General features: G+C 42.1%; 2 protein-coding genes across 5 annotated transcripts; one reads left to right on the forward strand and one right to left on the reverse strand.

The window, feature by feature from the left end:
- The first annotated feature begins 28,889 nt into the window (after positions 1-28,889).
- On the forward strand, positions 28,890-54,218 carry RBBP7 (RB binding protein 7, chromatin remodeling factor). Of its 4 annotated transcripts, none has more exons than XM_060003120.1 (13): positions 28,890-29,177; positions 29,991-30,135; positions 35,837-35,982; positions 36,802-36,861; positions 39,617-39,790; positions 40,937-41,052; positions 45,275-45,435; positions 46,223-46,349; positions 46,467-46,544; positions 47,909-47,985; positions 49,924-49,981; positions 52,932-53,042; positions 53,778-54,218. In XM_060003120.1, the coding sequence occupies exons 1-13, from the start codon at positions 29,162-29,164 to the stop codon at positions 53,844-53,846; spliced, it is 1,338 nt and encodes a 445-aa protein (XP_059859103.1). In that variant the 5' UTR covers positions 28,890-29,161; the 3' UTR covers positions 53,847-54,218. The 4 variants fall into 4 exon arrangements, with proteins under 4 accessions (XP_059859103.1, XP_059859104.1, XP_059859105.1 ...); XM_060003121.1 differs by having other exon boundaries at positions 39,644-39,790; XM_060003122.1 differs by lacking the exon at positions 36,802-36,861 and having other exon boundaries at positions 28,891-29,177.
- A 1,037-nt stretch (positions 54,219-55,255) lies between these two features.
- Positions 55,256-107,756, reverse strand: TXLNG (taxilin gamma). Its single transcript, XM_060002557.1, has 10 exons — positions 107,639-107,756; positions 80,698-81,001; positions 78,063-78,154; positions 72,006-72,176; positions 70,182-70,376; positions 67,897-68,016; positions 66,144-66,218; positions 60,163-60,255; positions 59,429-59,524; positions 55,256-58,418 (listed from the first exon to the last, which is right to left on the reverse strand). Exons 1-10 carry the CDS (start codon positions 107,738-107,740, stop codon positions 58,128-58,130), a joined length of 1,539 nt encoding a protein of 512 aa, XP_059858540.1. The 5' UTR covers positions 107,741-107,756; the 3' UTR covers positions 55,256-58,127.
- Between the last annotated feature and the right edge of the window lie 1,610 nt (positions 107,757-109,366).

Here is a 109,366-nt window from a genome sequence, read left to right on the forward strand (position 1 = left end):
TCAGCTTGTTCCATCACTGGTGAGGTTAACTTTGATCACTTGGTGTCTGCCCGTTTCCTCCACTGTCTAGTTACTAATTTTCCCCTTGTAATGTCATTTTGGGGGATGTGCAGTGTTGGGACTAAGATGAGGTGAGCGAGGCACTTAGGGCACAAAATGTTAAGGAGACACTCACTCTCAGAGGGATGAAAGCACTGGTCCAGCCCCTGATAGGGAGAGCCAATTGTCCCTTTTCTGCAGTGAAAGCTCAGAGTCCTAACCACTGGACCACCAGGGAATTCCCCGACTGTAGCTTTTCAAAAACACCTTTGAGGGACTTCACTGGTGGCGCAGTGGTTAAGAATCCGCCTGACAATTCAGGGACACGGGTTCGAACGCTGGGCCGGGAAGATCTCCCAGGCCGCGGAGCAGCTAAGCCTGTGTGCCACAACTACTGAGCCTGTGCACTAGAGCCCCCGAGCCACAACTACTGAGCCTGCGTACCACAACTACTGAAGCCCATGTGCCTATAGCCTGTGCTCTGCAACAAGAGAGGCCACCGCAATGAGAAGCCTGCGCACTGCAACGAAGAGTAGCCCCTGCTTGCTGCAACTAGAGAAAGCCCGCGCACAGCAACGAAGACCCAATGTAGCCAAAAATAAATCAATCAATAAATTTATTTTTAAAAAACACCTTTGAATTGCATAAGCAATCCCTCTGTCATCTCTTGGGAGGTTCAGGAGGCAATCCTGCAAATTTAAAATTATGATATCAAATTTGAAAAATAAAACTGAAATCAAATTCTGACATCAAATTTCGTCTCAATGAGAAAAGGAATCCAGGTGGATAGGGATAAAAACAGCAAAAGCAAAGCAAGTGGGAAGGGACTTCCCTGGTGGTGCAGTGGTTAAGAATCCTCCTGCCAATGCAGGGAACACGGGTTGGAGCCCTGGTCCGGGAAGATCCCACATGCCGCGGAGCAACTAAGCCCGTGCACCACCGCTACTGAGCCTGTGCTCTAGAGCCCGTGAGCCACAACTACTGAAGCCCGCGTGCCTAGAGCCCGTGCTCAGCAACGGGAGAAGCCACCGCAATGAGAAGGCCATGCATCGCAAGGAAGAGTAGCCCCCGCTCGCCGCAACTAGAGAAAGCCCGCGCGCAGCAATGAGGACCCAACGCAGCCAAAAATAAATAAATAATTTTTTTAAAAAAAAAAGCAAGTGGGAAAGGGGATGTTGAGAAAACGTCACCGGTGCTGGGAGCAGAGGGTGTGGGCCAGGATTACTGTGTGGGACCCCGTGTTGGGTCTGTCCTAACACAAACACCTGGCGTGCCTTCAAAACTCCAAGGGCCGTCATGTGGATCCTCCTCTCTAGGAGTGACAAGCTAATTGCTCACCAGGCGGACCAGTAGCCGCCCCCACTCATCTCTCAGACCTCATTTCCCAGCCTCTGCCACGGCTCAGCTGCTCTGCTACGACAAAGCCATCACCTCCACCTTTCTGGCCTCAGGGACTCCGTGGTAGTTCCCGGGCCTGGACATTGTGTCCCAGATCGCCATGTGGCTCCCTCCCTCCCCTCCTGCAGATTTTCTTTATTTCTTTTTTCTTTTTCTTTTTTTTTTAAAGACTAAGGATAGAGCTTACTTTATTTTTTTTAATATTTATTTGTTATTTATTTATTTGTAGCTGCACTGGGTCTTAGTTGTGCCATGCAAACTCTTACTTACGGCACGCATGCAGGATCTAGTTCCCTGACCAGAGATGGAACCCAGGCCCCCTGCACTGGGAGCTTGGAGTCTTACCTGCTGAACCACCAGGGAAGTCCCCCCTCCTGCAGACTTCTGCTCAACCTGGTCAGCGAGACCTTCTCTGAGCAAACCCAAAGCTCCTGCCCACTCACTCCTACTCCCTACCTGCCTCCTCTGCTTCACTTTTCTCCAGAGCACTTAGGACCACGTACTTACAAACGTGTAACAGGATGGGTTTATTGTGAAGCTAATAAAGCTTAAGGAAAGATCCTAACAATGTTTTTACACGGCCATATGTTGATACTTGCAAAAGTAAAATGCTTAAGGTTCAGTTAGTTCAAAACAGCAGCTCTTTCCACTTCAGTACCCCCTCCCTCATACTTCCTGTAGTGGCTTTGTCCCACATCAACTTAGCTAAGCTGCAACCACATTCCCTTCCCCGCGTGGTTCCAGGTTAGCACTGGCCACTAGAGACATGTTGTGGGAGGCAGATGTGAACCAGCAGTCAGATTTTTGAAGCTCCGAAGGTTAGTTCAGGGTGCCTGGCAGTGTGGAAGCTTGCACTCGGGTCACTGATCTGATCCCCACTTAGATGGCACTAGGTAACACTCCACCGCTAGAACTTCTTCTTCCACACAGCTGGTCCTGCTGACCTACAGCGACTTCGGGCTCAACAGCAGACACAGGGGCAGCAGCCCACACAATAATCAGACCCGAGATGGCGGAAGAGTAAGACTCGGAGATCACCTTCCTCCCCACAGATACACCAGAAATACATCTACACGTGGAACAACTCCTACAGAACACCTACTGAACGCTGGCAGAAGACCTCAGACCTCCCCAAAGGCAAGAAACTCCCCACGTACCTGGGTAGGGCAAAAGAAAAAAAGAAAAAACAGAGACAAAAGAATAGGGATGGGACCTGCACCAGTGGGAGGGAGCTGTGAAGGAGGAAATGTTTCCACACACTAGGAAGCCCCTTCGTGGGTGGAGACTGCGGGTGGCGGAGGGAGAAAGCTTCGGAGCCGCGGAGGAGAGCACAGCAACAGGGGTGCAGGGGGCAAAGCGGAGAGATTCCCGCACAGAGGATCGGCGCCTACCGGCAGTCACCAGCCTGAGAGGCTTGTCTGCTCCCCCGCCAGGGCGGGCGCGGCTGGGAGCTGACGCTCGGGCTTCGGTCGGAGCGCAGGGAGAGGGCTGGGGTTGGCGGCGTGACCACAGCCTGAAGGGGGCTAGTGCACCACGGCTGGCCGGGAGGGAGTCCAGGAAAAAGTCTGGAGCTGCCGAAGAGGCAGGAGACTTTTTCTTCCCTCTTTGTTTCCTGGTGCGCGAGGACAGGGGATTAAGAGCGCTGCTTAAAGGAACTCCAGAGACGGGCCGCGAGCCGCAGCTAAAAGCGCGAACCCCAGAGACGGACATGAGACGCTAAGGCTGCTGCTGCCGCCACCAAGAAGCCTGTGTGCGAGCACAGGTCACTCTCCACACCTCCGCTCCTGGGAGCCTGTGCAGCCCGCCACGGCCAGGTTCCCGGGATCCAGGGACAACTTACTAGGGAGAACGCACGGCGCGCCTCAGGCGGGTGCAACGTCACTGCGGCCTCTGCCGCAGCAGGCTCGCCCGGCACGCCGTGCCCCTCCCTCCCCCACGGCCTGAGTGAGCCAGAGCCCCCGAATCAGCTGCTCCTTTAACCCCGTCCTGTCTGAGCGAAGAACACATGCCCTCCTACGACCTACACGCAGAGGCGGGGCCAAATCCAAAGCTAAGCCCCTGGTAGCTGTGAGAACAAAGAAGAAAAAGGGAAATCTCTCCCAGCAGCCTCAGAAGCAGCGGATTAAAGCTCCACAATCAACTTGATGTACCTGCATCTGTGGAATACATCAATAGACAACGAATCATCCCAAATTGAGGAGGTGGACTTTGAGAGCAAGATTTATGATTTTTTCCCCTTTTCCTCTTTTTGTGTGTATATGTATGCTTCTGTGTGAGATTTTGTCTGTATAGCTTTGCTTCCACCATTTGTCCTAAGGTTCTATCCGTCTGTTTTTTTTAAATTTTTTTCTTAATAATTATTTTTTAATTTAATAACTTTATTATATTTTATTTTATTTTACTTTATCTTCTTTCTTTTTTTCTTCCTTCCCTCCTTCCTTCCTTCCTTCGTTCCTCCCACCGTCCCTCCCTCCCTCCCTCCTTCCCTCCTTTCTTTCCTTCTTTTCTTCTTTCTTTCTTTCCTCCTTCCTTCCTTTCTTTCTTTCTTCCTTCCTTGCTTTCTTTCTTTCTTTCTTTCTTCCTACTTCTACTAATTCTTTCTCTCTACATTTTCTCCCTTTTATTCTGAGCCATGTGGATGAAAGGCTCTTGGTGCTGCAGCCAGGAGTCACTGCTGTGCCTCTGAGGTGGGAGAGCCAACTTCAGGACACTGGTCACCAAGAGACTTCCCAGCTCCACATAATATCAAACGGCAAAAATCTCCCACAGATCTCCATCTCAACACGAGCACCCAGCTTCACTCAACGACCAGCAAGCTACAGTGCTGGACACCCTATGCCAAACAACTAGCAAGACAGAAACACAACCCCACCCATTAGCAGAGAGTCTGCCTAAAATCATAATAAGTCCACAGACACCCCAAATCACACCACCAGACGTGGACCTGCCCACCAGAGAGACAAGATCCAGCCTCAACCACCAGAACACAGGCACTAGTCCCCTCCACCAGGAAGCCTACACAACCCACTGAACCAACCTTAGCCACTGGGGACAGACACCAAAAACAACGGGAACTACAAACCTGCAGCCTGCAAAAAGGAGAGCCCAAACACAGTAAGATAGGCAAAATGAAAAGACAGAAAAACACACAGCAGATGAAGAAGCAAGATAAAAACCCACCAGACCTAACAAATGAAGAGGAAATAGGCAGTCTACCTGAAAAAGAATTCAGAATAATGATAGTAAAGATGATCCAAAATCTTGGAAATAGAATAGACAAAATGCAAGAAACATTTAACAAGGACCTAGAAGAACTAAAGATGAAACAAACAATGATGAACAACACAATAAATGAAATGAAAAATACTCTAGATGGGATCAATAGCAGAATAACTGAGGCAGAAGAACGGATAAGTGACCTGGAAGATAAAATAGTGGCAATAACTACTGCAGAGCAGAATAAAGAAAAAAGAATAAAAAGAACTGAGGACAGTCTCAGAGACCTCTGGGACAACATTAAACATGCCAACATTCGAATTATAGGGGTTACAGAAGAAGAAGAGAAAAAGAAAGGGACTGAGGAAATATTTGAAGAGATTATAGTTGAAAACTTCCCTAATATGGGAAAGGAAATAGTTAATCAAGTCCAGGAAGCACAGAGAGTCCCATACAGGATAAATACAAGGAGAAATATGCCAAGACACATATTAATCAAACTGTCAAAAATTAAATACAAAGAAAGCATATTAAAAGCAGCAAGGGAAAAACAACAAATAACACACAAGGGAATCCCCATAAGGTTAGGAGCTGATCTTTCAGCAGAAACTCTGCAAGCCAGAAGGGAGTGGCAGGACATATTTAAAGTGATGAAAGAGAAAAACCTGCAACCAAGATTACTCTACCCAGCAAGGATCTCATTCAGATTCGATGGAGAAATTAAAACCTTTACAGACAAGCAAAAGCTGAGAGAGTTCAGCACCACCAAACCAGCTTTACAACAAATGCTAAAGGAACTTCTCTAGGCAAGAAACACAAGAGAAGGAAAAGACCTACAATAACGAACCCAAAACAATTTAGAAAATGGGAATAGGAACATACATATCGATAATTACCTTAAATGTAAATGGACTAAATGCTTCCACCAAAAGACACAGATTGGCTGAATGGATACAAAAACAAGACCCATATATATGCTGTCTACAAGAGACCCACTTCAGACCTAGAGACACATACAAACTGAAAGTAAGGGGATGGAAAAAGATATTCCATGCAAATGGAAACCAAAAGAAAGCTGGAGTAGCAATTCTCATATCAGACAAAATAGACTTTAAAATAAAGACTATTAGAAGAGACAAAGAGGGACACTACATAAGGATCAAGGGATCAATCCAAGAAGAAGATATAACAATTGTAAATATTTATGCACCCAACATAGGAGCACCTCAATACATAAGGCAAATACTAACAGCCATAAAAGGGGAAATCGACAGTAACACATTCATAGTAGGGGACAACACCCCAGTTTCACCAATGGACAGATCATCCAAAATGAAAATAAATAAGGAAACACAAGCTTTAAATGATACATTAAACAAGATGGATTTAATGGATATTATAGGACACTCCATCCAAAAACAACAGAATACACATTCTTCTCAAGTGCTCATGGAACACTCTCCAGGATACATCATATCTTGGGTAACAAATCAAGCCTTGGTAAATTTAAGAAAATTGAAATTGTATCAAGTATCTTTTCCGACCACAATGCTATGAGACTAGATATCAATTACAGGAAAAGATCTATAAAAAATACAAACACATGGAGGCTAAACAATACACTACTTAATAACGAAGTGATCACTGAAGAAATCAAAGAGGAAATTAAAAAATACCTAGAGGGCTTCCCTGGTGGCGCAGTGGTTGAGAGTCCGCCTGCCGATGCAGGGGACACGGGTTCGTGCCCCGGTCTGGGAAGATCCCACATGCCGCGGAGCGGCTGGGCCCGTGAGCCATGGCCGCTGAGCCTGCGCGTCCGGAGCCTGTGCTCCGCAACGGGAGAGGCCACAACAGTGAGAGGCCCGCGTAATGCAAAAAAAAAAAAAAAAAAAAAAAAAAAAAAATACCTAGAAACAAATGACAATGGAGACACGATGACCCAAAACTTATGGGATGCAGCAAAAGCAGTGCTAAGAGGGAAGTTTACAGCGATACAAGCCTACCTTAAGAAACAGGAAACATCTCGAATAAACAACCTAACCTTGCACCTAAAGCAATTAGAGAAAGAAGAACAAAAAAACCCCAAAGTTAGCAGAAGGAAAGAAATCATAAAAATCAGATCAGAAATAAATGAAAAAGAAATGAAGGAAACGACAGCAAAGATCAATAAAACTAAAAGCTGGTTCTTTAGGAAGATAAACAAAATAGATAAACCATTAGCCAGACACATCAAGAACAAAAGGGAGAAGACTCAAATCAATAGAATTAGAAATGAAAAAGGAGAAGTAACAACTGACACTGCAGAAATACAAAGGATTATGAGAGATTACTACAAGCAACTATACGCCAATAAAATGGACAACCTGGAAGAAATGGACAAATTCTTAGAAAGGTATAACCTTCCGAGACTGAACCAGGAAGAAATAGAAAATATGAACAGACCAATCACAAGTAATGAAATTGAAAGTGTGATTAAAAATCTTCCAATAAACAAAAGCCCAGGACTAGATGGCTTCACAGGCAAATTGTATCAAACATTTAGAGAAGAGGTAAAACCTATCCTTCTCAAACTCTTCCAAAATATAGCAGAGGGTGGAACACTTCCAAACTCATTCTATGAGGCCACCATCACCCTGATACCAAAACCAGACAAAGATGTCACAAAGAAAGAAAACTACAGGCCAATATCACTGATGAACATAGATGCAAAAATCCTCAACAAAATACTAGCAAACAGAATCCAACAGCACATTAAAAGGATCATACAGAAAAAAAAGAGGATCATACACCATGATCAAGTGGGGTTTATCCCAGGAATGCAAGGATTCTTCGATATACGCAAAACAATCAATGTGATACACCGTATTAACAAATTGAAGGAGAAAAACCATATGATCATCTCAATAGATGCAGAGAAAGCTTTTGACAAAATTCAACACCCATTTCTGATAAAAAACCCTGCAGAAAGTAGGCATAGAGGGAACTTTCCTCAACATAATAAAGGCCATATATGACAAACCCACAGCCAACATCATCCTCAATGGTGAAAAACTGAAAGCATTTCCACTAAGATCAGGAACAAGACAAGGTTGCCCACTCTAACCACTCTTATTCAACATAGTTTTGGAAGTTTTAGCCACAGCAATCAGAGAAGAAAAGGAAATAAAAGGAATCCAAATCGGAAAAGAAGAAATAAAGCTGTCACTGTTTGCAGATGACATGATACTATACATAGAGAATCCTAAAGATGCTACCAGAAAACTACTAGAGCTAATCAATGAATTTGGTAAAGTAGCAGGATACAAAATTAATGCACAGAAATCTCTGGGATTCCTATACACTAATGATGAAAACTCTGAAAGTGAAATCAAGAAAACACTCCCATTTACCATGGCAACAAAAAGAATAAAATACCTAGGAATAAACCTACCTAAGGAGACAAAAGACCTGTATGCAGAAAATTATAAGACACTGATGAAAGAAATTAAAGATGATACAAATCGATGGAGAGATATACCATGTTCTTGGATTGGAAGAATCAACATTGTGAAAATGACTCTACTACCCAAAGCAATCTACAGATTCAATGCAATCCCTATCAAACTACCACTGGCATTTTTCACAGAACTAGAACAAAAAATTTCACAATTTGTAATGGAAACACAAAAGAGCCCGAATAGCCAAAGCAATCTTGAGAACGAAAAGCAGAGCTGAAGGAATCAGGCTCCCTGACTTCAGACAAAGCTACAGTAATCAAGACAGTATGGTACTGGCACAAAAACAGAAAGATAGATCAATGGAACAGGATAGAAAGCCCAGAGATAAACCCACGCACATATGGTCACCTTATCCTTGATAAAGGAGGCAGGAGTGTACAGTGGAGAAAGGACAGCCTCTTCAATAAGTGGTGCTGGGAAAACTGGACAGCTACATGTACAAGTATGAGATTAGATCACTCCCTAACACCATACACAAAAATAAGCTCAAAATGGATTAAAGACCTAAGTGTAAGGCCAGAAACTATCAAACTCTTAGAGGAAAACATAGGCAGAACACTCTATGACATAAATCACAGCAAGATCCTTTTTGACCCACCTCCTACAGAAATGGAAATAAAAATAAAAATAAACAAATGGGACCTAATGAAACTTCAAAGCTTTTGCACAGCAAAGGAAACCATAAACAAGACCAAAAGACAACCCTCAGAATGGGAGAAAATATTTGCAAATGAAGCAACTGACAAAGGATTAATTTCCAAAATTTACAAGCAGCTCATGCTGCTCAATAACAAAAAAACAAACAACCCAATCCAAAAATGGGCAGAAGACCTAAATAGACATTTCTGCAAAGAAGATATACAGACTGCCAACAAACACATGAAAAAATGCTCAACATCATTAATCATTAGAGAAATGCAGATCAAAACTACAATGAGATATCATCTCACACCAGTCAGAATGGCCATCATCAAAAAATCTAGAAACAATAAATGCTGCAGAGGGTGTGGAGAAAAGGGAACACTCTTGCACTGCTGGTGGGAATGTGAATTGGTACAGCCACTATGGAGAACAGTATGGAGGTTCCTTAAAAAACTACAAATAGAACTACCATATGACCCAGCAATCCCACTACTGGGCATATGCCCTGAGAAAACCATAATTCAAAAAGACTCATGTACCAAAATGTTCATTGCAGCTCTATTTACAATAGCCCAGAGATGGAAACAACCTAAGTGTCCATCATCGCATGAACGGATAAAGAAGATGTGGCACATATATACAATGGAATATTACTCAGCCATAAAAAGAAATGCAATTGAGCTATTTGTAATGAGGTGGATAGACCTAGAGTCTGTCATACAGAGTGAAGTAAGTCAGAAAGAGAGAGACAAATACCGTATGCTAACACATATATATGGAATTTAAGAAAAAAATGTCATGAAAAACCTAGGGGTGAAACAGGAATAAAGACACAGACTTACTAGAGAATGGACTTGAGGCTATGGGGAGGGGCAAGGGTAAACTGTGACAAAGTGAGAGAGAGGCATGGACATATATACACTACCAAACGTAAGGTAGATAGCTAGTGGGTAGCAGCCGCATAGCACAGGGAGATCAACTCGGTGCTTTGTGACCACCTGGAGGGGTGGGATAGGGAGGGTGGGAGGGAGGGAGATGCAAGAGGGAAGAGATATGGGAACATATGTATATATATAACTGATTCATTTTGTTGTGAAGCTGAAACTAACATACCATTGTAAAGCAATTATACTCCAATAAATATGTTAAAATGAAAAAAAAATAATGCAGAGTAAGAAAGGTAGCAAATTTATAACTGCCACTTTCAGAAGCATAATGTAATGATGCAGTGCTTATTTTCTTTTTAAATTTTATTTTTTTGAATAGGTAATATTTTACATGTTTTAAAAATTAAAAAGTATGTATGTATTTGAAGCAAAAAAAAAAAATACAAATAGAACTACCATATGACCCAGCAATCCCACTACTGGGCATATACCCTGAGAAAAACATAATTCAAAAAGAGTCATGTACCAAAATGTTCATTGCAGCTCTATTTACAATAGCCCAGAGATGGAAACAACCTAAGTGTCCATCATCGGACAAATGGATAAAGAAGATATGGCACATATATACAATGGAATATTACTCGGCCATAAAAAGGAATGAAATTGAGCTATTTGTAATGAGGTGGATAGACCTAGAGTGTGTCATACAGAGTGAAGTAAGTCAGAAAGAGAAAGACAAATACTGTATGCTAACACATATATATGGAATTTAAGAAAAAAAAATGTCATGAAGAACCTGGGGGTAAGACAGGAATAAAGACACAGACCTACAAGAGAACGGACTTGAGAATATAGGGAGGGGGAAGGGTGAGCTGTGACAAAGCGAGAGAGAGGCATGGACATATATACACTACCAAACGTAAGGTAGATAGCTAGTGGGAAGCAGCCGCATAGCACAGGGAGATCAACTCGGTGCTTTGTGACCACCTGGAGGGGTGGGATAGGGAGGGTGGGAGGGAGGGAGACGCAAGAGGGAAGAGATATGGGAACATATGTATATGTATAGCTGATTCACTTTGTTATAAAGCAGAAACTAACACACCATTGTAAAGCAATTATAACCCAATAAAGATGTTAAAATAAATAAATAAATAAAATAAAATGGCATGATCAACCTCAAAAAAAAAAAGAATAAATCTGTCAAAACTTGGATGTGATATATTTTCAGAAAACTATAAAACACTGATGAGAGCAATAATACAGGACTGTCTATAAATAGAAAAAATATATATATAGCACTTGTTTAAAAAAAAAACTTAACTCGGAACTCTCACGTTGTGCATTTTTTTAAGTCAACACTACACAGAATGATAGCATTTACTAAAAAGGCCCCCATATCAAGCATTGTTTCCTATTATAGATTTCCAGTGTCTATAATAGTGCCTAGCTGATATATTTATTGGCACATTGCAGGTTCTCAAAAAATATTAAATGGGTATATCTGGCTTGATGACTAACCCGATGACTTTGGGCCAGTTACTTCTCTCTGGAGTCTGCTTCTCCATTCATAAAATGGGCACACTGATATCCATCTCTCAGGTGCCTAGTGAAGGTCAAGTGAGATGAGATGGGTATATAAGTGTGCCTGGCACAGTAGCTGGCCAATGGTGGGAACATCACTGTTACTGCCCTTTACCTCTTAAGTTATTGCTGTTAGAGTCAAAGTTGTTTAAATGCCAACATCATAAAGCCATTCAGAAAAACCATATTCCTATAAAGTCTAGTCCTCTAGATTTGTGTGGTGCAATATGGCAGCCACTAGCCACACATAGCTATTTAAATTTATAATTAAATTAACTACAATTAAAATTTCATTTCCTCAGTCACATTAGCCACATTTGAGTTCAGTATCCACATGTGGCTAGTGGTTGATCCACTGGAAAGCACAGATACAGAACACTAACATCACCGCAGAAAGTTCTATGGGACAGTGCTGGTCTACACTAATAACAAGAGTACTATACTGCTCATGTTGTGTTTTGTTTTGTTTTCTTTTCTTTCTCAACCCAAGCAAGGATCTTCCCAAAACGTTTTATACCAAACTTCACTTGATTGATGTATTTGTGCGCCCTCCTGTGGCTAGAGATGGAAACTAGTCCGTGTTTTACTGAGGTGAAGCAGCACATTTATAAAACGGATAGTTTAGAATTCTCTAGTAATCTCTAACAGAACACTGTAAATCAACTACACTTCAATTAAAAAAAAATCTTAGGGACTTCCGTTGCGGTCCAGTGGTTAAGACTCCGCGCTTGCAATGCAGGACATGTGGGTTCGATCTCTGGTTGGGGAACTAAGATCCCACAGGCCGTGGGGCCATAAAATAAAATACACATTTTAAAAGAAATCTTTAGTAATCTGACCGTTAGCAAGAAATGTAACATAAAAGAGTATATGCATTTTGAATTCTCTTGACACTACTAAGGAAAATCTATTTGAGAAGGTATGAGCCTAGGCTTGTGAGATAGACACTCCCTGTTTAAACAAAGGATAGTACTATGTAACTGCTTAAAAGTGAGGAGAGCCAGCAGGGATTATTAGATAAATGAGCCCAGGAACTCTCTCAGTGGTAGCTGGCAACAACCAAGATGGAACCCATGACTCTCCCGCTGTGGATTGGGGGTGGAGAAGCTAACCTGAGACCCAGCTTTCCACTGGATGAAGGGGATTCCTGTTTCCGGGTGCCAGGCATGTGGTACTTCTTGGCACTCCCCTATGCAGCTGGTACCTCAACTCAGCCTGCTTCGTGCCTGATCCCAAAAATGTATTCCCCATCTCTCCACTCACTAAGCCGGGCTGTTCAATGCACCTGCGCAGTCAAAACAGAGACCAGGGGTGAAGGGGTGAGGCCTCTCCTGGATCAGTTGGTGCCAGAATTCAGCAGCCCCTAACCGAGCACACGCTCCAGCCGATGCGCACAGAATGGGAGGGCCCTGGGCAGGTACTGACTCTTCTGCCCAGCATCCAGCCCTACCGCTGACACTCCTGGTATGGAAAAAACGAAAAAGCTAAACTCTTCGTAAAGGTTTCTTTTTTCTTTAAGACAACATTACTATATCATTTCCAACAACAACAACAATAAATCAGAGAACTTCTGGGTGGAGGTGCTGGGACAGTGGTGCCTGGAGAGGGCGTGGAAGCTCCATTCCCTTCCCATACCTTGCCCTATGCATCTCTTCCATCTGGCTATTCCTGAGTTATATCCTTTTATAATAAATCAGCAATCTATAACAGATTATTCCTATACTACTCAACTAACAAGTTCCAGATTATAGAACAGCATGCAAACTCTCTAATTCATTTTATGAGGACAGTATAACCCTGAAATTGAATCTTGAAGAGTTTACAGGCATATCTCGGAGATATTGCGGGTTTAGTTCCAAACCACTGCAATAAAGGGAATATCGCAGTAAAGAGAGTCATGCGACTTTTTTGGTTTCCCAGTGCATATAAAAGTTATGTTTACACTATACTGTAGTCTATTAAGTGTGCAACAGCATTATGTCTAAAAAAAAAAAGTACGTACCTTAATTTAAAAATATGTTATTGCTAAAAAATGCTAACCATCATCCGAGCCTCCGGCAAGTCATAATCTTTTTGTAATACTAATATCAAAGATCACTGATCAGGGACTTCCCTGGTGGCGCAGTGATTAAGAATCCGCCTGCCAATGCAGGGGACACGGGTTTGAGTCGGGGAAGATCCCACATGCCGCGGAGCAACTAAGCCTGTGTGCCACAACTACTGAACCTGTGCACTAGAGCCTGCAAGCCACAACTACTGAGTGAGCTCACGTGCCACAACTACTGAAGCCCGCGCACCTAGAGCCCATGCTGTGCAACAAAGAGTAGCCCCAGCTCGCTGCAACTAGAGAAAGCCTGCACACAGCAACAAAGACCCCATGCAGCCAAAAATATAAATTTATTTTAAAAAAACACTGATCACAAATCACCATAACAAATATAACAATAGTAATTAAAAAGTTAAAATATTGCCAGAATTACCAAAATGTGACACACAAAGTAAGCAAATGTTGTTGGAAAAAATGGTGCCGATAGACTTACTCGAAGCAGGGTTGCCACAAACCTTCAATTTGTAGAAAATGCAACATCCGTGAAGCACAATAAAGTGAAGGGCAATAAAATGAGGTACGCTTGTAGTTTGAAAAAAAACAGAAGACCAAAGCACTAGATGAAAAACTATAAACAGTATAATAGCAAACAATTCAATAGTACGTCAACAGAATCATTCACCATGACCAAGTAGGACTTAGTCCACGAATGCAAAGACTTCTGTTTTTCAGACCATTTTATTAAAAAAGAAAGAAAATCTTATAGATTTAAAAAATCAGAAAATACAGATAAGTATAAAGAAAATAAAGATCACCCAGAATTTGGTCACCCAAAGAGAATCACTAGCTAATGTAGCTAACTAGAAGAATGCACTACACATTGTGGTAATGCCCCCTCCCACGCTAGTTTACACAGCTTTAAAAGATATGCAATAAGCAATGCAATGCATGTAGCCAAAAAGCAGCTGCTTTCTGGGGTGGTCAGGCACGGCTTCCAGGTCCCTCCACCACACGGAGCATGCTCAGTTGCAAACATTGGGTTGAACCCGGTGCTGAGTACTTCAACTCAGGGCCGCCGCCCCTTCCATGCGGCACCTACCTGTACAATACGCTGGGTGCCTTGTCTCTGAGAGTAAGTGCCAAATCACCTCCCTCCTAGTGCAGCTGCAACTCATCAATCAGGGGTTTCACAATGAATGTTTTTGAAAACCAGGTGCAAGCTGACCCACTAACATTCCACATTTATCTTAGCAAACTACATTTGAGAGAGCAAATACACGTAGTGTTGCTTTTACTTTTAAAAAAATACCTTTATTGAGATATAATTCACATACTGTACAATTCACCCATTTAAAGTGTACAAATGACTGGGTTTTAGTATATTTACAGGTTTGTGCAACTATTGCCACAATCTACTTTGAAAACATTTTCATTCTCCCTAAAAGAAATCTGGACCCATTAGCAGTCATTCCCCATTTCCCCCCAAACTTCCCAACCCTAGGCAATCACTAACCTACTTTGTGTCTCTAATGGATTTGCCTATTCTGTACGTTTCATTTAAACAGACTATTACAATATATGGCATTTTATGCCTGGTTTCTTTCACTTAGCATATTTTCAAGGTTTATCCATGGTGTAGGATATATCTGTACTTCATTTCTCTTTATTGCCAAATAATATCCCATTTTAATGGATATACCATATTTTATATAGCCATTCATCAGCTGATGGACATTTGGGTTGTTTCTACTTTTTTTTAAAATAAATTTATTTATTTTATTTATTTTTGTCTGTGTTGGGTCTTCGTTGCTGCGCTTGGGCTTTCTCTAGTTGTGGTGAGTGGGGGCTACTCTTCATTGCGGTGTGCAGGCTTCTCATTGCAGTGGCTTCTCTTGTGGAGCACAGGCTTCAGTAGTTGTGGCTCGCAGACTCTAGAGCGCACGCTCAGTAGTTGTGGTGCATGGGCTTAGTTGCTCCGCGGCATGTGGGATCTTCCCCACCCAGGGCTCAAACCCGTGTCCCCTGCATTGGCAGGCGGATTCTTAACCACTGCGCCACCAGGGAAGTCCTTCTTTTCGACTACTATGAATAATGCTGCAATGAACATTTGTGTACAATTTTTTGTGTTAATATATGTTTTCATTTCTCTTGGGTACATATCTAGTGGTAGAATTGCTGGGTCATATGGTGACTCTATGTTTAATTTTTTGAGGAACTGCAAACTGTTTTCCAAAGCGGCTGCCTTATTTTACATTCCCACCAGCCATGTGTGAGAGTTCCAGTTTCTCCACATCCTCACCAACACTTGTTATTGTCTGTCTTTTTCATTATAGCCATTCTTGTGTGTGTAAAGCAGCTTCTTACTGTGATTTTACTTACATTTCCCTCTTCATGTGCTTATTGGTGCAGGGTTCAGGACACGCAATACCCCGGTTTACTATTCTTAGCTCATATCCTTTTTGTCTTATTATATTTCTCTGCTCTTCATCAAACCTAGCATAAAAGCATTCATGTTTAACCTCTTCTTCAGGTCTTCATTTCCTTATGAAAGATCCTGTGTCACATAGAACTTATATTAAATAAATTTGTATGCTTTTCTCTTGTTAATCTATCTTTTGTTACAGGGGCCCAAGCTGAGAACTTAGAAGGGTAGAAGAAAAAATCCTTTTCCCTCCCCTGCATTGGCTATTTGTACATCTTCATTGGAAAAATGTCTATTCATATCCTTTGCCCATTTTAAAACTGGGTTATCTTTTATTATTGAGTTGTAAGAGTTCTTTATGCATTCTGGATACATTTTCTTATGAGATATATGAGTTCCAAAAATTTTCTCCCATTCTATGGGTTGTCCGTTCACTTTCTTGATGTATCATTAGCAGCACAGAAGTTTTAAATTATTCTTTAATAAATATTTACTTTTTAAAATAAATTTATTTATTTTTGGCTGCACTGGGTCTTCGTTGCTGCATGCAGGCTTTCTCTAGTTGCAGCGAGCAGGGGCTACTCTTCATTGCAGTGCACGGGCTTCTCATTGCGGTGGCTTCTCTTGTTGTGGAGCATGAGCTCTAGGCGCGTGGGCTTCAGTAGTTGTGGCACACGGGCTCAGTAGTTGTGGCTCGAGGGCTCTAGAGCGCAGGCTCAGTAGTTGTGGCGCACAGGCTTAGTTGCTCTGCGGCATGTGGGATCTTCCCAGAACAGGGCTTGAACCCGTGTCGCCTGCATTGGCAGGTGGATTCTTAACCACTGCACCACCAGGGAAGCCCCAGAAGTTTTAAATTTTGATGAAGTCCAGTTTATCGGGGGTTTTTTTGTGTGGTTTGTTTTTTTTCTTTTTTTTTTTTTTTTTGGTCACTTGTTCTTTTGGTGTCATATCTCAGAAATCACTGCCTAACCCACAGTCTCGAAGATTTACTCCTATCCTTTCTTCCAAGAGTTCTACAGTGTGAGTCCTCCACCTTTGTTCAAGACTGTTTTGGCTTTTCCAGGCCCCTTGATCTTCCATCTGCATTTGAGGGTCAGCTTATCAATTTCTGCAAAGAAGTTAGTTGGGATTGTAATAAGGACTACACTGAATCTATAGATCACTCACATTGTTTTCTAATCTGCTTTTTTTCCCAGTAAAGTATATTGTGGACATCGTTCCATTTCAATACTTACAGTGCCATGATCTGTTATTCTTATGTAATAACTCAACAAACATTTATTAAACAGTTATGAGACACAAGGTGGTCTGGTTGCTGGTTATACCGAGATGAGTGAGGCACATATCCTATCTGTAAAAAGGAGCTTTCTACCTAGGAAGGTAAATAAGACATGAACATAGATAACTGTATTCCAAGTATGAGAGAGAGAGAGATAAAATGCTACTAAAAAAGATTATTTACAGATATGAGGGAGGTAAAGCTTCCATGACAATATAATTATTTAGCTAAACTAGGGTTTCTCACCCTTAGCACTATTGCTATTTGGGGATCATTCTTTCCTGTGGAGACTGTCCTGTGCACCGTAGGATGTTTAGCAGCATCCCTGGCCTCTACCCACTAGATGCAAGGAGCCCTCCCCTCCCCCAGTGTGACAACCCAAAATGTCTCTGGACATTGCCAAAGGTCCCCGGGGAGGCGAAATCGCCCCTGATTGAGAACCACTGAGCTAGACCTTAAAACATCATTGTTAATGGCTATGTAGTACACTACATGGATAATCTACAATTTATGGAACTAATACCCTGTAATTGCACGTTCCTGTTGTGTCCAATTTTCCAGTTTTTTTGTTAAGTCGTACTTTTATTTTATTTTATTTTATTTATTTGCTGTGCCGTGCTGCATGCAGGATCTTAGTTCCCCGACCAGGAATCGAACCTGTGCCCCCCGCATTGGGAGCGTGGAGTCTTAAACAGTGGACCGCCAGGGAAGTCCCTCCACTATGTTTTATAAAACATAACTTTTGGAAGTATGACATGACATCGGCTCCTTAGGATAAATAGCTAACATCACGCTAGAGTTCTTTTTTACTATAAAAGTTATACATGTTAAAATGAGCCTTTCAAACAATTTGAAAAGTAAAATTAAAAGGCTTGATCTAGGGACTTCCCTGGTGGTCCAGTGGTTAAGAGGCCATGCTCCCAACACAGGGAGCCCGGGTTCGATTCCTGTCAGGGAACTAGATCCCACATGCATGCTGCAACTAGGAGTCCACATGGCGCAGCTAAGAGTGCATGCCGCTGCAACGAAGATCCTGCAATGAAGATCCCACGTGCCGCAACTAAGATGCAGTGCAGTCAAATAAATCAATAAATATATATTTTAAAAAGGCTTGATCTATCAATCTCAATCCCCAGAAATACAGTCTGTGGTATGTCAATTTAAAATTTTTATATGTATTCAGAAGTAAAGTGGCAAAAGCCCTCTTTTAATGCATTTTGATAATCACATGTGACACTTTGGTCTATTCACTGGAAATTTCATCTGGAGCTTTCCAAGCCACATTTTTAAAACTATAGGTCTTGGCCCATTAGTGAAACGAACTAGAGGATCAGGATGAGAATTTTTTAAAAATGAAAGAGAACAGAATAGAATAGATCACATCAGAGTGTATTACACACAGTGAGGATAGGTACTACTTTGTGAGAAATTTGTTTCAGTATCATAGAAACATGGAAAGATGATAGACTGAAAGATGACAGATTGATAGATAATGTAAAGTGTATACGTTGCTCTGGATTGCAGCCAAGAAAAGGTTTAAAGCCACCACTTTAAGCAATCTAAATATATATATATTTTTTTTTTAAGTCGGCGATTTTGAAAAATAAATTTGTTTATTTATTCATTTATTTATTTATTTTTGGCTGCTTTGGGTCTTCGTTGCGCACGGGCTTTATCTAGTTGCGGCGAGCGGGGACTACTCTTGGTGTGGTGCACGGGCTTCTCATTGCGGTGGCTTCTCTTGTTGCGGAGCATGGGGTCTAGGCACGTGGGCTTCAGTAGTTGCGGGACGCAGGCTCTAGAGCGCAGGCTCAGTAGTTGTGGCGCGCAGGTTTAGTTGCTCTGCAGCATGTGGGATCTTCCCGGACCAGGGCTCGAACTCGTGTCCCCTGCAATGGCAGGCGGATTCTCAACCACTGTGCCACCAGGGAAGTCCCTAGGGATTTTATAGTTTCACATTTAGGTCTACTCTCCATTTTGAGTTAAGTTTTGTAAAAGATGTATGGTCTGTGTCTCCATTCAGTCTTTTGCACGTGGCTGTCCTGTTCTTCCCACAGCATTTGTTGAACAGACTATCCTTTGTCCATTGAATTGTCTTTGCTCCTTTGTCAAAGAAAGGGTAAGACTTTTTCACAACACACCCAGGTGTTCTCGTGTCAGTTCTTTTTGCTGATAAACTGATGACAGCTGTGTTTAAGGGACTTGCACTGGAGTCAAGGACCTAGTATTTATAATCTAAGCTCCTTCAATCACAAGCTGTGAGACCATGGGTAAGTTACCTCTCTGAGCCTCAGTCTTCTCAGTTGTATAATGGGTTTGATAATAATAGGATTGATAATAATCAGAGGGTTATCATGAGACAAATTAGATAATAGATGTAAAATAACTGGCACATACTAACTGCTCAATAAATGTTAGCGGTTATTATTCAGTATTCTAAGTTTAACTTGCTTCCTGTCTCAGGGACTCACCATCAAAATATATCAGACAGGAATACACACATATTTTTCTTCATTCTCTAGAATTCTTTCTAATTTTTATAAAATCGTGTACCATTTAGGTTTGTTGGGTTTTTTCAAAACCACATTCTCTGTAAACTCATCTATAGTGACAGAAAGCAGATCAATGATTTTTCTGTGGCCAGAGACAGAGGAAGGGGCACAGGGAAACTTTGGGAGATAATTAAAATGTTCTGTTTTTTTTAATTGTGGTAGTGCTTTTATGGGTGTTAACATCTGTAAAAACTTGATGAATTGTATACTTTAAATCGGTGCAGTTTATGGTACATAAACTATACCTCATTATGAGACAAGTCAGGAAATGTAAATGCTATCTGGATACTGATATCAAGGAATTGTTAACTAATTTTTTTGCGTGTGAGAATGTATTGCAGTTATTTTGAATTTTTAGAAAAAGACGCCCTTAGAATCTTCATACACTGTTGATAAGAATGTAAACTGGGCTTCCCTGGTGACGCGGTGGTTAAGAATCCACCTGCCAATGCAGGGGACACGGGTTCGAGCCCTGGTCCAAGAAGATCCCACATGCCAGATCCCACATGCTGCGGAGCAACTAAGCCCATGCGCCCCAACTACTGAGCCTGCGTGCCACAACTACTGAAGCCCACATGCCTAGAGCCCATGCTCCGCAACAAGAGAAGCCACCACAATGAGAAGCCCGCGCACTGCAACGAAGAGTAGCCCCCGCTCACCGCAACTAGAGAAAGCCCACACACAGCAACGAAGACCCAACACAACCAAAAATTTTTAAAAATTAAAAATTTTTTTAAAACTCAAAAAAAAAAAGAATGTAAACTGGTGTAGCCACTATGGACAACAGCATGGAGGTTACCCCCAAAATTAAGAATAGAACTATGATACGATACAGCTAATCCCCCCTTTTTTTTTTTTTTCCTTTGGCCGTGTGGTTTGTCTTGTGGGATCTCAATTCCCCGACCAGGGATTGAACCAGAGCCCCAGTAGTGAAAGCCTGAAATCCTAACCAGTAGGCCGCCAGGGAATTCCCCCAGCTATTCCACTTCAGGCTATTTATCCAAAGAATACGAAAACACTAATTCAAAAAGATACACGCACCCCTATGTTCATCTCAGTATTATTTATAATAGCTAAGTGTCCATCAATGGATGAATGAAAAAAGATATACACACGCGTGCGCACACACACACACTGAAATACTAATCAGCCATAAAAAAAGGTGAAATCTTGCCATTTGCGACAACATGGATGGACCTTGAAGGTATCATGCTGAGTGAAATAAGTCAGACTGAGAAAGAAAAATACCACGATTTTCACACATATGTGGAATATAAAAAACAAACAAACACACAAATAAATGGACAAACCAAACCAAAACAAATACGTAGATACAGAGAACAGAGTAGTGGTTACCAGAGGGGAAGGGAGGAAGGACAAAATAGGTAAAGGGGGTCAACTGTATGGTGACGGATGGAAACTAAGTTTTTGGTGGTGGGCACGCTGTAGGGTGTAGAGAAGTAGAAATATAATGCTGTACACATGAAATATGTTATAAACCAATGTTAACTTCAATGTAAAAAAATTATAAAAAGGAGCCCTTGTATTTTAGAGATGCATATAGAAATATTTACAGATGAAATCATAAGAGATGTGATATATCCATCAAAATAAATGAGGGATGGTAGGAGTGGGGGGGGGGATAGATGAAGCACATTTGACCATGAGCTGATCACTATTGAAGCTAGGTGCTGTATACATGGGCGTTCGTTCCACTATTCTCTTTTCTTTTGTGTATGTTTGAGATTGTCTATAATTTAAAATTTGAAAACCCCACACGTGCAGGAACTATTATTTCAGTGAGTGGAACAAGACTGAAAGCACCACTAAGGCTTTTTGATTGTTGCTGCACACGATTTTTAATTTTAATTTGTAAATAAAAATTTTGAGATAATTGTGAATTCACATGGAGTCGTAAGAAATATTATAGAGACAGCCTTCATACACTGTGCCCAGTTTCCTCCAAAGGTAACATCTTACAAAACTATAGTATATTATCACAATCAGAATATTGTTACTGATACAATCCACTCATCGTCAGATTTCCCCAGTTTCACCTGTACTCATTTGTATGTGTGTGTCTTTGTGTATTGTGCTACACAATTTTATCCCTGTATAGGTTTATGTATCCACCACCACAGTTCAAGATACTGAACCATTCCAATACCACAAGCACAAGGATTCCTCATTTTGCTGTTTTATTACCACACTCACATTCCTTAAACCTCACCCCTAATCCCTAACCTCTGGCCACTACTAAGCTCTCCTCGATTTCTAAAGTTTTGTCATTTCAAAAATGCTATATGAGTGGAATCATAAGGTATGTAACCTTTTGGGACTGGCTTTTCTCGCTCAACATAATTCCCTGTAGATTCATCCAAGTTGTGCGTATCAATAGTTCCTTTCTTTTTATTGCTGAGTACGATTCCGTGGTATGAATTGTAGAACAGCTTGTTTAACTATTCACCAGTGGAAGGACATCTGGGCTGATTTCAGTTCTTGGCTATTGCAAATAAAGCTGCTATGAACATTCATAGATGCATTTTTCATCTAACATTTTGTTTTCTAGCAGTATAATAATTTCTCCTATTCATTAATCTTAGAAGACTGGTAATTTTGCAAACTTTCCAAGTAAAATCTGTTAGGTTAATTGATTTATACATTTTAAGCATAAGTAATTTCCCTGAAGTGAGATTATGAAGTATTTTCTTAATGATATAATGAATTTCTCTGGCTTTTCTTCTAACATATTTTGAAAAGCAAGTCTCAAAAGGAATTTGTAAATTACCTTACAATTACAGAACCTCTTGATGACTAAGAAAGCTTTACATCAATGCTGGTTTCCTCTTTGTAATAATCAAATGAAGCAATCTTGCTGTAACTTCTCCACCTCATAAATATGTATTAGGAGACAAAGTTTCCAACTGATGCATCCATATGCCATCACTAAGGGCCAGAGAACATGTTACGGGTTTTAAATTTGTGCCTTTACGTCTTTCGGCATAAAGTACAATAATGATGTAATTTACATTCAGCCACAGATATACTGAAAATTTCCAATTTACCAGGGGATTCTATTTTCAAAAACCACTACAGATCCTTTTAAAGGTAAAGCATGCTTTTGTCATGGTTATTCACCTGCCTCAGCTCTAAGCTGACCGTTTTTTTCTTTTTTAATATTTATTTATTTATTTGGCTGTACCGGGTCTGTGGTGCGGCACACAGGATCTTCGTTGTGGCATGTGGGATCTAGTTCCCTGACCAGGAATCCAACCCGGGCCCCCTGCACTGGGAGCGCAGTCTTAACCGCTGGACCACCATAAGCTGACCCTTTTTAACTCTGCTCTGTGATACCAGGGCTGGGACGCTACTGTTTTTCCCAAATACCCAAGCCGGTTGCCTTCCCGTGAGGTTCTGTTAATGGGAGGTTCTGATGGGAGATTGGAAGGAGGGACAAGGGACCTCTGGTTGCCAACTTCCATCAACAGCCCCCACTCACCCCCCACCACCGGCCTCCACCTTCTTTCAGCCTTCCCAGCATCACCATACCAGGCCTCCACAGAGGCACCAGCGCCCACCAGCCACGCCTTCTTGGGGGTCTGAGCAGGGGCTGTGTGGAGTGCCCCCACCAGAGGCCCATGCACCAGCCAGCACAGGACCTCTCCTCCAAGCTCCCAATTCTGGTAACCCCACTGCTTTCCTTTCATTCCCCAAGCCCTAAGTGTGGTAGCTGCTTCTTGCAGTTACTAATATCAGCTCTAGGGGTACAGGAAGCAGTGACAAATATCCAGGTTATCTTGTCCTTTCTTTCAGCTGTGTACCCAATTCGCTGTATTGAATCCGCCGCTGGAAACACTTTGCACAACTTTCTGTTTTCCTGTAGCTTTCATACAATTGTAAATACACATTTGCAAAGTTTTTAGTACCTTATCTATTTCCTCTCCAACTACAGGGCCATAGTCCTTATTCAGGAGAATCTATGGTTGAATTCAGGACTTAGAGGCGGAAGGGGTTAGGTGAACATCAGACATTCCTTGGTTGTAAGCAACAAATGGACTCGGGCTAACTTCAGCAAAAAGGGAATATATGGTAGGGCATGTGGAGCTCACGGAATAAAAGCAGCCGTTCTAGAGATCTTGGAAGCAGGAACCAGTGGCCAGCACCTTGGGGTGCTTCACCAGCAAGAGTTTAGGGAATCCACATTCCAGAAAGGGCATGGCTGACGGGCCCAATGGGGGTTAAGTACCTACACTTTGGCTGGTGGAGAGCAGAGTACCCTGATGGACAGTCCTACCAAACTACAAGAAGGCTGAAGAAGGAAGAGGGGCTCACTCTGGAGAAGGAAGAACGGACAATGGCCAGCAATTACAAATTTTCACTCCAGTGAACTTCAGAAGAGGTCTTCAGTTATAAATTAAAATGCACAGTACACTAAAATTCTGAATAAAAGAAAAACGTGCTTGGGGTAGAATGCTTAGAGCAAGGTTTCTAAAGCGAGGTTCTATGTGTGAAGCCTTCTCATCTCTGCTTATGGACTGGGCCAAGGCCAGGAGGAATTTCCTATTCAATATTTTTCATTTGACAAATATTTATTTACTTCGCCCCATTGATTCTAAGTCTAAGCCCCAGGGATTCTGCTCTAGGTCATTTCCTTTATTCACTGTCACCAATGCAGAGCTCGTGTGTAGCTTAACGTTAACGGCTAGCACAGCGGGGAAAGGTGGCCTTTCAGAAATCCAGAGGGATGCTCCACAAGGGTTAAATATTAACGCATTTATAAGTATAAAACAATTACTTCGCTCTACCTAATATCACAATAGTAAATGAAAACAAAGTACAAGTTCAAACAAGTACAGTGTGCTTTCAATTTTATAATTTTCCTCCAACTCCCTCACACAACTGCATTAAATATTTTAAGAGAAATTACTTAGAATTCTATCACACTAAGACAACTTTTCATTTGCATCACTCATCTACCATTGCTTTTTATATTTTTTCTAAAATGTGTGGGTTTCTTTTTCTGTTTATAAGACTAGTGTCTGTCTGTTGGAGAAAAATTTTAAATAGAGCAATATATAAAGAGTAAAGTAACCGTCATCCATAATATCAGTAACCAAGAGCCAATGACTATTAATGTTTTCGTGGATTTTCTTCCACTCCTAGTGATTTGAATAAAAACAATTTGGCCAGAAACAAAATTGGTATTCTTTATGTTCTTCTTTTGTTTGTGTAATTTTCAGGTTTTTCTGTAACGAGCTCTGATTTTGTAATAAGAAAAACAAACAATAAAGGGATTTATAAAAGGGCAGGAGAGCTGTATATGTCTTGTTCATTCCAGGTATCTCCAGTTCCCAGAACAACGCTTGGCACACAGTGAGTACTGCAACATTTTTTTGAATGGCTAAGATTTTTTGCCAAAAACTAGTGAGACAGAGTTGCTAATGAACACAGAATCACCCGCAGCTATGTCCGGGTATTATTTCCCTCTCTCATTCCTTTCGGTAAACAGTTCATTTTATCAGATACGATCACTTTTGCTGTCTTTTTTTTTATCATGAGATAATTTATTATAATTAATAGTATATGGTATCATATATTTTTGTCAATAATTCCACCGGTCAGCCAGCTGGAAACTTTAAAATGACCAATATATAATAAGTAGTCAATAAGTATTTGATGCCACTTTCCTCCCAGTCACCCTTGATCAAGTCTTTTTGACTTTTCTTTGCAGCATAACTCCTCTTTTATTTTCCTTAGAGCCCCAGTGCCATTAGCCTTACAACATAATTATTTTACCTAGTTTATCACAAGTAACTCTTAACTAGTCTCTCTCCTCTATTCATTCTTGTCCAAAGTGATTCATTCTCCGAAACACTTTTGCTGTCTTAATAGAAGATCGATTAAATTCAAATTCCAACTCCAACACTCACTATGTGACCTTGGCACTGTCTGCCTGAGCTTCCTCATCTGGTAAGCTCTGGTTCAGTTGCTGGGGGTACACTGAAACAAAGATCCCGCCATCGATTTATATTCTAGTGTAGGAGAAAAAGCCTATGAACAACCATCTGTCAGGTGGTGATAAGTGCTATGAAAAAAAAAAGAAAGAGGATAGAAAGTGATTACCTGTGGAGGAGGTGTGTTGCTATTTTATAAGGGGTGGTCAGATAGAGAACAGACTTGTGGGTGCCAAGGTGGAGGCCAAGACGGGGGCTGGGGAGGGAAGTATTGGGAGGTTGGGACTAGCAGATGCAAACTATCGTACACAGGATGGATAAACAAGGTCCTACTATAGCACAGGGAACTATATTCAATATCCTCCTGTGATAAACCATAATGGAAAAGAATATATATATATATATATATAACTGAGTCACTTTGGTGTACAACAGAAATTAACACAGCATTGTAAATCAACTATACTTCACTAAAATTAAAAAAAAAACGTAAAAGGTGGTCAGGACCTGGCTAGAGGTTTCAAAAAATATACTAGTGTCCAGTCTCAAACCACAAGTTGTGACTCAGGGCAAAAGCAATGTAGGGGGTCGTCTGCATACTTTTAAAAATGAAATAAGGGCTTACCTGGTGGCGCATTGGTTGAGAGTCCGCCTGCCGATGCAGGGGACATGGGTTCGTGCCCCGGTCCGGGAGGATCCCACGTGCCGCGAAGCGGCTGGGCCCGTGAGCCATGGCCGCTGGGCCTGCGCGTCCGGAGCCTGTGCTCCGCAACGGGAGGGGCCACAACGGTGAGAGGCCCGCGTACCACAAAAAAAAAAAAAAGAAATAAAATACGAGAGTGCATCACACATATTAAAGGCCAGCACTGTGTGGTCTAACTTGTTTTGGTTTATATACAAGTGTACTAGTCTGTAAAACACGGTCGGCATGAAGAAAGTAGTGGTTAACACTACAGCAACTCTGAGGTAAGCAGTCTTAAGAGAACGGTAACTAAACAGGGCATCTCTCGGTTAAGAGAGCCCACACCCTGTGCGCACACCTGTTGGTGCCTTATTCAATTAGTGGACTCAGCTGACTGCAAGAGAGACAAAAAGACAACCACAGAGAAACTGGAAGATTAGGACCAGAGCTCATAAGGTGGAGTGAAAGGCAAAACCAAAACTGAACAGTTCGCAATTCAAGAGAGAAAAATTGATACTACATTTTTGACGCAAAAAAGTACCTGACCAAAAAAACTTAGAGAAACAGAAATGACAGATTCAATTTAACAACAACAAAATCCCAAACTAACAAAATATGCTGTACCAGTTACTTTGGGATTGTGTATGATAGTGCCTGAGTATTTTCACAAACTCCCAAAATATCTGCTCCGTATTTCCTACTCAGACCCTCAGTGAGGTGGACAGCATAAAGATTTTAAAGTCAAATCGTCTGGGAAGATTTCTTTTCTTTCAACCATTTAAACATTTAATAGGTTTTGGAAATCATGCCTACCCACCAGAAAATAAGTTAAATATATTAATGGGAGACTGGAAATCGTCTGCCAAGCCTTCTCTTACTGTGCACATGAGGAAGTTCCCATTGAAGCAGAGCTATACGACACAATTATTCTCGAACACGGTGGGCAAACTACAGTCCTCCCATCTAAATCTAATCCGCCACTTAATTTTGCATGGCCCACGAGCCCAAAATGACTTTTCAATTTTCAAGTGGTTGAAAATAATCAAAAGAACATTTTGTGACACGTGAAAATTATATGAAGTTCACATTTCGGTGTCTATAAAGTTTTATTGGAATACAGCCAGGTTCATCCATATTGTCTAGGGCTGCTTTCTCGCTATAACGCTGCCGAGTAGTTGCCCCCAAAGCCTAAAATATTTACTATCTGGCTCCTTTTAGAAAAACGTTTACCAACCAGTGTTTTAGAACAAGAGGGCTGTATTGTTTAAACACCCTTCCAACCCTCTTCCCTCTCCAGCCGCTCCCCCCTTCCCCAGCTTCAGTCACATTCCTGAGGCTGACATGAAAGGGAGAGCGTTATAATAATGAATTGTACCATATCGGAAACCAGAGACACCAGACAGTAAATTTCTATATAAGGTAATACGAGTGGTTCTGCCACGGACTAGAGTAATGCCTGGGTTCGTTTCCCGATCATAAAAGTGGACATCAGAGCAGCAACCGCACGATTTCGTTTCAGAATCACCATCGTCATTTGCAAGAAGGTGCTTGGAAAGCATCACGGCAGCAAGTGTCCCGGCGCGGGGGTGCTTTTTCAGCGGGAGCCTCTCGGAGTCTGGATGTAGACTGAGGCTCCCTTTGCACTAGGCACCTCGGCCACCTCCCCCCACCCCGTCCCCTCTGCTCCTGGCTCTCATTTTCATTCCCTTTTGGCCTTGCAGCCTGCTTTCTCCTCACCCCCGAGCACTCCTTAGGGGCTACCAAGTTCCAGGGCAGAGCAAGCCTCCGGCAAGCCGGCGCAGGTCAGCTGTGCCCAGCTCTTTCCAGCTTCGCCAGCTTGGGGTGGGGCCACACTGGGACCCCTGCAGGTGACAAGTATGACTCAGCAGGGCCCGGGGCTAGGACAGAGACCACAACGCCAGTGCAGGGACAAAATCGCCCGCAGTACGAGAGGCCTCAAACATAATTTGAAGGACTCAAATTTGTGAACAAACAAAAATGTAATTCAAATCAGCTTCGGAGCGTTTGCGGCCTGTGCCTGAACAGGCCGCAGGTTTAGCCTACTAGGGAGGCCCGGCGGCTTCTGCAGTCACAAAACACCCGCGGCCTCTGCAAAAGGCCCCCTTTGCCTCCGACAAACCCTACCTCGGCTCGACCAGGCCCCAGAAAAGGCCAGTCGGCTGGAGGAAGAACTTTCGGGTGCAGAGAATTGCATGCCCGCGACTGTCAGGGAGACTTTGAGGGCACAGTAGTCTCTCGAGACTAGAAACCATTTTCCTTTCTCGCTCTGAGATTTTGCTTGGCTAAGCGGCGACAGCCTCCCTGCCCCCTACCCCCACCGCCACGGCCACGGCCGCTGCAAGCAGCCACGCCCCGCGGCCTCAGGGCTCGCCGCCCCGGGGCTCGCAGCCCCCACGCAGCTTGCAAGCCGCGCCTCCTTTCGCCCCACCCCCGCGCGCCCCCATCCGCCCCCGCGGCCGGCCCTGGGAGCGCCGGGCGAGTCCTTGCGCCTGCGCCTCGCCGACTTCCTGCCGCGGAACGCCCCGCCCACCCCTAGAAGCCCGCCTCCGAACGCCGCGTGAAACCTGCCTGCCGCACGTCATTGGTCGAGGCGACGAAGCCGTCGGCTCCCAGGCCCGCCTCGCCACCGCCTCTCACTTTTCCCAGGGCGGATGCGCCTGCGCTCAGCTGCCTGGGCGGGCTGGGAGGCGCGGGTTGAAAAGTCTCGTTCCAAGTTTGGAGAGAGAGAGAAGAGCGCCTCAGACCTCGGTACCCGTAAGCGGGGAGGAGGTGAGAGAGAAGGACGCAGCGTCTGGGGAGCACCCAGGCTGTAAGACGGAGCTCAGGCTTCGAGAGCTAGAAGTGTGTGACGTGCCTGGGAAAGGCAGGAGCGCCTGCGGTTGGGCTGCTCTTGGCTAGCAAGGGGAGTCCGAGGAGGCGGCGAGGGGCGAACACCCGACGCAAGATGGCGAGTAAAGAGAGTAAGAGGCCCTGCGGGGCGGCGCGCGGCGGGGGGCGGCGGGCGTGCGAGGCCGCGGCACGCGCCGGCGAAAGGCGCGAATTGGCGTGAGGAGCAGGGGGCGGGGCCGGGCGCGAGGCTCGGCGCGCCGCTCGAGGGGCCTACGCGGGACGGGGCCGCAGCGCGGAGGGCTCCGAGCACTTCCGGAGCCGGGCGTGGGGCCGCGGGTTGGGCCCCCTTCCCGCCACCCTCCCCTCCCGCCACCCCCCTCCAGCGGCGGCGCTCCCTAGGCCCCCGGGCGGAGGCGGCCTCTGCCGCCGGAAAGCGGGCACGGCGCCTCCTAACACGCGCGCGCGTCGACCGCCTCGGGGTCGCGGCCCTTGTCCGGGGGATTCTGGAACCCGCTGGCTTATGGCTGCCGACGCGGGCTTCGTGGGATCAGAGGCCTCTCCTGGTGGGGGATGGAGGGAGCGGGCTGATGGGTTTCTGCTACACGTGGATTCTTCTCGCCGGATGGGTCGGGGAGGTCCTCTACATACGGGTCGTCATCTTGGAACAGGTGCGAACAGCTGTAACCTGCAAAGCAATTGCGTTGTCTGTGTAATTACCCAATTTTGTATACGCAGGCGGTATTGATTTTAAAGTGCAAAAAAATAAGCTCCCTGGTGTTAATATTCTCTCCACGTTCTGGAAGAGCAGTTGGTTGTTCGTGTCCAAATTAGAGGTAAAGGGAAAGAGGAGATTAGGTGTGGTCGTCTTGAGGTGACCTCCAGTGGAGATTGTGACTCCGATTCCTCTCAGCCACTTAATCGTGTGGGCTTTCTCCAAATTTCAGTGTTTGAAGATACTGTGGAGGAGCGTGTCATCAATGAAGAATATAAAATCTGGAAGAAGAATACACCGTTTCTGTATGACCTGGTTATGACCCATGCTCTTCAGTGGCCGAGCCTTACCGTTCAGTGGCTTCCTGAAGTGACTAAGTAAGGGTTTCTGGCAACTTTTATTTCGCATAAATTTAACTATTGACTTGAATTTCCTAGGATTTTTTTTTGGCGTTTTATACATAGAACATACGCAAGTCATCAATTTAGACCTTGCGTGATGTGGCAGGTGATTTTTATTTTCAGGACTTAAGCGATTTATGGGGTGGTTTCTGACGTATAAATGTGGCGTTAAAAGGGGACAAAGAATCTGTTGTGAGATTAAGGATATATGTAGGATGCACTGGATATATTTGACATTTCTTGGACTTAAATATAGATCAGCATTTCTTTGGGCCCCAGACTAATGGATTTCTTAATAACTTTATGGGAAAATAGCATGTGTACAGAAAAGTGCACAAATCATAAGCGTGTGGCTTGATGAATTTTTACAAAGTGAATACACCCTTGTAACCAGCCCCCAAGATGAATACGTCTTAATTGGCAAAGGTGAAGAGAATTTAGCAGCAGTTCACCAACGAAAAGGTGGTGGTGTTGGCTTATAGTATGGGATACACTTTGAGGTTGCTGTTGGTTTTTATAAGAGTGTTCTTTGCACCTCTTTGTAAAATTTCTCTGGTAATAATTGCTGACATTTATTGAGCACTTAGAACAGGGCCTGGCGCATCTGAAGAGCTTTATGTCCTATTATTTGGTTTAATACAACAGTACAATAATTACTTTTTATCATTCTTTTTTTTAAATCATGTGGAAACTGGGGCTGAGATATGACATAACATGCCCCAGGTCACACAGTTGGTAAGTGGTGGAGCAGGCTTTCAAACCCAAACCAGGTGGCCCCAGAGTTGAGGCAACCTCTGCACTAGGTTATCTTTCTCATACAGTTGCACTTTTCCTAGTAGGAACTTGGCCTTGTACTTTATTTTTTTTTTAATATAAATTTATTTATTTATTTATTTTTGGCTGCGTTGGGTCTTCATTGCTGCGCGCGGGCTTTTCTCTATTTGTGGCAAGCGGGGGCTACTCTTTGTTGCGGTGCGCGTGCCTTTGTACTTTAAAAGTGTATTAATTTTTGAGTATTGTGAGCATATAACTTAATGAGGATTAATCAAACTCTAGAGAGGGGATTTTGCAAGAACTTTTAAAAATAAGAGTAAATTACCTTCATATAAAACTCTTCATATGATGGCCAGATTTTCCATATGTGAACATTGACTTCCATACAGTTAGGGACTTCCACTGGGCCTCCCAAAAATCTCAATGTAAATGTGCAGATGTGGGAAGAAGAGCCAAGAACTAAATAGTGGAGGTTTCTAATCCTTGACATTTATAACTTTGGCCGTCAAATGCTTAAGGGTATTGAGGTTCTGGTTTAGAGCATCATGTGCATTTGACTCTTTGTGTCTTCCTGTTAAGCAGATGATTTACATTGGCTTGGATCTTTTTGACCTACTCTAACTGTAGAAAAGAGCCGAGGCTTTAAAGTTAGAGACGTGAGTTTGAATTCTGCCCCTTGCTTCTTAGCTTTGTGAATTAGGGCAAGTTGGTCAGTCTCTATCCTGGAGTAGTCTGGTCCGTAAATGGAGGTGCTCATGGTTCTGACAGCCTACACTTGAGGAAGTAAATAAGATCGTGCATGTTTAAGTGCTGGCACAGAGTGAGTACACAGTAAATGGTGACTGATGGTAATTCTCCCACCCTTTCCTATTCAGAAATCATTTGTTAGGGTGGAATATCTCTCTTTTTCCATTTGTATTTCAATGAATGCTGTTTACTGAAGTCTTTTTATTTTTATTTATTTATTTTAACATCTTCATTGGAGTATAATTGCTTCACAATGGTGTGTTAGTTTCTGCTGTATAACAAAGTGAATCAGCTGTACATATACATATATCCCCATATCTCCTCCCTCTTGCGTCTCCCTCCTCCCACCCTCCCTATCCCACCCCTCTAGGTGGTCACAAAGCACCGAGCTGATCTCCCTGTGCTATGTGGTTGCTTCTCACTAGCTATCGGTTTTACGTTTGGTAGTGTATATATGTCCATGCCACTCTCACTTTGTCCCAGCTTACCCTTCCCCCTCCCCGTGTCCTTAAGTCCATTGTCTAGTAGGTCTGCGTCTTTATTCCCGTCTTACCCCTAGACTTTTTTTTTCTTTAGATTCCATATGTATGTGTTAGCATACAGTATTTGTTTTTCTCTTTCTGACTTACTTCACTCGGTATGACAGACTCTAGGTCCATCCACCTCACTACAAATAATTCAATTTCATTTCTTTTTATGGCTGAGTAATATACTGAAGTCTTTTTAAAATGTTACTGATAACATGTTTTGCGTAAAGATTTTAAAATTATAGATCTATGTATATCAGCCTTATAGATCTGTGTATATCAGCCCAGATATTACTTTTTTTTAATTTATTTTTTTTAATTTTTTAATTTTTATTTTTGGCTGCTTTGGGTCTTTGTTGCTGTGCGCAGGCTTTCTCTAGTTGCGGTGAGCAGGGGCTACTCTTCTTTGCAGTGTGTGGGCTTCTCATTGCAGTGGCTTCTCTTATTGTGGAGCACGGGCTCTAGGCACATGGGCTTCAGTAGTTGCAGCACACAGGCTCAGTAGTTGTAGCTTACAGGCTCTAGGGCGCAGGCTCAGTAGTTGTGGTGCACGGGCTTAGTTGCTCCATGGCATGTGGGATCTTCCCAGATCAGGGCTCGAACCCATGTCCCCTGCATTGGCAGGCGGATTCTTAACCACTGTGCCACCAGGGAAGCCCCCCAGATATTACTTTTATATTAACACTTAGGAACTTAACAGAAAATACTTTAACTAAATTATATATTCCATGGTGTTCTTTGCATGCAAAGAAGTGGGATCTGGTTGTGGTACGTGCAGTGGCTCTGGGAATGCAAGAAAATGCCAGCCAGCCTGCATTCTTGGGTGTTGAGGACGGCTGTCTGGTGCTTTGCAGGGTTCTGTTTAGGGTATGAAGGGACTGTGATTGTGTTTCGTCACTATGTAGGACAGTAAAAATGTTGGCTACTCTTATAGCCTGGCTCTTTGAGAGATAGGCTCTACTCAACCTCATCAGGCTGGCCTTCTGCCTACATACAGCATGCTTCCGAATGATTACTTGCACTTTCTGAGCTGTTGTCCTTAAATTCACTTAGGTGATCATCCATATAATTGATTTGGCTCTTTAAACTTTTTATTTAGGTATTTCTAAGAAATTATTTTCCAAAACTGCTAGATCATTATTTCATATCTCTTAATTGGATAATTTCTTAAACATGTTAAGACTTACTCTCTACCTAAAAACCTGTGTATACATTCAAACTCAGATGATACAAAACTGCATAAGTCCCCCTTCCACATCCTCTATTCTCCCAGTTCCCTTACCCAGAGTGGAGGCAGTCCTTGTTTGGTGATTTCTTATCCATCCTGCCGGCATGAAGAAGTACATGCTGTGTCCCTCCATCTTTTTTTCTGGTAGCAAGTTGTTGACTTGAGTTTGCATCTTAGTTCCCTGACCATGCCCCCTGCAGTGGAAGCATGGAGTCCTAACCACTGGACTACCAGGGAATTCCCAATTCACTTGACTTTTTAATTAGAAGTTTATATTGGAGACTTTTTTCCTATCAGCATGCTTATATATATGTTCTTTTGTTTTAAAGGCTCCATAAAATTCCGTTTATGGATATACTATAATTTATGTCACCAGTTCCTTATTGATGGATATTTGTTTTCAGTCTTTTGCTGCTTTAGGCAATGCTACTGAGAATAACCTTGTGATAATCTGTGGTTGTTGGGTGAATGTCTTAGCAGTAGAGTTAAAGTGGTCAAAGGATTCTGGCACTGAAAATGCACAAGGTCTTTTATAATGAGTGCTTCTGCAGCCTTAGGTGCATCCAGTATTGGAGGAAAATAGATATTGATTGGCTCAGGAAAATAGGCTTGTATTTTAAAGATGGAGATGAAAGAATTTGTAGTAAAAAGAAAAATCCTTATGTGATGATCGGGTCGGGGAAACCAGAATAATTGAATTTTAGAGTCAAAAGGAGTTTTTCAGACCCTCTAGTCCATCTGTGGTCCTGCTCCTTAGAAAGGTCATATGATGGATTGACGTGTTTAACCTGTAACTTTACCTGCTGGTCTTAGTTTTTTCTGCTTAATGCCATTAAAAAGAAGTCACTTTCTTCCTTTTATGTCAGTCCTAACATTGCTCTGTGCTGCCTCCTTTCTCTCAAGTATTCCTATTTCTTTTCAAACGGTTCTCATGAGATATGTTTAGGTTCCCTTTCATTTTAAGCCACTATTCCTTGTAAAGGTTTCATTTTGTCCAAATCCTCCTAAAGTACATTGCTAGAGCCTAATTTTCTAAGTGTAGTTTTTCCAGTTAAAAATGAGTGAATGCTCATGTGTTTTGCCTTCTTCCCTATATAAGGTCATCTCAGATGAAATTAATTATCTTTTTTGATAGCCACGTCGTATTCTTGGTCACTGAATGCACGTCGACTCAGACCCATGTCTTTTTTCAAATAAACTGCTGTTGCTTAGCCATGGCTGCCTTATTCTTTTCTTGGAGTTTTTGTGTATTTATTGCTGTTTTTTACCCTAAGCCAAATATTGGTAAAATTTCATCTTGTATTTTTTAGTTATTAATAGATTTTTAAAAATAAATTTATTCACTTTTATCTGTGTTGGGTCCTTGTTGCTGCACGTGGGCTTTCTCTAGTTGTGGTGAACGGGGGCTGCTCTTTGTTGCGGTGCGCGGGCTTCTCTTTGCTGTGGCTTCTCGTTGCGGAGCACCGGCTCCAGGCGCGCGGGCTTCAGTAGTTGTGGCTTTCGGGCTCTAGAGCACAGAGTCAGTAGTTGCGGTGCCCGGGCTTAGATGCTCCGTGGCATGTGGGATCTTCCCGGGCCAGGGCTCGAACCTGTGTCCTCTGCATTGGCAGTCAGATTCTTAACCACTGCGCCACCAGGGAAGCCCAGTTATTAATAAATTACATGCCTAGAAGTAACCCACAAACCTTTTTTTCTAAACCACTGAATCCTTTGTGCAACTGGAATTTAGAAACAGATAGTCTAGGCTGTCTGATGCTGGGGCCCAGAGCCTTACTTCTCAGCCTTCCTTACTGAGATGGGACCATGGAACACAGGTGAAAATTGCTCTTCTAGATAGTACAAATGGGAAAGCATTGTTTATAGATCCAGATGCAGAATCATTGCTTAAGCATTGTTAATAGATGCAGATGCAAAATCATTTCTTGGACCAGGGTGCCAAGAGGTATCAGTGATTTCTTCAGCCACAAAGTGAGTTTCCACAGAATAGGGTAACAAAGACCCACCTCCCCTCTCCCGTAAAAATGAGAATGCCTATTTTATAAGCTTTAAGCACCGTAAATATAAACAAGGGGTTTTCACGTAGTGCCATTTTCACTCATAACCTGTTGTTTAGGTGAAGAAACTGAGGCCCACAGGGAAGTTGTGATTTAAGGAATTGCGTATAACTAATTTTAGTTTGAGCCAGGATTTAAACCCAGTTTTTCTGACTCAGCACTTTTTTTTTCCGTTGTACTTTGTTGCTTCTTACTCGGAAACCAGAAACAACTAGTGTATTTAAAATTGAAGATTTTTTTTTAGGCAATAAGTCATGATTTATGAACATGGGGATGGGTGATGGACTGGATTTGTTAGCAACTGATTTCTTAAAGGATTAGTATGACTTTCTTTCTTTCCTAAACAGACCAGAAGGAAAGGATTATGCCCTTCATTGGCTAGTGCTGGGGACTCACACATCTGATGAGCAGAATCATCTTGTGGTTGCTCGAGTCCATATTCCGAATGATGATGCACAGTTTGATGCTTCCCACTGTGACAGTGAGAAGGGTGGTAGGTATACCATATATTCCAGCATTGGTGTCAAGGAATAGGCCTCTAATTATATGCTATTAAAACGTTGTACTAATATCTTTTGGCCCAGCAGTTTAACTTCTAGGACTTTATCCTACAGAACTACTCACCACATGTGCATAAGGATTTTACAGTAGCAGTATTTGCAAGATTGAAAAATTAGGCTCAACCTAGCAACCCAGATGTTAGTTCATAGGAAGTTGGTCAAACACATTATGGTATGTTTGAAATACTGTGCAGCAGTTACTAAGAATGACCTAACTTTGAATTTTACACACAGACAGGGAGATAAATCTGTATGCACTGGTATGGAAAGGTTTCCAAAATAAAGTGAGTAACTGGTATGTGTGATTATAGTAACTGTTTTGGTAACAGTAAGAATATGTGTTGGTGTAGGCATAGGAAAAAGTCAGGAGGCATTTACACCAAACAGTTAATAGTGGGTTTTTTATGGAAGCTGTTGACTCCCATCCCCCAATCCAATCATACATCCCCCTGTTTTGGTATTCCCACAACCACCCAAGTTTGGTGATTTTGCTAGGAGGACTCACAAGACTCAGCAGATTATGCTCATGGCTAAAGTTTGTTACAATGAAAAATACAAAAGCAGCAGGAAAAAGATAAGCATCAGGGAGTCTCAGGGAGTCTACAGAGGTCCAGCACAAGTCTCATCCAGGGCCACACAGGATGTGCTTTCCCTCTGGCAGCAAACGACAGGGACAAGTGTGGACTATCTCTGCTCAGGGACACCCATTCGAGGGTCAGGGTCTCAATCTTTCATGGCGGTTGGTTTTGTAGGCACATCATATTGGCAGCCAGCCATGACAGCTGAACTCGGGACCCCCGTAATGAAATCAGGTGCGTATCATCAGTCTTGATATTTGTGCAAAGCAACCCTGACAGACTGGTATAGCATGGTCCCTTGCTTCAGATGTACCCCACAAAATCAACCCATCAGTGACATCGAGAACATTCTGAGGTCATGGTCCCAGGAGTTGGTCAAGGGTCAGTCATGGGCCCAGTGTCCGTCAGAACTGTGAGGGCTAAGCAACCAGACCTGCTGGGTTAGTGCTTTCCCCACAGCCCCAAATGGTTGAATAGAGCTTTCTTATTGAAAATAAAATTCTACTTTTTAGCTAAAGTCTTGCCACCCTACTCCATTCCTCCTTGCTTGCTTCTCCAGAATTCATCACGGTCCTGAAATTAGTGTGCCGTTTTCAACTATTTGTATTTTTTATTATTCATACAGTAATAAACATACATAATGTTGTTTTGCAGTTTGCTTTTTTCATTCAGTTTTGTCTGTATATACTATGTAAATGCCTAGGTCATTCTTTTAACAACCGTATAGTATTCCATTATGCTTAAACCTTAATTTATTCTTCTGTCAAGGGGCAGTTGGATTGTATCTGTGTGGGTGTTTTGCTGTTAAGAGCAATGCTTCAGTGAACATCCTTGTTCCATCTCCTCGTACACGTGGGAGAACTTATGTAGTGGAGTGGAATTGCTGAGTTGTGTGGTATATTCATTGCCAACCTAAAATAATATAAACCTTTTCCAAAATGATTTACTCAGTTTACCACTTCCACAATTCATAGTCCATTACCCTACAACCTTATGCATTATTTCTGTAAATATTGTTGTAATCAGAAAAATTTTAATGGCTGTTAGTCCTAAACTATGTACTTAATTGGACTTTCAGCTTAAGAATTAGTCTCTGTGCATGATACATGGAGATATTGTTATTAGTAACTTGTCCAGTGAATTACATTCTAACAAGTGACTACAGTAATTCACAGTTAACGCCTTTTAAAATTTTCAGTTATGGTATTTTTAATGGATACTATTGTCATTAAGATAGTGATTTTTCAAGCTTTTCCTTTTGAGTTTGAGAAAACAAAGCCCTGTGTACACAGTAAATCTTACCTGGAAGCCCAGCTTTTATTAAAGGAGAGCTGTTCAGTTTGTTTTCACTAAAGGAATTTGGAAACTTGAGTATCTTTGTAGCAGAAGGGTGAGAAAGAATCCTTGGGGTCCACGGTTGTGGGAGATTGAAAATATAAAAGCGGCAGCTTTGGAGCAGGGTCTCTGGTCGTGGCAGGTGATAGGATCAGGAGGGGTGTCTTGGAAAGGCTGAGGCATTTTCTTCCATTGACTCGATGGGAAGGGGAAGTGCTAAGAGGGAAATGGGTGATTGCGTATGGTTGTGTGAGAGTTGTTGTGTGAAATGGGCTATGACTTTGAGCCTCAGAAATAGTAAGCAGTGTTTGCCATAGAGAAGAATGGCTAAATTCTTCCCCCCATCCCCCCACCCCCGGCCCCGTGGCTTGCGGGATCTTAGTTCCCCAACCAAGGATCAAACCCGGGCCCCGAAGTGAAAGCACTGAGTCCTAACAACTGGACCGCCAGGGAATTCCCAAGAATGGCTAAATTCTGATAGTAAGGCATGGGAGCTAGTGTTGCTTGAGCATTCCCACATAGCAGGGCCTGGCTGAAACTGAGAAAAGGCTTACTGCTTTCGGTGTGTTTTCGCCAGGCCCCAGCCAGTCTGTTTTAGTTGTTACCTGCCTGGTTTCATTAGGCATTTGAGTTAGTGTTACTTGACCTGAGACACAGGGTGAGCTGAAAAGGAATGTGCAAAGGAGAAGAGATATAGGTCAGGAAGAAGTAACAGTTATAATGTGAAGCCTCCGAATTTTTTCAAGTCAGCAACTAATTCAGATTTGTATCTACGAGCACAAAAGAGAACATGTTCTTGTTTGCTCTTATCTGCTTAGATGTTCTCTACTTGTATTCTTTCTGCTATCACCTTGCTTCTGCTCCGAAGTTACACTTTTTATGTGGCTTTCTCACTTTTCCAAGGCCTTTTTTTTCCCCCAAGGCCTTTTTAGTAACTATTTAACATTGTAGTCATATTCCTACACCAGATAGGGAGGTTAGCCCACTCATTTTAGCTTTGGCACTCCACTAGCAGTTGAACCGACATGTTCAACTGGATTGAATGTGTTCAGGGATTCTGGTGGAACTGACGTACGCGTGTGTGTGTGTGTGTGTGTGTGTGTGTGTGTGTGTGTGTGTGTGTGTGTCTCTGTCTGTCTGCCTGTCTGCCTGTCTGTCTTGGGATTGAGTGGGTGTTAGTTGGATTTCCGATATGAGGATGTTTTTGACTTTAGACTCAAGGAGTGTTCATACTCCTGAGGATGAACCTGTCTTAATGAAACCTAAAATACAATTCTAATTTCAGCACTTCCAAATGAGTTGTATTTGAACTAAAAGGCTGAGGTGTGTTAATTGTGTGGTTGTTTGAATTTTCGTGAATAATTACATCATCTTCACAACTGAAAGAAGCTTATTTTTAAATGTTTTAAGTCCAAGGTGGAACTGAACTGCATAAAATAGGTATCAACATTTTCCAATTCACATGGGCTTCGAGAATAAATTAATTCCAAGTGACAAGCGAGCCTATATTTTTGTGTTCTTGCGTGCCCTCTCTCCCTCTCTCTTGGCAATTTGTGTTGTATTCTGTCAGATTAAAATCTCAGGTTGATTAAACTGAGTGACTTGTGAATTTTAATCGTAAGTGTATGTGTTTATTTCTTTCTTCTCACATTAGAATTTGGTGGCTTTGGTTCTGTAACAGGAAAAATTGAATGTGAAATTAAAATTAACCACGAAGGAGAAGTAAACCGTGCTCGTTACATGCCGCAGAATCCTCACATCATTGCTACAAAAACGCCGTCTTCTGACGTGCTGGTTTTTGACTATACAAAGCACCCTGCTAAACCAGGTATGTAGTAATAAAGTCAGACCATTGCTTGACCCTTCTTCTTGATTCAAAATGATAATAGCTTTGACGTCATTCAAACTAGTATACTCTAATTTTTAAAGGTTTAGAAATTGTTTCAGGGGTCCCAAAACCATGCCAAGTTCAGTGATTTAACAGAAGAACCTCACAGCAGGTTATTATATTCCTGGCTAAAGTTTATTAGAGCAAAGGATATAGAGCAGAAAAACGGGAATAAAAACTGGCTAAGGTTTATTACAGCAAAGGTTACAGAGCAAAGGCAGGAGGAGAAAGATACACATCAGGCAGAGTCCAGAGAGGTCAGGCATAGTCTTGTGAATCCTTCTCCTCTGGGGCCACATACCACAGGGGCATAAATATCTCTGCCCAGGGAAGCCCATTTGAGTCTCAGTGTCTGGGGATTTTATGGAGGTCTGGTCACACAGGTACATTCTGCTCTGTGACCAGCCATGGTAAGGGAAACTCAGGACCCCAGCAGTGAAGCCAGATGCATCATGAATCTTGCTCAACAATCCTACAGGTCTCGACAAGCTGCCACAGCATGCCCCACTGCTCTGGGCATACACAGCTTCATCAGACGGCGACATGAAGAATTTTGTGAGAGTCACATTCCCAGGGGCTGGCTAGGTCAGTCATGGTTGCAGGCTACCTTGGAGACATGCAAGGACTGAACAGCCAGACCTGCTGTGTTAACTGTTTCCTCACAAAAATGTTCTTAAAACTGGACTTGGAGCTGGGGTGGGTTGTCACCATGTAAATTTGTGGGCTGGTATAGTTTTCAGTATTTTGTGTTAGAGCTTAGTACTAGGTTTTGCAAAGGAACAAGTCATTTTATGGTCACGAAACCTGGTTTGCACTGAGTATTTGAAATGAAGCACAGAGAACAGCTTTTCAGGGAAGCAGAGAGAACAGCTTTTCAGGGTGGTCGTGGGTGAAACCAAGTCCTTGCTTGTGTGTGGTGCTTTTCCAGGCATTATGATAAATGTTACGGCTCACTCAGGAGTGGGAATTTGCTCTTACCAGTTCTGATAAACAGATAATCACTTAGTAGTTAATGTATTTCTTTTTCTTTTTTTTTCTTTTCTTTTCTTTCCTCCTTTTTTTTTTTTTGTTTTTTTTTTTTTTTAGACCCAAGTGGAGAATGTAATCCTGATCTTAGGTTAAGAGGCCACCAAAAGGAAGGCTATGGTCTTTCTTGGAATTCTAATTTGAGTGGACATCTCTTAAGTGCATCTGACGACCATGTGAGAAACCTATTCTTCCTAATCTACTCATGCACTGAGAGTTAAAGACTGTGTCACGGACAGCTCTGCACTGATGGAGACTAATAGATGAAAGGTTTTCTAAGATAATACTGATTGTTGTGATAACATTTCCACAGGATTTAGAGAAATGGTTATCACACTGCCCTTTTGGAGCCTTAGAATTCCACAAAGCTCTTTTGAAGCAGCCTTAGAGTGGAAGGAAAGTGGGCAAAAGGTGTCCCATTATTTAACAGTGGACCTCTGTAATGGAGACTCTTTTTAAAGTGTTTGTGAGGCCTGATTAATATAAATTACATTTTAGTTTAGTTGTTTTTTGGTTTTTTTGGGTTTTTTTATACTGTTTTTTAAGTGTACAATCTGTAGGTTTTCGTATATTTACAAAGTTGTGAAACCATCACTAGTATCTAATTCTAAAACATTTTCATCAAATGTCACAAAAAGTAACTCCATACCCATTAACAGTCACTCCTTCCTTCCCTGAGCTCCTGGCAACCACTAGTTTACTTTCAATCAATAGATTTGTCTTTTCTTGATATTACATATAAATGGAATCATATAGTATGCGGCTCTTTCTGTCTGGCTGCTTTTATTTAGCATTAATGTTTTCAAGGTTCATCCATGTGAAAGCAGTGTCGGTACTTCATCCCTTTTTATGGCTGAACAATACTCCATTATATAGATATACCACAATTTATTCATTTATCAGTTGGTAGACATTTGGCTTGTTTCCCCTTGGGGCTACTTTTGAGTATTGCTACTCTGAACATTTTTGTACAGGTTTTTGTGTAGGTATGTTTTCATTTCTCTTGGGTAGTCACCTAGGAGTTGAATTACTGAGTCATGTGGTAACTTTATGTTTAGCTGTTTGAAGAACTGCCAAACTTTTCCAAAGCAGCTGCACCACTTCACATTCCTACCAACAATGTATGAGGCTACCAGTTTCTCCATGTCCTCACCAACACTTGTTATGGTCTGTCTTTATTATAGCCATTCTAGTGGGTGTGAAGTGGTATTTCATTGTGGTTTTGACTTATATGTACTAATGGTGTTGAGCATCTTTTCATGTGCTTACTGGCCATTTCTGTACCATCTTTGGAAAAATTTGTATTGAAATCCTTTGTCCATTTTCATTTTGTATTTCCTTGAGAGTGCTTTATATATTCTAGATTCAAGTCCTTTATCAGATATATGATTTTTAGAAAATTTCTCCCATTCTTTGGGTTGTCTCTTCACTTTTTTTTTCCCCCCCGGTATGCGGGCCTCTTACTGTTGTGGCCTCTCCCGTTGCGGAGCACAGGCTCCGGACACGCAGGCTCAGTGGCCGTGGCTCACGGGCCCAGCCGCTCCGCGGCACATGGGATCTTCCCGGACCGGGGCCCGAACCCGTGTCCCCTGCATCGGCAGGCGGACTCTCAACCACTGCGCCACCACGGAAGCCCTCTTTTCACTTTTTTGATGATTTCCTCTGAAGCCCAGAAGTTTTAAATTTTGAGTTCAGTTTATATATTTTATGTCACTTTTGCTTTTGATACCGTATCTAAGAAACCATTACATAATCCAACATCACAAAAATTTACACCTATGTTTTTTCTAAGAATTTTACAGTTTTAGCTCTTATATTTAGGTCTTTGATCCATTTTGATATGGTGTGAGGTGTAGAGGTCCAACTTCATCCTCTGTGTGTGGCTATCTAGCTTTCCCAGCCAATCTTTCCCTGTTGAGTTGCCTTGGCATCTTTTAATATAAAGTGTTTTAATTAATGAAAAGTACCCCACAAATGCAAAGTGATCTTGTTAATTTATTATAGATCAACGTTTGTAGCATTCTTGCCACTAACAGCCCCATATTTTCTTTCATGGTTCCCATGCTGTAAGCCTGAAGTGTCTGGTATGACTCCAAGTACAAGCCGAGAGTAGACTTCTGGAGCTTTTGAAAGCTCATGTAACTTGGCCACAGTTAGCGTTTTATGTCAGCTTTGTGAGAGAAGGTTACTTGCCTTCTTCCTTAGTATATCCCCATACCTAGAACAGGGCCTGTCACATCACAGACCTTCTTTATTTGTCTGTTAATTGCAGTTTCTGTTCAGCTTTTTGAAATATTGAAAGTAGGCAATTGGCCCAATCAAGATTGTTTAGTTACAAACAACCAAAACCAACTCTGGCTGATGGTTTTGTTTTGTTTTGTTTTCTATAATTTTTCTCTACATTTTTGTAAATTTTAAATTTTTACTATTTTTATTTTTTGTTTTTAAGGATATTCTTCAGGGGCATTTTCTGAGTGCTTTTAAAAAATATCTCTTTTAATTTGTTTTTAAAAAATAAATGTATACCCCCTTCACCTATTTCTCCCACCCTCCACCCCTGGCAACCACCAATCTGTTCTTTGTGTCTATGAGCTTGTTTTTTGTTGTTGTTTTTAAGTTTCCATATATGAGAGATCATGTGGTATTTGTCTTTCTCTAACTTACTTCGCTTAGCATACTGCCCTCAAAGTTCATTTTGTCACAGATGACAAGATTTCCTCTTTTTATGGCTGAGTAGTATTCCATTGCGTATATACAGCACATCTTTATCCGTTCATGCATTGATGGATACTTAGGTTGTTTCCTTGTCTTGGCTATTGTAAATAATGCCACAGTGAACATGGGGGTGCAGATATCTTTACGAGTTAGTGTTTTCGTTTTCTTTGCATAAATACCCAAGTGGGATTGCTGGATCATGTGGTAGTGCCATTTTTACTTTTTTGAGAACTTCCATAACTATTTTCCTTGGTGGCTGCAAAGATGGTGCTGGCTGATTTAAACAGAAAAGTAATTGATTGGAAGGGCCTTGGGTAGGGTAGCTCACAGAAGTGCTGTGGCGGCTAGAAAATGGTCTGGAAAAGAGGGGAGGCCGGGTCGTTGACCCAAATTAGGCCAGTGAGGATGTCATTCTTGCCACCCTTGGAAAGTGGATGTAACACCCCCGCCCCCCAATCATCAGAACAGATTCTCCTTTTGTTGCTGTTCACAATTCAAAGACCTGGTCAGATGATTGAGCCCATGTCATGTTCTTGCAACCATGCTCCAAGGGAGGCCGGGAAGCAAGGGTCTACCTCAGTTCTCTGGAAGGAAGCTTTCCTTTGTTTCCCTCAAAGTGAACATCCTCCCAACAGGGAGGATGGGTTATACTCAGGAACTTAACTGCTAGTACTTTTTGAAGACACCAGGCTGGGAGTTGCTAGTCATAATTAATAGCTGACGTTTCCCAAGGGCTCCACATATGCCAGGGATCTTGCTAATGTTCCCAGGATCCTTCTGAGGTGAGGAACAGGTGATGGCAAGAGTTCCACACGTTCCGTCTCTTCCGTGCATGTACATTGTGCAAGTACCAACAGAGACTAAGGGCCATGTGTATTATGTAACAGAAACCCTTTCAGGTAAAAAAAGTGATTTATAAAGAGATGAAGCTGATACTAGTGTCAGTGGAATTAGGTCGAATATAGCTTAATGGAATTACCTCTTGTTTTAAACCATTGAGATGAGAATCATTGCGCTATAGCTTGCAGTATTTTTTCATAGAAACTTAAGACTTTTCTCAACTATTTTTATGATGAGATGTTAAGAAGAGACTCAACTCCCAGAGCCTGCTGATCTGTGATCTTTGAGGTGTGGGCAGGCCCTGTGCCGTCTTCCAGTAGCCTCAGGGGTTCCTAGGTCATTCACCTTTTGCACTTTCCGATGTGTGTAGTGGTTTCTGCCATGAAGTGAGACTTGGCCAAAGGCTTTTGCTTTTTAAGAGGCATATTTTAGTTTTAATTCCCAGTCTCCCAACCCAGCGTTAAGTTTTAAGATGTGCATTTCTGTTCAGTAGATACCGAACACCAGGCTGTCAGTGTTGTGTTGTGTAATCTGGGTGAATTTTAGATACTTGACTGAATGTATGTATGTAGGTGGAAACTCTATCTTGAATTTCTTGCCTGCCACCATGCTGTCTTCCTGTCCCCATTACACTGTATCTTCCTTGCCCTCTGCATCTCAGATTGTGGAAGCTGTACCAATACACTCTTCTGTTTATGAAGCTTTACTTTTGTTTATATTTCCTCCTCGTGTTTATTTGTAACTTTTATATAGTTAAGTAGTTTTGTTTTTAATAAAGGTGTTTTAAATAAGGTGTTAGCATTTAAATTCAGTATCTTATAACTTGTTTTGTTCCTTCTTCAGACTGTCTGTCTGTGGGATATTAATGCAGGACCAAAGGAAGGCAAAATTGTGGATGCTAAAGCGATTTTTACTGGCCACTCAGCTGTTGTAGAGGATGTGGCCTGGCACCTGCTGCATGAATCATTGTTTGGATCTGTTGCTGATGATCAGAAACTTATGATGTAAGGTGGAAAATTCAGTGGGGTCTCATTATATGGGTGTCCTGAATGGCCATCAGTGATTGTGGTGGCCTGTGGTTTGATTTCTTTTTTTTGTAATTATGTCTTGGCCTTCAAAAAAAAGAAAAAAAATAGCTTTAGTGAGGTATAATTGACATAATAAACTGCAAGTTGGTATGGCCTTTTTACATAAAAGTTACTGTGCTGTATGGTTGAACACAACTTTTTATTTAGAAAAAGAAAGGAAAACAGGTATGTACACACAAAGAAACATGCTTAGGGCAGTGGTATGTATCAAAATTGGGATCAGGGTGGTTTGCATTGAAGTTGAGGGAGAGAGTGATTGCATCAAGGCATGGCCACGGGGCTGCATTCAACTGCCTGGAATGCTTTTTATCTCATAAGCTAATATCTGAGGCAAACAAAGCAAAACACGGAAATTTGACAAGGCTAGGTTGTAGGTATCAAATTGTTATTTTCTTTATGTAGTATTTTGTGTACGCTTGAAATAGCTGGTAATCCAGACAGGAACGTAAGGAACAAGAAAGCAGAAATAGCCCTAGTTTGTTTTGCGCAGGTTTAGCACATATCAGTTAGTTGTTGGAAGTCCAACTCTGCGTGGTTGGAAGTCCAACTCTGCGTGGTTGGTGTCCCTGAAGGGGCGAGTTAGCGAGAGAACAGTGGCGTGGGGTGGTGCTGGTGTGGGCGCCGAGCGTTGGGGAGAGAGGCTGGGTCGGGTTGAGCAGCCTGCTCGTGTGCTATGTGCCTTGCTTGTACCTTTGTGTTTTAGATGGGACACCAGGTCCAACACCACCTCCAAGCCGAGCCACCTGGTTGATGCGCACACCGCTGAGGTCAATTGCCTGTCGTTCAATCCCTACAGCGAGTTCATTCTCGCAACTGGCTCTGCGGATAAGGTTTCTTAAGTTTTTGCATACTTGGTGTTTACAAACCCAGTGGTCTTGTTACTGCAATATTTTAAAATTCTTATGTAAAGTGCATAAATGAATTCCTTTTCATTTATTTTTCTTCAGACTGTAGCTTTATGGGATCTGCGTAATTTAAAATTGAAACTCCATACCTTCGAATCTCATAAAGATGAAATTTTCCAGGTATGTGACAGTTTTCTGATATCTGTCAGATTTTAGTAACGTTTTGGTAGAGGGAAATCAAAAAATTTTTTTCTTTTATATCATGGTCAGTGGGCATTGTTTTTTTGTTGTTGTTTTGTTTTTTTTGGCCAAACCTCGTGACTTGCAGGATCTTAGTTCCCCGACCAGGGATTGAACCCACGCCCTCGGCAGTGAAAGCGCAGAGTCCGAACCACTGGACTGCCAGGGGAATCCCTGTTTTTTATTTTTGAAAGCTCCTCTTCTCCTATGTAAGTTAACTAGTGAGAAATAACTTGGATCTTTTTAGAAACTCTTAGTTCAGAAGTAGAAGGAAAAAACCTTGCAAAATAGGATCAGTTTAAAAAGTGAAGGGAGTTCCCTGGTGGTCTAGTGGTTAGGATTCGGCACTGTCACTACTATGGCCTGGGTTCAGTCCCTGGTCGGGGAACTGAGATCAGCGGTGTGGCACGGCAATCAATCAATAAAATAAGTAAATAAAATTTTAAAAAGTGAAATCCAGAGATTCTTCCCTTAAGGTATATCAGCATGGTGGGTCCTCTAGTGAAAAATATCTTGTATGTGGTTTAAAACAGAGATTTGCATAGGCTAAAATATACTTCATTGAAAATGTTAAAAGCTTCTGGGATGGTTTTGGGGCTGAATAAGTTTATTTGGACCCCTAGCTGAGTTCCCTTGTGTTGGGGAGTATGACCTTCCTGGGGGAAAGCTGAGGAGATGGTCCAACAAAATTGAGTTATTTTCAGTGAGGTGGATGGACCTAGAGTCTGTCATACAGAGTGAAGTAAGTCAGAAAGAGAAAAATACCGTATGCTAACACATATATATGGAATCTAAGAAAGAAAAAAGGTCATGAAGAACCTAGGGGTAAGACGGCAATAAAGACAGACCTACTAGAGCATGGACTTGAGGATACGGGGAGGGGGAAGGGTAAGCTGGGACGAAGTGAGAGTGGCATGGACATAAATACACTACCAAACGTAAAACAGATAGCTAGTGGGAAGCAGCCGCATAGCGCAGGGAGATCGGCTCGGTGCTTTGTGAGCACCTGGGAGGGTGGGAGGGAGGGAGACACAAGAGGGAAGAGAGATGGGGATATATGTATATGTATAACTGATTCACTTTGTTATAAAGCAGAAACTAACACACCATTGTAAAGCAATTATACTCCAATAAAGGTGTTTAAAAAAAAAAAAGAGTACCTGAAGGGACAGAACAAAGAGGGTGAGGGCTTGTAGGCCAAGGAGAGGGTATAGAACACGAAATGGGAAAATGTCAAGGATTAGAACAATATCCACAAACTTAGGAACGGATGATTCTTTACATTTTCAAATATGTATTGCTAGGTCCACTGGTCTCCACATAACGAAACTATTCTGGCTTCAAGTGGTACTGATCGCCGCCTGAACGTGTGGGATTTAAGGTAACTCGGTATCTGGTGACAAGAAATTGCATAAATATGCTAATCTGGCAGATTATGTAGTAATTCATAAACTAGAAGAGCAATTTGCTAACCCCAGTTTAATAAGTCTAATATTAATTTTAAGTACCTTCCTGAAGAGTCTGTTCCATAAAATAGAAGTGAATCAGCAAATGGACTGTAAAGTAAATTTATGCATATGTGAGTTTTGTTTTTCTATTGATAATTAGAACTGAAGTCAGGGGGCGGGGGTGCATGTGTGTTTCAACATCAAAATGATGGCATTGAAAACACTTCTGCTGTAGAAGGGGGTAAAGACATTAGCTGTTCATGTCTCCTTGGGTCACACTTACACCTGCAGGACTAGTCTTTCTCAGGTTTTTTACCATTTGCTCTTCTGTGCTTTCATTGGTTCTCTTCGCAGGTATGAGCTCCCGCTGTGGGTTGTGTAGCTGCTGGGGTAAACTTGGGAACAGGATAAGCACAGCCCGTGCTGTCAGAGATCTTAAGTTCTTCTGGGCGCTCATTGTGTAAAGAGTTGCTCCCAATTCTTAAAGTTCCTTGACTGCAGAGTTGCTGTTGCAAGAATTTCAGACTCCTTTGCTTTTTTTGAGCCTTTAGAGCCATTAATAATGTTCCGTTACATACATCTCTGTAAGATGTCCTTATCTCAAATTTAAATCATTAAATTCCTGAAAATAACTTCTTTCCTACCTGTATTGCTTTGAACTGGACTAAGTTTTTAGTCAAGGCTGCCTTACTTACAGAGACAGTAGACCCACTTTTCAGTGTATGGAATAGAGACACTGCAGAATAAAATGCTTGTGTTGTAAAACTGCTAAACATCTAATGTTCTGTGTTCTTATGGAACAAACTCTGGCTGTGATAGATGCTTGAAAATGTAGAGAATCTTTAAAACAGACACTTGAGTGATTTTTTTTTTAACTTGAAAACAATTTTAGTAGTAAAATTAGAAACCTTAAACAAAAACTACAGTGTTGTATGAACTGGTGCAGCAAGGTTTGAAAGTCTGATGTCCTGGCAACTGGATTGTCTTTAGGGGTGCCGTAAATAAATTTGCAGGCATTGTATAATTTCTTCTTAAAGTTTATTCATGTCTTGCTTGCTGTTAAAAGCATACATTAGATAAAATTATGGATTAAAATGGTCGATGTTAGCGATTGTTCTCCTGACAGTGGGAGGAGAAACATAATTGTCTAGCAGTCCCATGTGTTTGGCTTGTTCGATTAGCTTTATTGGAAAGAAAAAGTCTAGCACATGGAAAGTTGTGTATTTTGGCTGTATTTTTTTTTTTTTTAAGCAGCTATTACTAGCAAAGTCCACCTGTGTACCTAGGTATCAGGGCTGATGATTGGTGTGTAACGAGTGATTTCACTGTTGGAACTGCTGGCAGCAAATTCTACAAATTGACGTTTTTAAGATAAGAAAAAATTAAAACTTAACCTTTCCTTGGCTTATATATTCCATAGTTAAAGTTGTTTTGTTGTCATATCTTTAGACACATCTACAGTACTGATGTGTAATTGTATTTCACTCCTGGGATGAAAAAGGCTTTAAGAGTGAAGTGTAGGGACTGGGCATCAGTTCTTCTGTAGATATTTTATATTCTTTTCACCTTTTAATCCTAATGCAGGAAACACCTCAGTTAAAATAGTGAATGAATTTTAAGTTAATATTTATTAACAATAATTACTATTCTTCAGCTTCAGTTATGAACGGCTCTTATTACCATTTCCAGGAAGTAAGCACCACACCCTCCCACCAAATAATTAATACAAAAACTCTAACCGATAACACTAGAGAAGTAAGTTGCTTTTAGGGTGTGTGTTTTAGGATGGGATTTGTGGGCTGATGCTGGCTTTGCAAACATAGATGCTAGAAGAATTTCAGTAATGAAGGCATTGTGTTCTTTCTCAATAGCAAAATTGGAGAAGAACAATCAGCAGAAGATGCAGAAGACGGGCCTCCAGAACTCCTGGTATATATTGGCTTTTCTTAATGCAAGATGAAATGTCATATGCAGACTGGACTATTTGTCATTGTTTCATGTATCTGGAAAATGAGTCAAGAACTTCAAATTCTAGCTCTTGAAGATGATCTCAAATTGGAGGCCTTGGAGGTTATTGTGATAGAGTTTTGACATTTATTGAAAATAGTAAATAGAGCCCAGTAGGTTTTACCAATGTTTCACTAAGAATAATTTAGGCTCCTGGAAAAATAGTGTATAATAATTTCTCACTGATTCTCTCAATTATGATGTTTCTGAGGGTTTGGGGGTGAGGGGCATTGATATTCAATTAGCAATACTTAACACTTTCTAACAGTATGGAAAAACTTAATGACCTGATTAAGTTCCCTGCTCAGAAAAATGAATGCTTCCTCGATCTTGTTGATGCCAACAGTGCCCACCATCTTCCTCCCATTCCTAATTAAATTATCTTGGCATCTCCTTGGCCCTTTGAAGGTTTGCATGGTGGTATCTGTCCTCATCCTTCCTGACTCTGAGTCCTTCATTGTACACTTCAGGTCACTTTTCTATGATTCATTGCCAGACTTGGTAATGGTTCTTTGGCCTCACTCTGAATTCAACATTTATCTCCACCAGTCATTTGGCAGATAACCACTCGTTCCTCTGTAACGTATATTTAGCTCTTAGGCCAGTACTAATTTTTGGAATGCTTGGGCTTTGCCCACCACTTTTAAAAGGTAAAGGGTAAAGAAGGCCATTGAGGATGAGCCCTGCACACAGAAGGTGTTCACTAGATGCCACATAGTATGGCCATCCGAGACCCCCTTACTCCTTGCCCTGTGTGTTACCGTGCCTGACGTACTAGCGCGTTCAGTGTTAATACTTCTGCTGCTTATAGTATTTCTCAATAAAGTGCTACCATAGACAGATGACAGCATCTAAATGCTGTATTCTGTATTGGGTGTCTTAATTTGAGAAGTCTGTTTTGTGATGCAGGGCCTCGTAAATTTTTTAAGTCTTTTTTTAGCTAAGGTGTTGCTACCAACCATTTTTACTTTTTTCTTTCTTTTTTACTTTGTTAACGCTTACTGAGATATAATTTACAGGTCATACAGTTCACTGAAGTATACACTTCAGTGATTTTTACTATGTTCATAGAGTTGGACAACTGTCACCACAAGTCAATTTCAGAATATTTTTTTTTTACCTCAAAAAGGAATTGTACCCTTAACCATCACTTCCCAGTCTTCTTTTGTGAGCCCCCGGCTACCACTAATCTACTTTCTATCTCTCTAGATTTGCCTGTTCTGGATGTTTCATATGACAGGAATCATGCAGTATGTGGTCTTTTGTGACTGATCCTTGCACTTAGTGTATAATGTTTTTAAGGTTTCCTGCTAGTTTTTGATATTGCAGGGAGAGGACAATGTATTTGTACAATGTCTCTGTAACAGTTTCATGGGCCTTGACAAAATCCACTAGTATTTTGCTTCTTTTTTCATGAGAGTCTGAAATCAAGGGACATTTAAGTGTAGTAAACTGGATACTAACAAGAATTTAAATATAACAATGTCTTGATTTAATGACTCCTGTATATATTCCAAGCCTGTGGTCTGAAAGGATTTTCACTTATGTCCCCTTTATGACTATATTTAAAAGCTGTTTATCCCATTTTATACTAGGTAAAATAGTTACATTGCATATAACCTAATTGGTGGAGATAGATCTCACTGTCAAACTAAAGTCAAATCTGACTTTCTGTCAGGAAGGGTGACTTACCAGTTCATAACAAAGTATTCATATTCTCCATGTGAAAATTGTTTCTTTTTTTTAATTTTAATTTTTTTTTTGGCTACACTGGGTCTTGGTTGCTGTGCGCAGGCTTTTTCTCTAGTTGCAGTGAGCAGGGGCTACTCTTTGTTGTGGTGTGCGGGCTTCTCGTTGCAGAGCATGGGCTCTAGACCACAGGCTCAGTAGTTGTGGTGCACGGGTTTAGTTGCTCCGCGGCACATGGGATCTTCCCAGACCAGGGCTCGAACCTGTGTCCCCTGCATTGGCAAGCGGATTCGTACCACTGTGCCACCAGGGAAGTCCTCTTTTTTTTTTGGCTGCGCTGCGTGGCACGTGGGATCTTAGTTCCCTGACTAGGGCTCGAACCTGCGCCCCCTGCAGTGGAAGCACGGAGTCTTAACCACTGGACCACCAAGGAAGTCCCAAGAACTGTTTCTTCTGAATCTTAATTCTAAGATAAATAAAGCCCAGTGCAGGAAGTAAGACTGCCCGCTTCAGCATTTCTTAGCAAATACCTCGGTTTAGGTCTTATGGGGGACCTTCTGGAGTCCCAAGAATTCTTTTTTTCCCCCAGCCTTGGGGCAGTGTGCCTAGGAGAGATTGAAGGATGGCTGAGAAGTATGCCTTTCCATTAGTAAGGGGGAGAAGGGGATCTTTCAGGGGGCCACAGAAGAACCAGGAGACTCCAGGTTGGCCAGTTTTAGGAGAGTATGTATAACGTAAGACATCCTGGAAATGTATGACCTTGAATATTTGTATCTATATATTTGCTAATGAGGCAGAATTTTAGTGTTAATTATATTAGCTATGGAAATGGCACTGTGGTCGTGAAGGAAAATGTCCTTTGTTTTTGGTGATGCAGGCTGAAGTATTTAGGGGTTAGGTGTGCTGTCTGCAACTTTGTGGTGGCTCAGCAGGTGGTGTGTTAACGAAATAGTATTTGGGGAACCTAGGTGATGGTTATCCAGGCGTTCGTTGTACTATCCTATCACCTTTTTTGGAGGGTTTGGAAGTTGCCAAAATCAAGAGTGGTGGAGGGCTGGCTTACTAAGCCTGTACCACCCTCACTCCAAACTGCAGTTCAGCGACCCGTTACAAGACTGATGCTCTAAAAACTAACTTCTAACATGAGATATGAAACCAAGGCTTTTTTTCTTCTTATTAACAGTTTATTCATGGAGGACACACCGCCAAGATATCAGATTTTAGTTGGAACCCCAATGAGCCTTGGGTCATTTGCTCGGTGTCCGAGGATAACATCATGCAGATATGGCAAATGGTGAGCCTAAAGTATTTATTTTTCCTCAATGACTATCTTGGAGAGATTTTACTAATGATGTAATGTAATAGACATATATCAAACATTTAGGTACATATTATATCAAATATTTATAGAAAGTCTGAAAAGACCTTTTTCCATTTTAACAGCAGTCTTTAAGTTCAATATGCACCTGTTGGGTTGGGAGAAATCTGTGCACGTTGAGGTAGACATAGCACCTGCTCCGATTTTCATGATCGTTACGCCCTTTATCAGCTGGGCTCTTGGCATCACTGCTCCATGTCCAGTGTCTGATATGTCGTAGGCATGAAGGATACGGGAGGAAACATCAGTGCGTTCACACTGAGATACTGAGTTCTGTGGTGATGTGCACTAAGCACTTCAGGACTATCACTCCGTCGAAGTGTCTGAAATGCTTTTGGAAAACACCTTTTATGGATAACTGAAATAAGTAGTAGTGCATGGGCAGCTAGGTGTGTGTGTGGAGTTACATGCTGGCAAATAATTTTTGAGAACACTGGCGTGCCTTTTCCTCATGAAATTTATTGGTCTTTGGGGGTAAAACAAAAAGGAAACTAAGTTTTACTCCAAAATGTGTCCACATTTAATTTCCAGCACTAAATCACGCTGGCCAGTGACAGCTAAAATCTGGATAGAACTAGTGAATGCTATTTTTAGATAGTCTTGTAAAATCTTTGGGGAGTTTTACCTCTGATTTTATTTGGTTGTCTCCAGGCTGAAAATATTTACAATGATGAAGAGTCAGATGTCACAACATCGGAACTGGAGGGGCAAGGATCTTAAACCCAAAGTATGAGAAACGTTTCTGTTGAATGTAATGCTACACAAATGCTTGATTTATCAAGCGCCAAAATGGCATTGTATAGTAGAAAGTCTAAGTGGGGTGGCATATGGCGTTCTTTACCTTCTGATCCTAGCACTTTTCAAGTGAGCTATTGCGTACTGTATCATATTGTAGCTTTTAGGGAAGAAAGGAATGTTGCTTAAGAAAGATCATCAGCCATTGTTTTAAAATACAGTAGCAGGGTACTGCCTTTGATTCAACTATTTTAAGTCCTTGTTTTCTCAAACTAAGTGCTTGCTCTTCCTAAATATGCAAGAATAATTAACTTTTACACTTTTTCCCTCCAACACTTCTTGATTGGCTTTGCAGAAATAAAGTTTTAAAATAAACTTTGTTTTATTCTTTTAGAACCTGGGTTGGGGGTGTGTGTGTGTGTATGGATGGATCTATGTATGTCCCTTCATGAGGAGGCTGTCAGGGTATACATGCTGAGAACTACCTGAATTTCTTTCCAAGGTACGCGATGGTATCCTATGCAGACGTGGGGAGAAGTTAGGTGTCTGTATTTTGTGCTTGATTGGTGAATCTAGAACTACCTAAAACTTAATGTCATTTGACCCATATGCTATTTCTGCCTTAACTTGGGCAGCTTTAAACAAACACGAGATTTCTCCCCAAGAAAGAAAAGCTTGTGTGGCAGGTGAGCAAAGGGGACAGACTGGCCTGCAGCTTGGCCCTCAACCTCTTCTGTGAGGCCTGCCAGCTAGGGATGGTTTTCGCATTGATTTTTTTTAAAGAAATATTTTTTAAGCATTTTAGTGAGTCAGTCAGTCAGTCGCACTGCACATTCCCTGACCAGTGATTGAACCTGGGCCCCAGGCAGTGAAAGCGTAGAGTCCTAACCACTGGCCAGCCAGGGAATTCTCTACATTGATTTTTAAAGGTTGTTTGTTGTTTAGGAAGAAACAACCACAGTAATCCTAAAATACTTACTTGCTGACTTACCTGACTTACAGGAAAAGTTTGCCAACTCCTTCGTATATTTGACTATATGTGCTTAAATACTTTTTGTTCACCATCAAATAAGGTCTTTTCCTATGTGCCCCTGTGTACATACCTACTCTCCTGCTGTTGAGATAGGCACACCCTGCAATGTGCTAAGAGCACCCAAACTGAAGAAATCCAGTCCTTGTAGATTTTTGAAGCTCTGACAGCAACTACACTGTAGAGTTTTCCTAGTTCTCTATTTTAGAGGTTAAAAAAAGGGTCTGGCTACATAAAACTCGTCTTCTGTCACCCAATCTGAGTGGCTGGTGCCCCATCTTCTTTCTTGAATCATACAATAATGAAACTATTTTTTAAGGCACAAGGAACAGTATCTACAACTGTCTTTGCACTTGATCGGCATTAAGGTCACATGGGCAACAAAAGAATACACAGAAGCTGTTAAGTTTATCATACATATTTACTTAATCTATACAGAATTGAGTAGATAAAATCAGATTCACATTAGTGAAAAATCTCTACAAAATGTCTTTGAAAAGCAAAACAAGACTGCCTCTTAACAATTCGTATCCTCATGAAAGACGTGGGCTGTAAAAATAAAGCAGTGTGTTTAGCACAAACTAGAAGATATCTGCATCATTTTTTCACAGTTATTTCCATCTACAGTCTGAAAGAGGTAGATTTTTCTGCAACACCTGAGAATTGAATTGACAACCAGGTGTAGTAAAGGCAGTTGCATACATAACTAAAAAATACTGGTCTCAAGACCAAGAAATGTACTCCTACAAGTCTGAGGATGAAATGGTCCATTAGCCAAGACCCAAGTTTTCTCTACTCCTTGGAGTCTCCTGCCACTATAAATAATATACATCAAGATTCCATGATGGTGCAGCAAATGCAGTTGAAGCAAATTTGACATTTCAATCTTTCCTGGGCCAGCCTTAGTAGCATTACAGTGTTCTAGAATGTGGTAGAAACAGGGTGTGCTACAAAGCCACAACACTGGGCTGGCGAGGTGATTGCTTTAGGAGCGTGTCCTTCTCAGAGGGTCCCGTTTGTATTTATTCACAGGGTAATGGAAGGAGAGATTCTGAAAGGATACCAAATGCACCCCAGAGAGAATCCATGTCCTTTAAACACCATGAGAGCATCTAGCTAAAAATACACAGTAAGCCAAAAGCAGCAGGCCAAGTACTGTAAATCATGTCGCTTTACAAAGCCCTTGAAAACACGCAACAGGTCCGTTACAATCTTCCACACAGGACAAGCACCACAAAGAAACGTGGCGGGCTACACAAATGGCTTAAGATGGTAAGAGCTGTACATCCAGCAGAGCGCTTGTGAAATGGGATCATTAGTACCAGTTTTACAGTAGAGTGTATTTCTGATGTATACCTGCATTTCCTCTCAGGGAAATGAGTCCAATATTTCATTTAGTAACCGAAGGGGGTATCTATAAAAGGCTGCTGGAGGAGGATGTGTTTGTTTTTGCTTCCGACTCATTTGCACAGTAATTAGATAACCAACTTTGTGGGTTTCTTTTCCTTCACTGTCTGGCCCTTTGATTAACATGACTGATGGCGGAAGCTTAGATATAATCTGCCACTCCAGGCGCTGTTGCCTATCTATTGGACAGTTTTCAATTCTTCAACCCAGTTTAGACCATGAACGTGACAGGACAAATAAAACTTTAACAAAGAGAAAAACCCTTTTAACTGGACAGAAGGGAGTTTATTCGGTCCAGTAAGCAATATAAGAAGTGTCAGTTTGATAGTTTTGCTCAGTGGAATGTGCTAACATCAGTTCTAATAGAGCCTTTTTATTTCATAAAGTATTTCAATGCAAATTATACCAGGGACAAAGTCAGAACTCTCATCAGTGCAGCCTGGCTAATGATGTGTATAAACTCGACCACATGTGACACTGTGAAGAACAAAGGAAGTTAGAGAGCAAATCCAAAAGTGATGTGCTGCATTTCCGAAGTCCCCCATTCCAAGTGTAGACACCTTGATAATACTGGTTTTTACTAAAAAAAAAAAAAAAAACCCCAAAAAAACACTAAGAAAAGGGGCAGAAACAGACTGAAAGCATAAGTAATAAATAGATCCTGGCTACTCTCTGCCAAGTTTCCTCAAAGTTAATGCTGGTTCCAGTCTTTGTTTTAGAAATGGAATCAGTTTCATTCAGTTAGCATGATCATAATTAAAATTCCCTTTAAAAAACCCTGGAGAACGGTGCTGTTTGGACTGTCGGAACAGTTGGACACCAACTTTCAAGCAGCCAGAAGGTAGTGGAGGGACTTCCGCTTAAGGAAAGCTACACATGATTTTATCCTCATCGCCTTACACTGACTGACAAAGGACTGTCAGTGGCAGCCCTCCGTGGGAAGTGGAGGATGCGCACGCAAACCAACCACCAGGCTCCCCACACAGCGGGCATCCAGGTGGTCCAAATTCAGATACTGCTTCTATCCTGAAAACAGTGGTGGGACTGTTTTTAATCACATAAACGTTAGCCCTGTCTCTCCAAGGATTTGCCTGTATATACTACTTTGTTTAAAAGTTACACCTTTATGTACATATTCTGCCAAAACCAAGTCTAGGCTTGCAGCCACCTCAATTTGTCAAGTGATATAAATATCAAAAAGCTAATTTGAATCAAATATGCTATGCTTGTTTCTGACCCAAGCCTAGAGTTTTATTTTTACTTGGCATTTAAAATGGGCTATTAGACAAATATCTAATCACCTTGATATTTTTCTTTGAGTAATATTAATTGCGGGAGGGGCAGGATGTTTAAACGAGTATTGTTTTCACATCAGGAACCATTATCAGGGACTTCCCTGGCGGTCCAGTGGTTAGGACTGGTTCAATTCCTCGTCAGGGAACGAAGATCCCACAAGCCGCGGGGCGGGGGTGGGGGTGGGGGTGGGGAACCGTTATCAGAACAAAGTTCCCTTGTAATGGTCAGCCCTGGTGAGTGACATTTTAATTCGGACAATTCTGTGCAAGCAGCAGGGGAGAGGGAGAAAGGCAATGAGCACATGCATTCCGATGAAGGGGAAAGAGGCAGATGTGCAACACAGCTGAGGAAAATGTAGAGAGAAACTATTCAAACCTGCCAAGCAGCCTCCTGTACCACATAAGTCCAGTAGTTCTAAGAAAATACAGATATGGTAGAAAAAGTAAGAAAATTTTCACCACAAAACCAAGTTACTACTAACAGAGAAAGTTATACACAAAATAGAGCTCTCGATACAGTGATCATACTTGATCTCAGTCAACTGACTCGATGCTGGGCCCGGCACCCAGGGACTCGGCCTCCGGGCTGACACGGGCAGTGCTTTGCCAGGCGGCGCTGGGCTCCTCGGCAGAAGCCGGGGCAGCGCAGGGCTGGGCCCTGGGCGGCGCTGGGCCCCCGCCCGCCGCCCTCCCCGAGACCTGTTCCTTCAGCACCTCGACCTTCTCACTGAGCTCGTTCCTCTCCGTCTGCAGGGCCCGGCACAGCTTCTCCAGCCGTTCCAGTTTTATGTGAAAGGCCTTGTACTCTTTATCTCGCACAGTTTTCTGCAAAGAGGAAAAAGCAGGATTTATGTAACCCAACTGAATACAAGTTAGGTTACCGGATACAACAAATTTAAGTCTTTTGAGCCACTTGTTGGGTCACCTCTTGAACATGTTCAGTTTCTTCAACACCTCCCAACGTCCCGCCACCTGCCTTCTGCACACATAGCTACAGACACCAATTAACGTGGTTCTGGGGTGACAAAATGAAATTCCCCGTCATGTTTCTTAAAAAGAACCAAAGCTGGGCTTCCCTGGTGGCGCAGTGGTTGAGAGTCCGCCTGCCGATGCAGGGAAGACGGGTTCGTGCCCCGGTCCGGGAAGATCCCACACGCCGCAGAGCGGCTGGGCCCGTGAGCCATGGCCGCTGACCCTGCGCGCCCGGAGCCTGTGCTCCACAGCGGGAGAGGCCACAACAGTGAGAGGCCCGCGTACCGCAAAAAAAAAAAAAAAAAAAAAGACCAAAGCCCACTTTTAAAAGCATTTTGTATTGATGAATTACTAAGGAAATTGAAGATACTCACCACCAAAGACTAGCGGATAAAAAATGAAGGGCCTGCTTAAAAAAGAGGAGGACTCATCTTATTTCCACCTAGATTTCTCTTGTTTTTACCAATCCTCAGATGAGAACAGGATTTAAGGTGTGATATTTAGTGTTTGCAAACAGTACATCTCAGCTTCGTAAGACTGGCAAAAAGTACTATGCTACCTTTTCAGAAAGAGTAAGTCGAGGTGGAGAGAGAGGCACCCGAGTCAGTGGCCTGTGCTGGCCAGGTGGGCACCTGGTCGGAAGGCAGATTCCCCGACCCTCAGCCCCAGACCCAGTCAATCAAACGCCGGCTGAGCGGTGGGAAAGCCCACGTCACCTGGGACTCTAGCTGCGACTCCTGCCGGGACAGATCCCACTCAGCAGCTCTGGCCAGAGCCCTCGGCTAGGACGGCAGTGTCACAAGGCACGTCCCCCTGCCCTGTCAGCTACCTGAACATCATGAGCCCGCGGGAAACCACCTCACCTCTTCAGCCATTTGCAGAAGTGCTTTGTTATTGTTTTCCCATTTGGTCCGCCATATTATCGTTTCTTTTTCCAGTTTTTTAATTTTCTTTGTCATCTGCGAATCGACACAATTGCAAATTTAAATTCAAGGTTCCCTTATCTCTACAGCCCGCCCCACCCCCTGACCGTGCGCATACTAGTTCTCAGTTTAATATCGAGGATACCGCCTGCCTTATCACAGGCAGGAAAAAGAACCAGACGCCAAAAAATTGGTTTGCTTGAGGGAGAAAGAATTCAGTGGGAGTATAAACGAAGAAGAAGGAAAAAAAAAGCTAAAAAGGTAGAAACACTGATCTGTATCGACCAACCAAAATACGTAGTTACTGTTCTGGGCGTGGTTGTCTTTAAATAATTTGATCTCCAAGGACATCGAGCTTTGTGAAAAGGGTGTGGGGTGGGGCTGGGAGGTATCACCTGAAGCAAGTAAAGACACCGCTTTACGGCTAGCAACAAATTGTATTTAATAGAGGAGTTAACTTTAATAAAGACAACTGTGAGGGCCTAGAGATCACTAGCTACATGGGGTACTACTGAGGGCAAAGTGACTAAACATGATGCCACTGGAGGATCAGAAGAGATGAAATGAAGACAGTACAGTAAAAACATGAACTCATCCAAGTAGCAATCATGCTTAAAATAGCTTCTTATATAAATTCCCCTTTAGGCAATACTCCACTAAAAATAGGCAAATACCTTTTCCATTTCCTGCCGGAAGGTTGTAAACAGTTCATTACTTTTTGCCATGGTAGTCTGGAATTCTTCAAACTTATCCATATAAAGAGAAAGCTACAGAAAACAAGTATAAAAAATTCAGAGTTCTAGGTAAATGATTTAAAATCCCAAACACTTTCAAAAAGAACATAATATGGTTAAACGTTGCCTGTTATAAGCGACAGAAATAAGAACAAATGCACAGCCAATCCTCGACCCCAGACATCAATGGCTGCAGTTCTAAGAACCCACTGGAATGCACTGAAACTTAGGAAGTTATGTTAACCTCACCATCTTTAGATGAAACTGTTTAAAATGTACAAATATTAGCTCCATTCCGCCAATTATAATAAAAACTGAAGTATGTGGAATAGCTATAAATTTCATACAATTAATCCTTTATGAACTACCTCCTCTCCTTATATTTGAAAAATTGTCCTTGGAAAAAGATCATTCTCTTAGAATACCACCTGCACAGTTCCTAGCTTGAAATCAGGGATATCTCTTTTCTTAATGTAGGCAGGAAAATGAAACAGAAGCCAAAGGATTGGTGTGGTTAGGGGAGAAAGAATTCAGTGGGAGTATAGTTAAGAGAAAAAAGCTGAAAGAAGTAGAAACAGCAATTTTTCTTTTAACTCCCACCCTTAAGGAATTTTTATTCTAGCTGGGAAAATAAGGCACTAACCGATAAGGCAAGCAGAATTTAGAACACAGAGTCACCTTCTCCCCCAGGACAGGAATTAACAGAAGCCAGGGGTGGGGGAAGGCGCGGTAGGGGTCAGAATAGAATAGTTAGGGAAGCTCCTTGTGGCTGAGGCCCAAGCTAGGTCTCAAGGGCAGGCTGAATTATTTCATTTCAGACAAGGTGGGAACCCTGAGAGCCCACCTAATGTAACTGCATTATTTCAGGATGAGGAAACAGGCCTGGAGGAATAAAGTGCTTTGCTCAAGATCACACAGCACATATAAAGAAAGCGGAGAAGAAAAGATCACCAGCGGCCAAGAAACAGCGTCAGCGATGCCTGTCCACCTTCAGCAGTGCTGTGTGCGGAGCATAAAGAGAAACCAAGACCAGGGCGGGAGGGGAGATGCCCTGGGAGGGAGCGGAGCAGCCGGTGGAAAGACGGGAGGCCAGCTCCGCTGTGTGGGAAGGAGACGCGGACCAAAAGCGACGCTACCAATGGCAACAGGCCAGGCGAAGCTACCATAAGACAGCCAAAGCACGCCCCCAGGAGGGGGAGGCTGAAGGCCGGGACCAACAGAAATTTCAGGGTGAAGAGAATAGCGCAGAGGATTTCCAAGCAGAGCAGTCCATAGAGGGGCACATGGTGACAGAGCCGCCAGGGCCGCTGGCCTGGGGTCGGAACAGCGGTGAGGCTCGGGCAGACTGGTGGAGCAGTTCCAGCACCTGAGGGAGATTAGAAGTTATGGCAGTCTTAGCATGGTCTGTTTTTATCAAAGACAGAACATCCAGGTGGACTGTCCCGTCAGAGTTCAACGCTGGCCCCCTCTGGGCAATGAGTAAGTGGCAACTACCATCTTGGACTTAAGGGCCTAGATTACAAAATTGGTCAAAACACACCAATAAGACTAAGGTCATCAACAAAGCCTGGAAACGGACATGGTGGGCAAGAGCAGAGAATGAGATGGACTCTTGGGAAGAACAGCACATTTGGGGAGCAGGAAAAGGAAGAGGCGGCAGCAAAGGAAACAAATTAACGATCAGATAACATGACTCAGGGCGACACAGATCACAGACAAGAGAAGCTGCACTGCTAACAGTACAACAGAACTGGAGCTGCCTGTGAACTCGGTAGAAGGGCCCTCTGGGGCCCTGCATTAAAGTCCATCTTCCAAAGCTATCTATAGACTTTTTATACGTTTTCCACATTGATTCTCTTCTCCATTTATGTGGACAACTGAATTTATAGGGCTAGTAAGGGGTTCAAAGTTTCCTAGAAGCATTCTAGCACAATAACTTATGGTGGAAAGTTCAAAAGACTTCTTCAGTTTTCACTCTAAGTTAGGCTAGCTTTATAGGAAACGAGTGTCACCACGCTGTAAAACGCACCCAAAGACAAACAGCACTCAAGAAATGTGTTCATACAGATTCAGGCCAGTCTGCATTTTAGAACTAATCTAGAGTCCTTACATTTAAAAAACTTGTTACATAATAAACTTTCAAAATGAGTAATACATTTTTTCATCAAAATGTAATCTACTTTTCTGAGAAAGGGTGAATTGTAGGTACAAATGCCTAATTTCACCTGTCTGTGAAGACATGGGAAGTCCTTCCTGTACCTCTTCTTTGAGTGGGGAGGCATCTGCTACCCTTACTCCATACAAGGCACCACAGAGAAAGACTGCATTAGAACAAACCTAAGGGGTCTGGACTGAAAAGCAGGGAGGCAACGAAGAAAAGCCTAGGCCTAGACAGCTTCATGGGTGAATTCTACCAAACACTGAAAGAAGAACAAACACCAATTCTTATCAAACTCTTCCCAAAAAGTGAAGAGAAGGGAATACTCCTGAACTCATTCTACAAGGCCAGCATTGCCCTGATACCAAAGCCAGATAAGACAGTACAGGCCAGATAAGAAAACTACAAGGATGGTTCAACATAGGCAAATCAATAAATGTGACACACCACGTTAATACAACAGCATGAAAGACAAAAATCGTATGATCTAACAGATGCAGAAAATGCATGTGGTAAAATTCAACATAAATTCATGATAAAAATGCTTAACAGGGAATCCCTGGTGGTCCAGTGGTTAGGAATCTGCGCTTTCACTGCCAAGGGCACGGATTCAATCCCTGGTCAGGGAACTAAGATCCCACAAGCCACGTAGTGCAGCCAAGACGAAACAAAGCAAAACAAACAAAAAAACGCTCAACAAACTGGGTACAAGGAAGGAACATACTTAATATAATAAAGGCCATATATGACAGAGCCACAGCTAACATCACACTCCAGTCAGTTGAAGGCTGAAAGCTTTCCCTCTAAGATCAGGAACAAGACAGGATGCCCACTCTCACCACTTCTATTCAACACAATAGTGAAATTCCTAGCCTGAGCAATTAAACAAGAAATAAACAGCATCCAAAGCAGAAAGGAATAAGCAAAACTGTCTGTTTGCTGATGACATGATCTTATATATAGAAAATCCTGAAGACCCCACAAAAAAATGGTAGAATAAATTCAGTAAGGTTTCGGGATACAAAATCAACATACAGAAATCAGTTATGTTTCTATACACTAACAACAAAATATCTGAAAAAGGAATAAACAGAAATAAATAAAATAATCCTATTTTCTATAGCATTAAAAAAATACTTAGGAATACATTTAACCAACGAAATGAAAAATCTATACACTGAAAACTGTAAGACATTGATGAAAGAAATTGAAGACAAAAATAAGTGGAAAGGTACCCTGTGTTCATGGATCAGAAGAGTAAATATTGTTAACAATGTTCACACTAGCCAAAGCCCTATCAAAACTCCAATGGCATTTGCCATAGAAATAGAACAAATAACCCTAGAATGTGTATGGAACCACAGAAACAAACAAACAGAACAAAATAGCCAAAGCAATCTTGAGAAAACAAAGCTAGAGGTATTACACTCCCTGATTTCAAGCTTCATTACAAAGCTATAGTAACCAAAACAATATACTATGGGCATTAAAAGCAGAGACAGACCAACGGGGTCAGAACTGAGAGCCCCCCAAAAAAACCCACACAGGGACTTCCCTGGTGGCGCAGTGCTTAAGAATCTGCCTGCCAAGGCAGGGGACATGGGTTTAAGCCCTGGTCCGGGAAGATCCCACATACTGCGGAGCAACTAAGCCCGTGTGCCACAACTACTGAGCCCATGTGCCACAACTACTGAAGCCCACGCGCCTAGAGCCCATGCTCTGCAACAAGAGAAGCCACCGTGATGAGAGGCCTGCACAACACAATCAAGAGTAGCCCCTGCTCACCCCAACTAGAGAAAGCCTGCGCACAGCAACGAAGACCCAACACAGCCAAAAAATAAATAAATAAATTTGAAACAAAACAAAACAAAAATAAACCCACACAAATATGGTCAATAATATTTGACAAATATGGTCAATAATATTTGACAATATTTGACAATAATATTCTTGGCTCAAGTATTTGAGCCAAGAATACTCAATGGGGAAAGGAAAGTATCTTCAATAAAAGGTGTTGGGAAAACTGGATAACCACATGCAGAGGAATGAAACTGGACTGCTATCTTGTACCAGTCACAAAAATTAACTTGAAATAGGTTAAGGACTTAAACAGGAGATATGAAACTGTAAAACTCCTAGAAGAAAACATAGGTTAAAAAGATCCTTGACAGTGGTCTTGGCAATGAATTTTTGGATATGACAACAAAAGCACAAGCAACAAAAGCAAAAATCAACACGTGGGACTACATCAAACTAAAAAGCTTCTGCACAAAAAACAATCAACAGAATGAAAAGGCAGTCTACGGAATGGGAGAAAATATCTACAAACCATATATATCCGATAAAGGGTTAATATCCAAAATATATAAGGAACTCATACAACTCAATAGCAAAAAATAAATTAAAAAAATTTTTTAAATCTTAATTTAAAAACCAGCTTGAATAGACATTTTTCCAAAGACATACAAATGGCCAACAAGTACATGAAAAGGTGCTCAGCATCACTAGTCATCAAGGAAATACAAATCAAAACCACAGTAAGATATCACCTCACACCTGTTAACAAATGCTGGAGCGGGTGTGGAGAAAAGGGAACCTTGTGCACTGTCAGTGGAATTGTAAACTGCTGCAGCCACTATGGAAAACAGTATAAAGACTCCTCAAAAAATTAAAAATAGAACCACCATATGATTCAGAAATTCCACTTCTGGGTATATATCCAAAAGAAATGAAAACAGGATCTCAAAGAGATATCAGCACTCCCATGTTCATTGCAGCATTATTCACAATAGCCAAGGTATGGAAGAAACCTAAGTGTCCATCAACATATAACTGGATAAAGAAAATGTGTATATACACAATGGAATATTTTTCAGCCATAAGAAAGAAGAAAATCTTACAATTTGTGACACAGTGGATGGGCTTTGAGGGCATTATGCTAAGTGAAATAAGTGAGACACAGAAAGACAAATACTAAATACCGTATGATAATCACTTACCTGTAGAATCTAAAAAAGCCAAACTCAAAGAAACAGAGTAGAATGGTGGTTGCCAGAGGTGGAGGGCGGGGAGAAAGGGGAAGATGTTGGTCAAAGGGTACAAACTTTCAATCAGAAGATGAATAAGTTCCAGGGATCTCATGTACAGCATGGTGGCTATAGTGAACAATATTGTACAGGGGAAGAAGGGAGGGAGGGAGGAAGGAAAGTTGGGGGCCCGCATTAAGGTGGCCACCACCTCCATACTCTACCTGGGAGTGGAAATGCATGATCAATAGGTAGTTTTTTAAAATAGGTTACAGGCTCATAGCACAAAATTTTAAAGATTTTACGTTACACTATATGAAAATGCCATTTTGTAGGTCAAATAAGTATCAGCAATTTCATATGGTTCAACCTCACAAAAAAGAACTAAAATCTGAAGATTTATCAGTTTTTCTTTAGTAGGAAATTAGCTGACACACATGGGAACAGACAGAGAAAGGGAGGAAGTACGTGATACTGGAAGGAGGACCTGCACATAGCGGGACAAACTGTCCCTTCTGCCTGATTCCTGGGACCGAGTGCTAAAACCAGGAAAGTCCTAGGCAAATCAGGATGAGGTGGTCACCCTAAATGAAGATGGAAACTCCAAGAGGGACGTGTGATCTACTCTCAGGTCTGCTGGGAACAAGCAAAATCATCTTAGAGGAGGTTCAAGGTATGTATCAAATGAACCATAGATTTTTTTCTTACAAATTCTACTACCCCTGCCGTCAAGTTACCTGCTGTTTTAGTTGTACTTCTTGTTGTTTCATTTGTTCATATTTGTGTCTTGATTCCGTTGCTTCTTTTAATAACTAGAAGACAGAAACATTCTGGCAAAATACTAATAGTCATTACAAATATGACTACAACGTCCAACGACCAGATAGTTAGGCTTAACCCTTCCACTCATTATTTTAGCAAGAACCACGACTCTATGAATGAAACATTCTGTCACATCAATTGCTAATTACCTGTATCTTTGATCTGTTCCATTGTTAACACTTAGGAATGTAGGAATACTCTTTTATTGCTTAGAAGAAGTACCCAGGAGGCCTAATAATAGGTTTACAAAACTCAGGGTTAAACTGTTGTCTTTTAGATGAAAATAATGAGAAGTCTAGTATTGAGCAGAAAACATGGCTGAGAATCTCGACATTATCTGGGTCATTTAGAAAGCCCCTCTGGGACGTCCCTGGCGGTCCAGTGGTTAAGACTGCGTTTCCACTGCAGGGGGCACAGGTTCGATCCCTGGTCAGGGAACTAAGATCCCGCATGCTATGTGGTGTGGCCAAAAAAGAAAAAAAAATTAGAAAGCCCCTCTGCTCCATGAGAGGCAAGATGAGGCACTGTATGGAGCAAAACAATGAAATCAGGAACCTGGTTTCTGATCACATTTTTTTTAAAGCTGGGGGTGGGGGTAGGGGTGGTGATGGGATGGGAGCTTTAATTTATATACTTGAGTTTAAGAAAATTATGTAGTGAAATTGCATAGTAGGCAGCTGTGAAATTCAGTCCCTGAAGTAAAATGTCACACTTAGTCCAGTAGGTTTTGAAAAGTCCTTAAAACCAACCAGAAATAGATGTATCGTATGTATTTATTTAAATATGTGTATCATATTTCTATTCTAACTTGGGAAATGACAACTGTCTCTTCAGTTATGCATGGGACGGCGCTGTCAGTTCACATGGAACGACCACGGTGTATGAAAAATGTCTCTCTTAACCCTAGACTCACACTCAGAGTGACATGTTCACATCATGAGGGCCACTCAGGACCCGAGTCTTCAGACCTGGCTCGCCTCAGGGCCTAGGTTACTTAAGTGAAATCTGCATGGGACCGTCCTCATTATCATAACCACTTCTGACTTTTTTTTTTTTTTTTTTGGTTAAGCAGGTAAAGTTAAATTTGCATGTGTTAAATATACAAACCCAATGACATTCCACTGTATTCACAATTACTGACAGGCCATATAATCTGAGCACACATTCTGAGAATAATGCTGAGTGATTAGGATGTAGAGAATTCTGTTAAAGTTTTTCAGAAAATTATACCAGAGTAAACAAATAAGTTTCCCTAGTTTCAAGTTACTTGTTTGAAATAAACTGTAACAGTATGAAGGACACCCATGTTTGGTAAGCTTGCTATTAAATCGAATCCCCAAATTTAATGTGTTAAATACTGCTATAATTCTTAAACTTGGTGGCCATTATCTGAAAAGTGAAATAAATATTCTAAGCACAGAAAAGTCCTATCAGTGCAGGTCTTTGCAGTAACTTGGTCTAATCTCTCCAGTGTATCTTCTGTATATAAAGTTAAATAGAAAGAAAAAGCTAATGTTTTCTAACACACACATGCCCTTCACAATCTAGAGAAAAAAACAATTAGCACAACCCAGTGCTAATTTAAATGTAGAATAAGTTTAAATGTTTTAAATGGCTTTGGTTACAATTTTGGCAATCATTTCTTTTTTTAAGAAATTGCAAACTTACAAACTCTCTCTCTCTTTGATGCTTCTCATCAGCTTCTTTTATCAGCTGTGTCGTCTGCTGCAGTTTGGCGTCCACAAGCTGCTGCTGCAGTTCCTTGTGTTTGAATACTTTATCAATGTGCTGCGGGGAACGTAAAATTTCTTCCGTCACTTAATGAAATAAGGGACAGGATGACGAGGAAACACGACACAAGTTACAAGACCTCACTCATGAGGCTGCTTTTCCTGCTAATACCACCGGGGCTAATACCAGCAAGGTGCCTGTCTGCATGCTGTGCTGGCAGAAGCCTGTGTCGGCATCCCTCCCTCCGGAGATGGCCCAGCAGCACCTCAGCAGCCGGCCTCATACTATTTCTGCCGTAAGGTGAAAATGAAGCTCAAATTGTATCAAGAAAAAGACGGCTACGGAGATCAAACTGTTAAACCCATAATACATCATACACATAATTACTGGATATTTTTTTCTCCCCATTAAATTTTCCCAAATCTCTCAATTGGAGGCAGCATGCTGTGATGGGAGGAATGGCCCCAGTCGAATTCTCCCCCTTGCTGAACGTCAGTCCCCTCACCTGTGGGGGGCAGCCACACCCACACTGCAGCACTGTAAAGGCCAACGCAATGGCTATACTATGTAAGGTGCTCGGTGCCTGGCACTTATCAGATAAATTTGATAAAAGGTCATTATGATTTCCAAGTGAAATTATTAAGTGGTTGTTTATGTACAATAAAGTCATCAGAACATCCCTCCCTGACCAAGGAAGGAACATTCAATAATACTCAAACTGAATAAGGCTCACAGGTAATGTGATTTCAACATACATAGCTTTCAAATTTTCTACATCTATAATGTGGCAGACTGTCATATTAAACTACAAAACTAAAACAATAATTTTAAGAAAAGTGAGGGCTTTATAATCTAATAGAAAATTTATTCTCTAGGACAAAAAAAGTTTCTTCAACAAACACACTGTAAGAATAAAAAAGAGAGAAAAGGAAATGTTTATGTTAGAGACTTGACACACGTCAGCCAGTGAAGCAGACGGGCTTTATCTGGATGATTCAAATAGGTTTTTTCTTTTTTTAAAAAAAACGGGGAGACAATCGGAAAAATGTAAACGATGACTAGATTTTAATATTAAATAATTACTGCTAATTTTTCAGGTATGAAAATGGTATTGTGGTCACATCTAAAAATGAATCCTTAGTCTTTGTGAGGTACACCCTCAAATATGTATGAATGGACTGATACCTTGGATTTGCTTCAAAATAACCCAGGGGAAAGTGATGGGAATATAGTTGAAACTGTGGTTTCATTTGCTAAAACCAGGTGATACAGTCTCTACTTTCTTCGTTTATAATTTTCCATAATAATAAGGGGGGAAAAGGTAAGCAAAAAGCATCGAGAGTGATAAAAAGAAAATCTTTAAAAAAACTAACAGTTTTTAAAGGGCTATATGGAAAACTAAATTAATATAAAGTTTGCCTTGAAAACTGGATAAAATAACCCACAGAGATGCCACAATCTTTTTTTTTTTTAAATCAGCTATTTTAAGCTACCTCTATAAGGGATACAACACACATAAGAGAACATTTTACTAACTTAAAAGGCAGGGAATGTGTCATTTAAAGAACCTAACCCTTTGTTCCTGCCCATCTGACCTCTAAAAGGGAGGAACTTTAAAAAAGCACATGATCGCCTACTTGCATTTAATCTAGACACCACGCCCAGACTTCCCAACTGGCTTGTAGAACTAAGTCTTAGTTGGAGGCCAGTGACCAAGATGAGGTGCCACAGACCCTTCCAGTAAACTTTTTACTTCAATTGGGTGTATAAGGGTTTAGAAATAGGTTCGTTTTTTCTCCCAAATACTATAAAACCTCCACTAAAAAAAAATATCTGAAACACAGGCATAATGGAATGATAGTGTAGACCATACAGATTATCATAGACGTCTAAAATACAGTGTAGTTTGGGGCCAGGTATTTACTCACTTTTAGTCTAGACAAGGGGAAAATCTATGCTAAAATTACAATCTTCCAGAATCACATGGAAGACGAGTAGTGCTTAACACTGTCTCCAAGAAATCGCCTCACGCACCCAAATCCACTGACTTCCGGGCCATCGAGTATGGTCCCCACGAGTCCTGCGAGGGAAGGCCAGACTTCCACCATGCAGACACAACGGTTCTAAAACACCCTGGAGGAAGAAGGTTCTAAAACACCCTGAAGGAAGAGCTTTAGTGAATGCTTTTGGTTCGTCGTGAGGGGACACACCAGCTGCCCTACCTCCTCCCTCAGTGCGTACTGCTCGATGAGCTTCTTCAGCTTTTCGCCCAGCTCGACGTTCTCCTGGCGGAGCTTGGCGTTGTGTATGTCGTGTTGCTCCAGCTGTGCCTGGATTTCATTCAAAGTGATTTGGAAGTGTGCAGTGGCCTCTTTCCGTCTTTCTTCCTCCTCTCGTGCCTGCTGCATATTTTCTTCCTTATTATCCAAAACAATTTCTGTTAATCGTACAGACCTATAAGATGGCACAGACGCCCACAAAAGACACTACTGCCATGTGGGTTCACTGCTTGCTGCCCTGAAGTGGTGCTTCTGAACTAGAATTCCTTCCCTTTATTTAGGACCGGAAGGCTCTCGTTTGAAAGCAAGCAGCTTCTCCTAGGTAGATAATCAGAGAGGCGCCGCCTGCCCTGCTCTACAGTAAGCGCTCTGTGATCACACTGAGAGACGAGGAAGGAGTCTTGCCAGGCAGCTAGCCCCCTCCACGCGGGTTTCCCAAATACCCTCCCCCCTGGCTAGTCCTGCAGGGCAGCATCTGAAATCAGCCGGAAGAGGGCGATCCCTTGCTGCCCTTCACTTTCTGAGTCGCACCTTCTACTCCCTAGATGGCAAGGGACAAAAGGAATCTGCATCTTAAAAGCTTAGTCCCAACTCTTGCTCAGATCCAAGTGCTAAGAGACCTTTAGGTGTCTAGTGTCTAAAGCATTACCAGTCCAATCAAAGTGTGGACTTGCTATGGGGAAAAAATACCACTCAGTTTCGTGAACACCGAAATCCAAGGATTCAAAAGCAAAGAAAACCTAACGGCTCCCACATCAGGTCAAGATCCATTTCCTGAGGGCTCCTATGTTCTAGGGCCTTGGGTGCCTGCCATGGTGGGGGAGTCTCACGAGCAATGCGGCTCAGTCAAAATCACACCACAACTGCACATGAGGACAGGCCCACCCCTGTGTCTCTGCCTTCTTCCCTTCTTCCTCTGTTGGTACCAACTAACTTTTGGATACCCGCTGCTTTGTCTTTTAATCAGCCGAGGAATAAGCGCTCTTCTAAAAGTACTCGGCAATGGGGAACTGGGATGGACAAGCGTGGCCGGTGATATAACCAACGAACAGCCCTTGAGGAGCTCAGTGGGGCCTTTCCCTTCCCTCAAGTCTGCTCCTACTCGGCTTCTCATTTCATGTCCACTTTTCACACGTGCTAATGAACGACCTCAGTGCTCAGCAGGAAACTGCAAATTTGAGCTTCCTAAGCCATGGCTCCTAGTGGGAAAGCTGTGGTCTAAACATCAATCTCATCTAGATTCCCCACGAGCAAGTATGAGCAAGTATGAGGTGCGTTAAGAAGCACAAGGCCAAGCAAAACAGAACGGTGGCATCCCTGTCTCCAAGGAGAGACACGGATTTAGTTCAAATAGGTACACAGCGACTATAAATCAAGCTAAGCCAGGCCCTCCTGAAAAACAGAAAACGGAACCAGACTTCCCTGGTGCTGCAGTGATTAAGAATCCACCTGCCAATGCAGGGGAGAGTGTTTGAGCCCTGGTCCGGGAAGATCCCACATGCCGCGGAGCAATTAAGCCCGTGCGCCACAACTACTGAGCCTGAGCTCTAGAGTCCTTGAGCCACAACCACTGAGGCCATAAGCCACAACTACTGAAGCCCGCACGCCTAGAGCCCGTGCTCCACAACGAGAAGCCCATGCACTGCAACAAAGAGTAGCCCCTGCTCGCCGCAACTAGAGAAAGCCCGCGCACAGCAATGAAGATCCAGCACAGCTAAAAATAAATTTTAAAAAATTAAAAAAGAAAAACAAAAGGAACCAACTCACCTTTAACGTCTTATTGTGACGCTGAAGTTCCCTGCAAAGAGACTCGAGTTTGCTTCTTGCCAAGATAGCCTTGCTGTGTTCACTCTGCAAATGAACTTTCTCTTTCACGATCTGGGCTTGCTTCTTCTGCAGAATCTTCATTTGCTTCTGAACGTTCCTGCTCTCCTCCAGCTAAAAGTAATAAGCACTTTACATTTAGGAAATACAGCGAAAACCTTTGAGTTATGGCTGGAAGAATTACAATAAGAACTAAGGAATACATTTCCAAAAACCCACAGTATTGTAGTGTAATATTTTATTTTAACTGTTTCATGCCATGCTGCCCTGCCAACCTTCTCTTTTCCCATTATGATAGGAAAGTAAGCAAATGATTTAGGGTAGGAAAAAAACAATCTTAATCTCTTTATTTATTTATTAAAAACAAAAAAAAATGACGTTTTGGACTTTTTAGGAATCGACACCAGAAAGTTTTACTTTCTTGAAAAACACACTCAAGCTACTTTATTGAAACAATCCTCCAAATCAGAACTCAATAAGCAGCACTCAGTTCTTTGCAAGTGAGGGGGGCGCACTGCAACTGTAGGTCTGGAGCAAATGCGTCTGTTTCAAGGTTACACCAACACTAACAGATAAGATGGCAGCCTTACTGACCTGTTAACTGGAGAAGAAAAGGATGCTGAGTCACTATTTCAAGAGCAAGAGCGACACCTTGTGGCCTCTCAAAACATACCACACATCCTTACAGGCGAGATGCTTATAGCTATTAAAAACACCTTTACGGAAATCCCTCCCCCCCCCCCCCAGAAAATAATTCTGTTTTTGTAAAATACTCTCGTAAAATAACCTTACTCAGGACCGTGGGCTGCAGGATCTGCACACCCTATCAGTAACTCCACCGAGGGCTGGAACTCCCCCCACCCTCCCCAGATTCAAGGTAACCACAACCCTGAATCCTGGGGTCACTACTCCTTTGCTCTCCTCTGTATTTTATGTCATCCGTGTGTGGTCCTAAAAGAAATCGTTTTTTTGTTTTTGTATTTTTGCGGTACGCGGGCCTCTCACTGCTGTGGCCTCTCCCGCTGCGGAGCACAGGCTCTGGACATGCAGGCTCAGCGGCCATGGCTCACGGGCCCAGCTGCTCCGCGGCGTGTGGGATCTTCCCGGACCGGGACACGAACCGTGTCCCCTGCATCGGCAGGCGGACGGACTCTCAACCACTGCACCATCACGGAAGCCCAAGAAATCGTTTTGATTTTAGTTGTTCTGACTTTATTGTGGCTACTGCAACTGAGAAAGCAAAATTTAAATTTTCTTTAATTTAAATGAACTCAAGGGACTTCCCTGGTGGTCCAGTGGTAAGGAATCCGCCTTACAGTGCAGGGGACTCGGGTTCGATACCTGGCCAGGGAACTAAGATCCCACATGCCACGGGGCAACTAAGCCCGCACGACACAACTACTGAGCTCGCATGCCTCAGCTAGAGCCCACGTACTGCAAACTGCAGAGCCCACGCGCCACAACTACAGAGCCCTCGTGCCCTGGAACCTGCGCACCACAACTAAAGAAGAGAAAACCCGTACGCCACAACTAGAGAGAAGCCTGCACACTACAACGAAGAGCCCAGGTGCCGCAACAAAAGAGCCCGCATGCCGCAACAAAGATCCCACATGCTAAGACCCAACGCAGCCATAAATAAATAAGTAAATAAATCTTTAAAAATTAAAATAAATGAATTCAAGATTAAATGGCCACAAATGACTAGTGGCTACCATTCTGGACAGCACAGCTGAAGATTACACTGATAGGATTCATTCAGATTGTTTGCATGTAGCTACAGAACAGGGACCAGCAAACTTACTCTGTAAATGGCCAGAAAGGAAATATTTTAGGCTTTGCAGGCCATAACATGTCGGTTGTGTCGTCACTGTCTTTTAAACAACACTTTTAAACAACAGTTAAGTAAAACCATTCTTAGCTTGTGGTCAGTACAAAAACAGGCCTTGCTGGCTTTGGCCCTCAGGTTGTATGCTATTTCACTTTTTAAAAACTATGCAAGGGGCTTCCCTGGTGGCACAGTAGTTGAGAGTCCACCTGTTGATGCAGGGGACACGGGTTCGTGCCCCGGTCCGGGAAGATCCCACATGCCCCGGAGTGGCTACGCCCGTGAGCCATGGCCGCTGAGCCTGCGCGTCCGGAGCCTGTGCTCCACAACGGGAGAGGCCACAACAGTGAGAGGCCCGCGTACTGCAAAAAAAAAAAAACAACTACGCAGGGCACTTCCCTGGTGGCGCAGTGGTTGAGAGTCCGCCTGCTGATGCAGGGGACATGGGCTCGTGCCCCGGTCCGGGAAGATCCCACGTGCCGCGGAGCAGCTGGGCCCGTGTGCCATGGCCGCTGGGCCTGCACGTCCGGAGCCTGTGCTCCGCAACGGGAGAGGCCACAACAGTGAGAAGCCCGCGTACCGCAAAAAAAATTAATAAATAAATAAATAAATAAAAACTATGCAGGGACTTCCCTGGTGGTCCAGTGGTTAAGAATCTGCCTTCCAATGCAGGCGACGTGGGTTCGATCCCTGGCCGGGGAACTAAGATCCCACATGCCGCGGGGCAACTCAGCCTGCACACCACAACTAAAATGAGCCCATGTGCCGCAACTAGAGAGCCCACGTGCTGCAAGGAAAGATCCCACAGGCCACAACTAAGACTTGATGCAGCCAATAAATAAATAAATATTTTATAAAATAAAATAAAAATACGCAGCACACAACACACTTTGTTGACCCAGTCTCTTGTCAATAGGCAATTGAGTTGTTTCCAGGTACTCAGAACAATTCGCATATTCTCACACATGGGCTTCCTGGTATACACCATGCAAGAATTTATCCTGAGTGCAAACCTAGAACTAGGGTTGTGGGGAAGTGATTTCTAAATGTTCTGTTGCGAGCTTCCCTGGTGGCGCAGTGGTTGAGAGTCCGCCTGCCGGTGCAGGGGACACGGGTTCGTGCCCCGGTCCGGGAGGTTCCCGCATGCCGTGGAGCGGCTGGGCCCGTGAGCCATGGCCACTGGGCCTGCGCGTCCGGAGCCTGTGCTCCGCAACGGGAGAGGCCACAACAGTGAGAGGCCCGCGTACCGCAATCAATCAATCAATCAATAAATGTTCTGTTGCACATGACAATGGAACACTGTTTTCCAGAGTGGCCGGCACATTTACTCTCACACCAGCAATTTATAAGCAATCATGTAGATGCACTTCTCCAAAAACTTCATACGATAACAATTCTTCCTTTATGCCACTTACACTGGACATAAAATAGCATGTTGCTATGGTCTTGATTTGCATTTCCCTGTATTCATAAGATCGAACATCCCTTGTATGTTTACCTTTATGTTAAGATATCTTCGAATCTTGATGTTTCTCCACTTCTATGAAATGCCTCCTACACATCTCTTGCCCAGCTTTCCATTGGGCTAATTGTCCTTTTTGTGTTCGTTTGTAGGTGTTCCTTGGATATTCCTCACATTGAATCTTCTACTGGTTATTATTTGTTGGAAATATGTTCTCCCCAGTTTGTAATGTGTCTTCTCACTTTCTTTGAAAATGTCGTTTGATGAATAGAAAGTCTTAATTTCAATACAGCCAATTTCTGAAATCTTTTCTCTGGCAGTGCTTTTTGTGTCATAAGAAATCCTTCTTTTAATTCAAGTTTGGAAAAATATTCACCTATTAATATATTTAAATAAAGCTAAATGATACCTAAAATTTTCATTTAAGTCCTTAATCACTGTATATGGTGTTCAAGGATCTAAATTCATTTTTTCCCCCATAAGGATATCCACTTTTTAAGCTCCGTTAATTTCTTAAGGATTGTATAATTCTCCCCTGAATGCAACTACAGATTCCATAAAATGCTCCTCAAAATCCCCAAGGGGTGTTTCCTTCCCATGGAACTAATAAGTTGAATCTAAAATTTTATAGAGTAAAGAGTCAAGAACAGCCAAGATACTTCTGATGAAGAGAAGATACACCTACCCAACCAGAAAATCAAGATTTATTATTACACTATAATAATCTACACAAACTAAGGAATGGGAAAGAACAGCACCACTACGTACTTAAGGACCATGTTACAGGCCTAATGGGATCCACACTTAGCAAGTGAAATGTGACAATTTCATAAACCCATGTTATCTGGTGAACGTGGCAGCCACAAGATCTCCCCAGAGGACAATCCCCATCACAGCGCAGGCACCCCTCCAGCTGCTCTACAGGACTTTCCTACCTGTCTGAGCCACAAGCACCAGTGATGTCAGACGATGCTGTCACCAAAAGGACAGAGGACAGTGATGGCAAAAGGGAAGTTTACGGAATAATCCTCGGGAAAAGCCTACTGCCTTGATAGTCTCACTGCTATATAACCTATATGCTCTACCTTTTAAAAGAAATGAGTGTTGTTTCAAGAAACAAAGCTTTAGAACATTTTCTGAAAACAGTACACGTTTCGTCCTTCATATGCTCAGCACAAATCTAAATCAAAGAGAGGTTGCTCACTAAGCAAGTCTTCAACGTGTCACATCCTAAAATGAATGTAGCGATGATTACTGGTGCTTTAAAAGAATCAACCATACCCTCCCCCACACACACACAAAACAAAGGCCACAAACAAAACGCCCTAGACCCTTGCTGCTTAAAAAGTGTGATGCAAGGGGTAAGAGTATCATCATCAACCTCACCTGGCAACTTGTTAAAATGCAGACTCTCAGGCCCCAGACACAGTGAATCACAACGTGCCTTTGAACAACAGAAGTCCCAGCATCTGTGTGAGTCTAAGAAGGACTGCTCTAGGCCACTATCTGCCCTTTCTTCTCCTAATCCACGTGTGACTGTCTGCTGTTGTCCCAACAACACTGGGTCAAGTAGCTAACCTGCTACACTACTTTTTTCTCTCTTACTCTTTTCTCCATTTTTTTTCTTTTCCCTTTTTTGTTTTTGTCTTCTTTTTCTACCACTTCTCACGTGATTCTCTTCATGTGGATGGAACCAAGAGGGACTGTCTTCCACAGCCAATGGAAGTGTTTCTTTCCTGAAGCCAACAATCTGACCTTGTGTTTTCTGCCATCTTTGTATCTGTGACTGTTCTAGGCTATTTTCATTGATGTCACCCATGGGTGTCCTGCTGCTCTGAACAGAAGGTGCCAGACTGCTGAATGCCAGCTAAGTGGGGGTATTCACGGACCCCTTTGTAAACTGAAGGAAAATATAACTGTAATTGAGTAATAATTCATTTCCAAAGCTGGTCACTGACAAAAAGTAGCATTTACGACACGGAATAACTGCTTTAACAACAGACGAAAACGCATAAACATTGTCCATGATAACTCACCTAAGTATTTCACAAAAGACATTAACTTAGCATATTAGAACCATTCGTTCTAAAAGCTTCCCACAACCCTTATTTCAAACGGTTCAATGGCTTCCCCATTCTTCAACTTAAAGAGGACAGCAGTGTTTCCATATTGAGACTGCTTTCATAATTTGACAAAGAGAATTAATGCTACTTGAAATAACTCAGGCACAGAACAAATGAGGTTAATTTCTTTGGAAGATGGAAAGAGTAATGCCTGGCACATATTAGATACTAAATAAATACTTCCTGAGACACAGTATTGTTTTAGTAGACTATTTCACCTAACTCACAATTTCAGTCACAATGGTTAGAGCCTTTATCTCTAGAATTCCCTTGGGAAAAGTTAACTACAGGAACCACTACACTCCAACTGACTGGCATTTAAAGCAACACAACACAAGACTGAGTTTTAGAAAACCTATGCTGTATCTTCAGCATTATAATGCTCTATATATGTAACACCTTACAAAATGAAGTCATACAAGCAACAAAAAGCCCCAAGAAATCAGATTCTCCTCTTCAATTCTGGAGTAAAGTATAATTTTACATGTAAAGCCACATCAAAAGCTACATCATATTTTAAAAAGCTTATCAAGCACATACACATTTTGCTATACTTTATATGGACCTCACTCCCTTGATTTAATACTCACAAGATCGGCATATTTCTTACAGAGAGCTGCCAGCTTTTCTTCTGGAGTTGAAAGGGTGTTTAGGGCTTGCATCAATAATAAGACTTCTTTTCCTGATGATTAACAAGATAAGAAATAAGTCCCAGAAGAAGAATGAGATCAACCTGTAAATTCTAAATAACACTTCCTATGTTCTGACATCCAGAGTAAAATAATTTATGCCTATAACTAGAAATAAGAGATTTACTAGCTAAATTAAGAAAGCTATTTTTAAAATCTGGGTCAGCAGGCACCCCTTCCTCCCCATCTCCACCCCAAATTTCTTCACTCACTAACACTGCGAGCTATTTGTGAAAAGAACTCTTGCTGAAGGCTTAAAAATTCCCTTGCTTAACCACTGATATTCAGGTTAAGACAAAGGGCAAGTTACAAAGGGCAGAATATTTTTATATGCTTCCTCCTAACCAAGTACGAATATAGAAGGAAGTTCAAAGGCAATTTCGGGCGGTACTCTCCGCCTATCTAAGACGCTCATTATCACTGGTGACACAGATCTTTGCCTTTGAGCAATTTAAATAACTTCTGACGACTTAGTAAGCAGATTCTGTGTGTTAACCAAATTTAGTGTAAAAAAAAGAAGAAGAAGGATGTCAAGATGGCACTTCCCTTGGGAAAAAGAGCTGAACAGTATTTTAAGGACTCTGGCAGTGAGAAGCAGGTGACTGAGACAGGATGGAACAAATGGTGTTTTAAAATAAGTGATAAGTTTTATTTCTTCAGCTGGGTGGTAGGTACCATTTTTATTTTTTTAAACGTTCACTCTTCATGAAGAGTATTTCATTAAAAATACATATGTGATGGCAATTCCCTGGTGGTCCAGTGGTTAAGACTCCGTGCTTCCACTGCAGGGGGCACGGGTTCAATCCCTGGTTGGGGAACTAAGATCCCGCACGCTGTGCAGCATGGCGAGAAAGAAAAATAAAAGTGAAAATGACTCTGACTTTGGTGTATGGTGTTCAGATTGCTATGAGGAAAACAAGTAGGCTAACTTCAAAACAGAATCCTTTTCCAACCACAGAAAATTTTAGCAACAAATCCTCTCTCGTTTGGCCCAAGGCCAATAAGAATTTTAAGAGAGATGACAAAATATGATTATTGAATATGATTAGAAATAACAGTAAGGTAACTTGCAATTTTTATGAAGATTTTTAAACTCACACTCCACCTGGTTTTTTCTGAGATACAACTCACATACCATAAAATTCACCCTTTTAAAGTGTACAGTTAAGTATAATCACTAAGTCGTACAACTATCACCACTGTCTAATTTCAGAAACCCCATGCCCATGAGCAGTCACTCCCGAGGCTCCCTCCTCCAGGTCCCTGGCAGCCACTACTCTACTTCCTGTTTCCATGGATTTGCCAATTCTAGACATTTCATATTAAGTGGAATCATATAATTTGCGGTCTTTTGTGTCTGGTTTCTTTCACTTAGCATAATAGTTTAAAGCTTCACCCACAATGTATGAAGACTTCATTCCTTTCTACCACTGAATAATATTCCATGTACAGACAGACCACATTTTGTTTATCCACTCATCAGCTGATGGGTAACTGTGTTGTTTGGACTTTACAGCTATCATGAATAATGCCGCCTTGAGCACTCCTGGACACGTTTTTGTGTGGACACGTTTTCAACCCTCTTGGGAATATAACTAGATGTAGAACTGCAGGGTCGCATGGTAACATTATGTGTAACTTTTTAAGACTCCTTCTGCTTTTACACATTTAACTGGGGCTGCTAATATTGAAGAAATTTGTCTTGTTCGTAAGGAATTAAAAATTTATAGAAATATGAAAAATAATTTTAAGTTTGCCAAGTTAACAGAAAATGGGTATAATACGAAGGATCACTCCAACTCAGCATATAGAAAACCAAACAAATTTAAACACTGTTAATCTCAGGTAGAATAAGTATAAAAAACGTAGGGGCAACCAGTAAGCTTAAAATAAAAGGAGAATTCAGATTTCCTAATGAGATTTACTGTACCGCATTCTTCATCCTGAATCTCAAACACAGCAGAAGAAAACATACCCTTGAAAACCAGTGTTAACCCACTTCTTGAACTTCACCCAACGTTATGTCGTCTCTAAAGTTTTGTGACTAGGTTTAAAATAAAATGATCAAATAAATACACAGTTTTCACAGTAAATTTTGGTCAGACTACATTAAAGATGCAAAGAAGGCAAATCAAATACTACTTCCGTCTGGGACTTCCCTGGTGATCCAGTAGTTAGGACTCCGCGCTTTCACTGCCAAGGGCGCGGGTTCAACCCCTGGTCAGGGAACTAAGATCCTGCAAGCCTCATGGTGAAGCTGGGGGTGGGGACTACTCCTGTCAAATTGGCCCCAGATTTTTTTCACGAAAGCCTATTCTTGACTACTGAGAGAGAAGTAACCTCCTCCTCTGCTGTCTCGGGCCCCCCGGCACGTCACTGCAGCAGACAGGCTGCCTGCCCCACTGAAAACAACAGATGTGTCAGCTGAGCAACATTGCCCCCGACGCTGGCCATGTTCATCATCACCTGTGCTGCGGACAATACAACTCAAAGGAGCAACGTGTGAAACATGCAACCCCCAAGCTGAGGTTGTTACCTAAGGTTTTGTCTTTGTTCCTGTCGCACTCTGAATCTTGCTGACCATCAGGAGGATCTGTTCGAGCCTCTCGCCCAGGAATTTCCTCCCTTGACTCTCGTGTGCAGTACTCTGGGCTCACCAAACTCCTGCCCTTCGTGATAAAGTCACTGTGTGCATCCTCTTCCAAGGAATGCTTGTTACTTGTGCCACCACAGTGTGAGCCTTGATGCTGAAGAATATCATTGGACTGAGAGTTATGCAACATATCCGTTTTCACCCCTAGCCCGCACATTCCAGCTTCTTCCATTGTGCCAATCACAAACTAGAGGGAAGGGGAGAGGAGAAAAAAAGATGGGAAGGGGGGTTAAATTAAATGTAATCAATGTTTACAATCCATCACACACCACAGGTTGACAGCTTTTTCCTTTCTTAGTCGTTTGTAAAACCGATGTAAACATGGTAATTTCTAAGTTTCGCTGAAAGGTGACCTCACTGTAAATAAGAAAATTAAAGTTAAGATGGCCAAAAAACACACGGAAAGATGCTTAATATCACTAATTATCAGAGAAATGCAAATCAAAACTACAATGAGGTATTACCTCACACCAGTCAGAATGGCCATCATCAAAAAATCTACAAACAATAAATGCTGGAGAGGGTGTGGAGAAAAGGGAACCCTCTTGCACTGTTGGTGGGAATGTAAATTGATACAGCCAATATGGAGAACAGTACGGAGGTCCCTTAAAAAACTAAAAATAGAATTAGCATATGATCCAGCAATCCCACTACTGGGCATATACCCTGAGAAAACCATAATTCAAAAAGATACATGCACTGCAGCACTACTGACAATAGCCAGGACATGAAAGCAACCTAAATGTCCATCAACAGAGGAATGGATAAAAGCACATATGCTACATATATACAATGGAATACTACTCAGCCATAAAAAAGCATGAAATGCCATTTGCAGCAACATAGATGGACCAAGAGATTATCATACTGAGTAAAGTAAGTCAGAAAGAGAAAGACAAATATCATATGATATCGTTTATATGTAGAATCTAAAAAAATGGTACAGGGCTTCCCTGGTGGCGCAGTGGTTGAGAGTCCGCCTGCCGATGCAGGGGACACGGGTTCGTGCCCCGGTTTGGGAGGATCCCACATGCCGCGGAGCGGCTGGGCCCGCGAGCCGTGGCCGCTGAGCCTGCGCGTCCGGAGCCTGTGCTCTGCAACGGGAGAGGCCACAACAGTGAGAGGCCCGCATACCACAAAAAAATAAATAAATAAATAAATTTTTTAAATGGTATAAATGAACTTATTTACAAAACAGAAATAGACTCACAGATGTAGAAAACTTACAGTTACCATGGGGGAAAGGGGGGGAAGGATAAACTGGGAGGTTGGGATTGACAGATACACACTACTATATATCAAAATAGATAACTAATAAGGACCTACTGTATAGCACAGGGAACTCTACTCAATACTCTGTAATGGCCTATATGGGAAAAGAACCTAAAAAACAGTGGATATATGTGTATGTGTAACTGATTCACTTTGCTGTACACCTGAAACTAACACAACATTGTAAATCAACTATACTCCAATAAAAATAAAAATTAAAAAAAGAAAGAAAATTAAAGTTAAAACAAATCACAGAACTCAGTGGTACCAAAGGAAGCAAGAAATGCCATTTAGTTGTACATCTAAACTTGTTTCAAAAAAAAAAGTATCAAGTTGTGTTAGTGCCCTAGCCAATAAAAAATAAACGTATTTCCTTATAAAAATTCACCACTTAAAATAATTAGCATCTTAAAAGACATGAAATTATCCCAAGTTAACGAATGTTAATTATTCTGGTCTTAGCCTCTAGGACACAGTACAGCAGAGATGGCTCACTGGCTGTCCAGCAGAAACCCAGGCTCCTCCACAATCCTGTGGAGCCGGGACTGGTGGCCAAGTGCTCAGACCGGCCGACACTTCCCAGCCCCTGTCATCTGGCCAGGACTCCCATGCAAAGTTGCCACCAATAAAATGTGAGCCCAAGGAATGACTTTTCCTTCTGCAACAAAACTTTTTTTAGAAGCACACATTCTTTCTCCTCCATCTCTTTCCCATTCTGGCTGGACACAGAGGTCTCCAAGACCCCAAGAGATGGCAGAGCCACAGGATGAAAGCAGCCTGCACCCCTAAAGCTCACATACCTATACAAGGAAAGCCATCTGTCTTACTAAGAACACCCACACTGGGCTATCAGATGAGAACGAGAATACCTTTCTCTCTTATAAAGCCACAGACATTGTGAGAATTAGGTTTTAAACAGCTACCCCTGCCCTAACAAATACAGACAGCAGGCATGGGACAGACAGCTTCATTCTAGTATTTTATTCTCCATCAGTACTTTAAACTTCTCCTCTCTTCTATCATAATGTTAACCCATTTACTTATGGGGTGGTGTGTGTTTTTCCCCTGGTTGACACTACTTGGTCATATGATGGGGCACAAACTTAAATTCTGTGTATTTCCTCTCTGCGTGAAAGAGGGCCTCTTCCTTTTTTGAATAACATAACTGATGGGGAGGTGGCTAATACCTTTCTCTTATTACAAGTGGACAAAAGCTACTCTACAAAGTTAATAGGAAAAGAGAGATTTATTTTTTCAACTTACAATAGTATCCAGCTGAAGAAATGACGATAATTTAAAGTATCAAAGTAGCAGAGGATGGAGAGGTTAAGGGAACTAAATCCGCATCTTTTATAGTCCAACGTTGATAAATCAAGTACTGTGCTTTTGCAAGAACAAACTGGTGCAGCCACTTTTAAAACCTTTTGCAATATGGCTACCTTCCAATCCAGTTAATTCTACCCCTAGGATTTTACCCTAGTATGTACAGATGTGCAGCCAAAGGCCAAGAATGTTTAAAACCACACTATTTGTAATTGCCCCCGAATGAAATCAACCCAAATTTCTATCAACAGAAGAATGGATGCATTGTGGTGTGTTCATACCATCCAGCAGTGAGAACGAAGTACTGCTACATGCAGCAACAGGGATGAGTCTCATAGAATTTTGTGACGAAGGTGCCAGAAGAAAACATACTACAGGAAACCATTTACATATAAAGTTCAGAAACAAGCAAAACTAATCAATGGTGCCAGAAATCAAGATTGTGTTCACCGCTGGGGGTGGGGCCTTCTGGGGTGCTCGGTAATATAGTCTGTTTCTTGATCTAGGTGGGGTAACGTAGATGTTCACTTTGTGAAAATTCATTAAGCCTAAACCTTTATGATTTGGATACTTTTCTGAATGTATGTTTTACTTCAGTAAGGTTTATTTTAAAAGTTGCAATTTATATATTATTCCAGCATTATGAAGAACCAAAACAAATATTTTCCTCTGGGGAGAGAGATTAGAGATGCATTCTTTTCTGATACTACTTTTTAAAAAATGTGCCTGTTACACTTTTTCTTAAAAAAATTAATGCATTAAGGAGAAATGCGTTTTTTAGAGTTATGGTTTGATGCTACACTCAAATTCTTTCCAAAAAATTCTCTTCCATACGTAATGCAGTCCATAAAGCAGTATTTCTCAAATGTAATCCAGAGATATTAGGTCTACAAAAAATTACCAAGGATTTAGGAAATGTCTTTTGTTAAATTTCATTACTGCAGAAACTTCTTAAAGTCCTTGATAGGCCCAAATAACATACAGAAGTATTAATATCAAGCCAAATGCAAAGTGATCTTTTTTTTTTTTTTGGCTGTGCCATGCGGCTTACAGAATCTTAGTTCCCTGACCAGGGACTGAACCTGGGCCCTCGGCAGTGAAAGTGCAGAGTCCTAACCACTGGACCACGAGGGAATTCCTGCCAAGTGATCATTTTAATGCTACATTATACACAGAACTACTAGTCCCACCTCTATTTTATACCAAATATTAAACTGTCATATACTCGTTGGGCAGATGGATAATGTTAACAGAGATCCTTTATGCAAAAGCAATACTGAGAAGAAGAAAAAAGAAAAACCAACCTAGGGCTTCCCTGGTGGCGCAGTGGTTGAGAGTCCGCCTGCCGATGCAGGGGACACGGGTTCGTGTCCCGGTCCGGGAGGATCCCACATGCCGCGGAGCGGCTGGGCCCGTGAGCCACGGCCGCTGAGCCTGGGCATCCGGAGCCTGTGCTCCGCAGCGGGAGAGGCCACAACAGTGAGAGGCCTGCGTACCGCAAAACAAAAAAACCCCAACCCAGTGCTATTAATACCATCTTCCCCAACTTTTTAAAAATTAATTAATTAATTTTTATTTTTGACTGCGTTGGGTCTTTGCTGCTGTGTATGGGCATTCTCTAGTTGTGGTGAGCAGGGGCTACTCTTCGTTGCGGTGTGTGAGCTTCTCATTGCGGTGGCTTCTCTTGTTGCGGAGCACAGGCTCTAGGCGCGTGGGCTTCAGTAGTTGTGGCTCGTGGGCTCTAGAGCGCAGGCTCGGTAATTGTGGCACACGGGCTTAGGTGCTCTGCGGCATGTGGAATCTTCCCGGACCAGGGCTCGAACCCGTGTCCCCTGCATTGGCAGACGGATTCTTAACCACTGCGCCACCAGGGAAGTCCCCCCAATTTTTAAAAAATAATTTTTAAACCGATTCCCTGAAAACCATTAGCCCAATATTAAGAATAGGGCTACAAAACCACAATGCTGGCTTTAAACACTGATGAAAGTCTGTTAAAAGAAAATTAAAATGGAAGATTGCTTATCTCTAAGACAGAATTTCTCAGAAGCATAATGATAATAAAACCCACAAAATACCAGAAAACATGGTGTCAAGCAATATCAAAAATATAATGAGCAAGCAATTTGTTGGAAGAAGCAGGAACATAAATAATTTTCACCAAGAAAACCCAAGGCCTCTTCTAAGATCAATTTTATTGAGAAGCCTACCTGAGGATTGGAATTGGTTATTTCTAGTTTCCCAGTTCAATTAGTGATTTTTCATAACACCTTTATTGAGATATAATTCACATACCATCCAATTCACTAGTTTTTAGTGTATTCACAAAGTTGTGCAACGATCACCACAATCTACTTTAGAATACTTTGGTCACCTCAAAATGAAACTCAGTACCCTTTTCAGCTATAAACCCCTAATCCGCCGAAAACTCCCAGCCCTAGGCAATTAATGTGCTTTCTGTCTCTATAGATGTGGTTATCCTGAACATTTCATATAAATGGAATCATACAATATGTGACCTTTTGTGTCTAGCTTCTTTCACACAGCATAATGATTTCAAGGTTCCTCCACATGGTAGCATGTATCAGTACTTAATTTCTTTTTATTACCAAATAATATTCCACTGTATGGACAGACCACATTTTGTTTATCCATTCATCAGTAGATGGACATTTAGATTATTTTCAATTTTGGCTATTATGATTATTTTCAACTTTGGCTATTATAAATAATTTTGCTATGAACATAAATGTACAAATCTTCGTGGGGACATCTGTTTACATTTCTCCAGGGTATATACCTAGGAGTGGAACTGCTGGGTCATATGGTCACTTTATGTATAACCCTTTGAGAACCCGCCACACTTTTTCTAATCGATTGCACCATTTTACATTCTCACCAGCAGTGGGTGAGGGTTCCAATTTCTCCACATCTTCATCAACACCTGTTATTGTCTGTCCTTTTCATTATAGCCATCACAGTTGGTGTGAAGGTATCTAACTTAATGACCAGTGATGCTGAGAACATTTTCATGTGCTTATTGACCATTTGTATACTTCCTCTGGAGAGATGTTTATCCAGATCCTTTGCCCATTTTTACATTTGGGTTATTTGTTATTTTATTATTGAGTTGTAAGAGTTCTTTATAGACACTGGATACAAGTCCTTTATCAGAGGTATGATTTGCAAATATTTTCTCTTAAGACTGTCTTTCATTCTCTCAATTTTGGAGAAAACTCACAGTATATTTATTCACCTATTTCAAAATGCCATAGGTGATTTAACTGCAAGTTATGCTGGCTTTCAGATTAAAGGCATATAGGTCAATTACAACTACCAGAGACAGAAAAAAGACAGGTTAGAAAGGCCAAAATGTTCACCTAACTCAGAATAATAGCTGGTGGCAGGCTTCCCTGGTGGCACAGGGGTTAAGAATCCGCCTGCCAACACAGGGGACACGGGTTCGAGCCCTGGTCCAGGAAGATCCCACATGCCGTGGAGCAACGAAGCCCATGCGCCACAACTACTGAGCCTGCGCTCTAGAGCCTGTGAGCCACAACTACTGAACCTGTGTACCACAACTACTGAAGCCTGCGTGCCTAAAGCCCGTGCTCCGCAACAAGAGAAGCCACCACAACGAGAAGCCCGCGCACCGCAATGAAGAGTAGCCCCTGCTCACCGCAGTAGAGAAAGCCCGCGCGCAGCGATGAAGACCCAATGCAGCCAAAAATAAATAAGTTTAAATATAGCCAGTGGCACTGAGCATAAATAAGGATGTTAAATTAATCTGTATAGCGCACAACCATCATATCTAACGTTATCCTTCTAATTTTATTTCATCATTATCTTTAGCTAACACTACTTCTTTTTTGTCTTTCCAGACACTCCTTTCACCTTGAAATTCCTGCCATACATATTACATTATCACTTATTTGGTATGTACATCCTCCTAGATAGCGACAGCTTATGCATAAAAGGTGCTCAAGTGCCAAATGAGTGGAAAACACGAGGGGCCAAAATGGCTGCTTAAAACAAGCCATGGGAAGTATCTATAGAGAAAAACACCACTATTATTATTTTATCATTAGAAGCAGGACAGTATTACATTTCCCTTCTCTCCTGTACAGTTAAGTTTGATTTATTCTTCACATTTGCTAATGAAAGACTTACTCTGGCTCTACAAAATCTTTTTGTTTATGAATAAGCCCAGTTAGAGCTGGGCTTGTTTCCAACCCTAGTCTACAAATACTCTTGATATAGTAGGCCCCAATTTTCCCCACTTGAGGTTCCGCACTGGACCATTTGATATGAAGCAAATTCTTAGGGCCAATAACTTTATTTAAATTGTAAATGATTTCTCAGCCTTCAACTCCTTAAGCAGAGAATTCTCTATCACATGGCCGATACAACTTCCTACTCTGCCCTCTTTGACACCCATTCTGGATGCCTTTGCTTGGTACACTCTCTTGGATAAACAACAGCAACAACAGCTAGCACTTATACAGCAAATACTACAGCCAGGCACTACTGTAAGCACCTTCCTATACTCACTAATTTAATCCTCACAATAATGTCAAGAGACAGTTATCATTATTATCTCTATTTTACATGTGAGCAAACGGTGGCGTGGTAAAGTTAAGTACCTAGCTGAAGGTCACAGACAGTAAATTGCCCAGCAAAGATCTGAACCCTGGCCAACTAATTTCCGAGTCCACGCTCTTAACCACGATGTACTGCTTCATGAGTCACCTTTGTCTACTGTACAAACACCCTTGTCCTGACCGAGCCGTCTTACAGAAGTCTATTTGATAACGGGGAGAGATGCTCCCAAAGTATTATATATAAAAAGAAATTACAAAATAGTATGCACCATGTATTATGTATATATACACAGACACACAAAGTATTGGGAGGAAATACACCTAGAAACAGATGAATTTGGGAATTCCCTGGAGGCTCAGTGGTTAGGACTCTGTGCTCTCACTGCCTGGGTTCAATCCATGGTCGGGGAACCAAGATCCTACAAGCCACGCGGCCCCCAAAAAAAAAAAAAACAGTTCAAAAACTTTCACTTATGCTCCTTCAAATATTGTTGAAGCTAAAGAACCACCTTTCTTTGGCTTATTTTGTTTAAAAGAGCTTAAATGTTTTTAGTGATGGTTGTTCTTTTACTAAGACTGGTCTAAAGGAAAAAACAAAAAAGCCAACAACCACATTCACTCTCAAATTATTTCAACTACCATCTGCTTAAACCAGCTTGAATGCCTTTGACCAGTGCCAGACACGTGCTGAGCGCAGACACTCCCTGTGGAGAGCTGGGCGGCCACAGGAGGGGCAGGGGGGAAAGGCTGTGTACACAGATGCATTTCCCCATCCCCGCCAGAGGTCCTGAGCTCGCCTCTAGTTCCCAAAGAGTCTCGAGAAACTTATCAAGTAGGTAAAGGTAAACCTTCAGAACCTACAAGCCCCATTACCCCATTTAACCTTCTCCGCGCCACTGAGAGGTGGGTCTTAGGAAAATGAGACTCAGTGACATGAAGTAACTTGCCCAAGATCATATTCAAGTCAGTAAAATGGGCCAGTAAAACTCAAAACCAGGTCTGTCAAATTCAAGAGCCTATGTTCTCTCCATTACACCACTCCTTTCCCTTCACACATCAGCCTTGGAAAATGAAAGTTCAAAGTCAAACAAAGAAATCGGAGACATTAAATGTCTAAAAATACATACCATGCTAGATATACCAGCACGAATTTAGGAAAACATTGGGAAAGAGCTGGAGAGTTTTTAGCAGTAATTAACTCTGGGGTTTAGGGAGGCGAGACAACACTAATTTGGGAGTAGAGACATCTTTAAATAATTTTAAGTGATTATATTTAAGACATTGAAGGTTTTTTTTAAAAAAAACTTTTTGTGTCTTAGGATTAAACTAAATTATCTCTAAAAATCCTTTCAACCCTATGTTTCTAATAATTTCCTCTAAGAGTCATCAACGACGAAGCAGGAATGTGAAGACACAGAGCGCACGCCTGCCTGGCCTCAGACACCAGGCGCTTCCCACTCTCAGCATGGCCACGACCAGCCTTATTTGGTTTTGAAAATATGAACCTCTTTTGTAAATGTTTCCAGTATTTTGAGGGGCTTTTACATTTCCAAATACAAATTTTACAAACAAACCTACCCATAAAACTTACATTTTCATATGCTTTTTTATTTGTTATTTTTTTAAATAAGTGGTTGGAGTTGGTAGGTTCATGTGCTTTTTAAATTAGAAAAGTGGCAGACGATCTAAATAGATATTTCTCCAAAGACCCAAAAGGCACATGAAAAGATACTCAACATTGCTAATTATTAGAGGAACGCAAATCAAAACTGCAGTGAGGTTATTACCTCACACCAGTCAGAATGGCCATCATCAAAAAGTCTACAAAACAATAAATGCTGGAGAGGGTGTGGAGAAAAGGGAACCCTCTTGCACTGTTAGCGGGAATGTAAGTTGGTACAGCCACTGTGGAGAACAGTATGAAGGCTGCTTAAAAAACTAAAAATAGAACTACCATATGACCCAGCAATCCCCCTACTGACATATACCCTGAGAAAACCATAATTTGAAAAGATACACGCACCCCAATGTTCACTGCAGCACTATTTACAATAGCCAAGACATAGAAGCAACCTAAATGTCCACTGACAGATGAATGGATAAAGATGTGATACACACACACACACACACACACAATGATATACTACTCAGCCATAAAAAAAAGAAGGAAATAATGCCATTTGCAGCAACACAGATGGACCTAGAGATTATCATATTAAGTGAAGTCAGAGAAACACAAATATATGGTATCACTTATATGTAGAATCTAAAAAGACGATACAAATGAACTTATTTACAAAACAGAAACAGACTAACAGACATAGAAAACAAACTTACGGTTACCATAGGGGAAAGAGGAGGGAGAGGGATACATTAGGAATTTGGGAGTAACATATACACCCCACTATATATAAAATAGAAATAAGGACCTACTGTATAGGACAGGGAACTACACTCAGTATTTTGTAATAACCTACATAGGGAAAGAATCTGAAAAAGAAAATATATTTGTATAACAATCACTTTTTTTTTTTTTTTTTTTTGGCTGCGTTGGGTCTTTGTTGCTGCGTGCGGGCTTTCTCTAGCTGTGGCAAGCGGGGGCTACTCTTCACTGCGGTGCGCAGGCTTCTCATTGCAGTGGCTTCTCTTTTGTTGTGGAGCACGGGCTCTAGGTGCGCGGGCTTCAGTAGTTGTGGCACCTGGGCTCAGCAGTTGCGGGACACAGGCTCTAGGGCGCAGGCTCAGTAGTTGTGGCACACAGGATTAGTTGCACCGCGGCATGTGGGATCTTCCCAGACCAGAGATCGAACCTGTGTCCCCTGCACTGGCAGGTAGATTCTCAACCACTGTGCCACCAAGGAAGTCCCTAAAAAATTTTAAAATGGCGTCATTTCAAACTGGTAAAGGAAATAAACAATTTGAGATATCTCCCAAGTCATATGGGGGGAAAAAGTGATAACCCATCACACCCCTCCAGATATATCAAGATTGAAACGTGAAAAATGAAAACCACAAAGAACTAGAAGTTCAAAGTGAAACTTTGGGGCTTCCCTGGTGGCACAGTGGTTGAGAATCCGCCTGCCGATGCAGGGGACACGGGTTCGTGCCCCAGTCCGGGAAGATCCCACATGCCACGGAGCGGCTAGGCCCGTGAGCCATGGCCGCTGAGCCTGCGCGTCCGGAGCCTGTGCTCCGCAACGGGAGAGGCCACAACAGTGAGAGGCCCGCGTACTGCAAAAAAAAACAAACAAAAAAGCAGTATTATATTTTTTCACTATTCCACCACACCCCAGCCTCAGAGTCTGAAGAGTTGCAGGAGTTTCTTTCGAGTCATTTCAGGTCATCTTCTCCCTTCACCCTGCTCAACAGACCTCTGGGTCTGTCCCCACAAATCTTTACACTACACCTTCTCCTATAGTAGGAACACGATCTACTAAGCATGAATTTTTGTAGCCGTTCTGATATATCTCCTTCTTAAAACAATTATGAAAACTAAAATATCTCATTTAGACTTGGCCTCAATCTATAACTACGGCTAGGACATCTACCAAATCATTTTACCAGTTGAAAAAAAAAATAGGTTCAATCATGGACAGTTAACTCTTCCCAAGTAGAATCAGACAGTCAACAGCTAAGCCTATACATAGAACACACACAAGAGGGTTAACATACTGTATATAAGGCTAAGTTCTGACTGAAGGGAGAAAGGAAAAAAACCTAACATTTACTAATTGCTATGTGGTAGACATTTAAAATACTTTATTTAGTTGATTGAGCCTTACAATTCTAAGACAGTGAGAATATTACTTCATTATACAGATAAACTAGGGAACAAAGTAGGAAGTGAGTGAGGAAAAAAAAGCCATGATTTGAGACCTACATGTACTGAGCCTGGTATGAAAGTAGTGTTTCTATGTCCTAAAGAATCACATCTGAAGTTAAGAAACGTGAAAACTACCCAAATGTCCATTGATGGATGAATTGATAAATAAAATATGGTAAAGGCATACCTGGTTTTATTGTGCTTCACAAATATTGCGTTTTTTACAAATTGAAGGTTTGTGGCAACTCTGCATGGTCAGATGACGATTAGGACTTTTTAGCAATAACGTATTATTTAATTAAGGTATGTACATTGCTTTTTTAGATATAACACTACTGCACACTTAATAGACTACACTATAGTGTAAACAACTTTATATGCACTAAAAAACCAAAAAATTCGTCTGACTCACTTTATTATGTTATTTGCTTTACTGTGGTGGTCTGGAACTGAACCTGCAATATCTCCAAGGTGCACCTGTATATACGTACATTAGGATATTATTCAACCTTAAAAAGGAAGAAAATTCTTTTTTTTTTTTTTTTTTTGCGGTACACGGGCCTCTCCCACTGCGGAGCACAGGCTCTGGATGCGCAGGCCCATCGGCCATGGCTCACGGGCCCAGCCGCTCCGCGACATGTGGGATCTTCCCGGACCGGGGCACGAACCCGGGTCCCCTGCATCGGCAGGCGGACTCCCAACCACTGCGCCACCAGGGAAGCCCAGGAAGAAAATTCTGACACATGCTACAACATGGATGAACCCTGAAGAAGACATTATGTTAAGTGAAAAAAGTCAGACACAAAAGAACATAGTATGATTCCCCTTATATGAAATACCTGGAGTAGCCAAATTCATAGAGAAAGAAAACAGAATGGTGGTTGCTTGCCACGGGCAGGGCAGGGGGAATGGAGTACAGAGGTTCAGTTTGGGAAGATTAAAAGGTTCTGGAGATGCATGGTGGTGTAGCTTGCACAACACTGTTAACCTCTTAATGCCAATGAACTGTACGCCTAAAAATGGTTAAAATGGTAAATTTTATGTTATATATATTTTACCCCCACCCCCCCCCCAAAAAATCGTGATGAATCACAATTTCAAATATTCAAGTCTTTAGCAAATAAAATCTAACTTTATACTGGTCATCAGGAGTTAGTGTAAAAATATTCCAGTTGCTAGAATTACTGAATTGCTCCATTAGCAAGATAAAGCAGTTGAGTCAGTAATAAATGGTATGCCACATTCCTCAGAACAAGTCTTAGGAAAAGGCCCATGAAAAATAAGCCTATTCTCTTCTGACATAATACAGAATAATCTTGGGAAAGATGAAACAAGAAAGAGCAGTCCCCACTTCTGATAAAACCAGAGGGCAGGGCTTCCCTGGTGGCGCAGTGGTTAAGAATCCGCCTGCCAATGCAGGGGACACGGGTTCGAGCCCTGGTCCGGGAAGACCCCACAGGCCCCGGAGCAACTAAGCCCGTGCACCACAACTACTGAGCCTGCACTCCAGAGTCCGCAAGCCACAACTCCTGAGCCCACGTACTACAACTACTGAGCCCGCGTGTCACAAATACTGAAGCCCACACGCCTAGAGCCTGTGCTCTGCATGCAAGAAGAGAAGCCACTGCAATGAGAAGCCCGCGTGCTGCAACCAAGCGTGACCCCGGCTCACGACAACTAGAGGAAGCCCGCGCACAGCAACGAAGACCCAATGCAGCCAAATAAATAAATAAATAGATAGATAAACAAAATTTATTACAAAAAAAACCAACCAAACACAGGAGAGCAGCTAACAGCAGCCAGGTGGTGACCAGGACATTTTAAAGCTTCAGAATCCTGGAAGGCTCAGGAATTCTGAGCTACCTCTGAAGACAGACGAAAAAATTGGTTATCAGGTGGGCAAATAGCAGTGTCTGCCACAGTTTAAAACAAAATGAAGGAAGAGCAGTATAAGGGTATTCTGAGATACAGAGGCAAACAGATGAAACTGCTAAGGATGTAAAATGGTGGTTTCTGGGAAGTGGGAATTGGGATGGGGACAAGCAGTTCCGGGTTTTGCTCTTCTGAAAGCCTTGCGTCATTTGACCTTTAAAATTAGGTATATACATCACTTAGATTTTTTTTTTTTTTAAGCTGCTTTTGAAATGGGTATGGGGGAAAAGGCATGCAAGCACTGTACATGGGAATATAAAGTTGTACAAACTTTCCGAATGGCAGCTGGGTAATATGTTTCTAAAATATGGGAAACATTATTAGATATAACCCACACTAACAAAAGCTCCCTGGGGTAATCAATAATTTTTAGGTATGCAAAAAGACCCTGAAACCAAAAAGTTTGAGAACTGCTGCCCGGCTGCAGTAGAGGAGGAACAGAGAAAGACGAGAGGCCAGCTCAGTGAAAGCATGGTCTGAGAGGGCTCCCAAACCAAGCAGATCCATCTCTAGGGAACACACCCTGGGACCGGGTGGGAGGACAGAGAGAAGAGTGTCCTTTCCTTCCTGTTCAACCACACCTAACAAATCAGCCTCTTTCCCTTTTGGTTAAGTCACTACAGTACCAATCACTATAATCCACATGGGTGGTGAGGGAGAATTGGTATAAGCCATTTTCCCTTGGCCTTTCTTTGTTGCTCTGGTTCATTCAAAAGCCCCTCCAACAGTAGTTGATATACTTCCTTGCTGAATCCTCAGAACTGTCTTAAAGGCAGGTATGATGAACAACAGCCTCAGTGATCAGGTAATCTTTTTTTTTTTTTTTTTTTTTTGCGGTACGTGGGCCTCTCACTGCTGTGGCCTCTCCCATTGTGGAGCACAGGCTCCAGACGCGCAGGCTCAGCAGCCACAGCTCACAGGCCCAGCCGCTCCGCGGCACCCGGGATCCTCCAGGACCAGGGCACGAACCCGCATCCCCTGCATCGGCAGGCGGACTCCCAACCACCGCGCCACCAGGGACGCCCCAGGTAATCTTAAGTAATGTGTCCAGTCACGGACCTAGGACCTAGAAAGCAAAGACTGAATTCTCTTCTTTCTCTATAATATTCCAAAGAGTATGTTCTTCCAAAGTATGTTAAAAATAAACAAGTGTGGTGATGGCCACACAATCTGAATATACTAAACACCATCGAATTCTACCCTTTAAGTGGATGAATTGTATGGCATATGAATTATACCTCAATAAAACTGTTAAACAAAAAATGAATGAACACGAGCAATGACAGAGTTCTGAGGAGGGACACAAATTGGAGGCAAGGTAAGTTTAGGAATCATCCCAACTTTTTGTTTTGTTTTTCGCTGCACAGCTTGTGGGATCTTAGTTCCCCAACCAGGGATTGAACACAGGGCCCTGGCAGCAAGAGTGCCGAGTCCTAACCACTGGACCACAAGGGAAGTCCCAAGGAGTTGTCCAGCTTCTAACTTTAGGCAGCAAAAGGCTCCAGAGTGATGTGTCACAGCATGTAGAGGACAAGGGAGCACACAGAGGCATTAATTAGGTAAATGGGAAGAAAAGAGGGGCAAACCAGTGCTGAAGTTAGGGCAAAGGCAACTGATTTCTCCCACTGGTGAAGAAGACAAGAAGGAGCCAACAGAAGCAAGAAGAACTACAGTCCTGCAGCCTGTGGAACAAAAACCACATTCACAGAAAGACAAGATGAAAAGGCAGAGGGCTACGCACCAGATGAAGGAACAACATAAAACCCCAGAAAAACAACTACATGAAGTGGAGATAGGCAACCTTCTAGAAAAAGAATTCAGAATAATGATAGGGAAGATGACCCAGGACCTTGGGAAAAAATGGAGGCAAAGATCAAGAAGATGCAAGAAATGTTTAACAAAGACCTAGAGGAATTAAAGAACAAACAAACAGAGATGAACAATACAATAACTGAAATGAAAACTACACTAGAAGGAATCAATAGCAGAATAACTGAGGCAGAACAGATAAGTGACCTGGAAGACAGAATGGTGGAATTCACTGCTGCAGAACAGAATAAAGAAAAAAGAATGAAAAGAAATGAAGACAGCCTAAGAGACCTCTGGGACAACATTAAATGCAACAACATGCACATCATAGAGGTTCCAGAAGGAGGAGAGAGAGAAAGGACCCGAGAGAAAATATCTGAAGAGATTATCTCAAAAACTTCCCTAACATGGGAAAGGAAATAGCCACCCAAGTCCAGGAAGCGCAGAGTCCCATACAGGATAAACCGAAGGAGAAACACGCCGAGATACATAGTAATCAAATTGGCAAAAATTAAAGACAAAGAAAAATTATTGAAAGCAGCAAGGGAAAAACGACAAATAACACAAAAGGAAACTCTCATTAGGTTAACAGCTGATTTCTCAGCAGAAACTCTACAAGCCAGAAGGGAGTGGCATAATATACTTAAAGTGATGAAAGGGAAGAACCTACAGCCCAGATTACTCTACTCGGCAAGGATCTCATTCAGATTCGATGGAGAAATAAAAAGCTTTACAGACAAGCAAAAGCTAAGAGAATTCAGCACCACCAAACCAGCCCCACAACAAATGCTAAAGGAACTTCTCTAGGTGTGAAACACAAGAGAAGGAAAGGACCTACAAAAACAAACCCAAAACAATTAAGAAAATGGTCATAGGAACATACATATCGATAATTACCTTAAACGTGAATGGATAAAATGCTCCAACCAAAACACACAGGCTTGCTGAATGGATACAAAGACAAGACCCATATATATGCTGTCTACAAGAGACCCACTTCAGACCTAGGGACACATACAGACTAAAAGTGAGGGAATGGAAAAAGATATTCCATGCAAGTGGAAATCAAAAGAAAGCTGGAGTAGCAACACTCATATCAGATAAAATAGACTTTAAAATAAAGAATGTTACAAGAGACGAGGAAGGACACTACATAACGATCAAGGGATCAATCCAAGAAAAAGATATAACAATTATAAATATATATGCACCCAACATAGGAGCACCTCAATACATAAGGCAACTGCTAACAGCTATAAAAGAGAAAATCGACAGTAACACAGTAATAGTGGGAGACTTTAATACCTCACTTACACCAATGGACAGATCATCCAGACAGAAAATTAATATGGAAACAGAAGCTTTAAATGAAACAACAGCCCACATGGATTTAATTGATATTTATAAGACATTCCATCCAAAAACAGCAGATTACACTTTCTTCTCGAGTGCGCACAGAACATTCTCCAGGATAGATCACACCTTGGGTCACAAATCAAGCCTCAGTAAATTTAAGAAAACTGAAATCATATCAAGCATCTTTTCTGACCACCACGCTATGAGATTAGAAATGAATTTACAGGGAAAAAAACGTAAAAAACACAAACACATGGAGACTAAATAATACATTAATAATTAACCAAGAGATCACTGAAGAAATCAAACAGGAAATCAAAAAATACCTAGAGACAAATGACAATGAAAACACAACAATCCAAAACCTGTGGGATGCAGCAAAAGTAGTTCTAAGAGGGAAGTTTATAGCTATACAAGGCTACCTCAAGAAACAAGAAAAATCTCAAATAAACAATCTAACCTTACACCTAAAAGAACTAGAGAAACAACAAACAAAACCTAAAGTTAGCAGAAGGAAAGAAATCATAAAGATCAGAGCAGAAATAAATGAAATAGAAACAAAGAAAACAATAGCAAAGATCAATAAAACTAAAAGCTGGTTCTTTGAGAAGATAAACAAAATTGATAAACCATTAGCCAGACGCATCAAGAAGAAGAGGGAGAGGACTCAAATCAATAAAATTAGAAATGAAAAAGGAGAAGCGACAACAGACACCACAGAAATACAAAGCATCCTAAGAAACTACTACAAGCAACTCTATGCCAATAAAATGGACAACCTGGAAGAAATGGACCAATTTTTAGAAAGGTATAACCTTCGAAGACCGAACCAGGAAGAAATAGAAAATATGAACAAACCAATCACAAGTAATGAAATTGAAACTGTGATTAAAAATCTTCCAACAAACAAAAGTCCAGGACCAGATGGATTCACAGGTGAATTCTATCAAAATTTAGAAAAGAGCTAACACCCATCTTTCTCAAACTCTTCTAAAAAATTGCAGAGGAAGGAACACTCCCAAACTCATTCTATAAGGCCACCATCATCCTGATATCAAAACCAGACAAACATACCACAAAAAAAGAAAATTACAGACCAATATCACTGATGAATAAAGATGCAAAAATCCTCAACAAAATACTAGCAAACAGAATCCAACAACACACTAAAAGGATCATATACCATGATCAAGTGGGATTTATCCCAGGGATGCAAGGATTCTTCAATATACGCAAATCAATCAATGTTATACACCATATTAACAAGTTGAAGAATAAAAACCATATGATCATCTCAATAAATGCACAAAAAGCTTTTGACAAAATTCAACACCCATTTATGATAAAAACTCTCCAGAGGGCTTCCCCGGTGGCGCAGTGGTTGAGAGTCTGCCTGCCGATGCAGGGGACACGGGTTCGTGCCCCGGTCCGGGAGGACCCCACATGCCGCTGAGCAGCTGGGCCCGTGAGCCTGCGCGTCCGGAGCCTGTGCTCCGCGATGGGAGGGGCCGCGGCAGTGAGAGACCCACGTACCGCAAAAAAAAAAAAAAAAACACCTCTCCAGAAAATGGGCATAGAGGGAACCTGCCTCAACATAATAAAGGCCATATACGACAAACCCACAGCAAACATCATTCTCAATGGTGAAAAACTGAAAGCATTTCCTCTAAGACCAGGAACAAGACAAGGATGTCCACTCTCTCCACTACTATTCAACATAGTTTTGGAAGTCCTAGCCATGGCAATCAGAGAAGAAGAAGAAATAAAAGGAATACAAATTGGAAAAGAAGAAGTAAAACTGTCACTGTTTGCAGATGACATGTTACTATACATAGAGAACCCTGAAGTTGCCACCAGAAAACTACTAGAGCTAATCAATGAATCTGGTAAAGTTGCAGGATATAAAATTAATGCACAGAAATCTCTTGCATTCCTATACACTAATGATGAAAAATCTGAAAGAGAAATTAAGGAAACATTCTCATTTACCACTGCAACAAAAAGAATAAAATACCTAGGAATAAACCTACCTAGGGAGACAAAAGACCTGTATGCAGAAAACTACACACTGATGAAAGTAATTATAGATGATACCAACAGATGGAGAGACATACCATGTTCTTGGACTGGAAGAATCAATACTGTGAAAATGACTATACTACCCAAAGCAATCTACAGAATCAATGCAATCTCTGTCAAATTACCAATGGAATTTTTTACGGAACTAGAACAAAAAATCTTAAAATTTGTATGGAGACACAAGAGACCCCAAATAGCCAAAGCAGTCTTGAGGGGAAAATAACAGAGCTGGAGGAATCAGACTCCCTGACTTCAGACTATACTACAAAGCTACAGTAAGCAAGACAATATGGTACTGGCACAAAGAGAGAAACATAGATCAATGGAACAAGATAGAAAGCCCAGAGATAAACCCATGCACCTATGGTCAACTAATCTATGACAAAGGAGGCAAGGATATACAATGGAGGAAAGATAGTCTCTTCAATAAGTGGTGCTGGGAGAACTGGACAGCTACATGTAAAAGAATGAAATTAGAACACTCCCTAACACCATACACAAAAATAAACTCAAAATGGATTAGAGACCTAAATGTAAGACCGGACACTATAAAACTCTTAGAAGAAACATAGGAAAAACACTCTTTGACATAAATCACAGCAAGATCATTTTTGATCCACCTCCTAGAGTAATGGAAATAAAAACAAAAATAAACAAATGGGACCTAATGAAACTTCAAAGCTTTTGCACAGCAAAGGAAACCATAAACAAGACCAAAAGACAACTCTCAGAATGGGAGAAAATATTCAGAAACGATGCGACAAATGATTAATCTCCAAAATATATAAACAGCTCATGCAGCTCAATATTAAAAAAACAAACAACCCAATCCAAAAATGGGCAGAAGACCTAAATAGACATTTCTCCAAAGAAGACATACAGATGGCCAAGAAGCACATGAAAAGTTGCTCAACATCATTAATTATAAGAGAAATGCAAATCAAAACTACAATAAGGTATCACCTCACACCAGTTAGAATGGGCATCATCAGAAAATCTACAAACAACAAATGCTGGAGAGGGTGTGGAGAAAAGGGAACCCTCTTGCACTGCTGGTGGGAATGTAAACTGATACAGCCACTATGGAGAACAGTATGCAGGTTCCTTAAAAAACTAAAAATAGAATTACCATATGATCCAGCAATCCCACTACTGGGCATATACCCAGAGAACGCCATAATTCAAAAAGACACATGCACCCCAATGTTCACTGCAGCACTATTTACGATAGCCAGGTCATGGAAGCAACTCAAATGCCCATCGACAGACGAATGGATAAAGATGTGGTACATATATACAATGGAATATAAGCCATAAAAAGGAATGAAATTGGGTCATTTGTTGAGACGTGAATGGATCTAGAGACTGTCATACAGAGTGACGTAAGTCAGAAAAAGAAAACAAATATTGCATATTAAAGCATCTATGTGGAACCTAGAAAAATGGTACAGATGAACCAGTTTGCAGGGCGGAAATTGAGACACAGATGTAGAGAACAAACCTATGGACACCAAGGGGGGAAAGCAGCGTAGGGGTGGGGGGGGCGTGGGGGTGGGGGTGGGATGAATTGGGCCATTGGGATTGACATGTATACACTGATGTGTATAAAATGGATGACTAATAAGAACCTGCTGTATAAAAAATAAAATTAAATTTAAAAAATTTTTTTAAAAAGGAGCCAACAGGTCTGGAAAAGGCCCTGTCAGAATGCAGCTTCTCTGGCTGCACGCTCTCTCCAGCAGGGGTTTGTGCTACTATCTCTAGTGGTTGGTGCTAACATCTATCTTAGACTGTGCACATCGTTTGCCTTTTAATCCAAGGATAATGGCACTCGATTTCACATTTAACTTCTATGGCCATTTCTTTTATTAAAAGGAAGGGTGCTGGACTCCATAATTTGCAAAATCACTTCAAGCTCTAAAACTGTAGTTCAGTGATGAGCAGCAATCTGAGAGATACCTGTATTAGCCTGAACACCTATCTAGGTGGCAAAAGGATCAGAAAATAAGATGTTAATTCCCAAAGCTACTGAAATGTGCTTGGGCCTGATCTACTTTGCAGAAGGGCAGGGGCCAGGCCACACATTTAGCATCTTCAAGCCACAGACTCCTGAGATGTAAAATGGTCCTCTACTTTTTACAGGTTACGTAAACGCAACACCCCTGTTCCAAATTTATGAAGTCATCCTTCGCCAGCTCCACATGGACCAATCATGATGCACCTTTGAAACATCAAACCTTCTCTTTTTCTTGTCCTACTTAACCCAACCACTTCAGCTGTTTGTTAACACTGTGCTATGCAGACTCTGAGAGGTTAAAAAAAGGGTCTCTCTCTAAACCCTCTACCTTTTAATTCATCCAAACTACACTTGGAGGTGCCTTTGCAGGGAGTCAAAAGCACACTTCCTAAATCAAATATCTTAAGGTCAACCTGGGGCCTAAGGCAATGAAACAAAAGCTATAAGGCTCAAAATTCCCTGGGTTCCTGGATTACAATAGCTTTCCTATTCCCCCAATGACCTAACCCCACCCTTTGTAACTTGATTTCATTCAGCAAAAACCATTACTCATTTTACCTATCACCAAGTTTTACTCACATTCAACGAAGAGCACATTTTTATTTACCATCCTCAAGAAATGTGTTTAGAGAGCACAAGAGACATGGAATATGGCTAATGGCTTTGGAGCCCAGAGACCCCGGCCTTTGAATATACCACTTACTACCTCGTGTGTTGCCATAGGGAGGTCAACCTCTCAGTTTCCTGATCTGTAAACTAGAGATGCACAGTACCTACCTCCTAGAGTAGTAAGATAAGCTGTAATGAATATATATTGCTACCATGCAGAACTGTTTATAATATGTGAATAAGGATGCATTTGCAAATTATGCATTCTCACTTTTAAATATGATCCACATGTCAATCTAAAACATCCTTGGGACTTCCCTGGTGGTCCAGTGGGTAATACTCCACACTCCCAATGCTGGGGGCCTGGGTTCGATCCCTGGTTGGGGAACTAGATCCCGCATGCATGCCGCAATTTAGAGTCCACATGCCACAAGTAAGACCTAGCGCAGCATAAATAAATAAGTTTAAAAAATGAAACATCCTTAACGAAACGTGCTTCTAAGCTACTGGCACATCTTCCTCAACAAACCATTCTACTTTGACCTGAATAGGGAAAGAAGAAAAATGAACAAGTGGTAGTTTAGCAATATTACTCGTGGCAGACTACAGAGTAGGAAGTGGGGGTAATGGGGGTCGTCCTGGGGACATTTTGGAAATGTAACACAGAATGCAAACCAGCACCCTGAGCAATAAATGTTAATAAAATTATGTTGCCAGCACAACAGGACAACAATGGTCATTTTATACATCTTTTCCTTCAAGTAATAAAATTTAAGTAGTTGTAAGTCCCAAGAGCATTTCAACTAGGAAATAAATTGAATCATAAAAACATACTCAAGGTTCAAACCCTTAAAGGGTCACCTAACCTATTTTATCCTCTTCTAGAAATGCCCCACTTGGGAAAATTTTAAACATAGCTAATTCTCAATGTTGATGAATACTATATTAAACTTGTATACCACTTTACACACTTTAAATACTGTCACATCCATTACATTAACTAAAAGTTACTGATAATCGTGTTAGAACCAAACAAAAAGTAACTGGGAAGAAGGGGGGTGGGGGGGGAAGAGGCAAACGGATTTCTTTGGGATATTAGGTTAAAAAAGTGGAAACTGTAATCGTGTTAGAACCAAACAAAAAGTAATTGGGAAGAACGGGGTGGGGGGAAGAGGCAAAGGGATTTCTTTGGGATATTAGGTTAGAAAAGCGCAAACTGTCCATGCAGTAGGGTACATCAGTTGCGTTATCAATTACACGATTATATACCAGCTCTAGGCCAACTTCACCAACTCTGAGCTGTGTTATTTAATTTGAGCAAGATTTGCTGTTGTTGTTTTGACTGAGCTTCAGATGCCTTATCTACATATCTAGGGATACCACCTATTCTGCAGAGGTAAGGAAGATATCAGAATGCAAGCACATTTTAAGTGCTGAGCACAATGCAGGAAACAGTGAGAACTCGAATTCCTTTCCTTTGAAGTACAACTCTCTGCAAAGTGTAAAACCTGAACAGCATATCTACTGAAAGGAAAACTATTATAGTGACTCCTTCTGTGAAGAATCCCACACAAAGGGAAATCACATGTGACCTGTTTTATGGAATCTGGATTTGGTATATACACTCCTAAGTAAAACTTCTCTAGTCAAGACCGATATAAATGACACAAAATAACATATACAACACCTTCCAGTAATGTAATAAATAACTGTGGCATATTACGATCTATGAATGTGGTATTGCTAGAGGGATGTGCTGTATCTGGTCTGCTCTCATGACTGCTTTGCCCGTTTGGTTCTCCATGAAAATAAAACTTACCAAAGTTTGCTGATAGAATTAGATGACAATGTCGTAAAGAGAAGATCACTTTGATTCTTATTACTTAATCTCTGTGCTAGAAGAGTGGAAATTCATCATCAAGTCCGCAAATGGGGAGAAAAACAAGACAACGAAATGGTTTCTTCCTACCCCATACTCTCGCCCCACCCTGACCTGATTTCTCCTCATTAAGTCTATCACTGAGAGATTCTGGGAAGAGTGAAGGACACAAAGGTTGGAAGGTAGATTTACAGAATAACACCCTAAAAGCAAGAGAAACGGATCTTTCATATATGCTAGCCTCCCCACCAAGTAAAATTCTACATGCCCGGCACTGGGCTGAACGTGTCACATCAACTTTTTTTTTTTTTTAATTTTATTTTTACTTATGTATTTTCGGCTGTGTTGGGTCTTCGTTGCGGTGTACAGGCTTCTCATTGCGGTGGCTTCTCTTGCGGAGCACGGGCTCTAGGCACGTGGGCTCAGTAGTTGTGGCGCACAGGCTTAGTTGCTCCGGGGCATGTGGGATCTTCCCGTGTCCCCTGCATTGGCAGGCGGGTTCTTAACCACTGCGCCACCAGGGAAGCCCTCAACTCTCATACTTCACAACAGTCCTATGCGGTAGGGATTAGCATCATCGCCACTTTACAGATGATGCAATTGAGGCTTAGAAAGATTGCGAAACCTGCCCAAGGTTACACAGCTAATAGGTGGCAAGAGCCACGGACGGGTCTTGACTCCAAATCCACACTATTTGCCCACTACCACGCTACTTATTACTGTAGTGTAGATGAAAGGGTACTTTCCACACTCGGCTTCACCCCTTGGGCAAATCACTTGACCTTGCTGAGCAATTTGTCATCTATAAATGAGGACAATGACAGTTGCCCAGCCTTCTCCACAGCACCTGAGTGATGCTGAAAGACTTAATGTATGTGCAAAAATATGCTATAAAAACTATAAGGCAACATGTAAATGTAACATTTCATTAATTTGAGCATAGATTCCATATATCTTTATCCTTCCTATCTGACCTGAAAATAAGTTTTTAAGAGTAGTTAAATAATTTTTAACACTCCCAAGCAAAAATCTAGGGGGAAAAAAATCAACCTTAGACATTCTGGAAAAGGCAAAACTATAGAGACAGTAAAAAGATCAGTGGTGGCCAGTGGTTTGGGGGAAGAGAGGAAGGGATGGAGGTTCTTAGGGCAGTGAAACTGTTCTGTATGATATCGTAATGGTGGACACATGTCATTATACATTTGTTAAAACTCTTAGAATATAAATAAACAGCACCAAGAAGGAACCCTAATGTAAACTATGGACTTCAGTTAATAAGAATGTATTAATATTGGCTCACCAATTGTAACAAATGTACCACAATACTGCAAGATATAAATAATAGGGGAAAGGGGTGTGGTGTGAGGGGATAAATGGGAACTCTGCAATTTATGTTAAATTTTTTGGTAAACCTAAAACTGCTCAAAAAATAGTCTATTCGTTTTTTGAAAACTCAACCTTATAAAACAAATTCTAGTAAAAATACAAACAAACAAACAAAAAAAACCCCACAAATTCTACACAAGGATTTAGGAAGTACTATGAAGGAGCTTGGTGTTCTAAAAAATGCCTGGAATACTTGACAAAGTAATATCCCATCTTTTTAGACCAGTGCTGTCCAACAGAACTTTATGCAATGTGCAATGATGGAAATATTCTAGATCTGCTCTAACACAGTAGCCGCTAGTCACATTGGCTACTGAACACTTGCAATGTGGCTAGTATACTGAGGAAGGGAATTTTTAATTTTACTTAATTTTAATTAACACTTAAATAGCCACAGGTGCCTAGCGGCTATCACATCAGACAGCAGTTTTAGACAATTCAAGAGACTCTTAGAAATGTACTGTAATGTTAAAAGAAAAAAGTCACCTTAAGAGACCATCCAAATAGCAGTAGTTATGAAACAATGCCACAATTACCTGAGGTCAAGAGTGACTAGATGGTTAAGACAAACAGGAAGCAACAAAGCCCATCTCCAATTGTTTCTCACTTTTAAGTCCCATAATGTAACCCAAAAGTGACAAAACGGTCACTGTTCCTTTAATTCCTTCAATATTTTCAAAACAACTCAATTAGTTAAACACCATTTCTGCTTCCTGAAAAATAGGGCTGAGGTCAAGTTAGAATTACGAATATATTTTCAAGCTAGTGGCTCAGAGGAAATAAAAAACGAGGGGTCCGAAGAAAATAACTTAAAAAGTGACTTCTGCAAACACAAGATATTCACCCAATTTTTTAAAACGAAAATTCAGAAACTAATATTTAGCCATGTATTTCAATTCCACGTCATAGTCAATTGTAAATCAAAAGGAAAAAAGATGCCCAGAAAAGCCTGAGCAAAGAAGAATGGTGCCTGAGTAAGTAAACAAAACTGTGACAGTACAGACACACCTGACTATTCTTACCCAGCTGTTAAGCAGAGAACTGCGTCAAAGGGTCATTACCTCTTCGTCGTTTAAAATGCTAGTTGATTAAACGTCAGTTCCTAGTGCTGACTTTTTATCCTTAGACTAGGGGCATAAAAAGGAACTCATATCCTCAACTGCACTGGCTTTTTATCGGAGTCCTCCCCTGGGGGGCCTATGAAATCAAACCCTGAGATTGAGGCTCCCCACCCTCAGGGAATAAGTGAGGTGTCCAAAGTGACAGTGTTGAATCCCTAGAGTTCCGTTCGGTCCAGCTTCTTTTTCAGTCCTTCAAGTACTGGATCTTTCTTTTAGAGTACAAAGAGAGGGAGAGAAAGACAGGTAATTGAGAAGCAGTAACACGCTCATGAAGACAGACGTGAAAACACCTGACCTTAGAAACAGGCCTCGAAAAGCTAATTCTTGACACTCTGCGCAGAGGTAAAGCGAACCTTTGTTCTTTTTTTTTCAAGTTCACGAGTCGCATTAGAAAAATATTATTTCGTAATTTCCAACAGGAGTGATCTTTAAGAGTATTCAAACGCATAATTAAGTGACATTAAACAGCCCCGAGTGATCAAGCACGACGTCCAACAACTTGAATGTTTCAATCTGTTCAAACGCAAGGAACGAGACGGGTTTCCACCTTTCCAGTCCTTTTCCCCGCACTTCTCTCTTCCTGGGCCCTGAAAGCCCTGTATCCCGTTTGTTGTGCAATTTTTTTCGAACTCCACCCACTGACTCCAGAACAAGTGGAATTCTCCCATTCTGAAGGTCGGGATTTTCCTCCAGAAAGGGAGGGAGACACTGAAAACTCCTTGACTTGAGTCAAATAAGGCAAGGGGAACAATCCAGCCCGACTCCCAGATTAAGAGAGACCAAAGGCCAAGCTGGGGGAGGCGCTCAAGTTTCCGCTCACCAAGGCGGGGGGGGGGGGGGGAGAAAGAAAGAAAAGGGGCAGAAATAAAGAGCGAGAAGGGGAAGGAGGGAGGGCTGGATTGGGAAGACCGGTTATCCGCGATGCTGCTCCCAACTGTGCGGGACCCAAGTCCTCCAGCATCTTCTCCCCACGTGCAGCCAAGCCCGTGGCGCCCACAGAGCAGCCGCTGGGCCTGGGTCCCGGGGGCCGAGAGGCCCGGCTCGCCAGCCCGCGCAGTGGCGGGGAGCGCAGGGGGGCGGGGTAAGGGGGCGCAGCGCAGCCCCGGCTCCCGCGCGGTTATCTTACTGCGCAACAGCCTCGCCCGCGCCGCCCGGGCGCACCCAGCAGCGCGCCCCGCGCACCTGCCCGGCGCGAGGAGGGCGAGCCAGCGACCCCTGGAAGCCCAAACGGCGGCGCCCAGCGCTAGGAGCACTGGAAGCACGCGGAGGGCGGGGGCTGGGAGAGGGAACACCTGGCGCCCGGGGCCCCGCGGCGCCGGCCGCACGTGGCTGTCACACCTGGCGCGCCCCCGCCAAGCACCCCTTCCCCCTCCCACTCGGCTGCGCCCCCTGCCCTCACTCCCGCCCCCGCCTCAATCCCCAACCATCGCCCCCTCCCACCCCATCCACCCCGGTTCCACTCCCCTCACCTGCTCCCACCGTCGTCACCCTGGGAGCGAAGAGGGCCGATGGTCGTCCCGTGGCTAAAGGTAACCCGGGAGAGTGAAGAGGTGCACCCCGAAACAGCTAGCCCCAGCATTCCCCGGGCCCAGCAACAACGCAGGCACCCCCCAGACTGACCTTCTGCCGCGGGCTGCGTCGCCGTCCGCCCCGTCCGGCCTCAACTGCCTCCTCGGCGCCGCCGCCTCTTCCCCGCGAAGCCTCTTCTACCCGCGTCGCCATGAGGTGACGGCAGCAGCCAAACAAGCAGCCCGACAAGGGGCACGGAACCTCGCAGGGCCTCGCGCCCCACCCCTGAATCCCCCAGCCAATTGCCGCATGCAAGGCTCCCCACGTGACCGGAGGAGGTTGGCCCCTGAGGGGACGGAGCGGGTTGGGGGTGGGGAGCATCGAAGCCGGGGCTGGGCTACTGCAGGGCCGAAGGGCGAACAGAGGCCGCCCGAGCCTGCGCGAACGAGGAAAGGGACTCTGGAGCGGACTACAATCCCAGCAGGCTGCGCGGCCACGGCTCGCAGACCCGGATCAGGATTGGAGCGTAATGCGGCGTTCTGAAATGGGGGAAGAGTATCCACTGTGCTGCGCGTGCAGCCTCCTGGGATTTGTAGTTTTCTAGGGGCGATGTACCGGTACCGGAAGGTACTGCTTATCATCCTGCGGGAAAAGTTCAGAAATAGTTCAGTGTTTGGGAGGGAGCGTGGTCGGGGACACATTGTTCTGCTTTTGTTTTGGTTGCTCTTCTTCGGAACAGAGCCCGAATGATTGGGGGATGAGGAGAAATACTTCGTGACTTTCAAGGTGGGAGAGTTGTAATGGCTTTCAGAATTTGAGGTTTCTGGCTCGACACCTGTCCCGAGTCCTGCCCCTCCACCAGAGCTCTCAGCACCGTTCAGCGGTCCCGAGCTCCTGCGGGGTGGGGGCTGCGTCATATTCACCTTGGCTGAACCGCCCGGGCTTCTAGCACAGTTCTCCTCCCTTAGTTGGCGCTTAATACACATTGAACGTACTGGCTTCCTCCGCCAGTTGTTTCGTTACTGAAATTTTTTAACAAACTCGGTTTGCTGAATCGATTATTTTTTCTTGACGAGATTAGGGCGGGGATGGATTTTTTTCTCAGGCATACTCCCTATTTACATCTGATGGAACCAGATCTCCAATGACCGAGCTTCTGATAGTCACAGAGCGTCATGAAATCCTGACATGTTGCCTTAAATAACTCATTATGAAAATTTGTGTAAATCCTATGTCATTTTTTATGAGAGAATACTAAGTAGTGGTGTCAGGCGCCAAAAATTTAATAACTTACGTGAGAGTAAATTTCAATATTGGGGAAATTCCTTCTATTAATTTTAATTATTTCTGTAAATTTGGGGAAAGTACCATTATTTTATCTCACAGGCAGAACACCTCAGTCCAGCTATGAGATTTCAAAACTAGAGCAGCAGATAATGAACCCATACCTAGACACTATATAAAGCTGATGGCCTCGGCCACTATTCCTCACCTTCTTAAAGGCAAAAGTCCCAGTGAGATGCAGAAAAAATCTATCGGTAATGCTGCCTCTAACCCGCCTGGGGAATTGAGTATTAAAATGCACCATAGTTAAATTATGGTACAAGAGAACACCATGCAGCTACTAAAAATGATAAACATTTTTTAAATTGACCTAGAAAATATACATAGCACAGTGAGCTTAAAAAAAATCCATTTTCATAGAATTGCCTGTAGGTTTATAAAGAGATGTTTAGAAGGACATTAACCAAAGTGTTAATAATGTTTTTCCCTGGGAGATGAAACTTGGGAGTATTTTTACTTCATGATTTTCTGTATTGTTTGAGTATAAGTATGCAT

The sequence above is a fragment of the Delphinus delphis genome, chromosome X (assembly GCF_949987515.2).
Source record: "Delphinus delphis chromosome X, mDelDel1.2, whole genome shotgun sequence".
Taxonomy (NCBI): Eukaryota; Metazoa; Chordata; class Mammalia; order Artiodactyla; family Delphinidae; genus Delphinus; species Delphinus delphis.

Excerpts from the sequence above, each read along its gene's own strand:
- RBBP7 (XM_060003120.1), top strand. Across the intron at positions 46,350-46,466 it reads CAACTGGCTCTGCGGATAAG|ACTGTAGCTTTATGGGATCT; the intron begins GTTTCTTAAGTT and ends ATTTTTCTTCAG. Across the intron at positions 46,545-47,908 it reads ATAAAGATGAAATTTTCCAG|GTCCACTGGTCTCCACATAA; the intron begins GTATGTGACAGT and ends ATGTATTGCTAG.
- TXLNG (XM_060002557.1), bottom strand. The coding sequence starts at position 107,740 with ATGGCGACGCGGGTAGAAGAGGCTTCGCGGGGAAGAGGCGGCGGCGCC. Across the intron at positions 78,155-80,697 it reads GAACAAAGACAAAACCTTAG|GAAAAGAAGTCTTATTATTG; the intron begins GTAACAACCTCA and ends GTTAATCATCAG. Across the intron at positions 66,219-67,896 it reads ATCAAAGAGAGAGAGAGTTT|TTATTAAAAGAAGCAACGGA; the intron begins GTAAGTTTGCAA and ends TCTGTCTTCTAG.